Source organism: Canis lupus, unplaced genomic scaffold (genome assembly GCF_011100685.1).
Source record: "Canis lupus familiaris isolate Mischka breed German Shepherd unplaced genomic scaffold, alternate assembly UU_Cfam_GSD_1.0 chrUn_S1484H1668, whole genome shotgun sequence".
Taxonomy (NCBI): domain Eukaryota; kingdom Metazoa; phylum Chordata; class Mammalia; order Carnivora; family Canidae; genus Canis; species Canis lupus.
In genome coordinates this window covers 34,116-178,294 of record NW_023330318.1, presented here as the reverse complement: position 1 = coordinate 178,294, position 144,179 = coordinate 34,116, and positions in this window count along the sequence as shown.

The window sequence follows — 144,179 nt, the reverse complement described above, 5'->3', positions numbered from 1 at the left end:
AGGAAATCGCTGGATTGAGCTTGGAGGCACTAGTCTTGCATGCCGGGATTTTCCACTTACCTCTCACAACACTTCAGTCACACATCGAGCCTAGGCCTGTTAGCAGCGAAGTGTACCTGCAGGCAGGATGTGGGAAGTACAGGCCATAAGCTCAACTCTCAAAAGTGTGTACAACTGGGAGGCAAATGTCTGCTACCCACTCGTACATGGGAGTTAGAAACTAGCTACACTCTAATTGAACAAGGACGTTGGCAATCACTGTATTGAACTCAGATACACGTGAGTACCATCCTGACACTTCCACTTGCATTTCTCCAACCTCTCCCAGCACCTAAGATAAGGATGTTAGCAGCTACGACTATGGGCAGGCAGGATGCCGGAGGGTCCTGCCCTGAGCTCAGCTTTCAAAAGGAGACCTGCCTCGAAGCCAGATTTCTACTTACTGCGTTCTGATGGCCATCAGAACGTGGCAGCATGGGATCCCTGGGTGGCGCAGCAGTTTGGCGCCTGCCTTTGGCCTAGGGTGCAATCCTGGAGACCCGGGATCGAATCCCACATCGGGCTCCCGGTGCATGGAGCCTGCTTCTCCCTCTGCCTGTGTCTCTGCCTCTCTCTCTCTCTCTCTCTGACTATCATAAAAAAAAAAAAAGAATGTGGCAGCATTGTAATTCAGGATGTTCCATGAATACTGCTTTACTGCACCTGGAGACACAACCTTGAAGCCTGCAGCTTGCCCCTTGCGTCCCATGAGCTTCTGACAAACATGTCTAGTGAGGATGTTTGTAACTGTATCTGCAGGCAGTGTGGAACTGGGAAGGACCACGTTTCAGCTCAACTCTGAGAGGGAAGTTCCCCAGAGAATCAGCTTTCAGCTAGCTACTCAGGTTTGGAAGTTAGTATGTAGCTCCCATCTGAGGGAGGAATTCCTCAGAGGTTGCTGGATTGAACTAACACACATTTGCCTCTCGCAAAACTTGCGTCCCGTATCGAACAAAATCCTTTGGAAGCTAAGCGTAAAGGTGGTCAGCATGTGGGAGGTTCAAGTCCTAAGCTCAATCCAAAGGTGTGTGCATGCCTTGCAGGCAGCTGTCCGCTGGGAGCCAAATTGACAAGGCAGACACTTGGTTCTCACTCCGCTACTCTCCCGCATACAACGAAATGCTGTGGAAGCGGGACGCACAGGCAGTCAGATGGGGAAGGTACAGGTCATAAGCTCAAATCTCAGAAGTGTGTATGCTTTGCAGGTCGACGTTGCTAGACACTTATCAAGGCGAGGTATACCCGAGCTACACTCTAATTGAACAAGGACGTTCGCAATCGCTATATTGAACTCGGATACACGTGAGTACAGTCCTGACACTTCCACTCGCATTTCTCCAACATCTCCCAGCACCTCACTTAAGGATGTTAGCAGCTATGACAATGGGCAGGCAGGATGCGGGAGGGTCCTGCCCTGAGCTCAGCTCTCACAAGAGAGCATGCCTAGAAGCCAGCTTTCAACTAGCTGCGTTCTAATGGCCGTGAGACCATAGCAGTCTTCTAACTCAGGAGGTTCGAAGAATACCACTCTACTGCACCTGGAGACACCTTTCAGGCCTGCATGATTCCACTTGTGTCTCACAAGCTTCTGACAAACGTCTCTGGTGAAGATGTTCAAAACTCATTCTACAGGCAGTGTGGAACTGTGAGGGACTGGGTGTGAGCTCAACTCTCGGGAGAGAGATGCTTTTGGACTCAGGGTTCAGCTAGCTTCTCACGTATGGAACTTAGTATGTAGCACCAGTCTACCACAGGAATTACTAGGAAATCGCTGGATTGAGCTTGGAGGCACTAGTCTTGTGTGCTGGGACTTTCCACTTACCTCTCACAACACTTCAGTCACGCATCGAGCCTAGGCCTGTTAGCAGCGAAGTGTACCTGCAGGCAGGATGTGGGAAGTACAGGCCAAAAGCTCAACTCTCAGAAGTGTGTATGCTTTGCAGGCCGATGTCTACTAGACAGTTATCGAGGCGAGGTATACCCGAGCTACACTCTAATTGAACAAGGACGTTGGGGATCCCTGGGTGGCGCAGCAGGTTTAGCACCTGCCTTTGGCCCAGGGCGCCATCCTGGAGATCTGGGATCGAATCCCACGTCAGGCTCCCGGTGCATGGAGCCTGCTTCTCCCTCTGCCTGTGTCTCTGCCTCTCTCTCTCTCACTGTGTGCCTATCATAAATAAATAAAAAAATTAAAAAAAAAAGAACTTTGAACAAGGACGTTGGTAATCGTATTCAACTCAGATACACGTGAGTACAGGCCTCATGCTTCCACATGCATTTCTCACAACCTCTCCCAGCACCTAATATAAGGATGTTAGCAGCTATGTCTACAGGCAAGCAGGATGCGGGAGGGTCCTGTCTTGAATTCAGCTCTCAAAAGGAAGCATGCCTCGAAGCCGAAAGTCAGGAGGTTCAATGAATACCGCTCTACTGCACCTGGAGACAGAACCATTGAAGCCTTCGACTTGCCCCCTGCGTCCCATGAGCTTCTGGCATACATCTCTAGTGAGGATGTTCGAAACTCTATCTGCAGGCAGTGTGGAACTGTGAGGGACTGCGTGGGGTCTCACCTCTCAGAATCAAGATCCCCTGGACACTGCGTTAAACTAGCTTCTCTTGTATGGAAGTAGTAGCAATGTATGAGAGGAATTCCTCGGTAGTCGCTGGATTGAGTTTCAAGACACTTGTATCCTGGCCTGCACCTTCCAATTGCCTCTCACACAACTTCTGTCCCGCAACAAACCTAGGCCTGTTAGAAGCGAAGTGTACATGCAGTCAGTGTGGGACCCAGAAAATTTCTTTTTATTTATTTATGATAGTCACACAGCGAGAGAGAGATAGAGAGGCAGAGACATAGGCAGAGGGAGAAGCAGGCTCCATGCACCGGTGGCCCGACATGGGATATGATCCCGGGTCTCCAGGATCCCGCCCCTGGCCAAAGGCAGGCACTAAACCACTGTGCCACCCACGGATCCCGGGACCCAGGAAATTTAACAAAAATCCCCTACTCCTGGACAAGCAGAGCAGGAATGATTTCATTTTGTGCTACACCTGTCACCTCCTGTATGACCCCTACATAACCTGCTTATTGCTTAAGATGCTGCCCCACCCAGGTCAAGCTTTTGAGCACACGCTACTCAGAAATCGGCCTAGAACAATGTAACCCTGCTTTGTGCCCGCCAAAACTGCGCGCCAATTCTGACCAAAGTAATAGGCCAGCTCAAATGGATACTATAGGGTAAGATGTAATTCAATCGGCAACCTGCGTGTGGACCGACATGACTGTGCAACTTTCTGTGTATCCCATGGGCCACTGGCCCCTATAAAGCTGCTATGCCTCTTAGTCTCGGGGTCCAAGTCCCTGCTCCGCTGTGTCGGATATACTTAGACCCACGCTCCAGCTTGTGAATAAACCCTCTTGTGTTTGCATCGGTGTCGGCTTCTCGGTGGTTTCTAGGATTCACAATCCTGGCCACAACATTTGGGGGCTTGTCCGGGATCTGAGAGACCTCCAGGACCTTATCCGGAGGATTTCATGAGTGGTGAGTGCACTCAACGTTTTCCACCTTTTGCATGTATATTCTCTAAGAGCTCTAACCTGTAGGAATTCCAATCTGTATTAGGTCGGCATTGGCTTAGGCGGACGCGCTGGTGGGCCATCAACCGGGGGTCTTGAGGAGACGTCCCTTGCCCCTGTCTGGAGGATGGAGGTCCTATCTGTAAGGAGGATGGAGGTCCTCATCTGTATGGAGGATGAGCATCCTCATATGTAAGGAGGATGGGGTCCTCATCTGTATGGATGACGGGGGTCCTCATCTGTAAGGAGGACGGGGGTCCTCATCCGTATGGAGGACGGTGTCCTCATCCGTAAGGAGGACGGGGTCCTCATCTGTAAGGAGGGTTGGCTGCCATCCCTTCGGATTACTTTCTGTCTTGTCTCCGCAGCCGCACTAGAACGTTTGTCTGTTACTGTGTTCTTGTTAACTGTGTGTTTGACTGTGTTATTTGTGAACTGTCATAACTATCTGTGCCTTGGTGTGGACGGGGGACATAATGGGGCAGATGCAAACCATACCCTTGTCTCTTATGCTCTCCCACTTCTTGGATGTTAGGGAAGCACTCTTATTCTGAGCATAGACATACAGAGAGAGAGATTCCAAATTTATTGCATATCAGAATGGCCAACCTTTGATGTGGGATGGCCCTGAGAAGGAAATTTTCACCGACCTATTATCTTACAGGTTAAGGCCGTGAACTTCAGGGACAAACCAGATGGCCACCCTGACCAGATGCCCAACATCCTGGCCTGTCAGGACATGATCGAGAATTCCTCTCCTTGGCTAAAACCCGTTTTTACTCCCCAAAGCACACAACTCGCCTGAAGGTAAGGAGAGACTCCGGGTCCACCGCCAGACTCTAATGGCAGGTCTCCAGGCTGCCGCGTGCAAGACTACCAATCTGGCCAAGGTCTATGATGTGAGACAGGGTAAGGATGAGAGTCCAGCAGCCTTCTTAGAGGGAGCAATAGAGGCTTTTAGGCAGTACACCCCTATGAACCCAGAAGCCCCGGAAACAAAGGCCGCAATTATCATGGCTTTTGTTAACCAGGCCGCTCTGAACATTAAAAAGAAATTGCAAAGAGTAGAGAGACTGGGAGAGAAGAGCTTGCAGGACTTAGTGATAATAGCAGAACGAGTCTATAATAGAAAAAGTCCGGAAGAACTGCATGTTACCACCCCACACGCTATTAAAGGGGTACTCAAACAGCCCCCAGACAGCTGGATCAGCAATGCCCATCTGACCCATTATCAGACCCTACTGCTAAACCCCACCAGAATTTTATTTAAGCCACCGACAACCCTGAATCTGGCAACGCTACTCCCTAACCCAGACTGGGACCCCCCTCTGCACGACTATCAAGAAATTTGGGCACAGGTGTACGGAATCAGCGCTGATCTCCAGGACCAGCCACTGCCGAACGCCGATGCCACCTGGTACACGGACGGCAGCAGTTTTGTCCGAAAAGGAGTCCAAATTGCGGGGGCAGCCATACCATAACCACAGAGACAGAGACCGTCTGGGCGGAGCCATTGACAGCCTAAATGTTGGCTCAATGGGCAGAACTGATCCCATAGGCCAAGGCACTGACCATGGAGGAAGGTAAACGAATAAACATCTACACCGACAGCAGGTACGCCTTTGCCACCGCTCCCATTCACAGAGCCCTTTACAGAGAGAGAGAGAGCTTCTGACAGCAGAGACAAAGACTGTTAAAAACAAAACGGAGATTCTTGAACTCCTGAGGACCCTCTGGCTGCCCAAGGCCCTAGCCATCATCCACTGTCTGGGGCACCAAAAGGCAGACACACCAGTAGACAGGGGAAACCGGCTAGCCGATTTAAAAGAAAAGGAGAAAAAAATAAAAAAATAAAAAATAAAAGCAAAGGAGGCGTCCCTTTTGGTGACCCAGGTCTTAGCAACCACGCTACCTGATCCGGGGGAACGGAACCTGCCAGACACCCCCAACTATAGTGATGCTGACTTACACTGGATCAAACACTTGCCTATGACCCAGTGATTGTGTGGCTGGTGGAGGGCCACAGACTCCAGCATCATCTTGCCAGAGGAACTGGGACGGCGAGTCCTATCCAAAACGCATCGGAGTACTCACACGGGAACAAGGAAGATGGAAGACCTCATACGACATGCAAAGATCACTATTAAAGACTCTCGAGCAAAGATCGAGCAGATGGTGGCAAGCTGCCACTCATGCCAGTTAACTAATGCCACCGCCCATGGATCTAACCCAGGCACCTGGCTCCGGGGGGACCGCCCAGGAGCCTACTGGGAAGTGGACTTCACTGAGGTAAAACCTGGAAAATACGGATAGATACAGGTATTTACTAGTGTTTGTAGATACATTTTCAGGATGCACAGAGGCATTTCCCACCAAACCTGAAATGGCACAGACCGTGACCAAGAAACTGCTGGAAGACATCTTACCGAGGTATGGTTTTCCTGTTAAGATTGGGTCAGACAAGGGCCCAGGATTCTTCTCTAAGGTAACACAGGGAGTGGTACTAGTACTTGGGGCAGATTGGAAATTAGATTGTGCATATAGGCCCCAGAGCTCAGGACAGGTAGAGAGGATGAACAGAACATTAAAGGAGACCTTAACTAAATTAGCCCTGGAGACTGGCGGGGACTGGGTGACTCTCCTCCCCTTCGCCCTATATAGGGTGAGGAACTCCCCATATAAGATGGGACTGACTCCCTACGAGATCATGTTCGGTCTTCCTCCACCTGTTATCCCCATTTTAAAACTTGAGGTGCTTGCTGAATTTGATGATCACCAACTTCTTTTCTCCCTCCAAATGTCATGAACCCATGAGCAGGTGTGGCCTAAGCTGAGGGCCCTCTATGAGACTGGGCCACCCCCGGATCCCCATCGATATCGGCCAGGTGACTGGGTGTACGTGTGTACGTGTGGAGATACCAACACCGGACACTTCAACCTCGCTGCAAGGGACCTACACCCTGATCCTGACCACTCCCAATGCTCTCAAGGTCGACGGGATTACTCCCTGGTCCACTACACCCACGTCCAGCCAGCTGACCCACATACCGTTCTCAAGAACTTTGTTCCAGAATGGAAAAGCCACCCGGAAAAGGACAATCCCCTAAAGCTAAGAGTGCACCGTTCTCACTAATTTCGCACCTCCAAGACTCCCTAGTCTGAGGTTGTCCTTCAAAATAGAAAGGGATTAGACTTAGTCTTCTTACAACAAAGGGTGTGTGTGTGTGGGGGGGGGGGTTCTGTGCTGCCTTAAACGTAGAATGCTGCTTCTTAGCTGGAATATAAATGGCAGCGAGAACAGCAACAAGGTTGGTTAAAATCCTGGTTTAATCATTCCACCTGGCTCACTCTAAGAGCAACCTGGACCCTTGATTGGATCCTGCATAGGATCCTCTGAAAATGGGGGGAATGCGTGACCCAGGAAATTTAACAAAAATCCCCTACCCCTGGACAAGCAGAGGAGGACTGATTCCATTTTGAGCTACACCTGCCACCTCCTGTATGACCCCCACATAACCTGCTTATTGCTTAAGGCGCTTCCCCACCCTAGTCTAGCCGCTGGGCACACCCTAATCGGAAATCGGCTCAGAACAATGTAACCCTGCTTTGTGCCCGCCAAAACTGCGCGCCAATTCTGACCAAAGTAATAGGCCAGCTAAAATGGATACTATAGGGTAAGATGTAATTCAATCGGCCACCTGCGTGTGGACCGACATGACTGTGCACCTTTCTGTGTATCCCATGGGCCACTGGCCCCTATAAAGCTGCTACGCCGCCTCTTAGTCTCGGGGTCCAAGTCCCTGCTCCGCAGTGTCGGGTATATTTGGACCCAAGCTCGAGCTTGTAAATAAACCCTCGTGTGTTTGCATCGGTGTCGGCTCCTTGGTGGTTTCTCGGATTTGCAATCTTGGGCACAAGACCAGGGCCTGCTTCCCTGACCTCCCTTCCAGGGCCACACTGACCGCCCCACAGGCCCTCTGTGCCCAAGGCACACAGGCACGGGGATGCGGGGAGGGGACGAAGTGCCCCGGCCAGCCCAGGCCCCCAGGACAGAGGGAGCACAGACCTCCTAGACCCTTGGTGACCTGAGGCTCCCTGACTGTCACTCTGTCCCAGCCCCACCTGGCCCGCGGGGCACAGGCTGAGTCCCAGTAAAGTCCGTGGGGTCCTGACCCTGGTGTTTGGCTGCCCCTGGAAGGCACATGGGGACGTCAGCTGTGTGTGTGCCTGGCGGCGCCCCTGCAGGGGCTGGTTGGGGCCTGGGTGGTGCCCCCTCCTCCTCTCTGGGGGTCTCTCCACGCCCCGAGCACAGAGTTCCTGGAGACACAGAAATGGGCTGGCTGTGCATTTTCGCACCACAACACTTTCTTGACTTGCTACAGCAAACGGGCTCAGTGCCGAGGGTGCGCATCTTCCCCTGGGGAGGGAGACCTTTCTGTCCTTTAGGCGAGGGCAAGAATCACACGGGGTGGGTGGCGGGGGCTGGATTCCCCCACCTGGGAGCATGTGTGGACTCCGTGTGGGGGCGTGTGTCCTGAGGTTTCAGCCTGAGAGACGGTTCTGAGGACAGCAGAGCTGACCTGGACCTGCAGCTCATGGGCTCCTGCGCTGGGTCCCCGCAGGGCAGCTGGACCCTGGCCTCGGGCCCCCTGGGGCCCCAGCACCTGGAGGAGCCTGCCTCCTGCTGTGGGTGTTGGTGGGGCCAACCGGCCTACCCCTGTTCTCCCCACCCTGGGGTGTCCCGGGATCCCCAGGGCTGCCCTAGGTCAGCGACCCGGATCTGTGGGGCACGCCCAGGGCCCAGGAGGACACATCCAGCTGTGGGAGGGCTCCCTCATCCCAGAGCCAGAATCCAGGCCCGGCCAGGGCCATGGGGGGCTGGATCCCATTAGTCTTTGTGTTGGGCCTGGGGAGGGCTCAAATCACCCCAGCCCCCACAGAGCCCAGGGCCAGGCCAGCCCAGGTCCCTCTGGGTTAGGGGCTGGTGTCCTGTGCAGGGTGTGCCGCCCTCCAGGACGGACAGTGGGAGGAGGCAGTGCACAGTGCATCCTGTGTTCCACCCACCTGCACCCACCCTGTCGGGGGCTCCCGGCCTTCCCTCTTCCCTGCAACCCCTGGGTACTCTATGGGACACCAGGGCTCTGATGGGAGTAGGCTGTCCAGAGAACCCCGGGGAGGCTGAGCATGTCCCACAGGGGGCAGCTGCACTGGGTCCTTGCTGGGGGCCGATGGTGTTGGGGCAGAGGTATGATGGTGGGGGAGTGTGGGGGATGGTGTAGGGGGGATGGTGTGGGGGTATAGTGTGGGTGGGGATTGTGTGGGGGTGTGAGGGGGATGGTGTAGGGGGATGGTATGGGGACGATGCCATGGGGGATGATGATGTAGGGGGATGGTGTGGAGGTAGGGAATGAGGGGGGCGGCTCAGGGTGCCTGCAGACACAGGGCATCCTCTTTCTCTAAGATGCACACGGAGACGTCTACAGATAATGGCGACCCCAGTCTGGGGTTTGCTGTGACACCTGCCCCAGGGGCCCCGTATGGTCAGTGCAGGGCCCTGGCTGGACCGGGGGCATTATCTGGGGGTCATCATACTATGTATGTTTACAAATTGCAAATTGTCTCAAATGAAATGCATAGACTTTAGAAATATATAAAGCATCGAGGGTGGGTGTCACCCTGACCCGTCCGGCCCTCATCGGATCGATGTGTGTCCTGTTCCAGCCACGGCCATGCCGCCTGGCCCCCAGGTCCCCTTACTGCCCCCCACGGCCCCCACCCCAGCCCCTTGCCTTTCAGGCGGCTGTCCCTCAACCCTTTGGAGTTCAGCTCACATGGCAACCCCTGGAGGCCCCATCCTAGTGGCCTCCTCATCCCTGAACTCCGGGTGTGGGGGCACGGGGGTCATCCCCAGCACCTTACCATGCGGCGGTGTGTGTTGTTGGCTGCTGTTGCTACCCCCGGCCTCAGAAGCCCCGTGTTTCCTACCCAGAAGCCCCCGGGCCTCCCCTGGGGCCCCTAACCCCCCCCCCCCGGCCCAGGAGCCTCACGCGACCCGCTACGGCCCCAAAACATGGTGTGGCTGCCGAACATCCTGTTGACGTCCAGGCCTATCTGCGTGATGTCCCTGGAGGAGACCAGGGCCTCCTCCTTCATTTCCTGCGGGAAAACCGGGGAGGAGGAGCCGGCATCAGGGACACAGACCCCGACCTGTCACCAGCTGCCGTCCTGGGCAGGGAGCCCTGGGGCCACCATGGGAGTGTGTCCTGCCAAAACCTCCTTCCTTCCCCTGGGAGGCCGGGGATGGCGGCAGTGCGCACCATGCCCATGGGACCTCTGTGAGGGCCTCTCTGTGCCCAGCTGTTGTGGGCGGGGAGGTGACTGAGGGTCAGCCTCGGTGGGAGGGGACAGGGGGTCAGCCCAGGTGGGGAGGGGACATGGGGGTGTTGTGCTCAAGATTGTGAATCCGAGAAACCACTAAGGAGCCGACACCGATTCAAACACAGGAGGGTTGATTTACCAACTCGAGCTTGCGTCCAAGTATACCCGACAGGGCGGAGCAGGGACTTAGACCCCGAGGTGGGTTTTAGCTTAGTTTTGTTTTTTTGTTGTTTTGGTTTTTTTTTTTAGCTTAGTTTTAAGGGCTGGTCTCAGGGATCTCCAGAAGGGCTGGAGCAATTCCTCAAGTTCTGTTTACATTTTGATATGGGGCCTTCAAGGGCATTGAGCTCTGTTCTTATTCTAATAGGGGCTTCCTGCCCTTGGCTTGGGCTCAGTTTTTATTGTCATGTGGGGCTTTCTAGGACATTAAGCTGTAAACTTTTGTCTTTTTTCCTGTAGTTGAAGTAATGTAAATTTCAGCTCTTATTCACAGGGACCGGGGATGGCTGGACATGTGTTAACGCTGAACATAAAGTGGAATGGCCTTAATTTTCTTGGCCTCCACATGTCCCATCCTATCTAGCTCCTTCCCCCTTCCCCAGAGCTCCTAAGAGAGCAATTGCAAATGACCTCTGGTGCTAGCATGTGTTGGGGGACAGGCCCAGGGATTTGGGATCAAGAAGACCTGGAGCGCGGTCGTCCTGGGTGGCTGTGCAGTGGGATTCGATGCTGCAGACTCTTATTCCCTAAGGCTATCTTGACAACTGACTTTGTACATAGAAAACCTCTCCTTTGTCTTTAAAAGATGAAGAGCCAGTCAAAGCATTTTTTCTCTGCCCATCTGATTGCTCAGATTCCAATGTGAGACGTATTTCCTGTTAATAAGGATAATTTACTATTCGTAGTACTCTGGTTAAAATATTCTGACACAAGTAGTTCAGAGGGATGAGGGTTTCTCATCTCTTTCTTCACAGTTCAGTCACTCATCAGGAAATGCATCTTTATGGATTTGGAAAGAACTGAGAGACATTATTACCAATGGCCCTATTATTATGTGAAGGATTCTTCCCTGAGATTCTTCCCCTGTTTTAACTGACACTGAAACACTGTGAACTCTTTGGAAGACAAATGTCCAGGAAATAAATGTTATGCATTGCTAATTTTAAATGCACTTGCAATATGGTGTCTAATATAAAAGAAGTATTTTTATCTGATATTTGCTATTTATTATCCTTTCCTGCTTTTCAGGTTGAGGAGGCATTATACGTGCTCATAAGTGTTTTTCTTTCCTGCTGATATAAAATTCTTACTTTGTTCCCATTTAAGGAACTCTTTAAGAATAAGGCAAAAATTTATTAAACTATTCTAAAATGGCTTCACACTTGGAGCCTGATTCATTTATGTCAATTTTCAAATTAAATCTTATTGATTAGAAAAAAAAAACAAAGATTTATAGGGAAATTGAGAAGATAGTACAGAGAATTCTCATGCACTTGCACTCAATATCTCCAATTATCGATATCTTATATTAGTACATTAGCGAATGAATATTAGCGAATTAGCGAAATATTAGCGAATGAATCAACATTAAAATATTCGCATTAACCAAAGACCATACTTTATTCAGATTTCCTTTTTTTTTTTTTTGAAAGTTACCATCCCTCATATCACATTAAACTTGTCATCATGTTTTCTTAGGCTCCTCTGGATTTTGACACTTTTTCAGCCTTTTCTTCTTCGTGTTGAACTGGAACACTTTGAGAGGTAGACTATTTTGTAAAATTTCCCTTAGTTGGGACATGTCTGTTGTTTATCTCATGATTGAACTGTGATTGTGGATCATATACAGAGATATACTGCCATTTTTATTATATCATATAGGGGATAGATACTATCAACATGATTTATCAGTCTTGGGAGGCAGATGTCTGCTACCCACTCCTACATGGGAGTTAGAACCTAGCTACACTCTAATTGAAGAAGGCCGTTGGAAATCGCTGTATTCAACTCAGATACACGTGAGTTCAGGTCCGACGCTTCCACATGCTTTTCTCAAAACCTCTCGCAGCACCTACCATCAGGATGTTAGCAGCTAAGTCTACAGGCAGGCAGGATGCGGGTGGGTCCTGCCCTGAGCTCAGCTCTCAAAAGGAAGCATGCCTCGAAGCCAGCTTTCTACTAGCTGCGTTTTTATGGCCATGAGAACGTAGCAGCATTGTAAGTCAGGAGGTTCCATGTACACCGCTCTACTGCACCTGGAGACACAAGCATTGAAGCCTGCAGCTAGGCCCTTGTGTCCTATGAGCTTCTGACAAACTTGTCTAGAGGGGAGGTTCGAAATTCCATCTGAAGGCTGTGTGGAACTGAAGGGCCTGGGGGTGAGCTCAAGTCTCAGAAGCAAGTACCCATTGGACACTGAGTTCAACTAGCTTCTCATGTAAGGAACTTAGTATGTAGCACCAAACTAAGAGAACAGTTCCTCAAATATCTCTGGATTGGGATATGAGACACTAGTCGTGTGGGCCGGCACCTTCCACTAACCTCTCACAACCCTTCTGTCACACATCGAGGACAGGCCTGATAGGAGCGAAGTGTATCTGCAGTCAGCATGTGGGAGGTACAGGGCATGAGTTCAACTCTCAGAAGTGTGTATGCTTTGCAGGCAGATGTCTGCTAGACACTTATTGATGGGAGCTAGAAGCCGAGCTACACTCTAATTAAACAAGGACGTTGGCAATCGCTGTATTGAACTGAGATACACGAGAGTACAAGCCTGTCACTTCCACATGCTTTTCACACAACCTCTGTCAGCACCTAACATAAGGATGCCTGGACCTATGTCTACAGGCAGTCAGGATGTGGGAGGGTCCTGCCCTGACCTCAGCTCTCACAACGAAACATGCCTAGAAGCCAGGTTTCAACTAGCTGCGTTTTTATGGCAGTGAGAATGTAGCAGTATTCTGAGTCAGGAGGTTCCAAGATTACCACTCTACTGCACCTGGGGACACCTTCCAGGTCGGCATTGTTCCACTTGCGTCTCAGAATCCTCTGACAAACGTCTCTGGTGAAGACGTTTGAAACTCACTCTGCAGGCAGTGTACAACTGTGAGGGACTGAGTGTGAGCTCAACTCTCAGAAGTAAGTTGCTTTTGGACAAGGCGTTCAGCTAGCTTCTCACCTATGGAACTTAGTATGTAGCACCAGTCTAAGACAGGAATTACTAGGAAATCACTGGATTGAGCTTGGAGGCACTACTCTTCTGTGCCGGGACATTCCACTTACTTCTCACAACACTTCAGTCACGCATCGAGCCTAGGCCTTTTAGAAGCGACGTGTACCTGCAGGCAGGATGTGGGAGGTACAGGCCATAAGCTCAACTCTCAGAAGTGTGTATGCCTGGGAGGCAGATGTCTGCTACCCACTCGTACATGGTAGTTAAAACTTACCTACACTCTGAAGAAGGCCATTGAAAATCACTGTATTCAACTCAGATACACGTGAGTTCAGGTCCGACGCTTCCACATGCTTTTCTCCCAACCTCTCCCAGCACCTAACATAAGGATGCTAGGACCTATGTCTACAGGCAGTCAGGATGCGGGAGGGTCCTGTCCTGACCTCAGCTCTCACAAGGAAGCATGCCTCGAAGCCAGCTTTCCACTAGCTGCGTTGATATGGCTGTGAGAACGTAGCAGCAATGTAAGTCAGGACGTTCCGTCAATACCGCTCTACCGCACCTGGAGACGCAACCATTGAAGCCTGCAGCTTGCCCTTGCGTCCCATGAGCTTCTGACAAACCTGTCTAGTGAGGATGTTCGTAACTCCATGTGCAGGCAGTGTGGAACTGGGAAGGACCGCGTGTCAGCTCACCTCGCAGAAGGAAGTTCCCCAGAGTGACAGCTTTCAACTAGGTACTCAGGTTTGGAAGTTAGTATGTAGCTCCCTTCTGAGGGAGGAATTCCTCTGAAGTCGCTGGATTGAGCTAAGAGACACTTGCCTCTCACAAAACTTGCGTCCCGTATCGAACGAAATCCTTTGAAAGCGAAGCGTACAGGCGTTCAGCATGTGGGAGGTACAAGCCATAAGCTCAATCCAAAGGAGTGTGCATGCCTTGGAGGCAGCTGTCCCCTAGCACGAAATTGACAAGGCAGACAGTTGGTTCTCACTTCGCTACTGTCCTGCATACAACGAAATGCTGTGGAAGTAGACCGTACAGGCAGTCAGGATGGGGGAGGTACAGGCCATAAGCTCAACTCTCAGAAATGTGTATGCCTTGCAGGCAGATGTCTGCTTGCCACTCGTTCATGGGAGTTAAAACGTAGCATGACTCTAATTGAACAAGGCTGTTGGAAATCCCTGTATTGAACTCAGATACACATGAGTACAGGCCTGACACTTCCACATGCTTTTCACGCAACCTCTTCCAGCACCTCACTTAAGGATGATAGGAGCTATGTCTACAGGCAGTCAGGATGTGGGAGGGTCCTGCCCTGAGCTCAGCTCTCACAAGAAAGCATCCCTAGAAGCCAGGTTTCAACTAGCTGCGTTTTTATGACTGTGGTGTCCTTCTAACCTAATCTATATTTGGTCACTCCAGTCCCCAACTGGCCTCAGCTGGACCTGGTGCCTCTGGTACTTAGTTTGGCCTCACCTGGACCTGGTGACTGTGTTCCCACCTGGGCCTCAACTGGTCTTATGACTTTTGTCCCCACCTGGGCCTCACCCAGACCAGGTGACTGAGTTCCACCTGGGTCTTACCTGGACCTGGTGAATCTGGTCCCCTCCTGGGTATCACCAGGACCTGGTGACTCTGGTCCTCACGTGCGCCCCACCTGGACCTGGTGACTCTTGTACCCACCTGGGCATCATCGGGATATGTTTAGTCTGTTTCCCAAGTGAGACTCTGGAACATTTAACTTTGGTCCTCACCTGGGCCTCACCTGGACCTGGTGACTCTGTTTCCCACATGAACCTCACCTGGACCTGGTGTCTCTGCTGTTCTTCTAGCCTCACCTGTACCTGGTGACTCCAGTCCCACTCCCCCCGGGCCTCACCTGGATTTGGTGACTCTGGTCCTCAGCTTGGTTTCATCTGGACCTGGTGACTGTGGTCCCCACCTTGGCCTCACCCAGACCTGCTGACTCTGGTTCCCACCTGCGCCTCACCTGTACCTGGTGATCTGGTTCTCACATGGACCACACCTAGACCTGGTACCCGTGCTGTCCTTCTAGACTCACCTTTAACTGGTAACTCTGGTCTCCACCTGGGCCTCACCTGGACCTGGTGAATCTGGTCCCCACTTGGTCCTCAAGAGGACCTGGTGACTCTGGTCCTGAGGTGGATATCATTGGGACATGGTTATTGTGTTCCCCACCTGGGACTCACCTCGACCTGGTAACTCTGGTCCTTACCTGGGCCTCACCTGGACCTGGTGATTCTGGTCGGCACCTGAGACTACCCTGGATCTGGTGACTGTGGTCCCCACCTGGGCCTCACTTGGACCTGGTGACTCTGATCCCCATCTGGGCCTCACCTGGCCCTGTTGACCATGGTCCTCAACTGGGCATAATTGGGACCCGGTGACTGTGTTCCTCACCTGGACCAGGTGACTCTGGTTCCCCTCTGGGTCTCACCCTGACCTGGTGACTGTGAACCCCACTTTGGCCTGACTTGGACCTGCTGACTCTGGTTGCCACCTGCGCCTCACCTCGAACTGTTGACTCTGGTTCTTTCAAGGGCCTCCCCTGTACCTGGTGCTTCTGGTCCCCACCTGGGCCTCACTGGGACCTGGTGAGTGTGGTTGCCACCTGCACCTCACCTGGACATGGTGATTCTGGTCCCCACCGGAGCCTCACCCATACCTGTTGACTTAGGTCCCCACGTGGACCTCACTTGGACCTGGTGATTCTGGTCCTTGCCTGGTCCTCACCCGGACCTGGTGACTCTGTCCGGGTGTTGGGCTCCATTTCAGTGAGACGTTTCCAAAGCTCACAGGCCTCAGCTGGAGCCCGGAAGGAGGCAGGTGCGGCCCTAGGGACGGGGAGGCCGCCTCCTGCATGGCCTCCTGCAGTGCGTAAGTGTCCCGCAGATGGCGCCCGACTCCAGGCCCCGCCCAAGGAGCGTGCATGCGCAGTAAGCCTCCTCCGCCTGCACTAACAGGAGCCCGCCTGTGCTTGTGAGGCCTGAGGAGGACGTGGGGTCGCGTCCACGCTGATGAGCCCCAGCCTCCTCAGGACCCGCGGTGAGGCTTCAGTAGGACATTGGGCCGCGTTCACGCTGTCAGGAGTCCCGGTCTCCTCAGGACCCGCGGTGAGGCTTCAGGAAGCTGTGGGCCCGCATCCACGCGACAGGAGCCCCTGGGCCTCCTCAGGACCCGCGGGGAGGCTTCAGGAAGATGTGGCGCCGCGTCCACTCTGGCAGGAGCTCCCGGGCTCCTCAGGACCCAAGTTGAGGCTTCTGGAAGATGGGGGCCACATCCATGTTGACAGGAGCCCCGGCCTCCTCAGAACCCACGGTGAGGCTTCAGGAGGATGTGGGGCCACGTCCACACTGACAGGACGCTGACCTCCTCAGGACCCCCGGTGTAGACTTTGGGAAATATGGGGATGTGTCCATGCGGACAGAAGACCCCAGCCTTGTCAGGGCCCGTGGTGAGGCCTAAGAAAGATGTGGGGACCGCATCCACACTGACAGGTCTCCGGCCTCCTCAGGACCCCCTCTGAAGTTTTGGGAAACTTTGGGGCCACGTCCATGCTGACAGGATCCCCCAACCTCCTCAGGTCTTATGGTGAGGCTTGAGGAAAATGTGGGGCCACGTCAACACTGACAGGACCCCCGTCCTCCTCAGGACATGCACTTGGCTTCGGGACATATGGGGCTGCGTCTATGCTGCCAGGAGCCCACAGCCTCCTCAGGACCCGCAGTGAGTTTTCGGGGGGACGTGGGGCCATGTCCAGGGTGACAGGAATCCCCGGCCTCCTGAGGACCTGCTGTGAGGCTTCCAGAGGATGTGAGGCATAGTCCACAGTGACAGGAGACCCGGCGTCCTCAGGACCCGCTGACTATGACTCAGGAACACATGGGGCCGCGTCCGCACTCACAGAAGCCCGGCTTCCTCAGGACCCCCTGGAGGACTCTGGAGGCGCCGTTGGGGGCCACGTCCACATCAGAAGGGACTACTCAGAACCACAGGGTAAGTGAATGGGTAGAATGAATGGTAGGGTCAGGGGAAGGGAGGCAGTTAGTGGTTAGGGTTAAGTCAGATGTTAGGGGTTAGTGATTAGGCTTATGGTTACAGATTAGAGGTTAGGGTGAGGGATAAGGGTAAGGGTCAGTGGTTAGGAGTTAGGATGGGGGTTAGGGATTAGGGAAAGGGGTTAGGGTTAGGGACAGGATTTAGAGTTAGGGTTAGGGTTTAGGCTTTAGGGATTAGGGCAGGAGGTTAGGAGTTGGGGTTAGGGTTATGGTTAGAGTTAGGGTTGGGCTTAGGTTTGCAGTTAGGGTTAGGGGTAGAGGCAGGCACCCCAAAGGGAGGGCGATGTGGGACTCGATCCTGGGATCCCAGGATCACACCCTGAGCCGAAGGCAGATGCTCAACCACTGAGCCAACAGGTGTCCCCCAGGGTTTGGTTTCAAATCTAGTTTGTCTGATATAAGTACGGGTCCTCCAGCTTTCTTTTGCTGTCCATTAGCGTGATAGATGATTTTCCATCCCCTGGCTTTCAATCTGCTGGTGTCTATAGGTCTAAGGTGAGCATCTTGTAGGCAGCATACAGATGGATCTTGTTTTTTTAATAAAGATTTTATTTAAGAGAGAGAGAGAGAGAGAGAGGCAGAAAATTAGGCAGAGAGAGAAGCAGGCTCCCCACCAGGAGCCCAATATGGGACTCAATCCCAGACTCCAGGATCACACCCTGAGTCAAAGGCAGAGGCTCAACCCCTGAGCCACCCAGGCATCCCGGATCATGTTTTTTAAGCCACTCTGATACCCTATATCTTTTGATTGGAGCATTTAGTCTATCAGCATTCAGAGTGATTATTGAAAGATATGAACTTAGTGCCTTTGTGTTACCTGTAGAGTTGGTGTTGCTGGTGATGTTCTCTGGTCCTTTCTAGTTTTTTGCTTTTGGTCTCTTTTTTTCCCCCACTAGAAGAGTCCCTCTTAAAATTCCTTACTGGACTGGTTTAGTGGTCATGAACTCCTTTATTTTTTGCCTGTCTGAGATCCTTCTATGCTGAATGACAGCCTTGCTGAAGAAAGAATTCTTACAAATTGAACTCCAATTTAAAAAAAATTAAAAACATAAAATAAATTTTTGCTATTATGATTGAGGAAAATGGCATTTTATGTTCAGAAATTTTTAATTTCTTCCTATGGAGATTAAATAAATTTTGATGATTATTCTTAAAAAAACAAAAGAAAGAATTCTTGGCTGCATACTTTTCCCATTCAGCATATTGAATATTTCCTTCCACTTCCTTCTGGCTTGCCAAGTTTGTGGACAGATCTGCTGCAAACTGATTCATCTTCCCTTGTAGGTTAAGGACTACCTCCCCCAAGCCCCACCTCCACTGCTTTCAGGATTCTTTTCTTGTCTGTGTATTTTGTGACTTTGACTCTGAGGTGCCTGGGTGATGGTCAGCTTCTGTTGAATTTATTGGGAGTTCTCTGTCTCTCGATTTCAGTGTCTGTGTCCTTCCTCAGGTTATAGAAGTTTACATAATTCATTCAAATAAAACTTCTACCCCCTTTTCTCTCTCTTCATCTTCTGAGTCTCCTATGATATGAATGTTATTGTTTTAATAAGTGGCTGAGTTCCCTCAGTCTGCCTCTGTGGTCCATAACCTTTCTTGTTTTTAAGGCTTCCACTTGGGACTGCATCTCAGTTATAGCATTTTTAACGTTGGCCTGACTAGATTTTAGTTCTTTTAGTTCTACAGTAAGGGATTCTCTAGTTTTCTTCTATGCTCTTTTTCCAGCCCAGCTGCTATCTTTCTTTTTTCTTTTTTTTTTAATTTTTATTTATTTATGATAGTCACAGAGAGAGAAAGAGAGAGAGGCAGAGACATAGGCAGAGGGAGAAGCAGGCTCCATGCACCGGAAGCCCGATGTGGGATTCGATCCCGGGTCTCCAGGATCGCGCCCTGGGCCAAGGGCAGGCGCCAAACAGCTGCGCCACCCAGGGATCCCTAGCTGCTATCTTTCTAATCATTGTTTTAAACTGTAGTTAGACATCATATATGTGTATTGATGAACTTCCTGGCTGTGAGTACTACCTCATGTTATTTTATGGAGGTGAATTTCTCCATCTCATTATTTTTTCCAGAAAAGAAAGAAGGAAGAAAAAGAAAAACCAAGAAAAACAATAACAACTGCCCTCCCCAATAAAACACCAGATTATTTTGGCCTGGTTGTTAAAAGATTCTAAATCCCAAAATATGAAACACAATTAAAGTACCATGAAAGTAAAAATAAGAAATATATAAGGTACATACATAAAAATTAAAATAAAGCAATTAATAAAAAAGAATCAAAGTAAATAAATGAAAATAAAGCACAAAGTACAAAGGAAGCTAAACCCTACTTTCCAGGGAGAGCTGAAGCTCTGCAGCCTCTGTGGTCCGACAACTTGGTGGCAGCGAGTGGTCTGTGCGGGGTCTGGGGATGGGCCTTGGCACTGATTCTCAGGTGCACATCTGCGGGGTCAGAGGCGGGGTGGGCGTCAGCGCCTCTGGCCTCCAGCGGGCGGCGCTGTGCTGCTCCCTGAGACTCGGCGCTGATGGGAGGGATGCCAGTGGGGACGCTGGGTCCTCTGGCTCTGGGGCTGAGCATCCCGCCCCCCCAGTCTGCAGGGGCCTCCACAGAAGAGCCCCCAAGCCCCCGGGTCTCCGCCGCTTCTCTCAGAACCCTGCGTTCACTCTGCCTGCGTCCGAGCTTCTTTTGGTTTTGTTTTTTTATCTCAGACTGTTGTGCCCAAGATTGCGAATCCGAGAAACCACTGAGAAGCCGACACCGATGCAAACGCACCAGGGTTTATTTACAAGCTCAAGCTTGCGTCCAAGTACACCCTGACACAACGGAGCAGGGACTTGGACCCCGAAGTGGGTTTTAGCTGAGTTTTAAGGGCTGGTCTTGGGGACCTCCAGAAGGGCTGGAGCAATTCCTCAAGTTCTGTTTACATTTTGATATGGGGCCTTCAAGGGCATTGAGCTCTGTTCTCATTCTAATAGGGGCTTCCTGCCCTAGGCCTGGGCTCAGTTCTTATGCTAATGTGGGGCTTTCAAAGACATTAAGCTGTAAACTTTTGGTTTTTTGCTGTAACTGAAGTAATGGAAATTTCAGCTCTTCTTTGCAGGGGCGTGGGATGGCTGGACGTGTGCTAACACTGGACTTAAAGTGGAATGGCCTTAATTTTCTCGGCCTCCACGCATCCCGTCTTCCTATCTAGCTCCTTCCCCCTTCCCTGGAGCTCCTAAGAGAGCAATTGCAAATGACCTCTGGTGGCAGCCTGTGTTGGGGGACAGGCCCAGGGATTTGGGATCAGGAAGTCCTGGAGCTCAGGCATCCAGGCTGTGCAGCCAGATTCGATGCTGCAGACTCTTATTCCCTAAGGCTATCTTGACAACTGACTTCGTACATAGAAAAGCTCTCCTTTGTCTTTAAAAGATGAAGAGCAAGTCAAAGCAGTTTTTCTCTGCCCATCTGATTGCTCAGATTCCAAACTGAGACATATTTCCTGTTAATAAGGATAATTTACTATCCGTAGTACTATGGTTAAAATATTCTGACACAAGTAATTCAGAAGGATGAGGGTTTCTCATCTCTTTCTTCACAGCTCAGTCACTCATCAGGAAATGCATCTTTATGGATTTGGAAAGAACCGAGAGACATTATTACCAATGGTCATATTATTAGATTAAGGATTCTTCCCTGAGATCCCAAGAAGGCAATTTTTCCTCGGGCTTGAGGAGGCCTCTTGGAGTGAGGTTAAAATCAGAAATTGTGAGTTTGGGTTTCAGATAATGAACTGGTTAGCTACGTAAACACGGACAGGCACTTAGGTTCTTTTTGAATTTCAATTCCCTTAAAAGCTATAGAATAATTTCTAAACACCTCATTGGACTGTTGTAGGATTTCTTTATTGCTAATATAAGTTAACATTCATATGGCACATATTATGTGCCACGAATTGTGTCATGTTTCACATAAAAGAACTCATGGGATCCTCCAACAACCCTATGGGCAGATACTGTTATCTTGATGGGCCAACTAAAGGATTCGAACTCAGGAAGCCTGGCTCCAGGCCATTATGGCCACCAGAAAATATTTATTAAGTACTTACTAAAGTCCTAGGTATTGTACAAATAAAGTCCAACTCTTTACTCATTAGAGCTCTATGGCACAGGCATTATTACTGTCACAGTTTTGCAGAGAAAGAAGTAGGTTCAGAGCCTAAGCTCAAGGGACTTGCCCAGAGCCCTACAATTCAGAGGCAGAAACCTTCCTTTTCCTCATAATATTCTCCTTCCACCACTTACCTTCTCCTTTCTCTAAGTCTTAATATAAATGTTGCTTCTTCTAGTCGTCTTCTCTGAGGCCCCAGTTAGACTAAGCCTTCTTATATATGTACTTGTAGTAAGCTGTATATTTACCTTTATATTGGCTACTATAATCTTGTTTAGTTGTCTTTCGGTCACTTTTTGGTTAGTATCCGTCTCTCCCACCAGCATGGCCTGGAGGGAGCTAGGGACTGCATCTATGTTGGTTAACTTGGTATTCCTAGCACCTTGCACATAGTAGCTATGCACCAAATACTTAATAAATTAATGGATCCCTAACCTTCTTGAGTTGATGTTGATAAACATTGGAACATGAAATGGACAAAGATAAGAATGAAATTGCTGAATGAAATGATAAAAAGCAATTTTATCCATTCACTCATTCAGTATTTTATCAGGTGCCTACTGTGTGCCATATCTGAGCGAAGGAAAACGATACGTGATTCCATTAGGGTATTATAATAGCAACTTAAAAATTGGCCTTCTAAGGCATTTGCTATAGTTGAAAGCTCTAACGAAAAGGCTCAGTGATTAGGAAGGAACTCAAAATCAAAATAAAGTATTATCTGGGCAGTAATTTCCCAGTAAATTTGGTTTAATAAAAATTTCACATGAATCATTTCTTAACTGACACTGAAGCACTGTGAACTCTTTGGAAGACAAATGTCAAGAAAATAAATGTTATGCATTGCTAATTTTAAATGCACTTGCAATATGGTGTCTAATATAAAAGAAGTATTTTTATCTGATTTTTGCTATTTATTATCCTTTCCTGCTTTTCAGATTGAGGAGGCATTATACGTGTTCATAAGTGTTTTTCTTTCCTTCTGATATAAAATTCTTACTTTGTTCTCATCTAAGGAACTCTTTAAGAATAAGGCAAAAATTAATTAAACTATTCTAAAAATGTTTTCACACTTGGAGCCTGATTCATTTAAGTCAATTTTCAAAATAAATCTTATTTATTAGAAAAAAAACACATAGATTTATAGGGAAATTGAGAAGATAGTACAGAGAATTCTCATGCACTCGCACTCAGTTTCTCCAATTATCAATATCTTATATTAGTATGGTACAAATATTAGCTAATGAATCAATATTAAAATATTCGCATTAACCAAAGACCATACTTTATTCAGATGTCCTTAGTTTTTGCTAAGTTACCATCCCTCACATCACATTACACTTGTCCTCATGTTTTCTTAGGCTCCTCTGGATTGTGACAGTTTTTCAGCCTTTCCTTATTGTTGTTGAACTGGAACACTTTGAGAAGTAGAGTATTTTGTAAAATTTCCCTCAGTTGGGACATGTCTGTTTATCTCATGATTGAACTGTGATTGTGAATCATATACAGAGATATACTGCCATTTTTATTATATCATATAGGGGATAGATACTATCAACATGATTTATCAGTCTTGGGAGGCAGATGTCTGCTACCCACTCCTACATGGGAGTTAGAACCTAGCTACACTCCAATTGAAGAAGGCCGTTGGAAATCGCTGTATTCAACTCAGATACACAGGAGTATAGGCCTGACGCTTCCACATGCTTTTCTTACAACCTCTACCAGCACCTACCATCAGGATGTTAGCAGCTAAGTCTACAGGCAGGCAGGATGCAGGTGGGTCCTGCCCTGAGCTCAGCTCTCAAAAGGAAGCATGCCTCGAAGCCAGCTTTCTACTAGCTGCGTTTTTATGGCCATGAGAACGTAGCAGCATTGTAAGTCAGGAGGTTCCATGTACACCGCTCTACTGCACCTGGAGACACAAGCATTGAAGCCTGCAGCTAGGCCCTTGTGTCCTATGAGCTTCTGACAAACTTGTCTAGAGAGGAGGTTCGAAATTCCATCTGAAGGCTGTGTGGAACTGAAGGGCCTGGGGGTGAGCTCAAGTCTCAGAAGCAAGTACCCATTGGACACTGCGTTCAACTAGCTTCTCATGTAAGGAACTTAGTATGTAGCACCAAACTAAGAGAGCAGTTCCTCAAATATCTCTGGATTGGGATATGAGACACTAGTCGTGTGGGCCGGCACCTTCCACTAACCTCTCACAACCCTTCTGTCACACATCGAGGCTAGGCCTGATAGGAGCGAAGTGTATCTGCAGTCAGCGTGTGGGAGGTACAGGGCATGAGTTCAACTCTCAGAAGTGTGTATGCTTTGCAGGCAGATGTCTGCTAGGCACTTATTGATGGGAGCTAGAACCCGAGCTACACTCTAATTGAACAAGGACGTTGGCAATCGCTGTATTGAACTGAGATACACGAGAGTACAAGCCTGTCACTTCCACATGCTTTTCACACAACCTCTGCCAGCACCTAACATAAGGATGCTAGAACCTATGTCTACAGGCAGTTATGATGCGGGAGGGTCATGCCCTGACCTCAGCTCTCACAACGAAGCATGTCTAGAAGCCAGGTTACAACTAGCTGCATTCTTATGGCAGTGAGAACACAGCAGCATTCTGAGTCAGGAGGTTCCAAGAATACCACTCTACTGCACCTGGAGACACTTTCCAGGCCTGCATTATTCCACTTGCGTCTCACCAGCTTCTGACAAACGTCTCTGGTCAAGATGTTCGAAACTCATTCTGCAGGCAGTGTGGAACTGTGGGACTGGGTGTGAGCTCAAATCTCAGAAGTAAGTTGCTTTTGGACACGGGGTTCAGATAGCTTCTCACGTATGGAACTTAGTATGTAGCACCAGTCTAAGACAGGAATTACTAGGAAATCGCTGGATTGAGCTTGGAGGCACTAGTCTTGTGGGCCGGCACCTTCCACTTACCTCTCACAACACTTCAGTCATACATCGAGCCTAGGCTTGTAAAGAGCGAAGTGTACCTGCAGGCAGGATGTGGGAGGTACAGGCAATAAGCCCAACTCTCATAAGTGTGTATGCCTGGGAGGCAGATGTCTGCTTCCCACTCATACATGGGAGTTAGAACCTAGCTACAGGGATCCCTGGGTGGCGCAGTGGTTTACTGCCTGCCTTTGGCCCAGGGTGGGATCCTGGAGACCCGGGATCGAATCCCACATCGGGCTCCCGGTGCATGGAGCCTGCTTCTCCCTCTGCCTATGTCTCTCTCTCTCTCTCTCTCTCTCTGTGTGTGTGTGTGTGACTATCATAAATAAATTAATTAATTAAAAAAAAAGAACCTAGCTACACTCTGATTGAAGAAGGCCGTTGGACATCGCCGTATTCAACGCAGATACACGTGAGTACAGGCCTGTCACTTCCACATGCTTTTCTCACAACCGTTCCCAGCACCTAACAGGATGTTAGCAGCTACATCTACAGGCAGGCAGGATGCGGGAGGGTCCTGTCTTGAGCTCAGTCTCAAAAGGAAGCATGGCTCGAAGCTGTAGTTCAGGAGGTTCAATGAATACTGCTCTACTGCACCTGGAGACACAACCATTGAAGCCTTCGACTTGCCCCCTGCGTACCAAGAGCTTCTGGCATACATCTCTAGTGAGGATGTTCGAAACTGTATCTGCAGTCAGTGTGGAACTGTGAGTGACTGCGTGTGGTCTCACCTCTCAAAATCAAGTTCCCCTGGACACTGCTTTCAACTAGCTTCTCTTGTATAGAAGTTAGTATGTAGTGCCAATGTATGAGAGGAATTCCTCGGTAGTCGCTGGATTGAGCTTGAAGACACTTGTCTCCTGGCCTGCACCTTCCAATTGCCTCTCACACCACTTCTGTCATGCAACGAACCTAGGCCTGTTAGAAGCGAAATGTACATGCAGTCAGTGTGGGACCCAGGAAATTTCTTTTTATTTATTTATGATAGTCACACAGCGAGAGAGAGATAGAGAGGCAGAGACATAGGCAGAGGGAGAAGCAGGCTCCATGCACCGGGAGCCCGACATGGGATTCGATCCCGGGTCTCCAGGATCACGCTCCTGGCCAAAGGCAGGCGCTAAACCGCTGCGCCACCCACGGATCCCGGGACCCAGGAAATTTAACAAAAATCCCCTACTCCTGGACAAGCAGAGGAGGACAGATGCCATTTTGTGCTACACCTGTCACCCCCTGTATGACCCCTACATAAACTGCTTATTGCTTAAGGTGCAGCCCCACCCTAGTCAAGCTTTTGGGCACGCCCTACTCAGAAATCGGCCCATAACAATGTAACCCTGCTTTGTGCCCGCCAAAACTGCACCCCTATTCTGACCAAAGTAATAGGCCAGCTCAAATGGATACTATAGGGTAAGATGTAATTCAATCGGCCACCTGCATGTGGACCGACATGTCTGAGCAACTTTCTGTGTATCCCATGGGCCACTGGCCCCTATAAAGCTGCTATGCCTCTTAGTCTCGGGGTCCAAGTCCCTGCTCCGCTGTCAGGTATACTTAGACCCACGCTCCAGCTTGTAAATAAACCCTCTTGTGTTTGCATCGGTGTCGGCTTCTCGGTGGTTTCTAGGATTCACAATCTTGGCCACAACATTTGGGGGCTCGTCCGGGATCTGAGAGACCTCCAGGACCTTATCCGGAGGATTTCACACGTGGTGAGTGCACTCAACTTTTTCCACCTTTTGCATGTATATTCTCTGAAAGCTCCAACCTGTAGGAATTCCAATCTGTATTAGGTCGGCATTGGCTTAGGCGGACGCGCTGGTGGGCCATCAACCGGGGGTCTTGAGGAGACGTCCCTTGCCCCTGTCTGGAGGATGGAGGTCCTATCTGTAAGGAGGACGGAGGTCCACATCTGTATGGAGGACGGGGGTCCTCATCTGTATGGAGGACGGGGGTCCTCATCTGTATGGAGGATGGGGTCCTCATCCGTAAGGAGGACGGGGGACCTCATCCATAAGGAGGATGTTGTCCTCATACGTAATGACGACAGGGGTCCTCATCCATAAGGAGGTCTGGGGGTCCTCATCCGTAAGGAGGACGGGGGTCCCCATCCGTAAGGAGGACGGGGGTCCTCATCTGTAAGGAGGGCTGGCTGCCAGCCCTTCGGATTACTTTCTGTCTTGTCTCTGCAGCCGCACTAGAACGTTTGTCTGTTACTGTGTTCTTCTTACCTCTTTGCGCGCTGGTCTGTGTTACCTGTTTGTGTGCTGGTCTGTGTTACTGTGTTCTTGTTAACTGTGTTATACTGTGTTACTTGTGAACTGTCGTAACTGTCTGTGCCTTGGTGTGGACGGGGGACATAATGGGGCAGATGCAAACCATACCCTTGTCTCTTATGCTCTCCCACTTCTTGGATGTTAGGGAAGCACTCTTATTCTGAGCATAGACATACAGAGAGAGAGATTCCAAATTTATTGCATATCAGAATGGCCAACCTTTGATGTGGGATGGCCCCGAAAGGAAATTTTCACCTACCTATTATCTTACAGGTTAAGGCCGTGAACTTCAGGGACAAACCAGATGGCCACCCTGACCAGATGCCCAACATCCTGGCCTGTCAGGACATGATCGAGAATTCCCCTCCTTGGCTAAAACCCGTTTTTACTCCCCAAAGCACACAACTCGCCTGAAGGTAAGGAGAGACTCCGGGTCCACCGCCAGACTCTAATGGCAGGTCTCCAGGCTGCCGCGTGCAAGACTACCAATCTGGCCAAGGTCTATGATGTGAGACAGGGTAAGGATGAGAGTCCAGCAGCCTTCTTAGAGGGAACAATAGAGGCTTTTAGGCAGTACACCCCTATGAACCCAGAAGCCCCGGAAACAAAGGCCGTAATTATCATGGCTTTTGTTAACCAGGCCGCTCTGAACATTAAAAAGAAATTGCAAAGAGTAGAGAGACTGGGAGAGAAGAGCTTGCAGGACTTAGTGATAATAGCAGAACGAGTCTATAATAGAAAAAGTCCGGAAGAACTGCATGTTACCACCCCACACGCTATTAAAGGGGTACTCAAACAGCCCCCAGACAGCTGGATCAGCAATGCCCATCTGACCCATTATCAGACCTACTGCTAAACCCCACCAGAATTTTATTTAAGCCACCGACAACCCTGAATCTGGCAACGCTACTCCCTAACCCAGACTGGGACCCCCCTCTGCACGACTATCAAGAAATTTGGGCACAGGTGTACGGAATCAGCGCTGATCTCCAGGACCAGCCACTGCCGAACGCCGATGCCACCTGGTACACGGACGGCAGCAGTTTTGTCCGAAAAGGAGTCCAAATTGTGGGGGCAGCCATACCATAACCACGGAGACAGAGACCGTCTGGGCGGAGCCATTGACAGCCTAAATGTTGGCTCAATGGGCAGAACTGATCCCATAGGCCAAGGCACTGACCATGGAGGAAGGTAAACGAATAAACATCTACACCGACAGCAGGTACGCCTTTGCCACCGCTCCCATTCACAGAGCCCTTTACAGAGAGAGAGAGAGCTTCTGACAGCAGAGACAAAGACTGTTAAAAACAAAACGGAGATTCTTGAACTCCTGAGGACCCTCTGGCTGCCCAAGGCCCTAGCCATCATCCACTGTCTGGGGCACCAAAAGGCAGACACACCAGTAGCCAGGGGAAACCGGCTAGCTGATTTAAAAGCAAAGAAGGTGTCCCTTTTGGTGACCCAGGTCTTAGCAACCATGCTACCTGATCCGGGGGAACGGAACCTGCCGGACACCCCCAACTATAGTGATGCTGACTTACACTGGATCAAACACTTGCCTATGACCCAGTGATTGTGTGGCTGGTGGAGGGCCACAGACTCCAGCATCATCTTGCCAGAGGAACTGGGATGGCGAGTCCTATCCAAAACGCATCGGAGTACTCACACGGGAACAAGGAAGATGGAAGACCTCATACGACATGCAAAGATCACTATTAAAGACTCTCGAGCAAAGATTGAGCAGATGGTGGCAAGCTGCCACTCATGCCAGTTAACTAATGCCACCGCCCATGGATCTAATCCAGGCACCTGGCTCCGGGGGGACCGCCCAGGAGCCTACTGGGAAGTGGACTTCACTGAGGTAAAACCTGGAAAATATGGATACAGGTATTTACTAGTGTTTGTAGATACATTTTCAGGATGCACAGAGGCATTTCCCACCAAACCTGAAATGGCACAGACCGTGACCAAGAAACTGCTGGAAGACATCTTACCGAGGTATGGTTTTCCTGTTAAGATTGGGTCAGACAAGGGCCCAGGATTCTTCTCTAAGGTAACACAGGGAGTGGTACTAGTACTTGGGGCAGATTGGAAATTAGATTGTGCATATAGGCCCCAGAGCTCAGGACAGGTAGAGAGGATGAACAGAACATTAAAGGAGACCTTAACTAAATTAGCCCTGGAGACTGGCGGGGACTGGGTGACTCTCCTCCCCTTCGCCCTATATAGGGTGAGGAACTCCCCATATAAGATGGGACTGACTCCCTACGAGATCATGTTCGGTCTTCCTCCACCTGTTATCCCCATTTTAAAACTTGAGGTGCTTGCTGAATTTGATGATCACCAACTTCTTTTCTCCCTCCAAATGTCATGAACCCATGAGCAGGTGTGGCCTAAGCTGAGGGCCCTCTATGAGACTGGGCCACCCCCGGATCCCCATCGATATCGGCCAGGTGACTGAGTGTACGTGTGTACGTGTGGAGATACCAACACCGGACACTTCAACCTCGCTGCAAGGGACCTACACCCTGATCCTGACCACTCCCAATGCTCTCAAGGTCGACGGGATTACTCCCTGGTCCACTACACCCACGTCCAGCCAGCTGACCCACATACCGTTCTCAAGAACTTTGTTCCAGAATGGAAAAGCCACCCGGAAAAGGACAATCCCCTAAAGCTAAGAGTGCACCGTTCTCACTAATTTCGCACCTCCAAGACTCCCTAGTCTGAGGTTGTCCTTCAAAATAGAAAGGGATTAGACTTAGTCTTCTTACAACAAAGGGTGTGTGTGTGGTGTGGGGGGGGAGGGTTATGTGCTGCCTTAAACGTAGAATGCTGCTTCTTAGCTGGAATATAAATGGCAGCGAGAACAGCAACAAGGTTGGTTAAAATCCTGGTTTAATCATTCCACCTGGCTCACTCTAAGAGCAACCTGGACCCTTGATTGGATCCTGCATAGGATCCTCTGAAAAAGGGGGGAATGTGGGACCCAGGAAATTTAACAAAAATCCCCTACCCCTGGACAAGCAGAGCAGGACTGATTCCATTTTGTGCTACACCTGCCACCTCCTGTATGACCCCCACATAACCTGCTTATTGCTTAAGGCGCTGCCCCACCCTAGTCCAGCCGCTGGGCACACCCTAATCGGAAATCGGCTCAGAACAATGTAACCCTGCTTTGTGCCCGCCAAAACTGCGCGCCAATTCTGACCAAAGTAATAGGTCAGCTAAAATGGATACTATAGGGTAAGATGTAATTCAATCGGCCACCTGCGTGTGGACCGACATGACTGTGCACCTTTCTGTGTATCCCATGGGCCACTGGCCCTTATAAAGCTGCTACGTCGCCTCTTAGTCTCGGGGTCCAAGTCCCTGCTCCGCAGTGTCGGGTATATTTGGACCCATGCTGGAGCTTGTAAATAAACCCTCGTGTGTTTGCATCGGTGTCGGCTCCTTGGTGGTTTCTCGTATGTGCAATCTTGGGCACAAGACCAGGGCCTGCGGCCCTGACCTCCCTTCCAGGGCCACACTGACCGCCCCACAGGCCCTCTGTGCCCGAGGCACACAGGCACGGGGATGCGGGGAGGGGAGGAAGTGCCCCGGAACCCGGCCAGCCCAGGCCCCCAGGACAGAGGGAGCACAGACCTCCTAGGTTGCTTTGCACAGACCCTGGTGACCTGAGGCTCGCTGACTGTCACTCTGTCCCAGCCCCTCCTGGCCCGCGGGGCACAGGCTGAGTCCCAGTAAAGTCCGTGGGGTCCAGACCCTGGTGTCTGGCCGCCCCTGGAAGGCACGTGGGGACGTAGGCTGTGTGTGTGCCTGGCGGCGCCCCTGCAGGGGCTGGTTGGGGCCTGGGTGGTGCCCCCTCCTCCTCTCTGGGGGTCTCTCCACGCCCCGAGCACAGAGTTCCTGGAGACACAGAAATGGGCTGGCTGTGCATTTTCGCACCACAACACTTTCTTGACTTGCTACAGCAAACGGGCTCAGAGCCGAGGGTGTGCACCTTCCCCTGGGCAGGGAGACCTTTCTGTCCTTTAGGGGAGGGCAAGAATCACATGGGGTGGTGGGCGGGGGCTGGAGTCCCCCACCTGGGAGCATGTGTGGACTCCGTGTGGGGGCTTGTGTCCTGAGGTTTCAGCCTGAGAGACGGTTCTGAGGACAGCAGAGCTGACCTGGACCTGCAGCTCATGGGCTCCTGCGCTGGGTCCCCGCAGGGCAGCTGGACCCCGGCCTTGGGCCCCCTGTGGCCCCAACACCTGGAGGAGCCTGCCTCCTGCTGTGGGTGTTGGTGGGGCCAACAGCCTACCCCTGTTCTCCCCACCCTGGGGTGTCCCGGGATCCCCAGGGCTGCCCTAGGTCAGCGACCCGGATCTGTGGGGCACGACCAGGGCCCAGGAGGCTACATCCAGCTGTGAGAGGGCTCCCTCATCCCAGAGCCAGAATCCAGGCCCGGCCAGGGCCATGGGGGGCTGGATCCCATTAGTCTTTGTGTTGGACCTGGGGGGGACTCAAATCACCCCAGCCCCCACAGTGCCCAGGGCCAGGCCAGGCCAGGTCCCTCTGGGTTAGGGGCTGGTGTCCTGTGCAGGGTGTGCCGCCCTCCAGGAGGGACAGTGGGAGGAGGCAGGGCACAGTGCATCCTGTGCTCCACTCACCTGCACCCACCCTGTCGGGGGCTCCCGGCATTCCCTCTTCCCTGCAACCCCTGGGTACTCTATGGGACACCAGGGCTCTGATGGGAGTAGGCTGTCCAGAGAACCCCGGGGAGGCTGAGCATGTCCCACAGGGGGCAGCTGCACCGGGTCCTTGCTGGGAGCCGATGGTGTGGGGGCAGAGGTATGATGGTGGTGGAGTGTGGGGGTTGGTGTAGGGGTGGTGGTGTGGGGTTATAGTGTGGGTGGGGATTGTGTGGGGGTGTGAGGGGGATGATGTGGGGGGGATGGTAGGGGATGGTATGGGGGCGATGCCATGGGGGATGATGATGTAGGGGGATGGTGTGGAGGTGGGGAATGAGGGGGATGGCATGGGGGCCTGCGGACACAGGGCATCCCCTTTCTCTAAGATGCTCACGCAGACGTGTACAGATAAAGGCGACCCCAGTCTGGGGTTTGCTGTGACACCTGCCCCTCGGGCCCCGCGTGATCAGTGCAGGGCCCTGGCTGGACCGGGGGCATTATCTGGGGGTCATCATACTATGTATGTTTACAAATTGCAAATTGTCTCAAATGAAATGCATAGACTTTAGAAATATATAAAGCATCGAGGGTGGGTGTCATCCTGAGCCGTCTGGCCCTCATCGGATCGATGTGTGTCCTGGTCCAGCCACGGTCATGCCGCCTGTCCCCCAGGTCCCCTTACTGCCCCCCACGGCCCCCACCCCAGCCCCTTGCCTTTCAGGCGGCTGTCCCTCAACCCTTTGGAGGTCAGCTCACATGGCAACCCCTGGAGGCCCCATCCTAGTGGCCTCCTCATCCCCGAACTCCGGGTGTGGGGGCACGGGGGTCATCCCCAGCACCTTACCATGCGGCGGTGTGTGTTGTTGGCTGCTGTTGCTACCCCCGGCCTCAGAAGCCCCGTGTTTCCTACCCAGAAGCTCCCGGGCCTCCCCTGGGGCCCCGAACCCCCCCCCCCGCCCCAGGAGCCTCACGCGACCCCGTAGCGGTCCCAAAACATGGTGTGGCTGCCGAACATCCTGTTGACGTCCAGGCCTATCTGCGTGATGTCCCTGGAGGAGACCAGGGCCTCCTCCTTCATTTCCTGCGGGAAAACCGGGGAGGAGGAGCCGGCATCAGGGACACAGACCCCGACCTGTCACCAGCTGCCGTCCTGGGCAGGGAGCCCTGGGGCCACCATGGGAGTGTGTCCTGCCAAAACCTCCTTCCTTCCCTTGGGAGGCCGGGGATGGCGGCAGTGCGCACCATGCCCATGGGACCTCTGTGAGGGCCTGTGCCCAGCTGTTGTGGGCGGGGAGGTGACTGAGGGTCAGCCTCGGTGGGAGGGGACAGGGGGTCAGCCCAGGTGGGGAGGGGACATGGGGGTGTTGTGCTCAAGATTGTGAATCCGAGAAACCACTAAGGAGCCGACACCGATTCAAACACAGGAGGGTTGATTTACCAACTCGAGCTTGCGTCCAAGTATACCCGACAGGGCGGAGCAGGGACTTAGACCCCGAGGTGGGTTTTAGCTTAGTTTTGTTTTTTTGTTGTTTTGGGTTTTTTTTAGCTAGTTTTAAGGGCTGATCTCAGGGATCTCCAGAAGGGCTGGAGCAATTCCTCAAGTTCTGTTTACATTTTGATATGGGGGCTTGGAGGGCATTGAGCTCTGTTCTTATTCTAATAGGGGCTTCCTGCCCTTGGCTTGGGCTCAGTTTTTATTGTCATGTGGGGCTTTCTAGGACATTAAGCTGTAAACTTTTGTCTTTTTTCCTGTAGTTGAAGTAATGTAAATTTCAGCTCTTATTCACAGGGACCTGGGATGGCTGGACATGTGCTAACGCTGAACATAAAGTGGAATGGCCTTAATTTTCTTGGCCTCCACATGTCCCATCCTATCTAGCTCCTTCCCCCTTCCCCAGAGCTCCTAAGAGAGCAATTGCAAATGACCTCTGGTGCTAGCATGTGTTGGGGGACAGGCCCAGGGATTTGGGATCAAGAAGACCTGGAGCGCGGTCGTCCTGGGTGGATGTGCAGTGGGATTCGATGCTGCAGACTCTTATTCCCTAAGGCTATCTTGACAACTGACTTTGTACATAGAAAACCTCTCCTTTGTCTTTAAAAGATGAAGAGCCAGTCAAAGCATTTTTTCTCTGCCCATCTGATTGCTCAGATTCCAATGTGAGACGTATTTCCTGTTAATAAGGATAATTTACTATCCGTAGTACTCTGGTTAAAATATTCTGACACAAGTAGTTCAGAGGGATAAGGGTTTCTCATCTCTTTCTTCACAGTTCAGTCACTCATCAGGAAATGCATCTTTATGGATTTGGAACGAACCGAGAGACATTATTACCAATGGTCCTATTACTATGTGAAGGATTCTTCCCTGAGATTCTTCCCCTGTTTTAACTGACACTGAAACACTGCGAACTCTTTGGAAGATAAATGTCCAGAAAATAAATGTTATGCATTGCTAATTTTAAATGCACTTGCAATATGGTGTCTAATATAAAAGAACTATTTTTATCTGATATTTGCTATTTATTATCCTTTCCTGCTTTTCAGGTTGAGGAGGCATTATACGTGTTCATAATCGCTGTATTGAAATGAGATACAGGAGAGTACAAGCCTGTCACTTCCACATGCTTTTCACACATCCTCTGCCAACACCTAACATAAGGATGCTAGAACCTATGTCTACAGGCAGTTATGATGCGGGAGGGTCATGCCCTGACCTCAGTTCTCACAACGAAACATGCCTAGAAGCCAGGATTCAACTAGCTGCATTCTTATGGCAGTGAGAACGTAGCAGCATTCTGAGTCTGGAGGTTCCAGAATTACCACTCTACTGCACCTGGAGATACTTTCCATGCCTGCATTATTCCACTTGCATCTCTCCAGTTTCTGACAAACGTCTCTGGTCAAGATGTTCGAAACTCATTCTGCAGGCAGTTGGAACTGTGGGACTGGGTGTGAGCTCAACTCTCAGAAGTAAGTTGCCTTTGGACACGGGGTTCAGCTAGCTTCTCACGTATGGAACTTAGTATGTAGCACCAGTCTAAGACAGGAATTACTAGGAAATCGCTGGATTGAGCTTGGAGGCACTAGTCTTGTGGGCCGGCACCTTGCACTTACCTCTCACAACTCTTCAGTAACGCATCGAGCCTAGGCTTGTTAAGAGCGAAGTGTACCTGCAGGCAGGATGTGGGAGGTACAGGCCATAAGCTCAACTCTCAGAAGTGTGTATGCCTGGGAGGTAGATGTCTGCTATCCACTCATATATGGGAGTTAGAACCTAGCTACAGGGATCCCTGGGTGGTGCAGGGGTTTAGCGCCTGTCTTTGGCCAGGGCGCAATCCTGGAGACCCGGGATCGAATCCCACATCGGGCTCCCGGTGCATGGAGCCTGCTTCTCCCTCTGCCTATGTCTCTGACTCTCTCTCTCTCTCTCTCTCTCTTTGTGTGTGTGTGACTATCTAAATAAATAAATTAATAAAAAAGAAAGAACCTAGCTACACTGAATAAAGAAGGCCATTGGACATCGCCATATACAACACAGATACACATGAGTACAGGCCTGTCGCTTCCACATGCGTTTCTCACAACTTCTCCCAACACCTAACATTAGAATATTAGCAGCTACGTCTACAGGCAGGCAGGATGCTGGAGGGTTCTGCCCTGTCCTCAGCTCTCACAGGGAAGCATGCCTAGAAGCGCACTTTCAACTAGCTGCATTCTTATGGCAGTGAGAAGGTAGCAGTATTCTGAGTCAGGAGGTTCCAAGATTACCACTCTACTGCACCTGGAGATACTGTCCAGCTCTGCATTGTTCCCCTTGCGACTCAGAAGCCTCTGGCAAACGTCTCTGGTGAAGACGTGCGAAACTCACTCTGCAGGCAGTGTGGAACTGTGAGGGACTGAGGGTGAGCTCAACTCTCAGATAAAATGCTTTTGGACAATGCCTGTTCTCCCCACCCTGGGGTGTCCCGGGATCCCCAGGGCTGCCCTAGGTCAGCGACCCGGATCTGTGGGGCACGACCAGGGCCCAGGAGGCTACATCCAGCTGTGAGAGGGCTCCCTCATCCCAGAGCCAGAATCCAGGCCGGCCAGGGCCATGGGGGGCTGGATCCCATTAGTCTTTGTGTTGGACCTGGGGGGGACTCAATCACCCCAGCCCCCACAGTGCCCAGGGCCAGGCCAGGCCAGGTCCCTCTGGGTTAGGGGCTGGTGTCCTGTGCAGGGGTGTGCCGCCCTCCAGGAGGGACAGTGGGAGGAGGCAGGGCACAGTGCATCCTGTGCTCCACTCACCTGCACCCACCCTGTCGGGGGCTCCCGGCCTTCCCTCTTCCCTGCAACCCCTGGGTACTCTATGGGACACCAGGGCTCTGATGGGAGTAGGCTGTCCAGAGAACCCCGGGGAGGCTGAGCATGTCCCACAGGGGGCAGCTGCACCGGGGTCCTTGCTGGGAGCCGATGGGTGTGGGGGCAGAGGTATGATGGTGGTGGAGTGTGGGGGTTGGTTGTATGGGGTGGTGGTGTGGGGTTATAGTGTGGGTGGGGATTGTTGTGGGGGTGTGAGGGGGATGATGTGGGGGGATGGTAGGAGATGGTATGGGGGCGATGCCATGGGGATGATGATGTAGGGGGATGGTGTGGAGGTGGGGAATGAGGGGGATGGCATGGGGGCCTGCGGACACAGGGCATCCCCTTTCTCTAAGATGCTCACGCAGACGTGTACAGATAAGGCGACCCCAGTCTGGGGTTTGCTGTGACACCTGCCCCTCGGGCCCCGCGTGATCAGTGCAGGGCCCTGGCTGGACCGGGGGCATTATCTGGGGGTCATCATACTATGTATGTTTACAAATTGCAAATTGTCTCAAATGAAATGCATAGACTTTAGAAATATATAAAGCATCGAGGGTGGGTGTCATCCTGAGCCGTCTGGCCCTCATCGGATCGATGTGTGTCCTGGTCCAGCCACGGTCATGCCGCCTGTCCCCCAGGTCCCCTTACTGCCCCCCACGGCCCCCACCCCAGCCCCTTGCCTTTCAGGCGGCTGTCCCTCAACCCTTTGGAGGTCAGCTCACATGGCAACCCCTGGAGGCCCCATCCTAGTTTCCTCCTCATCCCCGAACTCCGGGTGTGGGGGCACGGGGGTCATCCCCAGCACCTTACCATGCGGCGGTGTGTGTTGTTGGCTGCTGTTGCTACCCCCGGCCTCAGAAGCCCCGTGTTTCCTACCCAGAAGCTCCCGGGCCTCCCCTGGGGCCCCGAACCCCCCCCCCGCCCCAGGAGCCTCACGAGACCCCGTAGCGGTCCCAAAACATGGTGTGGCTGCCGAACGTCCTGTTGACGTCCAGGCCTATCTGCGTGATGTCCCTGGAGGAGACCAGGGCCTCCTCCTTCATTTCCTGCGGGAAAACCGGGGAGGAGGAGCCGGCATCAGGGACACAGACCCCGACCTGTCACCAGCTGCCGTCCTGGGCAGGGAGCCCTGGGGCCACCATGGGAGTGTGTCCTGCCAAAACCTCCTTCCTTCCCTTGGGAGGCCGGGGATGGCGGCAGTGCGCACCATGCCCATGGGACCTCTGTGAGGGCCTGTGCCCAGCTGTTGTGGGCGGGGAGGTGACTGAGGGTCAGCCTCGGTGGGAGGGGACAGGGGTCAGCCCAGGTGGGGAGGGGACATGGGGGTGTTGTGCTCAAGATTGTGAATCCGAGAAACCACTAAGGAGCCGACACCGATTCAAACACAGGAGGGTTGATTTACCAACTCGAGCTTGCGTCCAAGTATACCCGACAGGGCGGAGCAGGGACTTAGACCCCGAGGTGGGTTTTAGCTTAGTTTTGTTTTTTTGTTGTTTTGGGTTTTTTTTAGCTAGTTTTAAAGGCTGATCTCAGGGATCTCCAGAAGGGCTGGAGCAATTCCTCAAGTTCTGTTTACATTTTGATATGGGGGCTTGGAGGGCATTGAGCTCTGTTCTTATTCTAATAGGGGCTTCCTGCCCTTGGCTTGGGCTCAGTTTTTATTGTCATGTGGGGCTTTCTAGGACATTAAGCTGTAAACTTTTGTCTTTTTTCCTGTAGTTGAAGTAATGTAAATTTCAGCTCTTATTCACAGGGACCGGGGATGGCTGGACATGTGCTAACGCTGAACATAAAGTGGAATGGCCTTAATTTTCTTGGCCTCCACATGTCCCATCCTATCTAGCTCCTTCCCCCTTCCCCAGAGCTCCTAAGAGAGCAATTGCAAATGACCTCTGGTGCTAGCATGTGTTGGGGGACAGGCCCAGGGATTTGGGATCAAGAAGACCTGGAGCGCGGTCGTCCTGGGTGACTGTGCAGTGGGATTCGATGCTGCAGACTCTTATTCCCTAAGGCTATCTTGACAACTGACTTTGTACATAGAAAACCTCTCCTTTGTCTTTAAAAGATGAAGAGCCAGTCAAAGCATTTTTTCTCTGCCCATCTGATTGCTCAGATTCCAATGTGAGACGTATTTCCTGTTAATAAGGATAATTTACTATCCATAGTACTCTGGTTAAAATATTCTGACACAAGTAGTTCAGAGGGATAAGGGTTTCTCATCTCTTTCTTCACAGTTCAGTCACTCATCAGGAAATGCATCTTTATGGATTTGGAACGAACCGAGAGACATTATTACCAATGGTCCTATTACTATGTGAAGGATTCTTCCCTGAGATTCTTCCCCTGTTTTAACTGACACTGAAACACTGCGAACTCTTTGGAAGATAAATGTCCAGAAAATAAATGTTATGCATTGCTAATTTTAAATGCACTTGCAATATGGTGTCTAATATAAAAGAACAATTTTTATCTGATATTTGCTATTTATTATCCTTTCCTGCTTTTCAGGTTGAGGAGGCATTATACGTGTTCATAATCGCTGTATTGAAATGAGATACAGGAGAGTACAAGCCTGTCACTTCCACATGCTTTTCACACATCCTCTGCCAACACCTAACATAAGGATGCTAGAACCTATGTCTACAGGCAGTTATGATGCGGGAGGGTCATGCCCTGACCTCAGTTCTCACAACGAAACATGCCTAGAAGCCAGGATTCAACTAGCTGCATTCTTATGGCAGTGAGAACGTAACAGCATTCTGAGTCTGGAGGTTCTAGAATTACCACTCTACTGCACCTGGAGATACTTTCCATGCCTGCATTATTCCACTTGCATCTCTCCAGTTTCTGACAAACGTCTCTGGTCAAGATGTTCGAAACTCATTTTGCAGGCAGTTGGAACTGTGGGACTGGGTGTGAGCTCAACTCTCAGAAGTAAGTTGCCTTTGGACACGGGGTTCAGCTAGCTTCTCACGTATGGAACTTAGTATGTAGCACCAGTCTAAGACAGGAATTACTAGGAAATCGCTGGATTGAGCTTGGAGGCACTAGTCTTGTGGGCCGGCACCTTCCACTTACCTCTCACAACACTTCAGTCATACATCGAGCCTAGGCTTGTTAAGAGCGAAGTGTACCTGCAGGCAGGATGTGGGAGGTACAGGCCATAAGCTCAACTCTCAGAAGTGTGTATGCCTGGGAGGTAGATGTCTGCTATCCACTCATATATGGGAGTTAGAACCTAGCTACAGGGATCCCTGGGTGGTGCAGGGGTTTAGCGCCTGTCTTTGGCCAGGGCGCAATCTTGGAGACCCGGGATCGAATCCCACATCGGGCTCCCGGTGCATGGAGCCTGCTTCTCCCTCTGCCTATGTCTCTGACTCTCTCTCTCTCTCTCTCTTTGTGTGTGTGTGACTATCTAAATAAATAAATTAATAAAAAAGAAAGAACCTAGCTACACTGAATAAAGAAGGCCATTGGACATCGCCATATACAACACAGATACACATGAGTACAGGCCTGTCGCTTCCACATGCGTTTCTCACAACTTCTCCCAACACCTAACATTAGAATATTAGCAGCTACGTCTACAGGCAGGCAGGATGCTGGAGGGTTCTGCCCTGTCCTCAGCTCTCACAGGGAAGCATGCCTAGAAGCGCGCTTTCAACTAGCTGCATTCTTATGGCAGTGAGAAGGTAGCAGTATTCTGAGTCAGGAGGTTCCAAGATTACCACTCTACTGCACCTGGAGATACTGTCCAGCTCTGCATTGTTCCCCTTGCGACTCAGAAGCCTCTGGCAAACGTCTCTGGTGAAGACGTGCGAAACTCACTCTGCAGGCAGTGTGGAACTGTGAGGGACTGAGGGTGAGCTCAACTCTCAGAAGTAAGATGCTTTTGGACAAGGCGTTCAGCTACCTTCTCACGTAGGGAACTTAGTATGTAGCACCACTCTACCACAGAAATTACTAGGAAATCGCTGGATTGATCTTGGAGGCACTAGTCTTGTGTGCCGGGACATTCCAATTACCTCTCCCAATACTTCCGTCACGCAGCAGGACTAGGACTTTTAGAAGCGAAGGGTACCTGAAGGCAGGATGTGGGGATACAGGCCATTGTTCAACTCTCAGAAGTGTGTCCGCTTTGCAGGCAGATGTCTGATAGACACTTACTCAGGGGAGCTAGAACCGAGCGACACTCTGATTGAACAAGGACTTTAGCAATCGCTGTATTGACCTAGGATACACGTGAGTACGGGCCTCTCATTTCGACAGGCTTTTCACACAACCTCTTCCAGCACCTAACATAAGGATGCCAGGACCTATGTCTACAGACAGTCAGTATGCGGGAGGGTCCTGCCCTGAACTCAGCTCTCACAGGAGAGCATGCTTAGAAGCCAACTCTCAACTAGCTGCGTTCTTAAGGCAGTGAGAAGGTAGCAGTTCTCAGTCAGGAGGTTCCAAGATTACCACTCTACTACACCTGGAGATACCGTCCAGGTCTGCATTGTTTCACTTGTGTATCAGAAGCCTCTGGCAAACGTCTCTGGTGAAGACGTGCAAAACTCACTCTGCAGGCAGTGTGGAACTGTGAGAGACTGAGGGTGAGCTCAACTCTCAGAAGTAAGATGCTTTTGGACAAGGCGTTCAGCTACCTTCTCACATATGGAATTTAGTATGTAGCACCTGTCTACCACAGGAATTACTAGGAAATCGCTGGATTGAGCTTGGATGCACTACTCATGTGTGCCGGGAGATTCCAAATACCTCTCCCAACACTTCCGTCAAGCAAGAGCCTAGGCCTTTTAGAAGCGAAGGGTACCAGCAGGCTGGATGTGGAGGTACAGGCCATAAGCTCAACTCTCAGAAGTTGTACGCATGGGAGGCAGATGTCTGCTACCCACTCCGACATGGGAGTTGGAACCTAGCTACACTCTGATTGAAGAAGGCCATTGGAAATCGCTGTATTCAACTCAGATACACGGGAGTTCAGGCCCAATGCTTACACATGCTTTTCCCACAACCTCTCCCAGCCACTAACATAAGGATGTTAGCAGCTACGTCTACAGGCAGTCAGGATGCGGGAGGGTCCTGCCCTGACCTCAGCTCTCACAAGGAAGCGTGCCTAGAAGCCAGCTTTCAACCAGCTGCCTTCTTATGGCAGTGAGAACGCAGCAGTATTCTGAGTCAGGAGGTTCCACGATTACCACTCTCCTGCACCTGGACATACCCCCCAGGTCTGCATTGTTCCACTTGTGTCTCAGAAGCCTCTGACAAACGTCTATGGTGAAGATGTTGGAAACTCATTCTGCAGGCAGTGTGGAACTGTGAGGGACTGAGTGTGAGCTCAACTCTCAGAAGTAAGTTGCCTTTGGACAGGGCGTTCAGCTAGCTTCTCACCTATGGAACTTAGTATGTAGCACCAGTCTCAGACAGGAATTACTAGGAAATCGCTGGATTGAGCTTGGAGGCACTTGTCTTGTGTGCCGGGACATTCCGCTTACCTCTCACAACACTTCAGTCACGCATCGAGCCTAGGCCTGTCTGCAGCGAAGTGTACCTGCAGGCAGGATGTGGGAAGTACAGGCCATAAGCTCAACACTCAAAAGTGTGTACGCCTGGGAGGCAGATGTCTGCTATCCACTCGTACATGGGAGGTAGAAACTAGCTACACTCTGATAGCAGAAGGCCGTTGGAAATCGCTGTATTCAACTCAGATACGCGTGAGTTCAGGCCCAACGCTTCCACATGCTTTCCTCACCACGTCTCCCAGCACCTAACATAAGGATGTTAGCCTCCACGTCTACAGTCTGGCAGGATGCGGGAGGGGTCCTGCCCTGAGCTCTGCTCTCCAAAGGAAGCATGCCTGCAAGCTAGCTTTCCACTAGCTGAGTTGTTATGGCCGTGAAAAAGAAGCAGCATTGGAAGTCAGGACGTTCCGTCAATACCGCTCTACCACCCCCGGAGACACAAACATTGAAGACTGCACCTTGGCCCTTGCGTCCCACGAGCTTCCGACAAACAAGTCTAGTGAGGATATTCGTAAGTCCATGTGCAGGCAGGGTGGAACTGGGAAGTACCGCGTGTCAGCTCACCTCACAGGAGGAAGTTCCCCAGAGAGATAGCTTTCAACAAGGTACTCGGGTTTGGAAGTTAGTATGCAGCTCCCTTCTGAGGGAGGACTTGCTCAGAAGTCGCTGGATTGAGCTAAGAGTCACTTGCCGCTCACAAAGCTTGCGTCCCGTATCGAACGAAATCCTTTGGAAGCGAAGCATACAGGCGGTCAACGTGGGGGCGGTACAAACCATAAGCTCAATCCAAAGGAGCGTGCATGCCTTGGAGGCAGCCGTCTGCTGGGCGCGAAACTGACAAGGCAGACACTTGGTTCTCACTTCGCTACTGTCCCGCATACAACGAAATGCTGTGGAAGCGGACCGTACAGGCAGTCAGGATGGCCGAGGCAGAGGCCATGAGCTCAACTCTCAAACTGTGTATGCTTTGCAGGCCGATGTCTGCTAGGCACTTATTCAGGGGAGCTAGAACCGAGCTACACTCAAACTGAACAAGGACGTTGGCAATCGCTCTATTGAACTCAGATACACGAGAGTGCGGGCCTGTCACTTCCACAAGAGTTTCACAAAACCCCTTCCGGCACCTAACGTAACTATGCTACGACCTCCGTCTACAGGCAGTCAGGATGCGGGAGGGTCCTGCCCTGACCTCAGCTCTCACAAGGAAGCATGCCTAGAAGCCAGCTTTCAACCAGCTGCCTTCTTATGGCAGTGAGAACGCAGCAGTATTCTGAGTCAGGAGGTTCCACGATTACCACTCTCCTGCACCTGGACATACCCCCCAGGTCTGCATTGTTCCACTTGTGTCTCAGAAGCCTCTGACAAACGTCTATGGTGAAGATGTTGGAAACTCATTCTGCAGGCAGTGTGGAACTGTGAGGGACTGAGTGTGAGCTCAACTCTCAGAAGTAAGTTGCCTTTGGACAGGGCGTTCAGCTAGCTTCTCACCTATGGAACTTAGTATGTAGCACCAGTCTCAGACAGGAATTACTAGGAAATCGCTGGATTGAGCTTGGAGGCACTTGTCTTGTGTGCCGGGACATTCCGCTTACCTCTCACAACACTTCAGTCACGCATCGAGCCTAGGCCTGTCTGCAGCGAAGTGTACCTGCAGGCAGGATGTGGGAAGTACAGGCCATAAGCTCAACACTCAAAAGTGTGTACGCCTGGGAGGCAGATGTCTGCTATCCACTCGTACATGGGAGGTAGAAACTAGCTACACTCTGATAGCAGAAGGCCGTTGGAAATCGCTGTATTCAACTCAGATACGCGTGAGTTCAGGCCCAACGCTTCCACATGCTTTCCTCACCACGTCTCCCAGCACCTAACATAAGGATGTTAGCCTCCACGTCTACAGTCTGGCAGGATGCGGGAGGGGTCCTGCCCTGAGCTCTGCTCTCCAAAGGAAGCATGCCTGCAAGCTAGCTTTCCACTAGCTGAGTTGTTATGGCCGTGAAAAAGAAGCAGCATTGTAAGTCAGGACGTTCCGTCAATACCGCTCTACCACCCCCGGAGACACAAACATTGAAGACTGCACCTTGGCCCTTGCGTCCCACGAGCTTCCGACAAACAAGTCTAGTGAGGATATTCGTAACTCCATGTGCAGGCAGGGTGGAACTGGGAAGTACCGCGTGTCAGCTCACCTCACAGGAGGAAGTTCCCCAGAGAGATAGCTTTCAACAAGGTACTCGGGTTTGGAAGTTAGTATGCAGCTCCCTTCTGAGGGAGGACTTGCTCAGAAGTCGCTGGATTGAGCTAAGAGTCACTTGCCGCTCACAAAGCTTGCGTCCCGTATCGAACGAAATCCTTTGGAAGCGAAGCATACAGGCGGTCAACGTGGGGGCGGTACAAACCATAAGCTCAATCCAAAGGAGCGTGCATGCCTTGGAGGCAGCCGTCTGCTGGGCGCGAAACTGACAAGGCAGACACTTGGTTCTCACTTCGCTACTGTCCCGCATACAACGAAATGCTGTGGAAGCGGACCGTACAGGCAGTCAGGATGGCCGAGGCAGAGGCCATGAGCTCAACTCTCAAACTGTGTATGCTTTGCAGGCCGATGTCTGCTAGGCACTTATTCAGGGGAGCTAGAACCGAGCTACACTCAAACTGAACAAGGACGTTGGCAATCGCTCTATTGAACTCAGATACACGAGAGTGCGGGCCTGTCACTTCCACAAGAGTTTCACAAAACCCCTTCCGGCACCTAACGTAACTATGCTACGACCTCCGTCTACAGGCAGTCAGGATGCGGGAGGGTCCTGCCCTGACCTCAGCTCTCACAAGGAAGCATGCCTAGAAGCCAGCTTTCAACCAGCTGCCTTCTTATGGCAGTGAGAACGCAGCAGTATTCTGAGTCAGGAGGTTCCACGATTACCACTCTCCTGCACCTGGACATACCCCCCAGGTCTGCATTGTTCCACTTGTGTCTCAGAAGCCTCTGACAAACGTCTATGGTGAAGATGTTGGAAACTCATTCTGCAGGCAGTGTGGAACTGTGAGGGACTGAGTGTGAGCTCAACTCTCAGAAGTAAGTTGCCTTTGGACAGGGCGTTCAGCTAGCTTCTCACCTATGGAACTTAGTATGTAGCACCAGTCTCAGACAGGAATTACTAGGAAATCGCTGGATTGAGCTTGGAGGCACTTGTCTTGTGTGCCGGGACATTCCGCTTACCTCTCACAACACTTCAGTCACGCATCGAGCCTAGGCCTGTCTGCAGCGAAGTGTACCTGCAGGCAGGATGTGGGAAGTACAGGCCATAAGCTCAACACTCAAAAGTGTGTACGCCTGGGAGGCAGATGTCTGCTATCCACTCGTACATGGGAGGTAGAAACTAGCTACACTCTGATAGCAGAAGGCCGTTGGAAATCGCTGTATTCAACTCAGATACGCGTGAGTTCAGGCCCAACGCTTCCACATGCTTTCCTCACCACGTCTCCCAGCACCTAACATAAGGATGTTAGCCTCCACGTCTACAGTCTGGCAGGATGCGGGAGGGGTCCTGCCCTGAGCTCTGCTCTCCAAAGGAAGCATGCCTGCAAGCTAGCTTTCCACTAGCTGAGTTGTTATGGCCGTGAAAAAGAAGCAGCATTGTAAGTCAGGACGTTCCGTCAATACCGCTCTACCACCCCCGGAGACACAAACATTGAAGACTGCACCTTGGCCCTTGCGTCCCACGAGCTTCCGACAAACAAGTCTAGTGAGGATATTCGTAACTCCATGTGCAGGCAGGGTGGAACTGGGAAGTACCGCGTGTCAGCTCACCTCACAGGAGGAAGTTCCCCAGAGAGATAGCTTTCAACAAGGTACTCGGGTTTGGAAGTTAGTATGCAGCTCCCTTCTGAGGGAGGAATTGCTCAGAAGTCGCTGGATTGAGCTAAGAGTCACTTGCCGCTCACAAAGCTTGCGTCCCGTATCGAACGAAATCCTTTGGAAGCGAAGCATACAGGCGGTCAACGTGGGGGCGGTACAAACCATAAGCTCAATCCAAAGGAGCGTGCATGCCTTGGAGGCAGCCGTCTGCTGGGCGCGAAACTGACAAGGCAGACACTTGGTTCTCACTTCGCTACTGTCCCGCATACAACGAAATGCTGTGGAAGCGGACCGTACAGGCAGTCAGGATGGCCGAGGCAGAGGCCATGAGCTCAACTCTCAAACTGTGTATGCTTTGCAGGCCGATGTCTGCTAGGCACTTATTCAGGGGAGCTAGAACCGAGCTACACTCAAACTGAACAAGGACGTTGGCAATCGCTCTATTGAACTCAGATACACGAGAGTGCGGGCCTGTCACTTCCACAAGAGTTTCACAAAACCCCTTCCGGCACCTAACGTAACTATGCTACGACCTCCGTCTACAGGCAGTCAGGATGCGGGAGGGTCCTGCCCTGACCTCAGCTCTCACAAGGAAGCAGTGCCTAGAAGCCAGCTTTCAACCAGCTGCCTTCTTATGGCAGTGAGAACGCAGCAGTATTCTGAGTCAGGAGGTTCCACGATTACCACTCTCCTGCACCTGGACATACCCCCCAGGTCTGCATTGTTCCACTTGTGTCTCAGAAGCCTCTGACAAACGTCTATGGTGAAGATGTTGGAAACTCATTCTGCAGGCAGTGTGGAACTGTGAGGGACTGAGTGTGAGCTCAACTCTCAGAAGTAAGTTGCCTTTGGACAGGGCGTTCAGCTAGCTTCTCACCTATGGAACTTAGTATGTAGCACCAGTCTCAGACAGGAATTACTAGGAAATCGCTGGATTGAGCTTGGAGGCACTTGTCTTGTGTGCCGGGACATTCCGCTTACCTCTCACAACACTTCAGTCACGCATCGAGCCTAGGCCTGTCTGCAGCGAAGTGTACCTGCAGGCAGGATGTGGGAAGTACAGGCCATAAGCTCAACACTCAAAAGTGTGTACGCCTGGGAGGCAGATGTCTGCTATCCACTCGTACATGGGAGGTAGAAACTAGCTACACTCTGATAGCAGAAGGCCGTTGGAAATCGCTGTATTCAACTCAGATACGCGTGAGTTCAGGCCCAACGCTTCCACATGCTTTCCTCACCACGTCTCCCAGCACCTAACATAAGGATGTTAGCCTCCACGTCTACAGTCTGGCAGGATGCGGGAGGGGTCCTGCCCTGAGCTCTGCTCTCCAAAGGAAGCATGCCTGCAAGCTAGCTTTCCACTAGCTGAGTTGTTATGGCCGTGAAAAAGAAGCAGCATTGTAAGTCAGGACGTTCCGTCAATACCGCTCTACCACCCCCGGAGACACAAACATTGAAGACTGCACCTTGGCCCTTGCGTCCCACGAGCTTCCGACAAACAAGTCTAGTGAGGATATTCGTAACTCCATGTGCAGGCAGGGTGGAACTGGGAAGTACCGCGTGTCAGCTCACCTCACAGGAGGAAGTTCCCCAGAGAGATAGCTTTCAACAAGGTACTCGGGTTTGGAAGTTAGTATGCAGCTCCCTTCTGAGGGAGGACTTGCTCAGAAGTCGCTGGATTGAGCTAAGAGTCACTTGCCGCTCACAAAGCTTGCGTCCCGTATCGAACGAAATCCTTTGGAAGCGAAGCATACAGGCGGTCAACGTGGGGGCGGTACAAACCATAAGCTCAATCCAAAGGAGCGTGCATGCCTTGGAGGCAGCCGTCTGCTGGGCGCGAAACTGACAAGGCAGACACTTGGTTCTCACTTCGCTACTGTCCCGCATACAACGAAATGCTGTGGAAGCAGACCGTACAGGCAGTCAGGATGGCCGAGGCAGAGGCCATGAGCTCAACTCTCAGAAGTGTGTATGCTTTGCAGGCTGATGTCTGCCAGGCACTTATTGAGGCGAGGTATTCCCCAGCTGCACTGTAATTGAACAAGGGCACTGGCAATCGCTGTATTGAACTCAGATCCACGTGAGTAGAGTCCTGACACTTCCACTCGCGTTTCTCCAATCTCTCCCAGCACCTCACTTAAGGATGTTCACAGCTATGACTATGGGCAGGCAGGATAGGGGAGAGTCTTGCCCTGAGCTCCGCTCTCACAAGAGAGTATGCCTAGAAGCCAGCTTTCAACCAGCGGCGTTGTAATGGCTGTGAGACTAAAGCAGTCTTCTAACTCAGGAGGTTTGAAGAATACCACTCTACTGCACCTGGACACACCTTCCAGGCCTGCCTTATTCCACTTGTGTCTCACAAGCTTTTGACAAACGTCTCAGGTGTAGATTTTTAAAACTCATTCTGCAGGCAGTGTGGAACTGTGAGGGACTGAGTGTGAGCTCAACTCTCAGAACAGAGATTCTTTTGGACTCGGGGTTCAGCTAGCTTCTCTCGTATGGAACTTAGTATGTAGCACTTGTCTAAGACAGGAATTACTGCGAATCACTGGTTTGAGCTTGGAGGCACTAGTTTTGTGTGCCGAGACTTTCCACTTACCTCTCACAGCACTTCAGTCACGCATCGAGCCTAGGCCTGTTTGCAGCGAAGTGTACCTGCAGGCAGGATGTGGGAAGTACAGGCCATAAGCTCAACTCTCAAAAGTGTGTACGCCTGGGAGGCAGATGTCTGCTACCCACTCGTACATGGGAGTTAGAAACTAGCTACACTCTTTGAAGAAGGCTGTTTGAAATCGCTGTATTCAACTCAGATAATCGTGAGTACAGGCCTGACACTTTCACATGCATTTTGCCACCCTGTCCCAGCACCTAACATAAGGATATTAGCAGTTACGTCTAGGGGCAGGCAGGATGCAAGATGGTCCTGCCCTGAACTCAGCCTCAGAAGGAAGCATGCCTAGAAGCCAATTTTCTACTAGCTCGTTCTGATGGCCGTGAGAACGTAGCAGCATTGTAAGGTGGGATGTTCCATGACTACCGCTCTACTGCACCTGGGGACACAACCATTGAATCCTGCCACTGGCCCTTGCGTCCCATGAGCTTCTGACAAACATGTCTAGTGAGGATATTTGTAACTGTATCTGCAGGCAGTGTGGAACTGGGAAGGACCATGTTTCAGCTTATCTCCAAGCGGGAAGTTCCCCAAGAGAGAGCTTTCAGCTACGTTCTCAGGTTGGAAGTTAATATGTAGCTCCCATCTTAGGGAGGAATTCCTCAGAAGTCGCTGGATTGAACTAAGAGGCACTTGGCTCTTGCAAAAATTGCATCCCGAATTGAACGAAATCCTTTGGAAGTGAAGCGTACATGCGGTCACTATGTGGAAGGTACAAGCCATAAGCTCAAGCCAAAGGAGTGTGCATGCCTAGTAGGCAGCTGTCCGCTAGGCGCGATTCTGACAAGGGAGACACTTGGTTTATACTCCGCTTCTCTCCCATATACAACGAAATGCTGTGGAAGCCGTACTTTCAGGTAGTCAGGATTGGGGAGGTACATGCCATAAGCTCAACTCTCAGCAATGTGTATGCTTTGCAGGCTGATGTCTGCTAAACACTTATCGAAGCGTGGTATAGCCAAGCTACACTCTAATTGAACAAGGACGTTGGCAATCGCTGTATTGAAGTCAGATGCATGTGAGTACAGTCCTGGCACTTCCACTTGCATTTCTCCAACCTCTCCCATCATCTCACTTAAGGATGTTAGCAGGTATGACTATGGGCAGGCAGGATGCGGGAGGGTCCTGCCCTGAGCTCAACTCTCACAAGAGAGCATGCTTAGAAGCCAGCTTTCAACTGGCTGCGTTCTAATGGCCGTAAGATCATAGCAATCTTCTAACTCAGGAGGTTCGAAGAATACCACTCTACTGCACTTGGAGACACCTTCCAGGCCTGCATTATTCCACTTGCTTCTCACAAGCTTTTGACAAACGTCTCTGGTGAAGATGTTCAAAACTCATTCTGCAGGCAATATGGAACTGTGAGGGTTTGGGTGTGAACTCAACTCTTGGAAGAGAGATGCTTTTGGACTTGAGGTTCAGCTAGCTCTCACATATGGAACTTAGTATGTAGCACCTGTCTAAGACATGAATTACTAGGAAATCGCAGGATTGAGCTTCGAGGCCCTAGTCTTGTGTGCCGGGACTTTCGTCTTATCTCTCACAACACTTCAGTCACGCATCGAGCCTAGGCCTGTTACCAGTGCAGTGTACCTGGAGGAGGATGTGGGAAGTACAGGCCATAAGCTCAACTCTCAAAATGTGTACGCCTGGGAGGCTGATGTCTGCTACCCACTCGTACATTGGAGTTAGAAACTAACTACACTCTGATTGAAGAAGGCCGTTTGAAATCGCTCTATTCAACTCTGATAATGGTGAGTACGGGCCTGATACTTCCACATGCAAATGGAATCGAAACAAATAGAATCACATCGAATAGAATCGAAAAGAAAGAATCGGAAACTATCGTACTGATATGAAAAAAAATGGAATTGAATCGAATCGAATCCAAAAGGATCGAATCGCATCGAATTGAAAAGAATCGAATCGAATCGAAAATAATTGAAACAAATCAAATAAAAAGGAATTGAATAGAAAAAATCGAATCGAAATGAATTGAATCGAATCGAAAAGAATCGAATTGAAAAGAATTCAATCGAAGAGTTTCCATTCGAATCGAATTGAATCGAAAAGAATCTAATCGAACCAAAAAGATTAGAATGGAATCAAAAAGAAACGAATCAAAAAGAATCTAATCGGGGATCCCTGGGTGGCACAGCGGTTTGGTGCCTGCCTTTGGCCCAGGGCACGATCCTGGAGACCCGGGATCGAATCCCACGTCGGGCTCCCGGTGCATGGAGCCTGCTTCACCCTCTGCCTCTGTCTCTGCCTCTCTCTCTCTCTCTGTATGACTATCATAAATAAATTAAAAAATTTTAAAAAAAGAATCTAATCGAATCGATTCATAAGAATCGAATCTAATCGAATTGAAAAGTTTCGAATCCAAATGAATCTAACCGAAAAGAATGGAATCAAAAAGAATAGAATTTTTTCAGAAAAAACGAATCGAAGTGAATCGAATCGAAAAGAATTGAATTGAATTGATTTTAAAAGAAAGGAATTCGAATTGAAAAGACTCGAATCGAAAGATTCGAATCAAATCGAATCGAAACCAAAAGAATCGAATCGAATAGAATCGAAAAGAAATTAATCGAAAACTATCATATCGAAAAGAAAAAAATCGTATCGAATCAAAAAAATCGAATCGAATTATATCGAAAAGGATCTAATCAATTCTAAACGAATCAAAAAGAATCGAATCGAATCAAAAAGAATCGAATCGAATAGGAAATAATCGAAATAAATCAAATAAAAAAGAATCGCATAGAAAAAATCGATTCGAATCGAAAAGAATCAAATCTAATCGAAAAGAATTGAATCAAATCGAATCGAAAACAATCGAATCCAATCGAATCGAAAACTATCGAATCCAAATGAATCTAATCGAAAAAAAGTGGAATCAAAAAGAATCGAATTGTTTCAGAAAAAACGAATCGAATTGAATCAAATCGAATAGAATTAAATGGAATCGATTTTAAAAGAAAGGAATTCGACTCGAAAAGACTCGAATCAAGATTCGAATCAAATCTAATCGAAACAAAAAGAATCGAATCGAATCTAATAGAATCGAAAAGAAACTAATCGAAAACTATCATATCGAAAAGAAAAAAAATCGTATCGAATCAAAAAAATCGAATTGAATCGAATCGAAAAGGATCTAATCAATTCTAAATGAATCAAAAAGAATCGAAACGAATCGAAAAGAATCAAATCGAATCGAAAAGAATTGAATTGAATGGAATCAAAAACAATTGAATCCAATCGAAAACAATCGAATCATAGAGTTTCAAATCGAATCGAATTCAATCAAAAAGAATCTAATCGAACCAAAAACATTCAAATGGAATCAAAAAGAAATGAATTAAAAAGAATCAAATCGAATTGAATCGAAAAGAATCGAATCGAATCGAATCGAAAATAATCGAATCCAAATGAATCGAGTCGAAAGGAGTGGAATCGAAAAGAATCGAATCGTTTAGAAAGAAACAAATCGAATTGAATTGAATCAAATAGAAAATAATCGAATCGAATCGCACCAAATCAAAAGAATTGAATCGAATGGAAGTGAAAATAATCGAATCAAATCGAATCGAATCAAAATAATCGAATCGAATCGAATTGAAAAGAATCGAATCGATTCGAAAAGAAAGGAATTCAAATCAAAAACATTCGATTAGAAAGATTCGAATCGAATCGAATTGAATAGAAAAGAATAGAATCAATTCAAATAAAAAAGAAACGAATAGAAAACTGTCGAATGGAAATGAAAGAAATCGAATCGAATCGTATCGAAGAGAATCGAATCGAATCGAAAAAGATCGAATGGAATCGATATAAGAATCTAATCGAATCGAATCAAAAAGAATCGAATCGAATCGAAAAGGATCGAATCGAATTTTATCGAATGGAAAAGAATCAAATCAAATCGAAAAGAATTGAATTGAATCGAAAAGGATTGAATCGAATCAAATCGAATAGAAAAGAATCAAATCGAATCGAAAAGAATCGAATCGAATTGAATCGAAAAGAATCAAATCAAATCGAAAAGAATCGAATCAAATCGAAAAGAATCGAATCAAATTGATTCAAAAAGAAAGAAATTCATATAGAAGAGGCTAGAATCGAAAAGAATCGAAACGAATCGAATCGAAAAATATCGAATTGAATCGCACCGTATCAAAAGAATCAAATCGAATGGAAGTGAAAATAATCGAATTGAATCGAATCGAATAAAAAAGAATCGAATCGAATCAAAAAGAATTGAATCGAATCGAATCGAAAAGAATCAAATCGAATCGATTCGAAAAGAAAGGAATTCAAATCAAAAACACTCGAATAGAAAGATTCGAATCGAATCGAAAAGAATCGAATCGAATAGAAAAGAAACGAATAGAAAACTATCGAATGGAAACGAAAAAAATCGAATCGAATCGGAGAGAATCGAATTGAATCGAAAAAGATCAAATCGAATCGAATATAAGAATCGAATCGAATCGAATTGAAAAGAATCGAATCGAATCGAAAAGGATTGAATCGAATTGTATCGAATAGAAAAGAATCAAATCAAATCGAAAAGAATCGAATCGAATAGAAAAGAATCGAAAAAATCTAATAAAAAAGAATCGAATCGAATCGAATCGAAAAGAATCAAATCGAATGGAAAAGAATCGAATAGAAAAGAATCAAATCGAATCGAAAAGAAGTGAATCAAAAAGAATCGAATCGAATCAAATCGATTGAAAAGATCGAATCAAAAAAATCAAAGAGAATCGAAACGAATCAAAACGAATCAAATCTAATCGAATTGAAAAGAATCATTGAATCAAATCGAAAAGAATCTAATTGAATCGTATCGAATCAAAAAAAATCAAATAGAATCAAATCGAAAAGAATAGAATCGTATTTAATTGAATCAAAATAATCGAATCGAATTGAATCGAAAAGAATCGAATCGAATCAAAACGAATCAAATCAAATCGAAAAGAATCGTATTGAATCGAATTGAATCGTAAAGAATCCAATCGACCGTAATCGATTCGAATTGAAAAGAATCGAATCGAAAAGAATCAAATCGAACCGAAAAGAAAGGAATCGAATCGAATAGAATCTAATCGAATGGTATCATTGAATCGAAAAGAATCGAATCATATCGAATTGAATTGAAAAGAATCAAATCGAATAGAATCGAAAAGATTCGAATCGAATCAAAAAGAATCGAATCGTATCGAATCAAATCGAATAGAATCGAGTCGAATACAACGAAAAGAATCAAAATGAATCGAAAAGAATCGAATCAAATCGAATCAAATATTATAGAATCGAATCGAAAAGAATCGAATTGAATAGCATCGAGACGAATCGAATCGAAAAGAATCAAATTGAATAGCATCGAAACGAATCGAATCAAAATGAAAAGAATCGAATAGAAAAGAATCTAATCGTATCGAATGGAATCGAAAAGAATCGAATCATATCGAATTGAATCGAAAAGAATCGAATCGAATCATATCGAATTGAAAAGAATCGAATTGAATCGAATTGAATTGAAAAGAATCGAATCGAACTGAATCGAAAAGAATCGAATCGAAATGTAACAAATTGAATCCAAATGATCGAATCGAATCAAATCGAAAAGAATCGAATCGAAACGAAAAGAATCGAATAGAATCGAACTGAAAATAACTGAATCTAATCGAATCGAATAGAATAGAATCGAACAGAATTGAATCGAATGAAAAGAATCTTATCGAATCGAATCGAAAAGAATCGAATCGAATCGAATGGAGAAGAATCAAATCGAATCGAATCGAAAAGAATTGAATTGAAAAGAATCGAATCGAAGAGAATCTAATCGAAACGAAAAGAATCAAATCGAATCGAAAAGAATAGAATCAAAACGAAAAGAGACGAATTGAATTAAATCGAAAAGAATCGAATAGAAAAAAATTGAATCGAATCGAATCGAAAAGAATCGAATTGAAAAGAATAGAATCAAAAAATTCGAATCGAATCGAATCAAAATGAATCGAATCGAATCAAATTGATTGAAAAGATCAAGTCAAAAAACATCAAAGAGAATCGAAACGAATCGAAACTAATCGAATCGAATTGAAAAGAATCGTATCAAATCAAATCTAAAAGAATCGAATCGAATCGAAAAGAATCGAATCGAATTTAATTGAAAAGAATCGAATCGAATTGAATTGAGTTGAAAAGAATTGAATCGAACAGTATCAAATCGAATTGAAAAGAATTCAATCAAACGGAAAAGAATCGAATCGAAACGAAAAGAATCGAATCGAATCGAATTCGAAAGAATCGAATTGAATTGAAATGAGAAGAATCGAATCGAATTGCATCGAAACGAAAATAATTGAATCGAATTGAATAAAAAATAATCGAATCAAATCAAATTGAAAATAATTGGAATTGAATCGAATCGATAATCGAATCGAATCAAATCGAGTCAAATCGAAAATAATCGAATCGAATCAAATGGATTCAAAAACAATTGAATTGAATCGAATCGAAAAGAATCGAAAAGAATCAAACCGAATCAAAAAGAATCGAAAAGAATTGAATCGAGTAGAATCGAATCGAAGCTAGGGGAAAAGAATTGAATCAAATCAAAAATTATCTAAACGAATCCAATGAAATCCAAAAGAATTGAATCGAATCGAATCGAAAAGTATCGAATCGAAATGTAACAAATCGAATCCAAATGATCGAATCGAATCAAATCAAAAAGAATCGAATCGAAAAGAATCGAATTGAATTGAATCGATTCAAGAAGAATCGAATTGAATGGTATCAAATCGAAAAGAATTGAATTGTATCAAATCGAATCGAATCGAAAAGAATCGAATTGAAGAGAATCTAATCGAAACGAAAAGAATCGAATCGAATCGAATTGAAAAGAATCGAATTGAAGAGAATCTAATCGAAACGAAAAGAATCGAATCGAATCGAATTGAAAAGAATCGAATCGAATTGAAACGAAAAGAATCAAATCGAAAAGAATGGAATTGAAAAGAATGGAATCGAAAAAATCGAATCGAAAAGAATCGAATCGAATCGTATCGAATTGAAAAGAATCGAATCGAATCGAAAAGAATCGAATCAAATGGAATCGAATCGAATGAATCGAAAAGAATCGAATCGAATCGAATTGAATAGAAAAGAATCGAATAGGGGATCCCTGGGTGGCGCAGCGGTTTAGTGCCTGCCTTTGGCCCGGGGCACAATCCTGGAGACCCGGGATCGAATCCCACATCGGGCTCCCGGTGCATGGAGCCTGCCCTTCCTCTGCCTGTGTCTCTGCCTGTCTCTCTCTCTCTCTGATGACTATCATAAATAAATGAAAATCTTTTAAAAATGTTTTAAAAAAAAGAATCGAATAGATTCGAATCGAAATGAATCGAAAAAATCGAAACGAATGGAATCATATCGAATGGAAAAGAATCCAATCGAATTGAAAAGAATCGAATCGAACGTAATCGAAAAGAATCGAATAGAAATGTAACAAATTGAATCCAAATGATCGAATCGAATCAAATCGAAAAGAATCGAATCGAAACGAAAAGAATCGAATAAAATCGAATTGAAAACAATCGAATCGAATCGAATCGAATGGAATAGAATCGAACAGAATTGAATCGAACGAAAAGAACCTTATCGAATCGAATCGAAAAGAATCTAATCGAATCGAATGGAGAAGAATCAAATCGAATCGAATCGAAAAGAATCGAATAGAAAAGAATCTAATCGAAACGAAAAGAATCAAATCGAATCGAAAAGAATCGAATCGAAATGAAGAGTCGAGTCGAATCGAATCGAAAAGAATCGAATAGAAAAAAATCGAATCGAATCGAATCGAAAAGAATCGAATTGAAAAGAATAGAATCGAAAAATTCGAATCGAATCGAACCGAAATGAATCGAATCGAATTAAATCGATTAAAAAGATCGAATCAAAAAACATCAAAGAGAATCGAAACGAATCGAAACGAATTGAATCGAATCAAATCGAATTGAAAAGAATCGTATCAAATCAAATCTAAAAGAATTGAATCAATCGAATCAAAAAGAATGGAATCGAATTGATTCGCATCGAAAAGAATCGATCGAATCGTATTGAATCGAAAAGAATCTAATCAAATCGAAAAGAATCGAATCGAATGGAATCGAATCGAATCGAAATTAATCGAAAAGAATCGAATCGAATCAAATTGAATCGAAAAGAATTGAATCAAAGAATATCAAATCGAATTGAAAAGAATTGAATCAAATCGAAAAAAATCGAATCGAAACGAAAAGAATCGAATCGAATCAAATTCGAAAGAATCGAATTGAATTGAAATGAGAAGAATCGAATCAAATTGCATCGAATCGAAAATAATTGAATCGAATTGAATAAAAAATAATCAAATCGAATCGAATCGAAAATAATTGGAATTGAATCGGATCGATAATCGAATCGAATCAAATCAAGTCGAATCGAAAATAATCGAATCGAATCAAATGGATTCAAAAACAATTAAATCGAATCGAATTGAATCGAAAAGAATCGAATTGAATCGAAAAGAATCAAACCGAATCAAAAAGAATCGAAAAGAATTGAATCAAGAAGAATCGAAATGAATTGAATCGAGTAGAATCAAATCCAAGCTAGGGTAAAAGGATCGAATCAAATAAAAAATTATCTAAACGAATCCAATTAAATCCAAAAGAATTGAATTGAATCGAATCGAAAAGAATCGAATCAAAATGTAACAAATCGAATCCAAATGATCGAATCGAATCAAATTGAAAAGAATCGAATCGAATCGAAAAGAATTGAATTGAATCGATTCGAGAAGAATCAAATCGAATGGTATCGAATCGAAAAGAATCGAATCGTATCGAATCAAATCGAAAAGAATCGAATCGAAGAGAATATAATCGAAACGAAAAGAGTCGAATCGAATCGAATCAAAAAGAATCGAATTGAAACGACAAGAGGCGAAGTGAATCGAATCGAAAAGAATCAAATTTAAAAGAATCGAATCGGGGATCCCTGGGTGGCGCAGCGGTTTGGCGCCTGCCTTTGGCCCAGGGCGCGATCCTGGAAATCCAGGATCGAATCCCACATCAGGCTCCCGGCGCATGGAGCCTGCTTCTCCCTCTGCCTATGTCTCTGCCTCTCTCTCTCTCTGTGACTATCATAAATAAATAAAAAAATAAAAGAATCGAATCGAATTGAAAAGAATCGAATCGAAAAATTGAATCAAAAAGAATCGAATCGAATCATATCGAATCGAAAAGAATCGAATCGAATCGAATTGAATCGAAAAGAATCGAATCGAATTGAATAGAAAAGAATCGAATAGATTCGAATCAACATGAATCGAAAAAAATCGAAACGAATCGAATCATATCAAATTGAAAAGAATCGAATCAAATCAAAAAGAATCGAATCGAAAAGAATCGAATCGAACAGACCGAAAAGAATCGAATCGAAAAGAATCGTATCGAATCGAATCAAATAGAATCAAAAGAATCGAATCGATTCAAATCGACTTGAATCGAAAGGAATCGAATCGAACAGTATCGAATCTAATTGAAATGAATCGAATCAAATAAAATAGAAAAGAATCAAATCGAAACGAAAGGAATCGAATCGAATCGAATCGAATTGAAAAGAATTGAATCGAATCGAAAAGAATCGAATCGAAATGAAAAGAATCGAATTGAATCGAAATGATCGAATTGAAAAGTATCGAATTGAATCGTATCGAATCAAAAAGAATCAAATCAAATCGAATCGAAAAGAAGAGAATCGTATTTAATTGAATCGAAAAGAATTGAATCGAAAAGAACCGAGTCGAATCAAAATGAATCGAATCAAATCGAATAGAATCGTATCGAATCGAATCGAATTGAATCGAAAAGAATCGGATCGAATCTTATATACTTGAATCAAAAAGATTCGAGTCGATTCGAATCGAAAATATCAAACCGAATAGAAAAGAATCGAGTCGAAAAGAAAAGAATCGATTCAAATCGAAAATAATTGAATTGAATCAAAATGATTCGAATCGATACGAAACGAATCGAATCGAAAATAATAGAATCGAATTGAACCGAATCGAAATGAAAATAATCAAATTGAATCGAATTGAAAATAATCGAATCAAATCAAATCGAAAATAATTGAATCGAATCTAATAGAAAATAATCGATTCGCATTGAATTGAATCGAAAATAATCGAATTGAACTGAATTGAAAATAATGAAATCGAATCGAAAATAATCGAATCGAAAGTAATCTTATCGAATTGAAAATAATCGAATCGAATCTAATCGAAAATAATTGAACCGAATCAATCGAATTGAGTTGAAAATAATCGAATCGAACCGAATTGAATCGAAAATAATCGAATTGAATCGAATCGAAAAGAATCGAAACGAAACAAAAAGAATCGATCGAATCAAAAATAATCGGATCAAGTCGAAAATAATCGAATCAAATTCAATCAAATCGAATTGAAAATAATCAAATTGAATTCAAATGAATCGAAAATAATCGAATCGAACCGAAATGAATCGAATCAAATAAAAAATTATCGAATCGAATTGAATAAAAAATAATCGAATCTAATGCAATCGAATCGAATCAAAAATATTCTAATAGCATCGCATTGAATCGAAAATAATCGAATCGAATCGATAAGAATCGAATCAAATCGAATCGAAAATAATCGAATCAAACCATCGAATTGAGTCGAATCAAAAATAATCGAATCGCATCAAAAAGAATCAAATTGAATCGAATCGAATCGAATTGAAAAGAATCGATCAAATCAAAAAGAATCGAATCGAATCGAAAAGAATCGAATCGAAAAGTATCGAATCGAATTGAATCAAATCAAATCGAACAGAATTGAATCGAATCAAATCGAAAAGAATCAAATCGAATCGAAAAGAATAGAATCGAAAAGAATAGAATTGAATCGAATTGAAAAGAATAGAATTGATTCGAAAACATTCGAATCGAATTGAATCAAACCGAAAAGAATCAAATCGAAATCGAAATCAATCAAATCAAATCGAATCGAAAAAAATCGAATCGAATCGAAAAGAATCAAATCAAAACAAAAGATTTGAATCGAATTGAATCGAATCAAAAGGAATCGAATCGAAAAAATCGAATCGAATTGAAAAGAATAGAATCGAATTGAATCGAAGAGAATCAAATCGAAAAGAATAGAATTGAATTGTATCGAAAAGAATCGAATCAAATCGAATGGAAAAGAATCGAATCGAATCGAAAAAAAATTGAGTCGAATTGAAAAGAATCAAATCGAATTGTAAAGAATCGAATTGAATCGCATCAAAAAGATTTGAATCGAATCGAACTGAAAAGAATCGAATTGAAATGAATCGAATCAAAAAGACTCGAATCGAATCGAATCAAAAAGAATCGAATCGAATAAAATTGAATCGAATAGAAAAGAATCTATCTAATCGAAAAGAATCAAATCGATAAGAATCGAATTGAAAGAATTGAATCGAATCGATTCGAATCGAAAAGAATTGAATCATATCGAATCGAATCGAATCGAAAAGAATCGAATCGAATCAAATCCCTAACCTTAACCCCTAACCCCTAACACTAAACCTATCCTAACCCTAAGCCTTAACCCTAACACTTAACCCTAACCCTAACCGTAATGCTAACCCTAACCCTAACCCCTAACCCTACCCCGAACACTAACCCTAAACTTAACCCGTACCCTAACCAAACCCATACCCTAACCCTAACAGGTACACTAACACTAACCTGTACCCCAACCCTAATCCAGACCCTAACCCGTACCCTAACCCTAAGCCCGTCCCCTAACCCGTACACTAACCCGTCCCCTAAACCTAACCTAACCAGTACTCTAACACTAACCCATATCCTAACCCGTACCCTAACCCGTATCCTAACCCTAACACTAACACGTACCTAACCATAACCCTAACCCTAACCCTAACCCTAACCCTAACCCTAACCCTAACACCTAACCGCTAACCCTAACCCTAAACCAAAACCTAACCCTAACCCCTAACCCTAACCTTAACCCCTACCCCTACCCCTAACCCTAACCTGAACCCCTAACCACTAACCCTAAACCTAACACTAACCTTTAACCCGAACCCTTAACCCTAACACTAACCCTAACCCTAATCCTAACACTAACCCAAACCCAACCCTAAACACTAACCCTAACCTTAACCCCTAACCTTAACCCTAACACTAACACTAACCCTAACACCTAAACACTAACCCTAGCCCTAACCCCTAACCGCTAACCCTAACCCTACCCCTAACCCTTAACCCTAACCCTTAACCCGAACCCTAATCCAAAACCTAACCCCTAACCCTAACCAAAACCCGTAATCCCTAACCCTAACCCTTAACCCTACCCTTAACCCTAACCCTAACCCAAACCCTAACCCTAACCCCAAACCCTATCAGTAACCCCAAACCTTAACCCTAACCCTAACGCTAACACTACCCCTAACCCTAACCCCTAACCCTAACCTCTAATGATCTCCGTAACCCTTAAACTCAACACTTAACGCTAAACCTAAACCTAAACCTTACCCTAACCTGTACCCTAACCCTAACCGAACCCTAACCGTAACCCGTACCCTAACCCTAACCCGTACCCTAACCCTGAACCATACCCTAACCCCAACCTTAACCCGTACACTAACCCTAACCCGTATCCTAACACTAACCCATACCCTAACCCTAACACGTAACCTAAATCTAACCCTGACCCTAACCCAAACAATAACCTAACCCTAACCCTAACCCGTGCCCTAACCCTTACGCTAACCCCAACCCTAATGCTAACCCGTACACTAACCCTAAATGGTACCCTAACACTAACCCTAACCTGTACCCTAAACCTAACCCTAAAATTAACCCTAACCCGTACCCTAACCCTATACCATACCCTACCCTAACCCTAAACATAACCCGTACCCTAACACTAAAACTACCCCTAAACCAAACGCTAACTCTAATCATAACCCTAACCCTATCTCTAAACCTAACCCTAAACCTAACCTAACTGTAACCCTCACACTAACCGTATCCCTAACACATAAACTAACCCTAACCCTAACCCTAACCCATAAACTAAACCTAACCCTAACCCTAACCCTAAACAGTGCCCTAACCCTAACATGTACCTTAACCCTAACCCTAACCCTAAACCTAACCCTAAGCCGTACCCTAACCCTAACCCTAATCCGTACCCTAACCCATACCGTGACCCTAAACCTAACCCGTACCCTAAACCTAACCCTAACTCTAACCTGAACCCTAACTCTAACCTGTACCCTAACCCTAAACCATAACGTAACCTGTACCCTAACCTGTACCCTAACCCGTACCCAAACCCTAATCCTATCCCGTTCCCTAACCCAAACCCTAACACTAACCCGTACACTAACCCGTAACCGTAGCCATACCCTAACCCATAAACAAACCTATACCCTACCCCTAACCCTAACCTGAACCCGTACCCTAAGCCTAACCCTAACCCCAACCCTAACCCTAACCCGTTCCCTAACCCTAACCCAAAACATATCCCATACCCTAACCCTAACCCTAACCCTAACCCATAACCTAACCCTAACCCGTAACCTAAACCTAACACTATACCTAACCCTAAACAGTACCCTAACCCTAGCCCTAACCCTAAAGACTAACCCTACCCCTAACCCTAACCGAAACCTAACCCTAACACTAACCCTAACCGTAACCTACCCTAACCCTAACCCTAACCCGTACCCTAACCCAAACCCTAACACCGTAAACCTAACCCTATCCTGTACCCTAACCCTAACCCTAACCCTAACCCAAACCCTAACCGTTACCAGTACACTAACCCATACCTTAACCCGTACCGTAATCCATACCATATCTCTAAACCGTACCCTAACCCTAACCCTAACCCGTACCCTAACCCTAATCTGTACCCTAACCTAAGCCTAAACCGAACCCTAATCATAACCCTAACACTAACCCTAACCCGTAGCCTAACCCGAACCCGAACCCTAAACATAACCGAAACTCTAACTCTAACCCTAACCTGTACTCTAACCCTAACCGTAACCCTAACCTGTAACCTAACCCTAACCCTAACGCTGAACAGTACCCTAAACCTAACCCTATCCCATACACTAACCCTAAACCTAACCCTAAACCTAACCCTAAACCTAACCTTAACCCATACCCTAATCCTAACCCGTACCCTAACGCTTACCCTAAGCCTCACCCGTACCCTAACCCAAACTCTAACCCATACCCTAACCCTAATCTTACCCCAACCCTAAACCTAACGAAACCCAATCCCTAATCCTAACCTTAACCCTAACCTAATCCTAACCTTAACCCTTACCCTATCCCTAACCCTAACTCGTAACCTAACCCTAACCCTAACCCTAAACAGTACCCTAACTTTAACCCTAACCCGTACCCTAACCCTAACCCTAACCGTAAACCTAAACCGAACCCTAACCCGTACCCTAACACTAACACTAACCCATACCCTAACCCGTAACCTAACCCGTAACCTAACTCTAACCCTAAACCTAATCCTAACCCTTAGCCTACCCCTAACCCTAACCTGAACCCTAACCCTAACCCTAACTCTAAGCTTAAACAGGACCCTAACCCTAACCCGTAACCTAACTCAAACTTTACAGCGTTGGAAGTCAGGTCGTTCCATGAATAAAGCTCTACTGCACCTGGAGACACAACCTTGAAGCCTGCAGCTTGCCCCTTGCGTCCCATGAGCGTCTGACAAACATGTCTAGTGAGGATGTTCGTAACTCCATCTGCAGGCAGTGTGGAACTGGGAAGGACCGCGTGTCAGCTCATCTTGCAGAAGGAAGTTCCCCAGAGAGACAGCTTTCAACTAGGTACTCAGGTTTGGAAGTTAGTATGTAGCTCCCTTCTGAGGGAGGAATTACTCAGAAGTTGGATTGGGCTAGGAGACACTTGCCTCTCACAAAACTTGTGTCCCGTATCAAACGACGTCCTTTCGAAGTGAAAGGTACAGGCGGTCAGCATGTGGGAGGAACAAGCCATAAGCTCATCCAAAGGAGTGTGCATCACTTGGAGGCAGGTGTCCGTTAGTCGTGAATTGACAATGCAGACACTTGGTTCTCACTTGGCTATAGTCCCGCATAGAACAGAATGCTGTGGAAGCGATCCGTACAGGCCATCAGATTGTGGGAAGTACAGGCCATAAGCTCAACTCTGAGAAGCGTGTATGCCTTGCAGGCTCTGCTAGCCACTCTTTTATGGGAGTTAGAACCTAGCTACACTTTAATTGAACAAGGCTGTTGGAAATCGCTGTATCGAACTCAGTTACAAGTGACTACAAGCCTAAATGTCTACATGCTTTTCACAACCTCTTCCAGCACCTAACATAAGGATGTTAGGACCTATGTCTACAGGCAGTCAGGTTGCGGGAGGGTCCTGTCCTCACCTCAACTCTCACAAGGAAGCATGTCTAGAAGCCAGCTTTCAACTAGCTGCATTCTTCTGGCCCTGAGAATGCAGCAGTATTCTAACTCAGGAGGTTCCAAGAATACCACTCTACTTCACCTGGAGACACCTTCCAGGCTTGCATTATTCCACTTGCGTCTCACAAGCTTCTGACAAGCTTCTCTGGTGAAGACGTTGGAAACACATTCTGCAGTCAGTGTGGAACTGTGAGGGACTGCGTGTGAGCCCAACTCTCGGATGTAAGTTGCCGTTGGATGCAGGGTTCAATTAGCTAGTATGGAACTTAGTATGTAGCACCAGTCTAAGACAGGAATTATTAGGAAGTCGCGGGATTGAGCTTGGAGGCACTACTCTTGTGGGCCTCACCTGGATGAGGTGACTGGTTCTCACCTGGGACTCAACTGGACCTGATAACTTCACTCCACACTTTGGCCTCACCTGGCCCTGATGACTCTGGGCCCCACCTAGGCCTCAATCTGGACTTGATGACTGTGGTCCCCACCTGGGTCTCACCAGGACCTGGTGACTCTTGTTCCCACATGACCCACACCTGGACCTGGTGACTGTGGTGTTCTTGTAGACTCACATTTACCTGGTGATTCTAGTCCCCACCAGGGCCTCACCTGGATCTGGTGACTCTGGCCTGCAGGTTGGCCTCACCTGGACCTGGTGAGTGGGGTTGCCACCTGGGCCTCACCCATACCTGGTGACACAGGTCCCCACGTGGGCCTCACTTGGACCTGGTGAATCTGGTCCTTACCTGGTCCTCACCCGGAACTGGTAACTCTGGTCACCACCTGGGCCTCACCTGGACCTGGTGAATCTGGTCCCCATCTGGGCCTCATGCAGTCCTGGTGACTTTGTTCCCCACCTGGACCTGATTGCTGTGGACTCCTTCTTGGCCTCACCTGGAACTGGTGACTCTGATCCTAACTGGGCCTCACCCAGATCTGGTGACTCTGGTCCTCACCTGTGGACCATTATGACCTGGATACTCTGTTCCACACCTGAGCCTCACCTGGACATGATGACTCTGGATCCCCTCTGGGCCTCACCCTGACATGGTGACTCTGGTCCCCATGTAGGGGGGTGATGTCACATGGACCAGGTGAATCTGGTACCCCTCTAGGCCTCAACTAGACCTGGTGACTCTGGTCCTCAACTGGGCCTCACCAAGACCTAGTGAATATGCTCCCCACCTGCGCCTCATCTGGACCTGGTGACTCTGGTTCTACCTGGACATCATCGGGACATGGTTACTCTATTCCCCACTGGGACTGACCTGATCCTGGTAACTCTGGTCCTGACTTTGGCCTCTTCTGTACCAGGTGACTCTGGCTCCACCTGGGCCTCACCTGGAACTGGTGACTCTGATCCTCAGCATGGCCTCACCTGACCTGGTGACTGTGGTTCCCATCGGGACCTCACCTGGACCTCATGTCTCTGGTCCCACCTGGGCCTCACCAGGACCTGGTGTCTCTGGTACCCACCTGGATAGCATCAGGATATGGTTACACTGTTCACTAACAGTGACCCAGCTGGACCTATTAACTCTGGTCTTCACCTGGGCCACACCTGGACATGGTGACACTGGTTCCCACCTGGGTCTCACCTGGACCTGGAGAGTCGGATCCCCACCTGGTCCTCACCTGTAACTGGTGATTCTCATTCCCACATGGACATCATGTGGACCTGGTGTCTGCAGTGTTTCTAGCTTCTCATGTACCTCGTGACTCTGGTCCCCACCAGGGCCTCACTGGGACCTGGTGAGTGTGGTTGCCACCTGCACCTCACCTGGACCTGGTGATTCTGGTCTGCACCTGAGACTACCCTGGATCTGGTGACTGTGGTCCCCACCTGGGCTTCACCTGGATTTGGAGACTCCGATCCCCATCTGGGCCTCACCTGGCCCTGTTGACCATGGTCCTCAACTGGGCATAATTGGGACCCGGTGACTGTGTTCCACAACTGGACCTCACCTGGACCAGGTGACTTTGGTCCCCCTCTGGGTCTCACTGTGCCCTAGTGACTGTGAACCCCACTTTGGCCTGACTTGGACCTGCTGACCCTGGTTGCCACCTGCGCCTGACCTCGAACTGTTGACTCTCGTTCTTTCAAGGGCCTCCCCTGTACCTGGTGATCCTGGTCCCCACCTGGGCCTCACCTGGATGTGGTGACTTGTCACCACCGGGGACTCACCTGGACCTGGTTACTGTGTTCCACACCTGGGCCTCAAGTAGACCTGTTGACCATGGTCCCCAAGCCGGCCTCACATGGACCTGTTGCCTCTGATCCCCACCGGGGCCTCACGTGTACCTGGTAACTCTGGTCCTCACCTGGGCCTCATCTGGACCTAGTGACTCTGGTCCCCACCTGGGCTTCACCTGGATCTGGTGACTCTGGTCCCCACCTGGACTTCACCTGGATCTGGTGACTCTGGTCCCCACCTGGACCTCTCCTGGACCTGGTGACTCTCTTTCCAATATGGACCTCACCTGGATCTGGTGACTCTGGTCCTCAGTTTGGCCTCACCTGGACCTGGTGTCTCTCGTCCCCACTTTGACCTAACTCAGAACTGCTGAATCTTGCCCCACCTAGGCCTCACCCAGACCTGGTGACTCTTGTCCCCAGCTATGCCTCAATTCGACCTGATGAATCTGGTCCTCACGTGGGCCTCACATGGACCTGGGACTCAGCTGGATAGATGGCTCTTGTTCCCACAAGGGGCTCACCTGATACTGGTGACTGTGGTCTTATTCTATGCCTCACCAGGACCTAGTGATTCTGATCCCCATCTGGGCCCGGCATGGCCCTAGTGACTCTGGTCCTCACCCAGGCATCACTGGGACCTGGATACTCTATTCCACACCTGGGCCTCACTTTGACCAGGGACCTCTGGTCCCATTCTGGGCCTCAAACTAAAATGGTTACTCTGGTTCCCCCTCTGGGCCTCACCCTTACCTGGTGACTCTGGTCACCCCTTGGGCTTCACTTGGACCTGGTGAATCTGGTCCTTAGCTGGTCCTCACCTGGATCTGGTGACTGGTCACCACCTGGGCCTCACCTGGACTTGGTGAATCCTGTTGCCACCTGGGCCTCACCTGGACCTTGTGACTGTGGTCCCACCTAGACCTCACCTGGATCTGGTGGCTCTGGTTCCCATATGGGGCTCTCCTGGACCTGGTTCCTGTGGTCTCCATCTGGCCTCACCTGGAACAAAATGACTCTGATCCATATTTGGGCCTCACCTGGACCTGTTGACTCTGGTCCTTACCTGGGCATCATTGGGACCTGGTTACTCTCTTATATACCTGGGCCTCACCTGGACCTGGTGACTCTGGTCCCCCTCTGGACCTCACCCTGACCTGGTGACTGTGGTCTCACCTGGGCTTCACCTGGATGAGGTGACTGGTTCCCACAGGGACCTCACCTGGACCTGGTGACTCAGGTCCTCATATGGGCATCATGGGACCTGGTTTCTCAGTTCCACATCGGGGCCTCACCTGGACCTAGTGATTCTCGTCCCCCTCTGGGCCTCACCCTGATGTGGTGACTCTGGTCCCCACCTGGATATCACCAGAACCAGGTGACTCTGGTCCCCCTCTGGGACTCACCCGGAGCTGGGGACACTGGTCCTCAACTGGGCCTCAACAGGACCTGGTGAATCTACTCCTCACTTAGGCCTCGTCTGGACCTTGTGACTCTTGTCCCGCCTGGCATCAATGGGACATGGTTACTCTGTTCCCCACATGGGCTTCACCTGGACATGATAACTTTGCTCCACACTTTGGCCTCACCTGGCCCTGATGACTCTGGGCCCCCCACCTAGGCCTCAATCTGGACCTGGTGACTGTGGTCCCCACCTGGGTCTCACCTGGACCTGGTGACTCTCGTTCCCACATGAACCACACCTGGACCTGGTGACTGTGGTGTTCTTGTAGACTCACATTTACCTGGTGACTCCAGTCCCCACCAGGGCCTCAACTGGATCTGGTGACTCTGGCCTGCAGATTGGCCTCACCTGGACCTGGTGAGTGGGGTTGCCACCTGGGCCTCACCCATACCTGGTGACTCAGGTCCCCACGTGGGCCTCTTGGACCTGGTGAATCTGGTCCTCACCTGGGCATCATAGGTACCTGGTTACTCTGTTCCACACCTGAGCCTCACCTGGACATGATGACTCTGGAAACTCTCTGGGCCTCACCCTGACCTGGTGACTCTGGTCCCCATCTGGATGTCACCTGGACCAGGTGATTCTGGTACCCCTCTAGGCCTCGACCAGACCTGGTGACTCTGGTCCTCAACTGGGCCTCACCTGGACCTAGTGAATATGCTCCCCATCTGGGCCTCATCTGGACCTGGTGACTCTGGTCCCTACCTGGGCATCATCGGGACATGGTTCCACTGCATGGCCTGCAGGTTGGCCTCACCTGGACCTGGTAACTCTGGTCCGTACCTGGGCATCATCGGGATACGGTTCCTCTGCATGGCCTGCTGGTTGGCCTCACCTGGACCCGGTAACTCTTGTCCTCACTTTGGCCTCTTCTGTACCAGGTGACTCTGGCCCCACCTGGGCCTCACCTGGAACGGGTGACTCTGATCCTCAGCAGCATGCCTCAAATGCACCTTTCCACTAGCTGCGTTCATATGGCCGTGAGAATGTAGCTACATTGTAAGTCAGGAGGTTCCATGTATACCACTCTACTGCACCTAGAGACACAAACATTGAAGCCTGCAGCTAGCTCCTTTTGTCCTATGAGCTTCTGACCAACACGTCTAGTGAAGATGTTCGAAATTTCATCTGAAGGCCATGAAGGTGAGCTCAAGTCTCAGAAGAAAGTACCCTTTGGACACTGCGTTCCACTAGCTTCTCATGTACTTACTATGTAGCACCAATCGTAGAGTGCAGTTCCTCACATATCTCTGGATTGGGCTTGGAGACACTAGGCGTGTGGGCCGGCACCTTCCACTAACCTCTCACAACCCTTCTGTCACGATTCAAGCCTAGGCCTGATAGGAGCGAAGTGTACCTGCAGTCAGCATGTGGGAGGTACAGGGCATAATTTCAACTCTCAGAAGTGTGTATGCTTTACAGGCAGATGTCTGCTAGACACTTATTTATGGGAGGTAGAACCGAGGTACACTCTAATTAAATAAGGACGTTGGCAATCGCTGCATTTAACTCAGATATACGTGAGTCAGGCCTGTCACTTCCACATGCTTTTCACACAACCTCTTCCAGCACCTAACATAAAGATTCTAGGACTTATGTCTACAGGCAGTCAGGATGCGGGACGGTCCTGCCCTGACCTCAGCTTGTACAAAGAAGCATGCCTAGAAGTCAGCTTTCAACTAGCTGCGTTCTTATGGCAGTGAGAATGTAGCAGTATTCTAATTCAGGAGGTTCCAAGATTACCACTCTACTGCACCTGGAGACACCTTCCAGGCCTGCATTATTCCACTTGCGTCTCACAAGCTTCTGACAAACGGCTCTGGTGAAGATGATCAAAACTCATTCTGCAGGCAGTGTGGAACTGTGAGGGACTCGGTGTGAATTCAACTCTCAGAAGAGAGACTCTTTTGGACTCGGGGTTCAGATAGCTTCTCACCTATGGAAATTAGTATGTAGCACCTGTCTAAGACAGGAATTACTAGGAAGTCGCTGGATTGAGCTTGGAGGCACTAGTCTTGTGTGCCGGGACTTTCCACTTACCTCCCACAACACTTCAGTCATGCATCGAGCCTAGGCCTTTTAGCAGCGAAGTGTACCTGCAGGCAGGATGTGGGAAATACAGGCCATAAGCTCAACTCTCAAAAGTGTGTACGCCTGGGAGGCAGATGTCTGCTACCCACTCGTCCATGGGAGTTAGAAACTAGCTACACTCTTTGAAGAAGGTCGTTTGAAATAGCTGTATTCAATTCAGATAATCAGGAGTACGGGCCTGAAACTTCCACATGCATTTCACCGACCTCTCCCAGCCCCTAACATAAGCATATTAGCAGGTACGTGTATGGGCAGGCAGGATGCGGGAGGGTCCTTCCATGAGCTCAGCTCTCAGAAGGAAGCATGCCTAGAAGCCAGCTTTTTACTAGCTCGTTCGGATGGCCGTGAGAACGTAGCAGCATTGTAAGGCAGGACGTTCCATGAATACTGCTCTACTGCACCTGGAGACACAACCATTGAAGCCTGCAGCTGGCCCTTGCATCCCATGAGCTTCAGACAAACATGTTTAGTGAGGATTTTCGTAACTGCATCTGCAGGCAGTGTGGAACTGGGAAGGACCGCGTGTCAGCTCATCTCCGAAAGGGAAGTTCCCCAGAGAGAGAGCTTTCAGCCAGGTACTCAGGTTTCGAAGTTAGTATGGAGATCCCATTTGAGGGAGGAATTCCTCAGAATTCGCTGGATGGAGCTAAGAGACACTTGCCTCTCACAAAACTTGCATCCCATATCGAACGAAATCCTTTAGAAGCATAGCGTACAGGCGGTCAACCTGTGGGAGGTTCAAGTCCTAAGCTCAATCCAAAGGAGTGTGCATTCCTGGGAGGCAGCTGTCCCTAGGCGCGAAATTGACAAGGCAGACACTTGGTTCTCACTCCGCTCCTCTCCCGCATACACCGAAATGCTGTGGAAGTGGAACGTCCATGTAGTCAGGATGGGGGAGGTACAGGCCATAAGTTCAACTCTCAGAAGTGTGTACGCTTTGCAGGCCGATGTCTGCTAGACACTTATCGAGGCGAGGTATATCCGAGCTACACTCTAATTGAACAAGGACATTGGCAATCCCTGTATTGAACTCAGATACACGTGAGTAGAGTCCTTACACTTCCACTGGCATTTCTCCAAACTCTCCCAGCACCTCACTTAAGGATGTTAACAGCTATGACAATGGGCAGCCAGGATTCGGGAGGGTCCTGCCCTGAGCTCAGATCTCACAAGTGAGCAAGGCTAGAAGCCAGTTTTCCACTAGCTTCATTCTAATGGCCGTGAGACCATAGCAGTCTTCTAACACAGAAGGTTCGAAGAATACAGGTCTCCTGCACCTGGAGATACCTTCCAGGCCAGCATTATTCCACTTGCGTCTCATAAGCTTCTGACAAACGTCTCAGGTGAAGATGTTCAAAACTCATTCTGCAGGCAGAGTGGAACTGTGAGGGACTGGGTGTGAATTCAACTCTCAGAAGAGAGATGCTTTTGGACTCAGGGTTCAGCCAGCTTCTCACGTATTGAACTAAGTAGGTAACACCTGTCTAAGACAGGAATTACTAATAAATCGCTGGATTGTGCTTGGAGGCACTAGTCTTGTGTGCCAGGACTTTCCACTTACCTCTCACAACACTTCAGTCACGCCTCGAGCCTAGGCCTGTTTGCAGCGAAGGGTACCTGCAGGCAGGATGTGAGAAATACAGGCCATAAGCTCAACTCTCAAAAGTGTGTACGCCTGGGAGGCAGATGACTGCTACCCAGTCGTACATGGGAGTTAGAAACTGGCTACACTCTTTGAAGAAGCCCGTTTGAAATCGCTGTATTCAACTCAGATAATCGAGAGTATAGGCCTGACACTTCCACAAGCATTTCGCCACCCTCTCCCAGCACCTAACATAAGCATATTAGCAGTTACGTCTACAGGCTGAAGGATGAGGGAGGGTCCTGACCTGAGCTTAGCTCTCAAAAGGAAGCATGCCTAGAAGCCAGCTTTCTACTAGCTTGTTCTGATGGCCATGAGAATGTGACAGCATTGTAAGGCGGTACACTTACAATGAATACCGCTTTACTGCACCTGGAGACACAACCTTGAAGCCTGCAGCTGGCCCTTGCGTCCCATGAGCTTCTGAAAACCTGTCTAGTGAGGATGTTCATAACTGCATCTGCAGGAAGTGTGGAACTGGGAAGGACTGCGTGTAAGCTCATCTCGCAGAAGGAAATTCCGCAGAGAGAGAGCTTTCAGCTAGTTACTCAGGTTTGGAAGTTAGTATGTAGCACCCCTCTGAGGGAGGAATTCCTCAGAAGTCGCTGGATGGAACTAAGAGACACTTGCCTCTTGCAAAACTTGCGTCCCGTATCGGACGAAATCCTTTGGAAGTGAAGCATACAGGCCGTCAGCATGTGGGAGGTACAAGCCATAAGCTCAATCCAAAGGAGCGTGCATGCCTTGATGGCAGCTGTCCGCTACGCACAAAATTGACAAGGGAGACACGTGATTTTCACTCCGCTACTCTCCCGGATACAACGAAATGCTGTGGACGTGGAACATACAGGCAGTCAGGATGGGGGAGGTACAGGCCATAAGTTGAACTCGCAGAAGTGTGTTTGCTTTGCAGGCCGATGTCTGCTAGACACTTATCGAGACGAGGTATACAGGGGCTACACTCTAATTGAACATGGATGTTGGAAATCGCTCTATTGAACTCAGATACATATGAGTACAGTCCTGACACTTCCACTGACATTTCTCCAACCTCTCCGAACACCTAATATAAGGATGTTAGCAGCTACGACTACGGGCAGGCAGGATGCGGGAGGCTCCTGCCCTGAGCTCAGCTTTCAAAGGAGGCATGCCTGGAGGCCAGCTTTCTACTAACTGCGTTCTGATGGGTATGAGAACGTGGCCGCATTGTAATTCAGGATGTTCCATGAATACCGCTTTACTGCACCTGGAGACACAACCTTGAAGCCTGCAGCTTGCCCCTTGCATCCCATGAGCTTCTAACAAACATGTCTAGTGAGGATGTTTATAAGTGTATCTGCAGGCAGTGTGGAACTGGGAAGCACCACGTTTCAGCTCATCTCCGAGAGGGAAGTTCCCCAGAGTGAGCTTTCAGGTAGGTTCTCAGGTTTGGAAGTTAGTATGTAGCTCCCATCTGAGGGAGGAATTCCTTAGATGTTGCTGTATTGAAAAGAAAGAAAAGAAAGAAAGAAAAAGAAAGAAAGAAAGAAAGAAAGAAAGAAAGAAAGAAAGAGAAGAAAGAAAGAAGGAAGGAAGGAAGGAAGGAAGGAAGGAAGGAAGGAAGGAAGGAAGGAAGGAAGGAAGGAAGAAAGAGTGGCACCTGTGTGGCTCTGTCAGTTAAGCTTCTGCCTTAGGCTCAGATCATGATCCAGGTCCCAAGGCAGGCTCCCTGTTCAACAGAGAACCTGCTTCTCCCTCTCCCTCTTCCCCTCTCGCTCATGCTTTATCTCTACTCTCTCTCTCAAATAAATAAAAAACATCTTTGAAAAAGAAACAAACAAATCCACAAGAAAGAGAAATTGCCCATGTAGAATAATTTCAAACAATTTGTGAAGACATTCCACCCTCAAGTTCATGAGCATAGCTTCCCACTCTTTTTTTTTTTTTTTTTTAGCTTCCCACTCTTAAGTGTGGAATACACATAGTAACTTCCTTCTACAAAATATAATATGAAAACCTTAAAATAATAATGATAATATAATACTAATACTAATAATAATAATAATAAAGAATAATAATAAAGAATCAGTTTACTACTGAGAAAGCTGACAAACACTACATCAGCAAGATGATCAGATCGATACCAAGACTGATAAATCATGTTGATAGTATCTATCCTTTATATGATATAATGAAAATGGCAGTATATCTCTGTATATAATCCACAAAAACAGTTCAGTCATGAGATAAACAACAGACATGTCCCAACTGAGGGAAATTTTACAAAATACTCTACTTGTCAAAGTGTTCCAGTTCAACAACAAGAAAAGGCTGAAAGACTGTCACAATCCAGATGAGCCTAAGGAAAGAGGACAAATGGAATGTGATTTGAGGATTGGTAACTTAGCAAAAACTAAGGAAATCTGAATAAACTATGGTCTTTGTTTTTTTTTTTTGTCTTTGTTTAATGCGAATTTTTTTTTAAATTTTTTTAAATTTATTTATGATAGTCACACAGAGAGAGAGAGAGAGGTGGAGACATAGGCAGAGGGAGAAGCAGGCTCCATGCACCAGGAGTCCGATGTGGGATTCGATCCCGAGTCTCCAGGATCACGCCCTGAGCCAAAGGCAGGCGCTAAACCGCTGCGCCACCCAGGGATCCCTAATGCGAATTTTTTAATATTGATTCATTAGCTCATATTTGTACCGTATTAATATAAGATATCAATAATTGGAGAAATTGAGTGCAAGTGCATGCGAATGCTCTGTACTATCTTCTCAGTTTCCCTATAAATCTTTGTTTTTTTCCTAATAAATAAGATTTATTTTGAAAATTGACAAATGAATCAGGCTCCAAGTGTGAAGACATTTTAAGAATTGTTGAATTGACTTTTGCCTTATTCTTAAAGAGTTCCTTTGATGGAAACAATTAAGAATTTTAGATCAAAGGAAAGAAAAACACTTATGAACACGTATAATGCCTCCTCAACCTGAAAAGCAGGAAAGGATAATAAATAGCAAAAATCAGATAAAAATACTTCTAGTACAATAGACACCATATTGCAAGTGCATTTAAAATTAGCGATGCATAACATTTATTTCCTTGACATTTGACTTCCAAAGAGTTCAAAGTGTTTCAGTGTCAGTTGAAACAGGGGAAGAATCTCAGGGAAGGATCCTTCACATAAATAATAGGACCACGGTAATAATGTCTCTCAGTTCTTTCCAAATCCATAAAGATGCATTTCCTGATGAGTGACTGAGCTGTGAAGAAAGAGATGAGAAACCCTCATCCCTCTGAATTACTTGTGTCAGAATATTTTGACCATAGTACCACGGATAGTAAATTATCCTTATTAACAGGAAATATGTCTCAGATTGGAATCTGAGCAATCAGATGGGCAGAGAAAAAATGCTTTGACTCGCTCTTCATCTTTTAAAGACAAAGGAGAGCTTTTTTATGTACAAAGTCTATTGTCAAAATAGCCTTAGGGAATAAAAGTCTGCAGCATGGAATCCCCCTGCACATCTGGGAAGCCCGTGCCCCAGGTCTTCCTGATTCGAAATCCCTGGGCCTGTCCCCCAACACAGGCTGCCACGCTGAGGTCATTTTCAATTGCTCTCTTAGGAGCTCTGGGGAAGGGGGAAGGAGCTAGATAGGATGTGACTGGAAGCCTGGAGGCCTAGAAAATTAAGGCCATACCAATTTAAATTCAGTGTTAGCACAAGTCCAGCCATCCCAGGTCCCTGTGAAGAACAGCTGAAATTAACATTATTTCAGTTACTGGAAAAAGCAAAAGTTTACAGCTTAATGTCCTAGAAAGCCCCACAATAGAAACAAAACTGAGTCAAGGCCAAGGACAGGAAGCCTCTATTAGAATGAGAACAGAGCTCAATGCCCTTGAATGTCCCATATCAAAATGTAAACAGAACTTGAGGAATTGCTCCACCCCTTCTGGAGGTCCCTGAGACCAGCCCTTAAAACTAAGCTAAAACCCACCTCGGGGTCCAAGTCCCTGCTCCACTCTGTCATGTATACTTGCACACAAGCTCTAGCTTGTAAATAAACCCTCATGTGTTTGCATCAGTGTCGGCTTCTTGGTGGTTTCTCGGATTCACAATCTTGGGCACAACACTCTGAGATAAAAAAACAAAGCCAAAAGAAGCTCAGACGCAGGTAGAATAAAAGCAGGGTTCTGAGAGAATCGGTGGAGACCCAGGGGCTTGGGAGCTCTTCTGTGGAGGCCCATGCAGACTGGGGGGCAGGATGCTCAGCCCCAGAGCCAGAGGACCCAGAAACCCCACCCGCATCCGGCCAATCAGGGGGGGTCTCAAGGAGCAGCACTGTGCCGCTCACTGGAGGCCAGAGGTGCTGATGCCCACCCCACCTCTGACTCCGCAGGTGCATCTACCACACAGATGTGCACCTGATAATCAGCGCCAGAACCCATCCCCAGACCCTGCACAGACCACTCACTGCCACCATGTTGTCGGACCACAGAGGATGCAGAGATTCAGCTCTGCCTGGAAAGTAGGATATACCTTCCTTTGTACTTTGTGCTTTACTGTCATTTATTTTCCTTGATTTTTTTATTAATTTCTTATTTTAATTTTATGTATGTACCTTATATATTTCTTAATTTTACTTTCATGGTACTTTAATTGTGTTTCATATTTGGGGTTTAGAATCTTTTGAAATGCAGGCCAAAATAATCTGGTGTTTTTTTTTTTTTTTTTTTTTTGGAGAGCAGTTATTATTGTTTTCCTTGGTTTTTCTTTTTCTTCCCTCTCTCTTTTCTGGAAAAGGTAATGAGATGGAGAAATTCACCTCCATAAAATAACATGAGATAGTACTCACAGCCAGGAAGTCCATCAATACACATATATGATGTCTAACTACATTTTAAAACAATGATTATAAAGATAGCAGCTGGGCTGGATAAAGAGCACAGAGGAAAACTAGAGAATCCCTTACTGTAGAAGTAAAACAACTAAAATCTAGTCAGGCCAAGTTAAAAATGCTATAACTGAGATGCAGTCCCACGTGGAAGCCATAAAAACAAGAAAAGTTATGGACCACAGAGACAGACGTAGGGAAGTCAGCCACTTATTAAAAAATAACATTCATATCTTAGGAGACTCAGAAGCTGAAGAGAGAGAACAGGTGGGCCTTGCTCAGACATTAGAAACGACAAATAACCACCATTTGCTTCAACGTGGATGTAACTGGAAGGTATTATGCTGAGTGAAGTAAGTCAATCAGAGAAGGACAAACATTGTATGTTCTCATTCATTTGGGGAATATAGATAATAGTGAAAGGGAATATAAGGGAACGGAGAAGAAATGTGTGGGAAATATCAGAAAGGGAGACAGAACATAAAGACTCCTAACTCAGGGGATCCCTGGGTGGCGCAGCGGTTTAGCGCCTGTCTTTGGTCCAGGGTGCGATCCTGGAGACCCGGGATCGAATCCCACATCGGGTTGCCGATGCATGGAGCCTGCTTCTCCCTCTGCCTATGTCTCTGCCTCTCTTTCTCTCTCTCTGTGTGTGTGTGACTATCATAAATAAAATTTAAAAAAAAGACTCCTAACTCAAGGAATGAACTAGGGGTGATGGAAGGGGAGGAGGGCGGGTGGTGGGGGTGAATGTGTGATGGGCACTGAGGGGGGCACTTGACGGGATTAGCACTGGGTGTTATTCTGTATGCTGGCAAATTGAACACCAATAAAAAATAAAATTATTATTAAAATAAAAGAAAGAAATAAATAAAGAAGAAAGAAATAGAATGAAAGAAAGAAAGAAAGATAAAAGAAAGAAAGAAAGAAAGAAAGAAAGAAAGAAAGAAAGAAGGAAGGAAGGAAGGAAGGAAGGAAGGAAGGAAGGAAGGAAGGAAGGAGTGGCACCTGGGTGGCTCAGTCAGTTAAGCTTCTGCATTAGGCTCAGATCATGATCCAGGTCCCAAGGCAGGCTCCCTGTTTAGCAGGGAACCTGCTTCTCCCTCTCCCTCTGCCCCTCTCGCTCATGCTTTTTCTCCTCTCTCTCTCTCTCATATAAATAAATAACATCTTTGAAAAAGAAACAAACAAACTCAGAAGGAAGAGAAATCTCCCATGTAGAAGAATTTCAAACAATTCGTGCAGACATACCACACTCAAGTTCATGAGCATAGCTTCCCACTCTTATGTGTGGAAAACACATAGTAACTTCCTTCTGCAAAACATATTATGAAAAACCTAAAATAATAATGATAATAATAATAATAACAATAATAATAATAATAATAATAATAATAAAAGAATCACTTTACTACGGAGAAAGCTGACAAACACTACCTCAGCAAGATGATCAGATCGATACCAAGACTGATAAATCATGTTGATAGTATCTATCCTTTATATGATATAATGAAAATGGCAGTATATCTCTGTATATAATCCACAAAAACAGTTCAGTCATGAGATAAACAACAGACATGTCCCAACTGAGGGAAATTTTACAAAATACTCTACTTCTCAAAGTGTTCCAGTTCAACAACAACAAGGAAAGGCTGAAAGACTGTTACAATCCAGAGGAGCCTAAGAAAACAGGAGGACAAATGGAATGTGATATGAGGGATGGTAACTTAGCAAAAGCTAAGGAAAACTGAATAAAGTATGGTCTTTGGTTAATGCGAATATTTTAATATTGATTCATTAGCTCATATTTGTACCGTACTAATATAAGATATCAATAATTGGAGAAATTGAGTGCCAATGCATGCGAATGCTCTGTACTATCTTCTCAATTTCCTTATAAATTCCCTCAATTCCCTATAAATCTTTGTTTTTTTCCTAATAAATAAGATTTATTTTGAAAATTGACTCATTTCTTGATGAGTGACTGAGCTGTGAATAAAGAGATGAGAAACCCTCATCCCTTTGAATTACTTGTGTCAGAATATTTTAACCATAGTACTACGGATAGTAAATTATTCTTAGTAACAGGAAATACATCTCAGATTGGAATCTGAGCAATTAGATGGGCAGAGAAAAAAAACTTTGACTTGCTCCTCATCTTTTAAAGATAAAGGACAGCTTTTCTATGTACAAAGTCAGTTGTCAAGATAGCCTTAGGGAATAAGAGTCTGCAGCATGGAATCCCACTGCACAGCTGGGACGCCCACGAGCCAGGTCTTCCTGATCCCAAATCCCTGGGCCTGTCTCCCAACACAGGCTGCCAAGCTGGGGTCATTTGCAATTGCTCTCTTAGGAGCTCCAGGGAAGGGGAAAGAGCTAGATAGGATGGGACTGGATGCAAGGAGGCTGAGAAAATGAAGGCCTTTCTACTTTAAGTTCAGTGTTCGAACAAGACCAGCCATCCCAGGCCCCTGTGAAGAAGAGCTGAAATTTACATTACTTCAGTTACAGGAAAAACAAACAAACAAACAAAAGTTTACAGCTTAATGTCCTAGAAAGCCCCACAATAGAATGAAACTGAGCCCATGCCAAGGGCTGGAAGCACCTATTAGAATGAGAGCAGAGTTCAATACCCTTGAAGGCCTCATAACAAAATGTAAACAGAACTTGAGGAATTGCTCCAGCCCTTCTGGAGGACCCCGAGACAAGCCCTTAAAACTAAGCTAAAACCCAGCTCAGGGTCCAAGTCCCTGCTCCGCAGTGTTGGGTGTACTTGGACGCAAGCTCGAGTTTGGAAATCAACCCTTGTGTGTTTGCATTGGTGTCAGCTCCTTAGTGGTTTCTCGGATTCGCAATCTTGGGCACAACACCCCCATGTTCCCTCCCACCTTGGTTGAACCGCTATCCCCTCCCACCCAGGGTGACACTCAGTCACCTCCCTCCCTACAACAGCTGGGCACAGGCCGTCACACAGGTCCCATGGGCACAGTGTGCACTCTCACCATCCCTGGCCTCCCAGAGGAAGGAAGGAGGTTTTGGCAGTACCCACTCCATGGTGGCCCCAGGGCTCCCTGCCCAGGACAGACAGGTTAGGGTCTGTGTCCCTGACGCCAGCTCCTCCTCCCCGGTTTTCCCACAGGAAATGAAGGAGAGGCCCTGGTCTCCTCTAGGGACATCACGCTGGGGGACCTGGACGTCAACAGGATATTCAGCAGTCACGTCATGTTTTGGGACTACTATGGGTTAGGGTGAAGGTGAGGGGCCAGGGGGATCGGGACCCGGGAGGACCTGGGGCTTCTGGGTAGGGAACATGGGGCACCAGAGCCTGGGAGAAGAACAGCAGCCAACAACACATGGCTGCATGGTAGGTTGTTGGGGATGAACACCGTGCCCCCACCCTCGGGGTCTCAGAGATGAGGAGGCCACTAGGACGCGGCCTCCAGGGATTGCCATGTTAGCTGAACCCCAAAAGGGTGAGGGACAGCCCCCTGAAAAGCAGGGGGCTGGGGTGGGGGCCGTCGGGCCAGTAAGGGGACCTGGGGGCAGGGTGCATGGCTGTGACTGGAGGAAGACACACATCGATCTGATGAGGGTCGGACGGGTCAGGGTGATACCCACCCTCAGGACTTCATATATTTCTAAATTCTATGTATTAAATTTGAGACAATTTGAAATTTGTAAACATACATTGTATGATGACCCCCAGATAATGTCCCTGGTCCAGCCAGGGCCCTGTACTCGCCACACGGGGCCCCAGGGGCAGGTGTCACAGCATACCCCAGACTGGGGTTGCTTTTATCTGTGGACGTCTCAGTGTGCATCTTAGAGAAAGAGGATGCCCTGTGTCCACCGGCCCCCCACACCATCCTCCCATTCCCCAGACCCACACCATCCCCTAACATCATCATCCCCCATGGCATAGCCCCTACACCATCCCCCTCACACACACACAGCCTCACACAATCCCCACCCACACTATACCCCAACACCATCCCCCCTACACCATCCCCCACACCCCACCACCATCATACCCATGCCCCCACACCATCCACCCCCACACCATCGGCCCCGAGCAAGGACCCAGTGCAGCTGCACCCTGTGGGACATGCTCAGACTCCCCAGGGTTTTCTGGATACACTGCCCCATCAGAAGCCTTGGTGTCCCATTGAGTACCAGGGGTTGCAGGGAGGAGGGAAGGCAGGGAGCCCCGGACAGTGTGTGTGCAGGAGAGTGGTGCAGAGGACACACTGTGCCCTGCCTCCACCCTCTGTCCCTCCTGGAGGGTGGGACACCCTGCACAGGACACCAGGCCCTAACCCAGAGGGACCTGGGCTGACTTGGGCCCAGGCTCTGTGGGGGCTGGGTTGATTTGAGCCCACACCAGTCCCAACTCAAAGACTAATGGAATCAGGCCCCCATGGCCCTTGACAACCCTGGATTCTGGCGCCGGGCTCAGCGAGCCCTCTCAAAGCTGGATGTGGCCTACTGGGCCCTGGGCATGTCACACAGATACAGGTCGCTTATCTAGGGCAGCCCTGGGGATCCCAGGACACACCAGTGTGGGGAGTGGAGGGGTAAGCCGGTGGGCCACACCCACACCCACACCATGAGGCAGGCTCCTCCAGGTGCTGGGACCCTAGAGGGCCCAAGGCCGGGGTCCAGCTGCCCTGCGGGGACCCAGAACAGGAGCCCATGAGCTACAGGTCCAGGTCAGCTCTGCTGTCCGCAGAACCGTCACTCAGGATGAAACCTAAGGAAACACGCCCCCACCCGGAGTCCACACATGCTCCCAGGTGAGGGACTCCATCACCAGCCCACCCACCCCGTGTGATTCTTGCCCCCACTTAAAGGACAGAAAAGTCTCCTTCCCAGGGGAAGGCACGCACCCACGGCTCTGAGCCCGTTTGCTGTAGAAAGTCAATAAAGTGATGTGGTGCGAAAATGCACAGCCAGCCCATTTTTGTGTCTCATAGAACTCTGTGCACGGGGCGTGAAGAGACCCCCAGAGAGGAGGAGGGGGCACCACCTAGGCCCCAACCAGCCCCTGCAGGGGTACCGCCAGGCAAACACAGCTGACGTCCCCACGTGCCTTCCAGGGAAGGCCTGACCCACTGCCGGACATGGGAATGTGGCCGAGCCGGAACTTCCGCTCAGCTGACCCTCCAGCTGAAAGTTCCTGCACGAGTTAGCCCCTGGCATAGCCAGGAGAGCTCATCTAGCCGCCAAGCGCCAGCATCAGAAATGATATTCTGACAAACATTTTGGGTTTTTTTTTTTCCATTTGGGTTTGGTGACCCAGACAGAGGATCCGATAGCTGCATGGGATAGCTGCATGTGATAGACACACACTGCACCTCAAAACCAACAAAAGTCAGAATCCCCCCAATGTTGTCAAACAGCAGCCAGATGGTTACATACACTAAGCTGTGGTCCCCAATAGGATACATGGAAAACGCTATAAGCCATGACTGCAGAGGTGCTGGAGGCACGTAGATGTGCCTGCTTGTGTTCCAACAAGGAGGGCAGAGGGGCAGGAAGCATCCTCCGGATGGGGGGCACTCCTAGGAAAGGACATCAGGTCCCTATGAAGGCTACGGAGGGTGAAATCTGTCCTCCTCTCTTTCTGCTTCTGGTTTTCCTCCTAAATGCCATTTTCCTCAATCATATTAGCAAGAATTTTTTTTTTGTTTTTAAATTTCTTTTTATTGGAGTCTAATTTGTATGAATTCTTTCTTCAGCAAGTGTGTCATTCAGGAGGGAAAGAGAGATAAAGATTTTCCCAGACAGGCAACATATAAAGGAGTTCAGGACCACTTAACCAGTCCAGTAAGGAATTTTAAGACGGACTCTTCTAGTGGGGGAAAAAAGAGACAAAAAGCAACAAAGACGAGAAAGGCCCAGAGAACGTCACCAGAAACACCAACTCTTCCGGTAACACAAATGCACAAAGTTCATATCTTTGAATAATCACTCTGAATGCTGATAGACTAAATGCTTCAATCAAAAGATATAGGGTATCAGAGTGGCTTAAAAAGCAGGATCTGGGATGCCTGGGTGGCTCAGGGTTTGACCCTCTGCCTTTGACTCAGGGTGTGATCCTGGAGTCTGGGATCGAGTCCCATATTGGGCTCCTGGTGGGGACCCTGTTTCTCTCTCTGCCTAATTTTCAGCCTCTCTCTCTCTCTCTCTCTCTCTCACACACACACACACACACACACTATCATAAATAACATTATTATTAAAAAACAACATCCATCTGTACGCTGCCTACTAGAGGCTCACCTTAGACCTATAGACACCAACAGATTGAAAGTCAGGGGACAGAAAATCATTTATGATGCTAATAGATATCAAAAGAAAGATGGAGGACCCATACTTATATCAGACAAACGAGATTTGAAACCAAACCCTGGGGGACACCTGGTGGCTCAGTGGTTGAGCATCTGCCTTTGGCTCAGGGTGTGATCCTGGGATCCCAGGATCGAGTCCCACATCAGCCTCCCTTTGGGGAGCCTGCCTCTCACTCTGCTATGTTCCTTCCTCTGCTTCTCTGTGTATCTCTCATGAATAAATAAGTAATTTAAATTTCAAAAAAGAAAGAACAAATACTGTAAGAAGAGATGAAGAAGGGCATTATTTCATAATTAAAAAGACTCTCTATCAAGATCAAACAACTAAATATTTATGCTGCCAACATGGGAGTATCTAAATATAGAAACCACTGTTGGTGGGAATGTGAACTGGTGCAGCCACTCTGGAAAACTCTGTGGCAGTCCCTCAATGAGAAAAAAATAGACCTGCACAACGACCCAGAAATTGCACTGTTGGGGATTTACCCCAAAGATTCACATGCAATGAAATGCCGGACACCTGCACCCTGATGTTTATATTAGGAATGTCCACAATAGACAAACTGTGGAAGGAGCCTCGCTGTCCATCAAAAGATAAATGGATACAGAAGATGTGGTTTATGTATACAATGGAATATTACTCAGCCATTAGAAATGACAGATACCCACCATTTGCTTCAATGTGGATGGAACTGGAAGGTATTATACTGAGTGAAGTAAGTCAATCGGAGTAGGACAGTGTGTGTTCTCATTCATTTGGTGAATATAAATAATGCTGAAAGGGAATATAAGGGAATGGAGAAGAATTGTGTAGGAATTATCAGAAAGGGAGACAGAACATAAAGACTCCTAACTCTGGGAAACGAACTAGGGGGGCTGGGAGGGGAGGAGGGCGGAAGTGTGGGTGAATGGGTGATGGGCACTGAGGGGGACACTTGATGGGATGAGCACTGGGTGTTATTCGGAATGTTGGTCAATTCAACATCAATACAAAATAAATTTATTAAAAAAAAAGATCCAACAACTAAATATTTATGCTGCAACATGGGAGTACCTAAATATAGAAACGAATTAACAACAAACATACAGGAACTCACTGATAATAATACAATGACAGGGGTTTTAACACCCACTTATGGCAATGGACCGATCGTCTATGCAGAAAATCAACAGGGGAACAATAGCCTTGACACACTGGACCACAGGGACTCAACAGATATAGTCTGAACATTTCTTTCTAATGCAGAATACACATTCCTTTCAAGTGCACATGGGACATTCTCCAGAACAGATCATATCATGGCCCACAAATCAGACCTCAACAGGTACAACAGGTACAAGAAGGTTGATATAACATGCTGTACATTTTCGGAACACAATGCTATGAAACTCGAAGTCGACAGTAAGAAAAAAAAATTGGACAGACAAAAAATACGTGGAGATTATGAACATCCTACTAGAGAATGAATGGATCAACCAGGAAATTAAACAGGAAATTTAAAACAAATGAAAATGAAAATATGTTTTTCCAAAATTCTGGGATGTAGCAAAGGCAGTCCTAAGAGGTAAGTACATAGCAATACAGGACTACCTCAAGAAACAAGAAGTCTCCAATACACAACCTAACCCTACACCTAAAGGAGCTGGAAAAGAAATAGCAAACAAAGCCTAAAGCCTACAGAAGAAGGGAAAAAATAAAGATGACAGCAGAAATAAACAATACAGAAACAACAAAACAGTAGAATGGAATAACGAATCTAAGAGCTGGTTCTTCAAAATAATTAATAAAATGGATCAAGCTCTAGCCAGCTTTATCAATGAGAAAAGAGAAAACACCTAAATAAATAAAATAACAGATGAGAGAAGAGAGATCACAATCAACACCAGCAAAATTAGACAATTATAAGGGAATACTATGAAATTATACGCAAACAAACTGGAAGACCTGGAAGAAATGGACAAATCCCTAGAAATGTGCAAACGAGCAGAACTGAAATAGGAAGAAATAGAAAATGTGAACAGACCCATAATGAGCAAAGGAATTGAATCAGCAAGGTACCTGGGTGCATCAGGGGTTGAGCATCTGCTTTGGCTCAGATCATGATCCCGGGGTCCGGGGGAATCATGTCCAACATCAGGGCCCACTGGAGGCTCATTTTCCCTCTGCCTTTACCTCTGCCTTTCTGTGTCTCCCATGAATACATAAATAAAATATTTAAAAAAGAAAAAAGATAAAAAGTGAGAAAGGACCCAAATAAAATCACAAATGGGAAAAGAGAAATAACAACCAACACTAGAGAAATAGAAACGATTATAAGAGAACATTATGAAAAATTATATGCCAGCAACATAGAACCTGGAAGAAATAGATCAATTCTGGAAATATATAACATAGCAAAAATGAAAAAGGAAGAAATAAGGAACTTGAACAGACATATAACCAGCAGAGAAATTGAATAAGCAATCAAGGATCTCCCAACAGGAGACGCTTAGATCAACAGAACAGAATGGAAAGCCGAAACAAGATACAAACCTGTAACTCTGTGATCCATTAATCGACAACAAGGCAGCAAGGAATATCCAATGGCACAAAGACAGTCTCTTCAACAAACCCTAACCCTGACCCCAGGAAAAGAACAAATAGTGTTGGGAAAACCAGGCAGCCACATGCAGAAGAATCAAAGTGGACCACTTTCTTACACCATATATATAAAAAATAAATTCAAAATGGATGAAAGACCTAAATGTGAGACCTGAAACCATATACAAAGAAGAAAAGATAGGCAGCAACGTCTTTGATATTGGCCATTGGATCTTCTTTCTAGATATGCCTCTGACGTGAGGGAAACAAAAGCAAAAATACTATTGGGACTTCATCAAATGTAAAAGCTTCTGCAAAGTGAAGGAAACAACCAAAGCTAAAAGGCAACATACAAAATGAGAGGAGATATTTATAAACAACCCATCCAATAAAGAGTTAGTATGCAAAATACATAAAGCAAACATAAATCTCAGCATCCTAAACACAAATTATCCAACTACAGATGGGCAGAAGAGATGAATGGACTTTGTCTCTGACAAGACTTCCAGATGGCCACCAGACACACGGAGAGACACTCAGCATCACCCATCATCAGGGAAATGCATACCACAATGAGATGTCACCTGACAGCCGTCAGATTGGCTAAAATTAACAGCACAAGAAACAACAGGTGTTGGTGAGGCTATGGAGAAGGAGAGCCCCCTTACACTCCTGGTGGGCATGCGAAAATGTACAACCACTGTGGAAAACAGTGTGGAGGGTCCTCGAAATTTTAAAAATAGGGGATCCCTGGGTGGTGCAGCAGATTGGCACCTGCCTTTGGCCCATGGCGCAATCCTGGACAGCTGGGTTTGAATGGTACTTCGGACTCTTGGTGCATGGAGACAGCTTCTCACTCTGCCTGTGTCTCTGCCTCTCTCTCTGTGACTATCATAAAAAAATAAAATAAAAAGAAGTTAAAAATAGAGCTAACCTATGATTCAAAAATTGCACAGCTAGGTATTTACCACAAGGATACAAAAGTAGTTTAGTAGATTGGAAGAGGGACACGCAGCCCAGTGTTTGCAGCAGTGTTATCAACAAAAGCCAATCTGTGGATACAGCCCAGATGTCCATCGACAGATGAATGGGCAGAGACGATGTGCTAAATATACACACTGTGACATCACTGGGTCATCAGAAGGGATGAAATGAAGCCATTTAAAATGATGTGGGAGAAGTGGAAAGGACTTATGCTAAATGAACTCAGTCAGTCAGAGAAAGACAGATACCAAATACCATACAATGGCATTCACATGTGAATTTTAAAAAACCAAACAAACTGGCAAAGGGGCAGGGGGGGATGAGAGAAGCAAACCAAGATACACACTCTTAACCACAGAGAATAAACTAATCAACACCAGAGGATGGTGGGGGAAAGGAGAATCAGGGGATGGGGATACTGGAGGGCACCTGTGACCAGTACCAGGAGTTGTATCCAAGGATTAAATCACTATGTGGTAAACCTGAAAGTATATCATACTGTGTTTACAAACAGGAATTCAAGTAAAACTTTAAAATGATAATTGGTAGGATTGATGAAACATGTGCACACAAGAGATAAAATCAGAAAGGCAACTGAAAATCCAAATAGAGTATTTAGAGGCACAAATCCCCTCCTTAGCTCAGCTCGGGAGAAGCCTGCCATGTCTATTCTGACCCCAGCAGAAGCCTGGATTTTGATTCTCTGGGGAGGCCACTGACTTGGTGGAGTCAGGCTATCTTTGAACCCAAAACCTAAATAGAGTGCATAAAACTAAACTGCCCAAGATACTAGGAGTCCCAGTGAGGCACATGCCAAGACCCAAAGTCTAACCATACACAGACATAACCCTAACCCTACACTTAATCCTAATGTTAACCTAAACCTTAAACAAGATCCATCACTAATCAAAAACCAAACACAAACCCCAAGACCAAAACACATTCACTAAACCTTCCTGCCAACCCTCACCCTAACTCCTAAACCTATTCTAAACCCTTAGGCCTGACCCCTAAATTAAATCTAAACCTAAGCCTACCCTCTAACCCTAACCTTAACTTAATATACTCAAATCCTATTCCTAACCTTAACCAGTACCCTAACCCTAACACTCTAATACTAATCCTATCTCATACCCCAAACTGTACCCTAACCCGTACCGTAAAACTAACCCCTAACCCACTCCCTAACTGTATCTCTTACCCTTTTCCAAATCCGTACCCTGACCCTGACCTGAACCTAAACCTAACCCCTAACCAAACACTAACCCTAACCCTAGCCCTAATCCCTATCTTAACCCTAACCCTAACCCTCGCCCTAACCCTAAACCTAGCCCTTCTTTAACTCTAACCCCTAACCCTTAACCCTAACCCTAACTCACACCCTAACCCCTAACCTTAAATGCAAACCTAAGCTCAACCCTAACTCTAACCATAACCCTAACCCCAACTCCAAACCTCCTGCCCTAATCCCTAGAGCCTAAACCCTAACCCTAACTCTAAATCCTGTCCCTAACCCTAACCCCCATCCTAACTCTTAACTACTGACCCTTACACTTATGCCTCACCTAACCTCTAATCCGTAACCATAAGCATAATCATAACTCCTAACATCTAACCTAAGCCTAACCACCAACTGCCTCCCCTCCCCTGACCCTACCATTTATTCTACCCATTCACTTACCCTATGGTTGTGAGTAGTCCCTTCTGATATGGACGTGGCCCCCAATGGCGCCTCCAGAGTCCTCCACGGGGTCCTGAGTAATCCAGGATCATGTGAGTGCGGACGTGGCCCCACATGTTCCTGAGTCATAGTCAGCAGGTCCTGAGGACGCTGGGTCTCCTATGACTGTGGACTATGCCTCACATCCTCTGGAAACCTCACAGCAGGTCCTTAGGAGGCCGGGGGGTCCTGTCAGCCTGAGCATGGCCCCACATCCCCCAGAAAACTCACCGCAAGTCCTGAGGAAGGGCTCCTATCAGCATAGACACATCCCCATACGTCCCAAAGCCAAAGTGCAGGTGCTGAGGATGATGGGGGTCCTGTCACTGTGAATGCGGCACCCAGCTTCCAGAAGCCTCAACTTATGTCCGGAGGGGGCCTGGAGCTCCTGCCAGAGTGGAAGCGGTGCCACATATTCCTGGAGTGTCCCCCTGGGTCCTGAAGCAGCTCAGGGGCTCCTGTCAGCGTAGATGCGGGCCCACAATTTCCTGAAGCCTCCCCGAGGACCTGAGGCGGCCCAGGCCTCCTGGCAGCGTGATGCGGGCCCACATCTTCCTGAACCTCACTGCTGGTCCTGAGGAGACCAGGGCTCCTGTCAGCGTGAACGCGGCCCAATTTCCCCATGAGACTTCCCGCGGGTCCTGAGGAGGCTGGGATTCATCACCGTGGACTCGTCCCCATGTCCTCCTCAGGCCTCCCCAGCACAGGCAGGCTCCTGTTAGTGAAGGCAGAGGAGGCCTACTGCACATGCGCACCCCTGGGTGGGGCCTGGAGTCGGGCGCCCCCTGCGGGACGCTCAGGCGCTGCAGGAGGCCATGCAGGAAGAGTCGGGTGCTCCAGAGGCCACACCTGCCTCATCCAGGTTCCAGCTGTGGCCTGTTAGCTTCGGAAACATCTCACTGAAATGGAGCCCAACACCCGGATTCCCCAGAAATACTTAAAGATAAGGAATTGTAGCCACAGGACACGAAATGAAATGTGGACCAGACTTTTACCACGTCCTGCAAAACTCACTCAACCCTCTTCCACTGTGGGTGGGACTGCGGGCTAGTGTAGCCGCCCTGGACAGTGTGGAGGCTCCTCAGGAAGTTACAAATAGAGCCGCCCTGCGACCAGCAGGTGAAAGGCCTGGAGCTCACTCCGAAGATACAGATGCAGTGAGACTCGGGACACCTGCACCCCAATTTCCACTGCAGCCGGGTCCACAGTAGCCACACTGTGGGAGGAGCCTTGGTGCCCTCGGGCAGATGATGGATAAAGAGGACGGGAGATAGATGATGGTCATAGAGAGAGGAATGGTACTCAGCTATCAAAGAGAAGGAAATCTTGCCATTTGCAATGATGTGGATAGAACTAGAGAAATCATGTTAAGTGAAATAAATCAGTCGGGAAAGAGAATGACCGTGTGGTGTCATTCATAGGTGGAATTAAAGAAGCAAAGCAGATAACAACTGTAAAGGGAAGGAAAAACAAATATGATAAAAACAGATGCAGGAAATACAGACTCTTAATGATAGGAAACAAACTGAGGGCCGCTGGAGGTTGGGGATAACAGGGGACCAGCATGAAGGAGGGCACATGATGTCATGAGCACTGCTGTTATCTCCAACTGGTGAATCCCTGAATTCTTCCTCTGAAAGTATAATACACTATACATTAATTAATTGGGTTTAAATTAAATTAAGTTAAAAAATCATTTGTATCAGAGCACATTTCCTTCTAGACTCTCAGTTTTGCTCATTCAGCTTATACCGGGACCACCCACCGTGGGTCCTGTTTGTCTAAATAGGCTCCATGCCTCATCCATGGCCCAGCCCAGGGCTAGAACTCATGACCCCTGAGATCAGGACCGGAGGTGAGGTCAGGAGTCGGATGCTTAACCAACAGAGCCAGCTGGGGGCCCGAGAACCACACTGCTTTATCCTGTGTCTCTGTGACATCATTTGAAATAGGAAAGTGCTGCGTTCTGCTCTCTCCTGCTTCTCCAATACTGATTTGCTGTCCGGGGTCATTTGTGGGGGCAGATGGATGTTATGGGTTTTTTTTTTTACTATTTCGAAGATCTGCCACCATGATTTTGATAGGAGTGACATTGAATCTGAGGGTGGATTCAGGAACTGCGGACATTTTCACAAGATGAGGCTCTCACCCAACGAGCCCAGGATGGCCTCCCAGAGCCTGGTATGGCTCAGTGCAGAAGTCTTGTGCTCCTTTGGTTCAGTCTCATTATTAATTCTCCTTGATGCTCCTGAGAAGGGAGTCACAACTTCATTTTTTTCCTGAGTGCTCATTGTCGGGACACAGCAAGGCTACTCTGCTCTAGGGTCAGTTTGTGTCCGTGACTTTACTGAACTCACTCCTTAGTTCTAACAGGTTTTGGTAGAGGCTCTCGGGTTTCCTTCTTCTAGCACCGCATCTTCAGCATATAGGGACAGTGTACGTCCCCCTTCCAGGTGTGGAACCTTTGCTGTTTACAGTTTAATGACCTAGAAAGCTCCACAATAGAATCAAAACTGAGCCCAGGACAAGGACAGGAAGGCCCTATTAGAATGAGAACAGAACTCAATGCCCTTGAAGGCCCCATATCAAAATGTAAACAGAAGTTGAGGAATTGCTCCAGCCCTTCTGGAGGTCCCCAAGACCAGCCCTTAAAACTAAGCAAAAACCCACATCGGGGTCCAAGTCCCTGCTCCACTCTGTCGGGTATACTAGGACACTATCTTGATCTTGTAAATAAACCCTCATGTGTTTGCATTCGTGTCGGCTTCTCAGTGATTTCTCGAATTCGCAATCTTGGGCACAACAGACTGAGATAAAAAACAAAACCAAAAGAAACTCGGATGAGGGCAGAGTGAAAGCAGGATTCTGAGAGAAGCAGCAGAGACCCGGGGGCTTGGCGGCTCTTCTGTGGTGGGCCTGCAGACTGGGGGGCGGGATGCTCAGCCCCAGAGCTAGAGGACCCAGCGTCCCCACCCGCATCCCTCCCATTAGCACGGAGTCTCAGGGAGCAGCACAGTGCCACCCGCTGGAGGCCGAGGCGCTGAAGCCCACCCCACCTCTGACCCCACAGGTGCATCTCCCAGGCAGATGTGCACCTGACAATCAGCGCCATGGGCCATTCCCAGACCACGCACAGACCACTTGCTGCCACCAAGTTGTTGGACCGCAGAGGCTGCAGAGCTTCAGCTCTGCCTGGAAAGTAGGGTCTAGCTTCCTTTGTACTTTGTGCTTTATTTTCATGTATTTTCTTTGATTCTAGTTTATAAATTGCCTTATTTTAAATTTTATGTATGTACCTTATATATTTCTTATGTTTAGTTTCATGGTACTTTAATTGTGTTTCTTATTTTGGGATTTAGAATCTTTTAACAAGCAGGCCAAAATAATCTGGTGTTCTTTTAGGAGGGCAAATTTATTGTTTTTCTTGGTTTTTCTTTTTCTTCCTTCTTTTTTTTTTTTGGAAAAAATAATGAGATGGAGAAATTCACCTTCATAAAATAACATGAGGTAGTACTCACAGCCAGGAAGTTCATCCATTCACATATATGATGTCTAAATACAGTTTAAAACAATGATTATAAAGACAGCAGCTGGGCTGGAAAAAGAGCACAGAAGAAAACTGGAGAATCCCTTCCTGTAGAAATAAAAGAACTAAAATCTAGTCAAGCCAACAGTTAAAAATGCTATAACTGAGATGCAGTCCCAAGTGGAAGCCTTAAAAACAAGGAAGGTTATGGACCACAGAGGCAGACATAGGGAACTCAGCCACTTATTAAAGCAATAACATTCATATCATAGGAGACTCAGAAGATGAAGAGAGAGAAAAGGTGGGCCTTGATCAGCCATTATAAATGGCAAATACCCACCATTTGCTTCAACGTGGATGTAACTGGAAGGCATTATGCTGAGTGAAGTAACTCAATCGGAGAAGGACAAACATTGTATGTTCTCATTCACTTGGGGAATATAAATAATAGTGAGAGGGAATATAAGGGAAGGGAGAAGGAATGTGTGGGAAATATCAGAAAGGGAGACAGAACATAAAGACTCCTAACTCTGGGAAACGAACTAGGGGTGATGGTAGGGGAGGAGGGCTGGGGTGGGGGTGAATGTGTGATGGGCACTGAGGGGGGCACTTGATGGGATGAGCACTGGGTGTTATTCTGTATGTGGGCAAATTGAACACACACACAAAAATAAATTTATTATTAAGAAAAAAAAAAGAAGGAAGAAAAAGTGGCACCTGGGTGGCTCAGTCAGTTAAGCTTCTGACTTAGGCTCAGATCATGATCCAGGTCCCAAGGAAGACTCCCTATTCAGCAGGGAACCTGCTTCTCCTTCTTCCTCTGCCCCTCTCGCTCATGGTTTTTCTCTCCTCTCTCTCTCAATTAATTAAATAGCGTCTTTGAAAAAGACACAAACAAACCCAGAATGAAGAGAAATCTCCCATGTAGAAGAATTTCAAACAATTTGTGCAGACATTCCACCCTCAAGTTCATGAGCATACCTTCCCACTCTTATGTGTGCAATACACATAGTAACTTCCTTCTATAAAATATATTATGAAAAACCTTAAAAATAATGATAATATAATATTAATAATAATAATAACAATAACAATAAAGAATCACTTTACTACGGAGAAAGCTGACAAACACTACATCAGCAAGATGATCAGATGGATACCAAGACTGATAAATTATGTTGATAGTATCTATCCTTTATATGATAATAATAAAAAATCAGTATATCTCTGTATATAATCCACAAAAACAGTTCAATCATGAGATAACAGACATGTCCCACTGAGGGAAATTTTACAAAATACTCTACTTCTCAAAGCATTCCAGTTCAAAGACAACAAGGAAAGACTGAAAGACTGTCACAATCCAGAGGAGCCTAAGAAAACATGAGGACAAATGGAGTGTGATATGAGGAATGGTAACTTAGCAAAAACTAAGGAAATCTGAATAAAGCATTGTCCTTGGTTAATGCAAATATTTTAATATTGATTCATTAGCTAATATTTGAACCATACTAATATATCAATAATTGGAAAAATTGAGTGCAAGTGAATGAGAATTCTCTTACTATCTTCTCAATTTCCCTATAAATCTTTGTTTTTATTCCAATAAACAAGATTTATTTTGAAAATTGAGTTAAATAAATCAGGCTCCAAGTGTGAAGACATTTCAAGAATAGTTGAAGTAACTTTTGCCTTATTCTTAGAGAGTTCCTTCATTGGGAACAAAGTAAAAATTTTATATCAGAAGGAAAGAAAAACACTTATGAACACGTACAATGCATTCTCAACCTGAAAAGCAGGAAAGGATAATAAATAGCAAAAATCAGATTAAAAAACTTCTATTATAATAGACACCAATTTGCAAGTGCATTTAAAATTAGCAAGGCATAACATTTATCTCCTTGACATTTGTCTTCCAAAGAGTTCACAGTGTTTCAGTGTCAGTTGAAACAGGGGAAGAATTTCAGGGAAGAATCCTTCACATAATAATAGGACCATTGGTAATAATGTCTCTCAGTTATTTCCAAATCCATAAAGATGCATTTTCTGATGAGTGACTGAGCTGTGAAGAAATAGTTGAGAAAGCCTCATCCCTCTGAATTACTAGTGTCAGAATATATTAACAATACTACTACGGATAGTACATTATCCATATTAAAAGTCAATACGTCTCAGATTGGAATCTGAGCAATCAGATGGGCAGAGAAAAAATGCTTTGACTTGCTCCTCATCTTTTAAAGGCAAAGGAGAACTTTTCTATGTACAAAGTCAGTTGTCAAGATAGCCTTAGGGAATAAGAGTCTGCAGCATCAAATCACGCTGCATAGCCGATACGCCGATCTCCAGGTCTTCCTGATCGCAAATCCCGGGGCTTGTCCCCCAACACAGGCTGCCACGTTGAGGTCATTTGCAATTGCTCTCTTAGGAGCTCTGGGGAGGGCGGCAGGAGCTAGAGAGTATGGGACGGGACGTGGGGAGGCCGAGAACATTACGGCCATTCCACTTTAAGTTCAGCATTTGCACACAGCCAGCAATCCCAGGCCCCTGTGAAGAAGAGCTGAAATTTACATTACTTCAGATACAGGAAAAAAACAAAAATTTACAGCTTAATGTCCAGAATGCCCCAGAATAGAATAAAAACTGAGCCGAATCCAAGGGCTGGAAGCCCCTATTAGAATGAGAAGAGTGCTCAATGCCCTTGAAGGCCCCATATCAAAAAGTGAACAGAACTTGAGGAATTGCTCCAGCCCTTCTGGAGGTCCCCAAGACCAGGCCCTTAAAACTAAGTTAAAACCGTCCTCGGTGTCCAACTCCCTGCTCTACTCTGTGGGGTACACTTGGACCCATGCTCGAGTTTGTAAAACAACTCTCATTTGTTTGCATCAGTGTCGGCTCCTTAGTGGTTTTTCGGATTCGCCATCTTGTGCACAACACCCCCATGTCCCCTTCCCACCTGGACTGACCTCCTGTCCCCTCCCACCCAGGCTGAACCTCAGTCACCTCCCCGCCCACAACAGCTGGGCACAGGCCCTCACACAGGTCCATGGGCATGCTGGGCACTCCCGCCGTCCCCAACTTCCCAGGGGAAGGAAGGAGGATTCCGCAGGACACAATCCCATGGTGGCCCCTGGGCTCCCTGCCCAGGATGGCACCTGGTGACATGTCAGGGGTCTGAGTCCCTGACGCTGGCTCCTCCTCCATGGTATTCACACAGGAAATGAAATAAGAGGCCCTGGTCTCCTCCAGGGACATCAAGCAGGTGGACCTGGACATCAACATGACGTTCAGCAGTCACATCATGTTTTGGGACTACTACGGGGTAGGGTGAGGCTGAGGTGCCAGGGGGAATGGGACCCGGGGGAGGACTGGTGGCTTCTGGGAAGGGAACATGGGGCTTCTGAGGCCGGGGGAAGAACAGCAGCCAACAAAACACAGCGGCATGGTAGGGTGCTGGGGATGACCTCCGTGTCTCTACCCCTGGTGTCTCAGGGATGAGGAGGCCACTAGGATGGGGCCTCCAGGGGTTGCGATGTGAGCTGATCCCCAAAGGGGTGACGGACGGCACCCTGAAAACCAGGTGCCTGGGTGGGGGCCATGGGGGCATTAAGGGGACCTGGGGGCAGGTTGCATGGCTGTGACTGGAGGAGGACACACATTGATCCGATGAGGGTCTGAAGGGTCAGAGTGACACCCACCCTCGGTGCTTTATATATTTCTAAATTCTATGCATTTAATTTGAGACAACTTGCAATTTGTAAACATACATAGTATGATGACCCCCAGATAATGCGCCCAGTCCAGCCAGGGCCCTGAACTGACCACACGGGGCCCCTGAGGCAGGTGTCACAATAAACCTAAGACTGTGGTCGCCTTTATCTGTAGATGTCTTGGTGTGCATCTTAGAGAAAGGGGATGCCCTGTGTCTGCAGGCCCCCCACGCCATCCCCTTCATTCCCCACCCACACACTATCCCCCTACATCATTATCCCTCATGGCATCCCCCCTACACCATCCCCCTCAAACCCACACAACCCCCACACAAACCCCACCCACACTATACCCCAACACCATCCCCCATACACCATCCCCCTCAATCCACCACCATCATACCCCTGCCCACACACCATCCACTCACACACCATCGCCCCTCAGCAAGGACCCGGTGCAGCTGCCCCCTGTGGGACATGGTCAGCCTCCCCATGGTTCTCTGGACAGCCTGCTACCATCAGAAGCCCGGTGTCCCATAGTGTATCCAGGGGTTGCAGGGAGGAGGAAAGACAGGGAGCCCCCGACAGGGTGGGTGCAGGTGCATGGAGCAGAGGAAGCACTGTGCCCTGCCTCCTCCTACTCTTCCTCCTGGAGGGCGGCACAACCTGCACAGGACACCAGCCCCTAACCCAGAGGGACCTGGGCTGACTTGGGCCTAGGCTCTTTGGGGGCTGGGTTGATTTGAGCCCACACCAGTCCCAACTCAAAGACTAATGGAATCAGGCCCCCATGGCCCTGGCCAGCCCTGGATTCTGGCCCTGGGCTGAGTGAGCCCTCTCAGAGCTGGATGTGGCCTCCTGGGCCCTGGGCGTGCCCCACAGATCCAGGTCGCTGATCTAGGGCAGCCCTGGGGATCCCAGGACCCACCAGTGTGGGGAGAGGAAGGGTAAGCCGGTGGGGCCCACCCACACCCACACCAGGAGGCAGACTCCTCCAGGTGCTCCAGCCCCAGAGAGCCTGAAGCCGGGTCCTGATGCCCTGCAGGGACCCAGAGCAGGAGGCCATGAGCGACAGATCCAGGTCAGCTCTGCTATCCTCAGAACCGTCAATCAGGGTGAAACCTCAGGACACTTGCCCCCACCCGGAGTCCACACATTCTCCCGGGTGGGGGACTCCAGCACCCGCCCCCCCACCCCGTGTGATTCTTGCCCCCCCTTAAAGGACAGAAAGGTCTCCTTCCCCAGGGGAAGGCACGAACTCATGGCTCTGAGCCTTTGCTGTAGAAAGCCAATAAAGTGTTGTGGTGTGAAAATTCAGAGCCAACCCATTTCTGTGTCTCCCAGAACTATGTGCACGGGGCATGGAGAGACCCCCAGAAAGGAGGAGGGAGCACCACCTAGGCCCCAACCAGCCCCTGCAGGGGCACCTCCAGGCACACACAGCTGACCTCCCCACGTGCCTTCTAGGGGAGGCCGGATCCCACGCTTTACATGGGAATGGTGGGCTGAGCCAGGAACTCCAGCTCTGCTGGACCCTTCCAGCTGAAAGTTTCCTGCATGAGTGAGCCCCATCAGTGGCACAGGAGAGCCCAGCTAGCCGCCCAGCGCCAGCACCAGAAATGATGTTCTGCCAACAATTTATCCATTGATTGCCAGGCTTGATTTTGTATCCTTCAGGCTACAAATTGCTGTATGAGTTCTAGCACCTTGGGGTGGAGGCTTTGTGTTTTCTATGTAGAGTATCATGTCATCGGTGAAGAGGGAGAGTTTAACTTCTTCTTTGCAATTTGAATGCCTTTATTTTCTTTTTTTTGTCTGATTGCTGAGGCAGGACTTCCAGTACTATGTTGAATAACCGTGGTGAGAGTGGACATCCGTGTATTGTTCCTGATCTTAGGGGAAAGGCTCCCAGTCTGCCCCATTGAGAATGATATTTGTAGTGGGCTTTTCATAGATGGCTTTTAAGATGTCGAGGAATGTTCCCTCTATCCCTATCTCTGAAGTGTTTTGACCAGGAATGGATGCTCTATTTTGTCAAATGCTTCTCTGTATCTAATGAGATGATCACATGGTTCTTGTTTTTCTCTTGCTGATGTGATGAATCACATTGATTGTTTACGAGTGTTACCAGCCTTGTTCCCGGGTGATAAATCCTACTAGGTCATGGTGAATAATTTCTTAATTATTGTTGGATCCTATTGGTGTATCTTGTTGAGAATTTTTTGCATCCATGTTCATCAGGGCTATTGATCTATAATTCTCCTTTTTGGTGGGGTCTTTGTCTGGTTTTGGATTAAGGTGAGGCTGGCTTCAAGAACGAATTGGAAGGACTCCATCTCTTTCTATCTTTCCAAACAGCTTTAGTAGGATAGGTATGGTTTCTTCTTTATAACGTTTGATAGATACCCCTGGGAAGCCATCTGGCCCGGACTTTGTGTCTTGGGAGTCGTTTTGGATGACGCTTCAATTTCCTCCCTGGTTATGTCCTGTTGTAGTTTTTCTATTTCTTCTCCGTTCAGTTTTGGTAGTTTGTGTCTTTCCAGGAATGCGCCATTTCTTCTAGATTGCCTAATTTATTGGCGTATGCTGTTCATAATGTTTTAAAATCGTTTGTATTTCCTGGTGTTGGTAGTGACCTCTCCTTTCTCATTCATGATTTTATTAATTTGAGTCTTCTCTCCTCTCTTTTTATAAGGTTGGCTAATGGTTTATCTATCTTATTAATTTCTTCAAGAACCAACTACTCGTTCTGTTGATCTGTTCCACTTTCTTCTGGTCTCGATTTCCTTGAGTTCTGCTCGATTTTAATTAACTCTCTTTCTTCTGTTGGGTGTAGGATCTATCTGCTTTTTTCTTCCTCTGCCCCTTTATGTGTAAGGTTAGCTTTTGTATTTGAGTAGTTTCCTGTTTCTGAATGGATTCTTGTATTGTGATGTATTTCCCCCTTAGGACTGCTTTTGCTGCATCCAAAGATTTTGAACGGTTGTATGTTCATTCTCATTAGTTTCCATGTATCTTTTTAATTCTTCCTTCATTTCCTGGTTGACCCTTTCGTCTTTTAAGCAGGATGTCCTTCACCTCCACATGTTTGAGGTCCTTCCAACTTCTTGTTGTGATTTAGTTCTACTAATTTCAGTCATTATGGTCTGAGAATATGCAGGGACGATCCCAATCCCTTGGTATTGGTTCAGACCCTATTTGTGACCCAGTATGTGGTCTATTCTGGAGAAAGTTCCTATGTGCACTTGAGAAGAATGTGTATTCAGTTCAGTCTGGATGTAAATTTCTGTAGATTTCTATGAAATCCATCTCTCCAGTGTATCATTTAAAGCTCTTCTTTCTTTGAAATGTTGTCCTTAGAAACCTATCGAGGGTAGAAAGAGCTAGATTGAAGTCACCAAGTATAAGTGTCTATTGTCTATCTAACGTAATTTTCTTTACTCATTAGGACTGCTTTTGCTGCATGCCAAAGATTTTGAACGTTTGTGTCTTCATTCTCATTAGGTTCCATGAATCTTTTGAATCTTTCTCCTCAATTTCCTAGGTTGACCCTTTCAGCTTTAAGCAGGATGGTCCTTAACCTCCAATGTGTGAAGTCCTTCCACACTTCTTGTTGTGATTTAGTTCTAATTTTAAGGCATTATGGTCTGAGAATATGCAGGGGACGATCTGAATCTTTTGGTATCGGTTCAGATGCGATTTGTGACCCAGGATGTGGTCTATTCTGGAGAAAGTTCCATGTGCACTTGAGAAGAATGTTTATTCAATTCAGTTTGGATGTAAAGTTCTGTAGATATCTGTGAAATCTATTTGCTCCAGTGTATCATTTAAAGATCTCCTTTCTTTGGAGATGTTGTGCTTAGAAGACGTATCGAGGGTAGATAGACCTAGATTGAAGTCACCAAGTATAAGATAATAATTATCTAAATATTTCTTCACTTTCGTTATTATTTGGTTTAAATATTTGGCAGCTCCCACATTCGGGGCATATATATTGAGGATTGGTAAGTCCTCTTGTTGGATAGATCCTTAAATATGATTTAGTGTCCATCTTGATCTCTCACTACAGTCTTCGGGGTAAATTTTAGTTTACTGATATAAGGATGGCTAACCCTGCTCTCTTTTGAGGACCATTTCAATGGTAAATGGTTCTCCGACACATTATTTTCAGATTGTAGGTGTCCTTCTGTCTAATATGAGTCTCTTGTAGACAGCAAATAGTTGGGTCCTACTTTTTTATCCAGTCTGAAACCCTGCGCCTTTGAAGGGGTCATTAAGCCCATTCACGTTCAGAGTTACTATCGACAGATATGAGTTTAGTGTCATCATGATATCTATTCAGTCCTTGTTTTTGTGGATTGTTCCACTGAGCTTCTTCTTAAAGGAGAATTTTAAGAGTCCCCCTTAAAATTTCTTGCAGAGCTGGTTTGGAGGTCACATATTCTTTCAGTTCCTGCCCTTCCTGGAAGCTCTTTATCTCTCCTTCCATTTTGAATGAGAGCCTTGCTGGATAAAGTATTCTTGGTTGCATGTTCTTCTCATGGAGGACCCTGAATATATCCTGCCAGCCCTTTCTTGCCTGCCAGGTCGCTTTGGAGACATCTCCTGATACCCTAATGCTCCTCCCCATAAAGGTCAGGATTTTCTTGTCTCTTGCTGCTTTAAGGATCTTCTCTTTATCCTTGGACTTTGCAAGCTTCACTATTAAATGTCGAGGTGTTGGATGGTTATTATTGATTTTAGCGGGGGATCTCTCTATTTCCTGGATCTGAATGCCTGTTTCCCTTCCTTGATTAGGAAAGTTTTCAGGTATGATTTGTTCAAATACACATTCCGGCCCGCTGTCCCTTTCAGCGCCCTCAGGAAACCCATTTACACATAGGTTTTTCTTCCTCAGGCTGTCGTTTATTTCCCTTAATCTGACTTCCTGGTCTTTTAATTGTCTGTCTCTTTTTTCCTCAGTTTCTCTCTTTGCCATCAACTTGTCTTCTATGTCACTCACTCGTTCTTCCACCTCGTTATCCCTCATCATTAGGACTTCTAGTTTGGATTGCATCTCATTCAATTGATTTTTAATTTCGGCCTGATTGGATCAAAATTCTGCAGTCATGAAGTCTCTTGAGTCCTTTATGCTTTTTCCTAGAGCCACCAGTAGCTGTATAATAGTGCTTCTGAATTGGTTTTCTGACATTGAATTGTAATCCTGATTTGTAACTCTGTGGGAGAGAGGACTGTTTCTTTCTTTTGAGGTGAGCATTTCCTTCTAGTCATTTTGCTCAGTGCACAGTGGCCAAAAACAAGTTGTATTGAGCTTAAGAGAAAAAGAGAGGAGAGAAAGAAGGAAAGAGAATAGAAAAAGAAAAAAGTAAAAAGGAAGAAAAAAAGCAAAAAAGAATAAAAGGAGAAATTATAGAAAGAAAAGGGGAGAAAAAGGGTGGGGGAAACAATCAGAAATAAAAAAAAAAACATGGGGGAATATCTTCTGATTCTGTATACTTTACGTCCCTTGACTTTCCCTGGAAGTTGTACGTCTAGCTGGTCTTCTGGGGGAGGGGCCTGTTGTGCTGATTTTCAGGTGTTAGCCCTTGGGGGAGCTCCTCTTCCCCTGCCTGGTGAAGCACTCAGTGGAGGTTGTTTACCCCGTGAAGCCCAAGGAGGAACGACCCCAGTGGCAGTGGCCAGGTCTGAAAACCGGTATTCAGCCCTGCAGTAACTCCGGAGAAATCCATCTGCAGGGCCTGGAGGTTCCAGGGTGGGCTGCTGGTCTGCTGAGCTCTTGGCAGGAGCGTCCTTGCTGTCCTGGGCCCTCCGGGCCTCTGCCTGTACCGGGGGAGGCCGAATTCTGGGCTGTGTCTCGGCGCCCTGTGCTCCGGGGCCAGCGCTGTTGGATTCTCGCTCCCCGCCGTGCAGCCACCTCTCCACAGAGCCGCCGCCCTAGCCCCTCTGAGCTGCTCCAGGAGCCGCGCAGCCCCCTCCACACGGCGCCTCTTCCTTTGCCTTAGGTGCTGACACCTAGCTCCTCCCAGGGACCCACAGCCCCCTCTGCACAGAGCGGCCACCCGAGCCCCTCAGAGCTGCTCCTGGGTCAATGCATGTGCCCTGCAACCCTTAGGGAGCTCGGTGCACTCTCCTGGGGGTGCAGGTGTCTGTTAGTGTTCCATGGACCCCAAGGGTTCCCCATCCTCCTGGGGTCCTGCTCTGAATTGTTGCGAGCGCCATTCAACCCTGGAAGATTGGTGCAGCTCCTGACTCTCTGGGACAGAGCTCTCCTGACCGGGGGACACTTGCCCTGGCCTTAGCCCGGCTCCTCGGTGGCCTCTCCCCCTTAGATGCCTTTTGTTTATTTCTTTTTCCCATCTTCCTACCTTCATAGAAGCACAAACTTTTCTCACTGTAGCATTCCAGCTGGTATATGTTTAAATCTCAGGTCAAATTCCTAGATTTTCAGGATGATTTGAAGGTTATCTAGGTAATTTGGTGGGGACAGGTGACTTGGGGACCCTTCTCTTCCGCCATCTTGCCCCTTCTCCTGTATGTTACCTTTTAGCTTTGGTTGTTTCTTTCACTTTGCAGAAGCTTTTCAATTTGATGAAGTCCCAATAGTATTTTTGCTTTTGTTTCCCTCACCTAAGAGGCATATCTAGAAAGATGATCCAATGGCCAATGTCAACGACGTTGCTGCCTATCTTTTCTTCTTTGTATGGTTTCAGGTCTCACATTTAGGTCTTTCATCCATTTTGAATTTATTTTTTATACAGATGGTGTAAGAAAGTGGTCCAGTTTCATTCTTCTGCATGTGGCTGCCTGGTTTTCCCAACACCATTTGTTCTTATCCAGGGGTCAGGTTTAGGGTTTCTTGAAGAGACTGTCTTTGTGCCATTGGATATTCCTTCCTGCCTTGTTGTCCATTAATGGATCATAGAGTTACATGTTTTTATCTTTTTTTGCTTTCCATTCTGTTCTATCGATCTAAGCATCTCCTGTTGGGAGATCCCTTATTGCTGATTCAATTTCTCTGCTGGTTATCTGTCTGTTCAAGTTTCTTGTTTCTTCCTTTTTCATTTTTGCTATGTTATATATTTCTAGGAATTGATCTATTTCTTCCAGGTTCTCAGTTGTTGGCATATAATTTTTCATCATATTCTCTTATTATCGTTTCTATTTCTCTAGTGTTGGTTGTTATTTCTCTTTTCTCATTTGTGATTTTATTTGGGTCCTTTCTCATCTTTTTGTCTTTTTGTCTTTTTTAAAGATTTTATTTATGTATTCATGAGAGACACAGAGAGGCAGAGGTATAGGCAGAGGGAAAATGAGGCTCCATGCGGGGAGCCTGATGTGTGACTTGATTCCCCAGGACACCGGGATCATGACCTGAGCCAAAGCACATGCTCAACCACTGAGGCACCCAGGTGCCTTGCTGATTCAATTCCTTTGCTAGTTATGGGTCTGTTTATATTTTCTATTTCTTCCTATTTCAGTTTTGCTCGTTTGCCCATTTCTAGGGATTTGTCCATTTCTTCCAGGTCTCCCAGTTTGTTAGCGTATAATCTTGCATAGTATTCGCTTATAATTGTCTTATTTTTCTGGTGTTGATTGTGATCTCTCTTCTCTCATTTGTGATTTTATTTATTTAGGTTTTCTCTTTTCTCGTTGATAAGGCTGGCTAGGGCTTGATCCATTTTATTAATTATTTTGAAGAACCAGCTCTTAGTTTCGCTATTCCATTCTACTGTTTTGTTGTTTCTGTATTGTTTATTTCTGCTCTCATCTTTATTTTTTCCCTTCTTCTGTAGGCTTTAGGCTTTGTTGCTATTCCTTTACCAGCTCCTTTAGGTGTAGGGTTAGGTTGTGTATTGGAGACTTCTTGTTTCTTGAGGTAGGCCTGTATTGCTATGTACTTCCCTCTTAGGACTGCCTTTGCTACATCCCAGAGGTTTGGAGAAACATGTTTTCATTTTCATTTGTTTTAAATTTCCTCTTTAATTTCCTGGTTGCTCCATTCATTCTCTAGTAGGATGTTCATAATCTCCACGTATTTTTGGTCTGTCCAAATTTGTTCTTACTGTCAACTTCGAGTTTCATAGCCTCATTGTCCGAAAATGTATATGATGTGATACCAACCTTCTTGTACCTGTTGTACCTGTTGAGGGCTGATTTGTGGGCCATGATATGATCTGTTCTGGAGAATGTCCCATGTGCACTTGAAAGGAATGTGTATTCTGCTTTAGGATGAAATGTTGAGACTATATCTTTGAGTCCCTGTGGTCCAGTGTGTCAAGGCTGTTGTTCTCCTGTTGATTTTCTGCATAGACGATCGGTCCGTTGCCATATGTGGGTGTTAAAATCCCCTGTCATTGTATTATTATCAGTGAGTTCCTTTACATTTGTTGTTAATTGGTTTCTATATTTCGGTACTCCCATGTTGGCAGCATAAATATTTAGTTGTTTGGACTTTTTTTTTAATTATTTTTTATTGGTGTTCAATTTACCAACAAGCAGAGTAACACCCATGCTCATCTAGGCAAGTGCCCCCCTCAGTGCCCATCACCCATTCACCCGCACCTCCTGCCCTCCTCCCCTTCCAGCATCCTTTGTTTCTTTCTCAGAGTTAGGAGTCTTTATGTTCTGTCTCCCTTTCTGATATTTCCCACACATTTCTTCTCCATTCCCTTACATTCCCTTTCACTGTTATTTATGTTAACCAATTGAATGAGAACATATGTTTGTCCTTCTCCGATTGACTTCTCTCAGTGTAATACCCTCCAGTTCCATCCACGTTGAAGCAAATGGTGGGTATTTGTCGTTTCTAATGGCTCAGTAATATTCCATTGTATACATAAACCACATGTTCCTTATCCATTCATCTTTCAAAGGACTCCAAGCCTCCTTCCACATTTTGGCTATTGTGGACATTGCTGCTATAAACATCGGGGTGCAGGTGTCCCCGCGTTTCATTGCATCTGAATCTTTGAGGTAAATCCCCAACAGTGCAATTGCTGGGTCGTAGGGCAGGTCTATTTTTAACTCTTTGAGGAACCTCCACACAGTTTTCCAGAGTGGTTGCACCAGTTCCCATTCCCACCAAAAGTGTAAGAGTCTTCCCTTTTCTGCGCATCCTCTCCAACATTTGTTTTTTCTTGCCCTGTTAATTATCCCCATTCAGTAGTGTGAGGTGGTTCTCATTGTGGTTTTGATTTGTATTTCCCTAATGGCAAGTGATGCAGAGCACTTTTTCATGTTCATGTTGGCCATGGCAATGTCTTCCTCTGTGAGATTTCTCTTCATGTCTTTTGCCCATTTCATGATTGGATTGTTTGTCTCTTTGTTGTTGATTTTAAGAAGTTCTTTATTGATCTTTGAAACTAGCCCTTTATCTGATACGTCATTTGCAAATATCTTCTCCATTCTTTAGGTTATCTTTTAGTTCTGTTGACTGTATCCTTTGCTATGCAAAAGCTTCTTATCTTGATGAAATCACAATAGTTCATTTTTGCTTTTGTTTATTTTGCCTTTGTGGATGTATCTCCAAGAAGTTACTGTGGCCAAGTTCAAAAAACTTATTGCCTGTGTTCTCCTCTAGGATTTTGATGGACTCTTGTCTCACATTTAGATCTTTCATCCATTTTGCGATTATCTTTGTGTATGCTGAAAGAGAGTGGTCTAGTTTCATTCTTCTGCATGTGTATGTCCATTTTCCCAGCACCATTTATTGAAGAGACTGTCTTTCTTCCAATCGATAGTCTTTACACCTTTATTGAATATTAGTTGACCATAAAGTTCAGGGTCCACTTCTGGGTTCTCTCTTCTGTTCCATTGATCCATTTGTCTGTTTTTGTGCCAGTACCACACTGTCTTGAACCAGAGCTTTGTCGTACACCCTGAAATCTGGCATAGTGAAGCCCCAGATATGGCTGTCTTTTTTAAAATTCACCTCGCTATTCAAGGTCTTTTCTGATTCCACACAAGTCTTTTTTTATTATGATAGTCACACACACAGAGAGAGAGAGAGAGGCAGAGACACAGTCAGAGGGAGAAGCAGGCTCCATGCACCGGGAGCCTGACATGGGATTCTATCCCAGGTCTCCATGATCGTGCCCTGGGCCAAAAGCAGGTGCCAAATGGCTGCACCATCCAGGGATCCTGATTACACACAAATATTAAAACAATTAGTTCTAACTCTCTGAAGAAAGTCCATGGTATTTTGATAGGGTTTGCATTAAAGGTGAACATTGCCTTGGTAAAATTGACATTTTCACAATGTTAATTCTGCCAATCCATGAGCATGGAATATTTTTCCATCTCTTTGTGTCTTCCTCAATTTCTTTCAGAAGTGTTCTATAGTTTTTAGGGTATAGATCCTTTAACTCCATCGTTAGGTTTATTCCTAGGTATCTTATGCTTTTGGGTGCAATTTTAAATGAGATTGACTCCTTAATTTCTCTTTCTTCAATCTCATTGTTAGTGTATAGAAATGCCATTGATTGCCAGGCATTGATTTTGTATCCTTGAATGCTACTAAATTGCTGTATGAGTTCTAGCAACCTTGGGGTGGAGGCTTTTGGGTTTTCTATGTAGAGTATCATGTCATCGGTGAAGAGGGAGAGTTTAACTTCTTCTTTGCCAATTTGAATGCCTTTATTTCTTTTTGTTGTCTGATTGCTGAGGCAGGACTTCCAGTACTATGTTGAATAACCGTGGTGAGAGTGGACATCCGTGTATTGTTCCTGATCTTAGGGGAAAGGCTCCCAGTGTTGCCCCATTGAGAATGATATTTGTAGTGGGCTTTTCATAGATGGCTTTTAAGATGTCGAGGAATGTTCCCTCTATCCCTATGCTCTGAAGTGTTTTGACCAGGAATGGATGCTCTATTTTGTCAAATGCTTTCTCTGTATCTAATGAGATGATCACATGGTTCTTGGTTTTTCTCTTGCTAATGTGATGAATCACATTGATTGTTTTACGAGTGTTAAACCAGCCTTGTGTCCCAGGGATAAATCCTACTAGGTCATGGTGAATAATTTTCTTAATGTACTGTTGGATCCTATTGGCTAGTATCTTGTTGAGAATTTTTGCATCCATGTTCATCAGGGCTATTGATCTATAATTCTCCTTTTTGGTGAGGTCTTTGTCTGGTTTTGGAATTAAGGTGATGCTGGCTTCATAGAATGAATTTGGAAGGACTCCATCTCTTTCTATCTTTTCAAACAGCTTTAGTAGGATAGGTATGGTTTCTTCTTTAAACGTTTGATAGAATTCCCCTGGGAAGCCATCTGGCCCTGGACTTTTGTGTCTTGGGACGTTTTGGATGACTGCTTCAATTTCCTTCCTGGTTATTGTCCTGTTTAGGTTTTCTATTTCTTCCTGTTGCAGTTTTGGTAGTTTGTGTCTTTCCAGGAATGCGTCCATTTCTTCTAGATTGCCTAATTTATTGGCGTATGGCTGTTCATAATGTTTTTAAAATCGTTTGTATTTCCTTGGTGTTGGTAGTGACCTCTCCTTTCTCATTCATGATTTTATTAATTTGAGTCTTCTCTCTCTTCTTTTTAATAAGGTTGGCTAATGGTTTATCTATCTTATTAATTCGTTCAAAGAACCAACTACTCGTTCTGTTGATCTGTTCCACAGTTCTTCTGGTCTCGATTTCCTTGAGTTCTGCTCGAATTTTAATTAACTCTCTTCTTCTGTTGGGTGTAGGATCTATCTGCTTTTTCTTCCTCTAGCCCCTTTATGTGTAAGGTTAGCTTTTGTATTTGAGTAGTTTCCTGTTTCTGAATGGATTCTTGTATTGTGATGTATTTTCCCCTTAGGACTGCTTTTGCTGCATCCCAAAGATTTTGAATGGTTGTATGTTCATTCTCATTAGTTTCCATGTATCTTTTTAATTCTTCCTTCATTTCCTGGTTGACCCTTTCGTCTTTTAGCAGGATGATCCTTCACCTCCACATGTTTGAGGTCCTTCCAAACTTCTTGTTGTGATTTAGTTCTAATTTCAATTCATTATGGTCTGAGAATATGCAGGGGACGATCCCAAACCCTTGGTATTGGTTCAGACCCTATTTGTGACCCAGTATGTGGTCTATTCTGGAGAAAGTTCCATGTGCACTTGAGAAGAATGTGTATTCAGTTCAGTCTGGATGTAAAGTTCTGTAGATTTCTATGAAATCCATCTGCTCCAGTGTATCATTTAAAGCTCTTCTTTCTTTGGAAATGTTGTCCTTAGAAACCTATCGAGGGTAGAAAGAGCTAGATTGAAGTCACCAAGTATAAGTGTATTATTATCTACGTATTTCTTTACTTTGGTTATTAATTGGTTTAAATATTTGGCAGCTCCTACATTCTGGGCATATATTGAGGATTGTAAAGTCCTCTTGTTGGATAGATCCCTTAAGTATGATTTAGTGTCCCTCTTCATCTCTCTCTACAGTCTTCGGGGTAAATTTTAGTTTATCTGATATAAGGATGGCTACCCCTGCTCTCTTTTGAGGACCCTTTGAATGGTAAATTTTTCTCCAACATTTCATTTTCAGGTTGTAGGTGTCCTTCTGTCTAATATGAGTCTCTTGTAGACAGCAAATAGATGGGTCCTGCTTTTTTATCCAGTCTGAAACCCTGCGCCTTTTGATGGGGTCATTAAGCCTGTTCACGTTCAGAGTTACTATCGACAGATATGAGTTTAGTGTCATCATGATATCTTTTCACCTCTTGTTTTGTGGATTGTTCCACTGAACTTCTTCTTAAAGGGGAATTTTAAGAGTCCCCCTTAAAATTTCTTGCAGAGCTGGTTTGGAGGTCACATATTCTTTCAGTTCCTGCCTGTCTTGGAAGCTCTTTATCTCTCCTTCCATTTTGAATGAGAGCCTTGCTGGATAAAGTATTCTTGGTTGCATGTTCTTCTCATGGAGGACCTGAATATATCCTGCCAGCCCTTTCTGGGCTGCCAGGTCACTGTGGAGAGGTCTGCTGTTACCCTAGTGCTCCTCCCCATAAAGGTCAGGATTTTCTTGTCTCTTGCTGCTTTAAGGATCTTCTCTTTATCTTTGGAATTTGCAAGCTTCACTATTAAATGTCGAGGTGTTGGACAGTTTTTATTGATTTTAGGGGGGATCTCTCTATTTCCTGGATCTGATTGCCTGTTTGCCTTCCCAGATTAGGAATGTTTTCAGCTAGGATTTGTTCAAATACATATTCTGGCCCTCTGTCCATTTTGGCACCCTCGGGAACCCCAATTACACGTAGGTTTTTCTTCCTCAGGCTGTCGTTTATTTCCCTTAATCTGTCTTCCTTGTCTTTTAATTGTCTGTCTCTTTTTTCCTCAGTTTCCTTCTTTGCCATCAACTTGTCTTCTATGTCACTCACTCGTTCTTCCACCTCGTTGTCCCTCGTCGTTAGGACTTCCAGTTTGGATTGCATCTCATTCAATTGCTTTTTAATTTCGGCCTGATTGGATCTAAATTCTGCAGTCATGAAGTCTCTTGAGTCCTTTATGCTTTTTTCTAGAGCCATCAGTAGCTGTATAGTAGTGCTTCTGAATTGGCTTTCTGACATTGAATTGTAATCCAGATTTTGTAAATTTGTGAGAGAGACGACTGTTTCTGATTCTTTCTTTTGAGGTGAGGTTTTCCTTCTAGTCATTTTGCTGAGTGCAGAGTGGCCAAAAACAAATTGAATTGGGAATAGGACAAAAAGAGAGGAGAGAAAGAAGGAAAGAAAAGAAAAAAAGGAAAAAGAATAAAGGAAGAAAGAAGGAAAAAAGAGAATAAAAAGAGAAAGAAAAGAAAGAAAGTGGAGAAAGAGGGTGGGGGTAGCAATCAGAAATAAAAAAAAACATGGGGGAGTATCTTCTGATTCTGTATACTTTAAGTCTCTTGACCTCCCTTGGACTTGTCCGTCTAGCTGGTCTTCCAGGGGAGGGGCCTGTTGTGTGGATTTACAGGTGTTAGCACGTGGGGGAGCTGCTCTGTCCCCTGCCTGGTGCTGGGCTCAGTGCAGTTAGTTTACCCCGTGAGGCCCCAGGAGGAACAACCCCAGTGGCAGCGGTCAGCTCTGGAAACCTCTATTCAGCCCCCGCAAAACTCGGGAGCAGTCCATCTGCAGGGCCTGGAGGCTCTTGGGCAGGGCCGCTGATCTGCTCAGCTCTGAGCAGGAGCGTTCTTGCTATCCTGGGCCCTCCGTGCCTCCGCCTGTCCCAGCAGAGGCCAAATCCTGGGCTGTGTCCTGGCGCCCTGTGCTCCAGGGCCTGCGCTGTTGGATTCTCGCTCCTGGCCATACAGCTGCCTCACTGCAGAGCCACCACCCAAGCCCCTCCGAGTTCCTCCTGGAGCCGCGCAGCCCCTCCACACGGCGCCTCTTCCTTTGCAGGAGACGCCACCGCCAAGGTGCTCCCGGGGCCGCTCAAATCTCTACACACAGAGCCACTGCTGGAGCCTCTCAGTGCTACTCCCTGGTCAATGCATGTGCCCTGCAGCCCTTAGGGAGCTCGGTGCACTCTCCTGGTAGTGCAGGTCTCTGTTAGTGTCCCAGGGAGCCCTACGGCATCCCCGCCCTCCTGGGGTTCTTCTCTGACTCCTTGAAGGTGCCATTCCGCCCTGGAAGATTGGTGCAGCTCCTCCTTCTCCCAGGACAGAGCTCTTCTGTCCTGTGGACACTCACCCCGGCCTCAGCCGGGCTCCTCTCAGGGCCCTTCACACTTGGATGCCTTTTGTTTCTTTATTTTTTTCCCGTCTTCCTGCCTTGATAGAATCACGAACTTTTCTCACTGTAGCATTCGATCTGGGCTCTGTTTAAATCTCAGGCTGAATTCGTAGATTCTCAGGATGATTTGAAGGTTATCTAGGTAATTTGGTGGGGACAGGTGATTTGGGGACTCTACACTTCCGCCATCTTGCCCCTCCTCCTGTATGTTGCCTTTTAGCTTTGTTTGTTTCCTTCACTTTGCAGAAGATTTTCAATTTGATGAAGTCCCAATAGTATTTTTACTTTGTTTCCCTCACCTCAGAGGCATATCTAGAAAGAAGATCCAATGGCCAATGTCAAAGACATTGCTGCCTATCTTTTCTTCTTTGTATGGTTTCAGGTCTCACATTTAGCTCTTTCATCCATTTTGAATTTATTTTTTATATAGATGGTGTAAGAAAGTGGTCCAGTTTCATTCTTCTGCATGTGGCTGCCTGGTTTTCCCAACAACATTTGTTCTTATCCTGGGGTCAGGGTTAGGGTTTCTTGAAGAGACTGTCTTTGTGCCTTTGGATATTCCTTCCTGCCTCGTTGTCGATTAATGGATCATAGAGTTACAGGTTTGTATCTTGTTTCGGCTTTCCATTCTGTTCTATTGATCTAAGTGTCTCCTGTTGGGAGATTCTTGATTGCTAATTCAATTTCTCTGCTGGTTATCTGTCGGTTCAAGTTTCTTATTTCTTCCTTTTTCATTTTTGCTATTATATATTTCCAGGAATTGATCTATTTCTTCCAGATTCTAGGTTTCTGGCATATAATTTTTCTTAATGTTCTCTTATAATCGTTTGTTTTTCTGTAGTGTTGGTTGATATTTCTCTTTTCTCATTTGTGATTTTATTTGGGTCCTTTCTCATCTTTTTATCTTTTTTCTTTTTTAAAGATTTTATTTATCTATTCATGAGAAACACAGAGAGGCAGAGGTATAGGTAGAGGGAAAATGAGGCTCCATGCAGGGAGCCTGATGTGTGATGTGATCCCCTAGGACCCTGGGAACATGACCTGAGCCAAAGAAGATGCTCAACCACTGAGGCACCTAGGTGACTAGGTGCAATTCCTAGCTAGCAATTCCTTTGCTAGTTATGGGTCTGTTCACATTTTCTATTTCTTCCTATTTCAGTTTTACTCATTTGCACATTTCTAGTTATTTGTCCATTTCTTCCAGGTCTCCCAATTTGTTTGCGTATAATTTCATAGTATTCCCTTATAACTGTCTAATTTTTCTGCTGTTGATTGAGATCTCTCTTCTCTCATTTGTGATTTTATTTATTTAGGTCTTTTCTCTTTTCTCATTGATAAGGCTGCCTATGGTTTGATCCATTTTATTAATTATTTTGAAGAACCAGCTCTTAGATTCGTTATTCCATTCTACTGTTTTGTTGTTTCTGTATTGTTTATTTCTGCTCTCATCTTTATTTTTTCCCTTCTTCTGTAGGCTTTGTTTGCTATTCCTTTACCAGCTCCTTCAGGTGTAGGGTTAGGTTGTGTATTGGAGACTTCTTGTTTCTTGAGGTAGGCCTGTATTGCTATGTACTTCCCTCTAAGGACTGCCTTTGCTACATCCCAGAGGTTTTGAGAAACATGTTTTCATTTTCATTTGTTTTAAATTTCCTCTTTAATTTTCTGGTTGCTCCATTCATTCTCTAGTAGGATGATCATAAACTCCAAGTACTTCTGGTCTGTCCAATTTTTTTCTTACTGTCGACTTCCAGTTTCATAGCGCTTTGGTCCGAAAATGTACAGCATGTGATATCAACCTTCTTGTACCTGTTGAGGGCTGATTTGTGGGCCATGATATGATCTGTTCTGGAGAATGTCCCATGTGCACTTGAAAGGAATGTGTATTCTGCGTTAGGAAAAAATATTCAGACTATATGTGTTGAGTCCCTGTGGTCCAGTGTGTCAAGGCTATTGTTCACCTGTTGATTTTCTGCATAGACGATCGGTCCATTACCATAAGTGGGTGTTAAAATCCCCTGTCATTGTATTATTATCAGTGAGTTCCTGTATGTTTGTTGTTAATTGGTTTCTATATTTAGGTACTCCCATGTTGGCAGCATAAATATTTAGTTGTTGGATCTTTGTTTTAAATAAATTTATTTTTTATTGGTGTTGAATTGACCAACATACCGAATAACACCCAGTGCTCATCCCATCAAGTGTCCCCCTCAGTGCCCATCACCCATTCACCCCCACTTCCCGCCCTCCCCCCCCTTCTAGCACCCCTAGTTCATTTCTCAGAGTTAGGAGTCTTTATGTTCTGTCTCCCTTTCTGATATTTCCTACACAATTCTTCTCCATTCCCTTATATTGCCTTTCACTATTATTTATATTCCCCAAATGAATGAGAACATACACTGTTTGTCCTTTTCCGATTGACTTACTTCACTCAGCATAATACCTTCCAGTTCCATCCATGTTGAATTAAATGGTGGGTATCTGTCATTTCTAATGGCTGAGTAATATTCCATTGTATACATAAACCACATCTTCTTTATCCATTCAATTTTCAATGGACACCGAGGCTCCTTCCACAGTTTGGTTATTGTGGACATTCCTAATATAAACATCGAGGTGCCAGTGTCCCGGCGTTTCATTGCATCTGAATCTTTGGGGTAAATCCCCAACAGTGCAATTTCTGGGTCGTTATGCAATTCTATTTTTATCTCATTGAGGAACCTCACAGAGTTTTCCAGAGTGGCTACACCAGTTCACATTCCCACCAACAGTGGTTTCTATATTTAGGTACTCCCATGTTGGCAGCATAAATATTTTGTTGTTTGATCATGATAGAGAGTCTTTTTAATTATGAAATAATGCCCTTCTTCATCTCTTCTTACAGTATTTGTTCTTTCTTTTTTGAAATTTAAAATCTTTATTTATTTATTCATGAGAATTACACAGAGAAGCAGAGGAAGGAACATAGAGTGAGAGGCAGGCTCCCCAAAGGGAGGCTAATGTGGGACTTGATCCTGGGATCCCAGGATCACACCCTGAGCCGAAGGCAGATGCTCAACCACTGAGCCACCAGGTGTCCCCCAGGGTTTGGTTTCAAATCTCATTTGTCTGATATAAGTATGGGTCCTCCAGCTTTCTTTTGATATCCATTAGCTTCATAGATTATTTTCTATCCCCTGACTTTCAATCTGTTGGTGTCTATAGGTCTAAGGTGAGCATCTTGTAGTCAGCGTACAGATGGATGTTGTTTTTTTAATAATAATTTTATTTATGATAGTGTGAGAGAGAGCGAGAGAGAGAGAGAGAGAGGCAGAAAATTAGGCAGAGAGAGAAACAGGCTCCCCACCAGGAGCCCAATATGGGACTCGTTCCAAGACTCCAGGATCACACCCTGATTCAAAGGCAGAGGCTCAACCCCTGAGCCACCCAGACATCCCGGATCCTGTTTTTTAAGCCCCTCTGATACCCTATATCTTTTTATTGGAGCATTTAGTCTATCAGCATTCAGAGTGATTATTCAAAGATATGAACTTTGTGCATTTGTGTTACCAGAAGAGTTGGTGTTTCTGGTGATGTTCTCTGGGCCTTTCTTGTCTTTGTTGGTTTTGGTCTCTTTTTTTCCCCCACTAGGAGAGTCCATCTTAAAATTCCGTACTGGACTGGTTAATTGGTCATGAACTCCTTTATATGTTGCCTGTCTGGGAAAATCTTTCTCCCTCCTTCTCTCCTATATGACACCCTGGCTGAAGAAAGAATTGATACAAATTGGACTACAATAAAAAGAAATTTAAAAACATAAAATAAATTTTTGCTATTTTGATTGAGGAAAATGGCATTTAGGTGGAAAAGCAGAAGCTGAAAGAGAGGAGGAAAGATTTCACCCTCCGTAGCCTTCATAGGGACCTGGTTTCCTTTCCTAGGAGGGCCCCCCACCTCCGGAGGATGCTTCCTGCCCCTCTGTCCTCCTTTTTAGAACACAGCAAAGACATCTCCGTACCTCCAACACCTCTGCAGTCATGGCTTATAGCGTTTTCCAAATATCCTATTGGGGACCACATTGTAGTGTATGTAACCATCTGGCTGCTGTTTGACAACATTGGGGGGATTCCGACTTTTGTGGTTTTGAGCTGCGTGTGTGTCTATCACATGCAGCTATCCCGTGCAGCCATCAGATCCTCTGGCTGGGTCACCCAAAACCCCGAAATTGTTGGCAGAACATCATTTCTGGTGCTGGCGCTGGGCGGCTAGCTGGGCTCTCCTGGCCATGCTGGGGCTCACTACTGCAGGAACTTTCAGCTGGAGGGTCAGCAGAGCTGGAAGTTCCAGCTCAGCCACATTCCCATGTACAGCAGTGGATCCGGCCTCCCCTAGAAGGCACGTGGGGAGGTCAGCTGTGTGTGCCTGGAGGTGCCCCTGCAGGGGCTGGTTGGGGCCTAGGTGGTGCTCCCTCCTCCTTTCTGGGGGACTCTCCATGCCCCGTGCACATAGTTCTGGGAGACACAGAAATGGGTTGGCTCTGATTTTTCACACCACAACACTTTATTGACTTTCTACAGCAAAGGCTCAGAGCCATGAGTTCGTGCCTTCCCCTGGGGAAGGAGACCTTTCTGTCCTTTAAGGGGGGGCAAGAATCACACGGGGTGGGGGGGCGGGTGCTGGAGTCCCCCACCCGGGAGAATGTGTGGACTCCGGGTGGGGGCAAGTGTCCTGAGTTTCACCCTGATTGACGGTTCTGAGGACAGCAGAGCTGACCTGGACCTGTCACTCATGGCCTCCTGCTCTGGGTCCCCGCAGGGCAGCAGGACCCCGGCTTCAGGCTCTCTGGCGCTGGAGCACCTGGAGGAGTCTGCCTCCTGGTGTGGGTGTGGGTGGGCCCCACTGGCTTACCCCTCCTCTCCCCACACTGGTGTGTCCTGGGATCCCCAGGGCTGCCCTAGATCAGCGACCTGTATCTGTGGGGCACGCCCAGGGCCCAGGAGGCCACACCCAGCTCTGAGAGGGCTCACTCAGCCCAGGGCCAGAATCCAGGGCTGGCCAGGGCCATGGGGGCCTGATTCCATTAGTCCTTGAGTTGGGACTGGTGTGGGCTCAAATCAACGCAGCCTCCAAAGAGCCTGGGCCCAAGTCAGCCCAGGTCCCTCTGGGTTAGGGGCTGGTGTCCTGTGCAGGTTGTGCCGCCCTCCAGGAGGAAGAGTAGGAGGAGGCAGGGCACAGTGCTTCCTCTGCTCCATGCACCTGCACCCACCCTGTCGGGGGCTCCCTGTCTTTCCTCCTCCCTGCAACCCCTGGATACACTATGGGACACCGGGCTTCTGATGGTAGCAGGCTGTCCAGAGAACCATGGGGAGGCTGACCATGATCCACAGGGGGCAGCTGCACCGGGTCCTTGCTGAGGGGCGATGGTGTGTGAGTGGATGGTGTGGGGGCAGGGGTATGATGGTGGTGGATTGAGGGGGATGGTGTAGGGGGGATGGTGTTGGGGTATAGTGTGGGTGGGGTTTGTTTGGGGTTGTGTGGGTTTGAGGGGGATGGTGTAGGGGGGATGCCATGAGGGATAATGATGTAGGGGGATAGTGTGTGGGTGGGGAATGAAGGGGATGGCGTGGGGGGCCTGCGGACACAGGGCATCCCCTTTCTCTAAGATGCACACCGAGACATCTACAGATAAAGGCGACCACAGTCTTAGGTTTATTGTGACACCTGTCTCAGGGGCCCCGTGTGGTCAGTTCAGGGCCCTGGCTGGACTGGGCGCATTATCTGGGGGTCATCATACTATGTATGTTTACAAATTGCAAGTTGGCTCAAATTAAATGCATAGAATTTAGAAATATATAAAGCACCGAGGGTGGGTGTCACTCTGACCCTTCAGACCCTCATCGGATCAATGTGTGTCCTCCTCCAGTCACAGCCATGCAACCTGCCCCCAGGTCCCCTTAATGCCCCCCATGGGCCCCACCCAGGCACCTGGTTTCAGGGTGCCGTCCGTCACCCCTTTGGGGATCAGCTCACATGGCAACCCCTGGAGGCCCCATCCTAGTGGCCTCCTCATCCCTGAGACACCAGAGGTAGAGACACGGAGGTCATCCTCAGCACCCTACCATGCCGCTGTGTTTTGTTGGCTGCTGTTCTTCCCCCGGCCTCAGAAGCCCCATGTTCCCTTCCCAGAAGCCACCAGTCCTCCCCCGGGTCCCAATCCCCCCTGGCACCTCAGCCTCACCCTACCCCGTAGTAGTCCCAAAACATGATGTGACTGCTGAACGTCATGTTGATGTCCAGGTCCACCTGCTTGATGTCCCTGGAGGAGACCAGGGCCTCTTATTTCATTTCCTGTGTGAATACCATGGAGGAGGAGCCAGCGTCAGGGACTCAGACCCCGACATGTCACCAGGTGCCATCCTGGGCAGGGAGCCCAGGGGCCACCACGGGATTGTGTCCTGCCGAATCCTCCTTCCTTCCCCTGGGAAGCTGGGGATGGCGGGAGTGCCCAGCATGCCCATGGACCTGTGTGAGGGCCTGTGCCCAGCTGTTGTGTGCGGGGAGGTGACTTAGGGTCAGCCTGGGTGGGAGGGGACAGGGGGTCAGTCCAGGTGGGAAGGGGACATGGGGGTGTTGTGCACAAGATGGCGAATCCGAGAAACCACTAAGGAGCTGACACTGATGCAAACAACGAGGGTTGTTATACAAACTCGAGCATGGGTCCAAGTATACCCCACAGAGTGGAGCAGGGAGTTGGACCCCGAGGACGGTTTTAACTTAGTTTTAAGGGCCTGGTCTCGGGGACCTCCAGAAGGGCTGGAGCAATTCCTCAAGTTCTGTTCACTTTTTGATATGGGGCCTTCAAGGGCATTGAGCACTCTTCTCATTCTAATAGGGGCTTCCAGCCCTTGGCTTCGGCTCAGTTTTTATTCTATTCTGGAGCATTCTGGACATTAAGCTGTAAATTTTTGTTTTTTTCCTGTAACTGAAGTAATGTAAATTTCAGCTCTTCTTCACAGGGGCCTGGGATTGCTGGACTTGTGCAAATGCTGAACTTAAAGTGGAATGGCCGTAATGTTCTCGGCTTCCACGCGTCCCGTCCCATACTCTCTAGCTCCTGCCGCCCTCCCCGGAGCTCCTAAGAGAGCAATTGCAAATGACCTCAGCGTGGCAGCCTGTGTTGGGGGACAAACCCAGGGATTTGGGATCAGGAAGACCTGGAGATCGGGCATCTCGGCTATGCAGCGTGATTTGATGCTGCAGACTCTTATTCCCTAAGGCTATCTTGACAACTGACTTTGTACATAGAAAAGTTCTCCTTTGCCTTTAAAAGATGAGGAGCAAGTCAAAGCGTTTTTTCTCTGCCCATCTGATTGCTCAGATTCCAATCTGAGACGTATTGACTGTTAATATGGATAAAGTACTATCCGTAGTAGTATTGTTAAAATATTCTGACACTAGTAATTCAGAGGGATGATGCTTTCTCAACTATTTCTTCACAGCTCAGTCACTCATCAGAAAATGCATCTTTATGGATTTGGAAATAACTGAGAGACATTATTACCAATGGTCCTATTATTATGTGAAGGATTCTTCCCTGAAATTCTTCCCCTTTTTCAACTGACACTGAAACACTGTGAACTCTTTGGAAGACAAATGTCAAGGAGATAAATTTTATGCCTTGCTAATTTTAAATGCACTTGCAATATGGTGTCTATTATAATAGAAGTTTTTTAATCTGATTTTTGCTATTTATTATCCTTTCCTGCTTTTCAGGTTGAGAAGGCATTGTACGTGTTCATAACTGTTTTTCTTTCCTTCTGATATAAAATTTTTACTTTGTTCCCAACGAAGGAACTCTCTAAGAATAAGGCAAAAGTTACTTCAACTATTCTTGAAATGTCTTCACACTTGGAGCCTGATTTATTTAACTCAATTTTCAAAATAAATCTTATTTATTGGAATAAAAACAAAGATTTATAGGGAAATTGAGAAGATAGTAAGAAAATTCTCATTCACTTGCACTCAATTTTTCCAATTATTGATATATTAGTATGGTTCAAATATTAGCTAATGAATCAATATTAAAATATTTGCATTAACCAAGGACAATGCTTTATTCAGATTTCCATAGTTTTTGCTAAGTTACCATTCCTCATATCACACTCCATTTGTCCTCATGTTTTCTTAGGCTCCTCTGGATTGTGACAGTCTTTCAGCCTTTCCTTGTTGTCATTGAACTGGAATGCTTTGAGAAGTAGAGTATTTTGTAAAATTTCCCTCAGTTGGGACATGTCTGTTGTTTATCTCATGATTGAACTGTTTTTGTGGATTATATACAGAGATATACTGCTTTTTTATTATATCATATAAAGGATAGATACTATCAACATAATTTATCAGTCTTGGTATCCATCTGATCATCTTGCTGATGTAGTGTTTGTCAGCTTTCTCCGTAGTAAAGTGATTCTTTATTGTTATTGTTATTATTATTATTAATATTATATTATCATTATTTTTAAGGTTTTTCATAATATATTTTATAGAAGGAAGTTACTATGTGTATTGCACACATAAGAGTGGGAAGCTATGCTCATGAACTTGAGGGTGGAATGTCTGCACAAATTGTTTGAAATTCTTCTACATGGGAGATTTCTCTTCATTCTGGGTTTGTTTGTGTCTTTTTCAAAGACGCTATTTAATTAATTGAGAGAGAGAGGAGAGAAAAACCATGAGCGAGAGGGACAGAGGGAGAAGGAGAAGCAGGTTCCCTGCTGAACAGGGAGTCTTCCTTGGGACCTGGATCATGATCTGAGTCTAAGTCAGAAGCTTAACTGTCTGAGCCACCCAGGTGCCACTTTTTCTTCCTTCTTTTTTTTTTCTTAATAATAAATTTATTTTTTTGTGTGTGTTCAATTTGCCCACAAACAGAATAACACCCAGTGCTCATCCCATCAACTGCCCCCCTCAGTGCCCATCACACATTCACCCCCACCCCAGCCCTCCTCCCCTACCATCACCCCTAGTTCGTTTCCCAGAGTTAGGAGTCTTTATGTTCTGTCTCCCTTTCTGATATTTCCCACACATTCCTTCTCCCTTCCCTTATATTCCCTTTCACTATTATTTATATTCCCCAAGTGAATGAGAACATACAATGTTTGTCCTTCTCTGATTGAGTTACTTCACTCAGCATAATGCCTTCCAGTTACATCCACGTTGAAGCAAATGGTGGGTATTTGTCATTTATAATGGCTGATCAAGGCCCACCTTTTCTCTCTCTTCATCTTCTGAGTCTCCTATGATATGAATGTTATTGCTTTAATAAGTGGCTGAGTTCCCTATGTCTGCCTCTGTAGTCCATAACCTTCCTTGTTTTTAAGGCTTCCACTTGGGACTGCATCTCAGTTATAGCATTTTTAACGTTGGCTTGACTAGATTTTACTTCTTTTATTTCTACAGGAAGGGATTCTCTAGTTTTCTTCTGTGCTCTTTTTCCAGCCCAGCTGCTATCTTTATAATCATTGTTTTAAACTGTATTTAGACATCATATATGTGAATGGATGAACTTCCTGGCTGTGAGTACTACCTCATGTTATTTTATGAAGGTGAATTTCTCCATCTCATTATTTTTTCCAAAAAAGAAAGAAGGAAGAAAAAGAAAAACCAATTAAAACAATAAATTTGCCCTCCTAAAAGAACACTAGATTATTTTGGCCTGCTTGTTAAAAGATTCTAAATCCCAAAATAAGAAACACAAAGTACCATGAAACTAAAGATAAGAAATATATAAGGTACATACATAAAATTTAAAATAAGGCAATTTATAAACTAGAATCAAAGAAAATACATGAAAATAAAGCACAAAGTACAAAGGAAGCTAGACCCTACTTTCCAGGCAGAGCTGAAGCTCTGCAGCCTCTGCGGTCCAACAACTTGGTGGCAGCAAGTGGTCTGTGTGGGGTCTGGGAATGGCCCGTGGCGCTGATTGTCAGGTGCACATCTGCCTGGGAGATGCACCTGTGGGGTGAGAGGTGGGGTGGGCTTCAGCGCCTCTGGCCTCCAGCGGGTGGCACTGTGCTGCTCCCTGAGACTCCGTGTCTAATGGGAGGGATGCGGGTGGGGACACTGGGTCCTCTAGCTCTGGGGCTGAGCATCCCGCCCCCCAGTCTGCAGGCCCACCACAGAAGAGCCGCCAAGCCCCCGGGTCTCTGCTGCTCTTCTCAGAATCCTGCTTTCACTCTGCTCTCATCCGAGTTTCTTTTGGTTTTGTTTTTTATCTCAGTCTGTTGTGCCCAAGATTGCGAATTCGAGAAACCACTGAGAAGCCGACACGAATGCAAACACATGAGGGTTTATTTACAAGATCAAGATAGTGTCCTAGTATACCCGACAGAGTGGAGCAGGGACTTGGACCCCGATGTGGGTTTTTGCTTAGTTTTAAGGGCTGGTCTTGGGGACCTCCAGAAGGGCTGGAGCAATTCCTCAAGTTCTGTTTACATTTTGATATGGGGCCTTCAAGGGCATTGAGCTCTGTTCTCATTCTAATAGGGCCTTCCTGTCCTTGTCCTGGGCTCAGTTTTGATTCTATTGTGGGTCTTTCTAGGACATTAAACTGTAAACAGCAAAGGTTCCACACCTGGAAGGGGGACGTACACTGTCCCTATATGCTGAAGATGCGGTGCTAGAAGAAGGAAACCCGAGAGCCTCTACCAAAACCTGTTAGAACTAAGGAGTGAGTTCAGTAAAGTCACGGACACAAACTGACCCTACAGAGCAGAGTAGCCTTGCTGTGTCCCGACAATGAGCACTCAGGAAAAAAATGAAGTTGTGACTCCCTTCTCAGGAGCATCAAGGAGAATTAATAATGAGACTGAACCAAAGGAGCACAAGACTTCTGCACTGAGCCATACCAGGCTCTGGGAGGCCGTCCTGGGCTCGTGGGGTGAGAGCCTCATCTTGTGAAAATGTCCGCAGTTCCTGAATCCACCCTCAGATTCAATGTCATTCCTATCAAAATCATGGTGGCAGATCTTCGAAATAGTAAAAAAAAAAACCCATAACATCCATCCGCCCCCACAAATGACCCCGGACAGCAAATCAGTATTGGAGAAGCAGGAGAGAGCAGAACGCAGCACTTTCCTATTTCAAATGATGTCACAGAGACACAGGATAAAGCAGTGTGGTTCTCGGGCCCCCAGCTGGCTCTGTTGGTTAAGCATCTGACTCCTGACCTCACCTCCGGTCCTGATCTCAGGGGTCATGAGTTCTAGCCCTGGGCTGGGCCATGGATGAGGCATGGAGCCTATTTAGACAAACCAGACCCACGGTGGATGGTCCCGGTATAAGCTGAATGAGCAAAACTGAGAGTCTAGAAGGAAATGTGCTCTGATACAAATGGTTTTTTAACTTAATTTAATTTAAACCCAATTAATTAATGTATAGTGTATTATACTTTCAGAGGAAGAATTCAGGGATTCACCAGTTGGAGATAACAGCAGTGCACGTGACATCACGTGCCCTCCTTCATGCCGGTACCCTGTTATCCCCAACCTCCAGCGGCCCTCAGTTTGTTTCCTATCATTAAGAGTCTGTATTTCCTGCATCTGTTTTTATCATATTTGTTTTTCCTTCCCTTTACAGTTGTTATCTGCTTTGCTTCTTTAATTCCACCTATGAATGACACCACACGGTCATTCTCTTTCCCGACTGATTTATTTCACTTAACATGATCCTTCTAGTTCTATCCACATCATTGCAAATGGCAAGATTTCCTTCTCTTTGATAGCTGAGTACCATTCCTCTCTCTATGACCATCATCTATCTCCCGTCCTCTTTATCCATCATCTGCCTGAGGGCACCAAGGCTCCTCCCACAGTGTGGCTACTGTGGACCCGGCTGCAGTGGAAATTGGGGTGCAGGTGTCCTGAGTCTCACCGCATCTGTATCTCCGGAGTGAGCTCCAGGCCGTTCACCTGCTGGTCGCAGGACGGCTCTATTTGTAACTTCCTGAGGAGCCTCCACACTGTCCAGGGCGGCTACACTAGCCCGCAGTCCCACCCACAGTGGAAGAGGGTTGAGTGAGTTTTGCAGGACGTGGTAAAAGTCTGGTCCACATTTCATTTCGTGTCCTGTGGCTGCAATTCCTTGTCCTTAAGTATTTCTGGGGAATCCGGGTGTTGGGCTCCATTTCAGCGAGATGTTTCCAAAGCTAACAGGCCACAGCTGGAACCTGGATGAGGCAGGTGTGGCCTGTGGAGCACCCGACTCTTCCTGCATGGCCTCCTGCAGCGCCTGAGCGTCCCGCAGGGGGCGCCCGACCCCAGGCCCCACCCAGGGGTGTGCATGTGCAGTAGGCCTCCTCTGCCTTCACTAACAGGAGCCAGCCTGTGCTGGGGAGGCCTGAGGAGGACATGGGGACGAGTCCACGCTGATGAATCCCAGCCTCCTCAGGACCCGCGGGAAGTCTCATGGGGAAATTGGGCCACGTTCACGCTGACAGGAGCCCTGGTCTCCTCAGGACCAGCAGTGAGGTTCAGGAAGATGTGGGCCGGCATCACGCTGCCAGGAGCCCTGAGCCGCCTCAGGTCCTGCGGGGAGGCTTCAGGAAATTGTGGGCCCGCATCTACGCTGACAGGAGCCCCTGAGCTGCTTCAGGACCCACGGGGACACTTCAGGAAGATGTGGCACCGCTTCCACTCTGGCAGGAGCTCCAGGCCCCCTCCGGACATAAGTTGAGGCTTCTGGAAGCTGGGTGCCCCATTCACAGTGACAGGACCCCCATCATCCTCAGCACCTGCACTTTGGCTTTGGGACGTATGGGGATGTGTCTATGCTGATAGGGGCCCTTCCTCAGGACTTGCGGTGAGTTTTCTGGGGGACGTGGGGCCATGCCCAGGCTGACAGAACCCCCCGGCCTCCTAAGGAGCTGCTGTGAGGTTTCCAGAGGATGTGAGGCATAGTCCACAGTGATAGGAGACCCAGCGTCCTCAGGACCTGCTGACTATGACTCAGGAACATGTGGGGCCACGTCCACACTCACATGATCCTGGATTACTCAGGACCCCGTGGAGGACTCTGGAGGCGTCATTGGGGGCCACGTCCATATCAGAAGGGACTACTCACAAGCATAGGGTAAGTGAATGGGTAGAATAAATGGTAGGGTCAGGGGAGGGGAGGCAGTTGGTGGTTAGGCTTAGGTTAGATGTTAGGAGTTATGATTATGCTTATGGTTACAGATTAGAGGTTAGGTGAGGCATAAGTGTAAGGGTCAGTAGTTAAGAGTTAGGATGGGGGTTAGGGTTAGGGTTTAGGCTCTAGGGATTAGGGCAGGAGGTTTGGAGTTGGGGTTAGGGTTATGGTTAGAGTTAGGGTTGGGCTTAGGTTTGCATTTAAGGTTAGGGGTTAGGGTGTGAGCTAGGGTTAAGGGTTAGGGGTTAGAGTTAAAGAAGGGCTAGGTTTAGGGTTAGGGCGAGGGTTAGGGTTAGGATAGGGATTAGGGCTAGGGTTAGGGTTAGTGTTTGGTTAGGTGTTAGGTTTAGGTTCAGGTCAGGGTCAGGGTACGGATTTGGAAAAGGGTAAGAGATATGGTTAGAGAGTGGGTTAGGGGTTAGTTTTAGGGTACGGGTTAGGGTACAGTTTGGGGTATGAGATAGGATTAGTATTAGAGTGTTAGGGTTAGGGTACTGGTTAAGGTTAGGAATAGTATTTGAGTATATTAAGTTAAGGTTAGGGTTAGAGGGTAGGCTTAGGTTTAGATTTAAGGTAGGGGTCAGGCTTAAGGGTTTAGAATAGGTTTAGGAGTTAGGGTGAGGGTTGGCAGGAAGGTTTAGTGAATGTGTTTCGGTCTTGGGGTTTGTGTTTGGTTTTTGATTAGTGATGGGTCTTGTTTAAGGTTTAGGTTAACATTAGGATTAAGTGTAGGGTTAGGGTTATGTCTGTATATGGTTAGAGTTTGGGTCTTGGCATGTGCCTCACTGGGACTCCTAGTATCTTGGGCAGTTTAGTTTTATGCACTCTATTTAGGTTTTGGGTTCAAAGATAGCCTGACTCCACCAAGTCAGTGGCCTCCCCAGAGAATCAAAATCCAGGCTTCTGCTGGGGTCAGAATAGACAGGGCAGGCTTCTCCCGAGCTGAGCTAAGGAGGGGATTTGTGCCTCTAAATACTCTATTTGGATTTTCAGTTGCCTTTCTGATTTTATCTCTTGTGTGCACATGTTTCATCAATCATACCAATTATCATTTTAAAATTTTACTTGAATTCCTGTTTGTAAACACAGTATGATATACTTTCAGGTTTACCACATAGTGATTTAATCCTTGGATACAACTCCTGGTACTGGTCACAGGTGCCCTCCAGCATCCCCATCCCCTGATTCCCCTTTCCCCCACCATCATCTGGTGTTGATTAGTTTATTCTCTGTGGTTAATAGTGTGTATCTTGGTTTGCTTCTCTCAACCCCCCTCTGCCCCTTTGCCAGTTTGTTTGGTTTTTTAAAATTCACATGTGAATGCCATTGTATGGTATTTGGTATCTGTCTTTCTCTGACTGACTGAGTTCATTTGGCATAAGTCCTTTCCACTTCTCTCACGTCATTTTAAATGGCTTCATTTCATCCCTTCTGATGACCCAGTGATGTCACAGTGTGTATATTTAGCACATCGTCTCTGCCCATTCTTCTGTCGATGGACATCTGGGCTGTATCCACAGATTGGCTTTTGTTGATAACGCTGCTGCAAACACTGGGCTGCGTGTCCCTCTTCCAATCTACTAAACTACTTTTGTATCCTTGTGGTAAATACCTAGCTGTGCAATTTTGGAATCATAGGTTAGCTCTATTTTTAACTTCTTTTTATTTTATTTTTTTATGATAGTCACAGAGAGAGAGGCAGAGACACAGGCAGAGGGAGAAGCTGGCTCCATGCACCAAGAGTCCGAAGTACGATTCAATCCCAGGTGTCCAGGATTGCGCCATGGGCCAAAGGCAGGTGCCAATCTGCTGCGCCACCCAGGGATCCCCTATTTTTAAAATTTCGAGGACCCTCCACACTGTTTTCCACAGTGGTTGTACATTTTCGCATGCCCACCAGGAGTGTAAGGGGGCTCTCCTTCTCCATAGCCTCACCAACACCTGTTGTTTCTTGTGCTGTTAATTTTAGCCAATCTGACGGCTGTCAGGTGACATCTCATTGTGGTTTGCATTTCCCTGATGATGGGTGATGCTGAGTGTCTCTCCGTGTGTCTGGTGGCCATCTGGATGTCTTGTCAGAGACAAAGTCCATTCATCTCTTCTGCCCATCTGTAGTTGGATAATTTGTGTTTAGGATGCTGAGATTTATATATGCTTTATGTATTTTGCATACTAACTCTTTATTGGATGGGTTGTTTATAAATATCTCCTCTCATTTTGTATGTTGCCTTTTAGCTTTGGTTGTTTCCTTCACTTTGCAGAAGCTTTTACATTTGATGAAGTCCCAATAGTATTTTTGCTTTTGTTTCCCTCACGTCAGAGGCATATCTAGAAAGAAGATCCAATGAACAATATCAAAGACGTTGCTGCCTACCTTTTCTTCTTTGTATATGGTTTCAGGTCTCACATTTAGGTCTTTCATCCATTTTGAATTTATTTTTTATATATATGGTGTAAGAAAGTGGTCCAGTTTGATTCTTCTGCATGTGGCTGCCTGGTTTTCCCAACACTATTTGTTCTTTTCCTGGGATCAGGGTTAGGGTTTGTTGAAGAGACTGTCTTTGTGCCATTGGATATTCCTTGCTGCCTTGTTGTCGATTAATGGATCATAGAGTTACAGGTTTGTATCTTGTTTCGGCTTTCCATTCTGTTCTGTTGATCTAAGCATCTCCTGTTGGGAGATCCTTGATTGCTTATTCAATTTCGTCTGCTGGTTATATGTCTGTTCAAGTTCCTTATTTCTTCCTTTTTCATTTTTGCTATGTTATATATTTCCAGGAATTGATCTATTTCTTCCAGGTTCTAGGTTGCTGGCATATAATTTTTCATAATGTTCTCTTATAATCGTTTGTATTTCTCTAGTGTTGGTTGTTATTTCTCTTTTCCCATTTGTGATTTTATTTGGGTCCTTTCTCACTTTTTATCTTTTTTCTTTTTTAAATATTTTATTTATGTATTCATGTGAGACACAGAAAGGCAGAGGTAAAGGCAGAGGGAAAATGAGCCTCCAGTGGGCCCTGATGTTGGACATGATTCCCCCGGACCCCGGGATCATGATCTGAGCCAAAGCAGATGCTCAACCCCTGATGCACCCAGGTACCTTGCTGATTCAATTCCTTTGCTCATTATAGGTCTGTTCACATTTTCTATTTCTTTCCTATTTCAGTTCTGCTCGTTTGCACATTTCTAGGGATTTGTCCATTTCTTCCAGGTCTTCCAGTTTGTTTGCGTACAATTTCATAGTATTCCCTTATAATTGTCTAATTTTGCTGGTGTTGATTGTGATCTCTCTTCTCTCATCTGTTACTTTATTTATTTAGGTCTTTTCTCTTTTCTCATTGATAAAGCTGGCTAGGGCTTGATCCATTTTATTAATTATTTTGAAGAACCAGCTCTTAGATTTCGTTATTCCATTCTACTGTTTTGTTGTTTCTGTATTGTTTATTTCTGCTCTCATCATTATTTTTTCCCTCTTCTGTAGGCTTTAGGCTTTGTTTGCTATTTCTTTTCCAGCTCCTTTAGGTGTAGGGTTAGGTTGTGTATTGGAGACTTCTTGTTTCTTGAGGTAGTCCTGTATTGCTATGTACTTACCTCTTAGGACTGCCTTTGCTACATCCCAGAGTTTTGGAAAAACATATTTTCATTTTCATTTGTTTTAAATTTCCTGTTTAATTTCCTGGTTGATCCATTCATTCTCTAGTAGGATGTTCATAATCTCCACGTATTTTTTGTCTGTCCAATTTTTTTTTCTTACTGTCGACTTCGAGTTTCATAGCATCGTGTTCCAAAAATGTACAGCATGTTATATCAACCTTCTTGTACCTGTTGTACCTGTTGAGGGCTGATTTGTGGCCCATGATATGATCTGTTCTGGAGAATGTCCCATGTGCACTTGAAAGGAATGTGTATTCTGCTTTAGAAAGAAATGTTCAGACTATATCTGTTGAGTCCCTGTGGTCCAGTGTGTCAAGGCTATTGTTCCCCTGTTGATTTTCTGCATAGACGATCGGTCCATTGCCATAAGTGGGTGTTAAAACCCCTGTCATTGTATTATTATCAGTGAGTTCCTGTATGTTTGTTGTTAATTCATTTCTATATTTAGGTACTCCCATGTTGCAGCATAAATATTTAGTTGTTGGATCTTTTTTTTTTAAAATAAATTTATTTTGTATTGATGTTGAATTGACCAACATTCCGAATAACACCTAGTGCTCATCCCATAATATGTCCCCCTCAGTGCCCATCACCCATTCACCCACACTTCCACCTCCTCCCCTCCCAGCCCCCCTAGTTCGTTTCCCAGAGTTAGGAGTCTTTATGTTCTGTCTCCCTTTCTGATAATTCCTACACAATTCTTCTCCATTCCCTTATATTCCCTTTCAGTATTATTTATATTCACCAAATGAATGAGAACACACACTTGTCCTACTCCGATTGACTTACTTCACTCAGTATAATACCTTCCAGTTCCATCCACATTGAAGCAAATGGTGGGTATCTGTCATTTCTAATGGCTGAGTAATATTCCATTGTATACATAAACCACATCTTCTGTATCTATTTATCTTTTGATGCACAGCGAGGCTCCTTCCACAGTTTGTCTATTGTGGACATTCCTAATATAAACATCAGGGTGCAGGTGTCCCGGCGTTTCATTGCATCTGAATCTTTGGGGTAAATACCCAACAGTGCAATTTCTGGGTCGTTGTGCAGGTCTATTTTTTTCTCATTGATGGACCGCCACAGAGTTTTCCAGAGTGGCTGCACCAGTTCACATTCCCACCAACAGTGGTTTCTATATTTAGATACTCCCATGTTGGCAGCATAAATATTTAGTTGTTTGATCTTGATAGAGAGTCTTTTTAATTATGAAATAATGCCCTTCTTCATCTCTTCTTACAGTATTTGTTCTTTCTTTTTTGAAATTTAAATTACTTATTTATTCATGAGAGATACACAGAGAAGCAGAGGAAGGAACATAGCAGAGTGAGAGGCAGGCTCCCCAAAGGGAGGCCTGATGTGGGACTCGATCCTGGGATCCCAGGATCACACCCTGAGCCGAAGGCACATGCTCAACCACTGAGCCACCAGGTGTCCCCCAGGGTTTGGTTTCAAATCTCGTTTGTCTGATATAAGTATGGGTCCTCCATCTTTCTTTTGATATCTATTAGCATCATAAATGATTTTCTATCCCCTGACTTTCAATCTGTTGGTGTCTATAGGTCTAAGGTGAGCATCTAGTAGGCAGCATACAGATGGATGTTGTTTTTTAATAATAATGTTATTTATGATAGTGTGTGTGTGTGTGTGTGTGAGAGAGAGAGAGAGAGAGAGAGAGAGGCAGAAAATTAGGCAGAGAGAGAAACAGGGTCCCCACCAGGAGCCCAATATGAGACTCGATCCCAGACTCCAGGATCACACCCTGAGTCAAAGGCAGAGGGTCAAACCCTGAGCCACCCAGGCATCCCAGATCCTGCTTTTTAAGCCACTCTGATACCCTATATCTTTTGATTGAAGCATTTAGTCTATCAGCATTCAGAGTGATTATTCAAAGATATGAACTTTGTGCATTTGTGTTACCAGAAGAGTTGGTGTTTCTGGTGACGTTCTCTCGGCCTTTCTAGTCTTTGTTGCTTTTGGTCTCTTTTTTCCCCCACTAGAAGAGTCCGTCTTAAAATTCCTTACTGGACTGGTTAAGTGGTCCTGAACTCCTTTATATGTTGCCTGTCTGGGAAAATCTTTATCTCTCTTTCCCTCCTGAATGACACACTTGCTGAAGAAAGAATTCATACAAATTAGACTCCAATAAAAAGAAATTTAAAAACAAAAAAAAATTCTTGCTAATATGATTGAGGAAAATGGCATTTAGGAGGAAAACCAGAAGCAGAAAGAGAGGAGGACAGATTTCACCCTCCGTAGCCTTCATAGGGACCTGGTGTCCTTTCCTAGGAGTGCCCCCAATCCGGAGGATGCTTCCTGCCCCTCTGCCCTCCTTGTTGGAACACAAGCAGGCACATCTACGTGCCTCCAGCACCTCTGCAGTCATGGCTTATAGCGTTTTCCATGTATCCTATTGGGGACCACAGCTTAGTGTATGTAACCATCTGGCTGCTGTTTGACAACATTGGGGGGATTCTGACTTTTGTTGGTTTTGAGGTGCGTGTGTGTCTATCACATGCAGCTATCCCATGCAGCTATCGGATCCTCTGTCTGGGTCACCCAAAACCCCAAAATGGTTGGCAGAATATCATTTCTGATGCTGGCGCTTGGCGGCTAGCTGAGCTCTCCTGGCTACTGCCAGGGGCTAACTCGTGCAGGAACTTTCAGCTGGAGGGCCAGCTGAGCGGAAGTTCCGGCTCGGCCACATTCCCATGTCCGGCAGTGGGTCAGGCCTTCCCTGGAAGGCACGTGGGGACGTCAGCTGTGTTTGCCTGGCGGTGACCCTGCAGGGGCTGGTTGGGGCCTAGGTGGTGCCCCCTCCTCCTCTCTGGGGGTCTCTCTACGCCCCGTGCACAGAGTTCTGGGAGACACAAAAATGGGCTGGCTGTGCATTTTCGCACCACATCACTTTATTGACTTTCTACAGCAAACGGGCTCAGAGCCGTGGGTGCGTGCCTTCCCCTGGGAAGGAGACCTTTCTGTCCTTTAAGTGGGGAGCAAGAATCACACGGGGTGGGTGGGCTGGTGATGGAGTCCCCCACCTGGGAGCATGTGTGGACTCCGGGTGGGGGCAGTGTGTCCTGAGGTTTCAGCCTGAGTGACGGTTCTGCGGACAGCAGAGCTGACCTGGACCTGTAGCTCATGGGCTCCTGTTCTGGGTCCCCGCAGGGCAGCTGGACCCCGGCCTTGGGCCCTCTAGGGTCCCAGCACCTGGAGGAGCCTGCCTCATGGTGTGGGTGCGGGTGTGGCCCACCGGCTTACCCCTCCACTCCCCACACTGGTGTGTCCTGGGATCCCCAGGGCTGCCCTAGATAAGCGACCTGTATCTGTGTGACATGCCCAGGGCCCAGTAGGCCACATCCAGCTTTGAGAGGGCTCGCTGAGCCCGGCGCCAGAATCCAGGGTTGTCAAGGGCCATGGGGGCCTGATTCCATTAGTCTTTGAGTTGGGACTGGTGTGGGCTCAAATCAACCCAGCCCCCACAGAGCCTGGGCCCAAGTCAGCCCAGGTCCCTCTGGGTTAGGGCCTGGTGTCCTGTGCAGGGTGTCCCACCCTCCAGGAGGGACAGAGGGTGGAGGCAGGGCACAGTGTGTCCTCTGCACCACTCTCCTGCACACACACTGTCCGGGGCTCCCTGCCTTCCCTCCTCCCTGCAACCCCTGGTACTCAATGGGACACCAAGGCTTCTGATGGGGCAGTGTATCCAGAAAACCCTGGGGAGTCTGAGCATGTCCCACAGGGTGCAGCTGCACTGGGTCCTTGCTCGGGGCCGATGGTGTGGGGGTGGATGGTGTGGGGGCATGGGTATGATGGTGGTGGGGTGTGGGGGATGGTGTAGGGGGGATGGTGTTGGGGTATAGTGTGGGTGGGGATTGTGTGAGGCTGTGTGTGTGTGAGGGGGATGGTGTAGGGGCTATGCCATGGGGGATGATGATGTTAGGGGATGGTGTGGGTCTGGGGAATGGGAGGATGGTGTGGGGGGCCGGCGGACACATGGCATCCTCTTTCTCTAAGATGCACACTGAGACGTCCACAGATATAAGCGACCCCAGTCTGGGGTATGCTGTGACACCGCCCCTGGGGCCCCGTGTGGTGAGTACAGGGCCCTGGCTGGACCAGGGGCATTATCTGGGGGTCATCATACAATGTATGTTTACAAATTTCAAATTGTCTCAAATTTACTGCATAGAATTTAGAAATATATGAAGTCCTGAGGGTGGGTATCACCCTGACCCGTCCGACCCTCATCAGATCGATGTGTGTCTTCCTCCAGTCACGGCCATGCACCCTGCCCCCAGGTCCCCTTACTGGCCCGACGGCTCCCTCCCCAGCCCCCTGCTTTTCAGGCGGCTGTCCCTCACCCTTTTGGGGTTCAGCTAACATGGCAATCCCTGGAGGCCGCGTCCTAGTGGCCTCCTCATCCCTGAGACCCCGAGGATGGGGGCACGGTGTTCATCCCCAACAACCTACCATGCAGCCATGTGTTGTTGGCTGCTGTTCTTCTCTCCCAGGCTCTGAAGCCCCATGTTCCCTACCCAGAAGCCCCTGGTCCTCCCGGGTCCCGATCCCCCTGGCCCCTCAGCTTCACCCTAACCCATAGTAGTCCCAAAACATGACGTGACTGCTGAATATCCTGTTGACGTCCAGGTCCCCCAGTGTGATGTCCCTAGAGGAGACCAGGGCCTCCTCCTTCATTTCCTGTGGGAAAACCGGGGAGGAGGAGCTGGCGTCAGGGACACAGACCCTATCCTGTCTGTCCTGGGCAGGGAGCCCTGAGGCCACCATGGAGTGGGTACTGCCAAAACCTCCTTCCTTCCTCTGGGAGGCCAGGGACTGGTGAGAGTGCACACTGTGCCCATGGGACCTGTGTGACGGCCTGTGCCCAGCTGTTGTAGGGAGGGAGGTGACTGAGTGTCACCCTGGGTGGGAGGGGATAGCGGTTCAACCAAGGTGGGAGGGGAACATGGGGGTGTTGTGCCCAAGATTGCGAATCCGAGAAACCACTAAGGAGCTGACACCAATGCAAACACACAAGGGTTGATTTCCAAACTCGAGCTTGCGTCCAAGTACACCCAACACTGCGGAGCAGGGACTTGGACCCTGAGGTGGGTTTTAGCTTAGTTTTAAGGGCTTGTCTCGGGGTCCTCCAGAAGGGCTGGAGCAATTCCTCAAGTTCTGTTTACATTTTGTTATAAGGCCTTCAAGGGTATTGAACTCTGCTCTCATTCTAATAGGCGCTTCCAGCCCTTGGCATGGGCTCAGTTTCATTCTATTGTGGGGCTTTCTAGGACATTAAGCTGTAAACTTTTGTTTGTTTGTTTGTTTTTCCTGTAACTGAAGTAATGTAAATTTCAGCTCTTCTTCACAGGGGCCTGGGATGGCTGGTCTTGTTCGAACACTGAACTTAAAGTAGAAAGGCCTTCATTTTCTCAGCCTCCTTGCATCCAGTCCCATCCTATCTAGCTCTTTCCCCTTCCCTGGAGCTCCTAAGAGAGCAATTGCAAATGACCTCAGCTTGGCAGCCTGTGTTGGGAGACAGGCCCAGGGATTTGGGATCAGGAAGACCTGGGGCATGGGCGTCCCAGCTGTGCAGTGGGATTCCATGCTGCAGACTCTTATTCCCTAAGGCTATCTTGACAACTGACTTTGTACATAGAAAAGCTGTCCTTTATCTTTAAAAGATGAGGAGCAAGTCAAAGTTTTTTTTCTCTGCCCATCTAATTGCTCAGATTCCAATCTGAGATGTATTTCCTGTTACTAAGAATAATTTACTATCCGTAGTACTATGGTTAAAATATTCTGACACAAGTAATTCAAAGGGATGAGGGTTTCTCATCTCTTTATTCACAGCTCAGTCACTCATCAAGAAATGAGTCAATTTTCAAAATAAATCTTATTTATTAGGAAAAAAACAAAGATTTATAGGGAATTGAGGGAATTTATAGGGAAATTGAGAAGATAGTACAGAGCATTCGCATGCATTGGCACTCAATTTCTCCAATTATTGATATCTTATATTAGTACGGTACAAATATGAGCTAATGAATCAATATTAAAATATTCGCATTAACCAAAGACCATACTTTATTCAGATTTCCTTAGCTTTTGCTAAGTTACCATCCCTCATATCACATTCCATTTGTCCTCCTGTTTTCTTAGGCTCCTCTGGATTGTAACAGTCTTTCAGCCTTTCCTTGTTGTTGTTGAACTGGAACACTTTGAGAAGTAGAGTATTTTGTAAAATTTCCCTCAGTTGGGACATGTCTGTTGTTTATCTCATGACTGAACTGTTTTTGTGGATTATATACAGAGATATACTGCCATTTTCATTATATCATATAAAGGATAGATACTATCAACATGATTTATCAGTCTTGGTATCGATCTGATCATCTTGCTGAGGTAGTGTTTGTCAGCTTTCTCCGTAGTAAAGTGATTCTTTTATTATTATTATTATTATTATTATTATTATTATTATTATTATTATCATTATTATTTTAGGTTTTTCATAATATGTTTTGCAGAAGGAAGTTACTATGTGTTTTCCACACATAAGAGTGGGAAGCTATGCTCATGAACTTGAGTGTGGTATGTCTGCACGAATTGTTTGAAATTCTTCTACATGGGAGATTTCTCTTCCTTCTGAGTTTGTTTGTTTCTTTTTCAAAGATGTTATTTATTTATATGAGAGAGAGAGAGAGGAGAAAAAGCATGAGCGAGAGGGGCAGAGGGAGAGGGAGAAGCAGGTTCCCTGCTAAACAGGGAGCCTGCCTTGGGACCTGGATCATGATCTGAGCCTAATGCAGAAGCTTAACTGACTGAGCCACCCAGGTGCCACTCCTTCCTTCCTTCCTTCCTTCCTTCCTTCCTTCCTTCCTTCCTTCCTTCCTTCTTTCTTTCTTTCTTTCTTTCTTTCTTTCTTTCTTTCTTTCTTTCTTTCTTTCTTTCTTTCATTCTATTTCTTTCTTCTTTATTTATTTCTTTCTTTTATTTTAATAATAATGTTATTTTTATTGGTGTTCAATTTGCCAGCATACAGAATAACACCCAGTGCTAATCCCGTCAAGTGCCCCCCTCAGTGCCCATCACACATTCACCCCCACCACCCGCCCTCCTCCCCTTCCATCACCCCTAGTTCATTCCTTGAGTTAGGAGTCTTTTTTTTAATTTTATTTATGATAGTCACACACACAGAGAGAGAGAAAGAGAGGCAGAGACATAGGCAGAGGGAGAAGCAGGCTCCATGCATCGGCAACCCGATGTGGGATTCGATCCCGGGTCTCCAGGATCGCACCCTGGACCAAAGACAGGCGCTAAACCGCTGCGCCACCCAGGGATCCCCTGAGTTAGGAGTCTTTATGTTCTGTCTCCCTTTCTGATATTTCCCACACATTTCTTCTCCGTTCCCTTATATTCCCTTTCACTATTATCTATATTCCCCAAATGAATGAGAACATACAATGTTTGTCCTTCTCTGATTGACTTACTTCACTCAGCATAATACCTTCCAGTTACATCCACGTTGAAGCAAATGGTGGTTATTTGTCGTTTCTAATGTCTGAGCAAGGCCCACCTGTTCTCTCTCTTCAGCTTCTGAGTCTCCTAAGATATGAATGTTATTTTTTAATAAGTGGCTGACTTCCCTACGTCTGTCTCTGTGGTCCATAACTTTTCTTGTTTTTATGGCTTCCACGTGGGACTGCATCTCAGTTATAGCATTTTTAACTTGGCCTGACTAGATTTTAGTTGTTTTACTTCTACAGTAAGGGATTCTCTAGTTTTCCTCTGTGCTCTTTATCCAGCCCAGCTGCTATCTTTATAATCATTGTTTTAAAATGTAGTTAGACATCATATATGTGTATTGATGGACTTCCTGGCTGTGAGTACTATCTCATGTTATTTTATGGAGGTGAATTTCTCCATCTCATTACCTTTTCCAGAAAAGAGAGAGGGAAGAAAAAGAAAAACCAAGGAAAACAATAATAACTGCTCTCCAAAAAAAAAAAAAAAAAAAACCACCAGATTATTTTGGCCTGCATTTCAAAAGATTCTAAACCCCAAATATGAAACACAATTAAAGTACCATGAAAGTAAAATTAAGAAATATATAAGGTACATACATAAAATTAAAATAAGAAATTAATAAAAAAATCAAGGAAAATAAATGACAGTAAAGCACAAAGTACAAAGGAAGGTATATCCTACTTTCCAGGCAGAGCTGAATCTCTGCATCCTCTGTGGTCCGACAACATGGTGGCAGTGAGTGGTCTGTGCAGGGTCTGGGGATGGGTTCTGGCGCTGATTATCAGGTGCACATCTGTGTGGTAGATGCACCTGCGGAGTCAGAGGTGGGGTGGGCATCAGCACCTCTGGCCTCCAGTGAGCGGCACAGTGCTGCTCCTTGAGACCCCCCCTGATTGGCCGGATGCGGGTGGGGTTTCTGGGTCCTCTGGCTCTGGGGCTGAGCATCCTGCCCCCCAGTCTGCATGGGCCTCCACAGAAGAGCTCCCAAGCCCCTGGGTCTCCACCGATTCTCTCAGAACCCTGCTTTTATTCTACCTGCGTCTGAGCTTCTTTTGGCTTTGTTTTTTTATCTCAGAGTGTTGTGCCCAAGATTGTGAATCCGAGAAACCACCAAGAAGCCGACACTGATGCAAACACATGAGGGTTTATTTACAAGCTAGAGCTTGTGTGCAAGTATACATGACAGAGTGGAGCAGGGACTTGGACCCCGAGGTGGGTTTTAGCTTAGTTTTAAGGGCTGGTCTCAGGGACCTCCAGAAGGGGTGGAGCAATTCCTCAAGTTCTGTTTACATTTTGATATGGGACATTCAAGGGCATTGAGCTCTGTTCTCATTCTAATAGAGGCTTCCTGTCCTTGGCCTTGACTCAGTTTTGTTTCTATTGTGGGGCTTTCTAGGACATTAAGCTGTAAACTTTTGCTTTTTCCAGTAACTGAAATAATGTTAATTTCAGCTGTTCTTCACAGGGACCTGGGATGGCTGGACTTGTGCTAACAATGAATTTAAATTGGTATGGCCTTAATTTTCTAGGCCTCCAGGCTTCCAGTCACATCCTATCTAGCTCCTTCCCCCTTCCCCAGAGCTCCTAAGAGAGCAATTGAAAATGACCTCAGCGTGGCAGCCTGTGTTGGGGGACAGGCCCAGGGATTTCGAATCAGGAAGACCTGGGGCACGGGCTTCCCAGATGTGCAGGGGGATTCCATGCTGCAGACTTTTATTCCCTAAGGCTATTTTGACAATAGACTTTGTACATAAAAAAGCTCTCCTTTGTCTTTAAAAGATGAAGAGCGAGTCAAAGCATTTTTTCTCTGCCCATCTGATTGCTCAGATTCCAATCTGAGACATATTTCCTGTTAATAAGGATAATTTACTATCCGTGGTACTATGGTCAAAATATTCTGACACAAGTAATTCAGAGGGATGAGGGTTTCTCATCTCTTTCTTCACAGCTCAGTCACTCATCAGGAAATGCATCTTTATGGATTTGGAAAGAACTGAGAGACATTATTACCGTGGTCCTATTATTTATGTGAAGGATCCTTCCCTGAGATTCTTCCCCTGTTTCAACTGACACTGAAACACTTTGAACTCTTTGGAAGTCAAATGTCAAGGAAATAAATGTTATGCATCGCTAATTTTAAATGCACTTGCAATATGGTGTCTATTGTACTAGAAGTATTTTTATCTGATTTTTGCTATTTATTATCCTTTCCTGCTTTTCAGGTTGAGGAGGCATTATACGTGTTCATAAGTGTTTTTCTTTCCTTTGATCTAAAATTCTTAATTGTTTCCATCAAAGGAACTCTTTAAGAATAAGGCAAAAGTCAATTCAACAATTCTTAAAATGTCTTCACACTTGGAGCCTGATTCATTTGTCAATTTTCAAAATAAATCTTATTTATTAGGAAAAAAACAAAGATTTATAGGGAAACTGAGAAGATAGTACAGAGCATTCGCATGCACTTGCACTCAATTTCTCCAATTATTGATATCTTATATTAGTACGGTACAAATATGAGCTAATGAATCAATATTAAAAAATTCGCATTAGGGATCCCTGGGTGGCGCAGCGGTTTAGCGCCTGCCTTTGGCTCAGGGCGTGATCCTGGAGACTCGGGATCGAATCCCACATCGGACTCCTGGTGCATGGAGCCTGCTTCTCCCTCTGCCTATGTCTCCACCTCTCTCTCTCTCTCTGTGTGACTATCATAAATAAATTTAAAAAAAAATTCGCATTAAACAAAGACAAAAAAAAAAACAAAGACCATAGTTTATTCAGATTTCCTTAGTTTTTGCTAAGTTACCAATCCTCAAATCACATTCCATTTGTCCTCTTTCCTTAGGCTCATCTGGATTGTGACAGTCTTTCAGCCTTTTCTTGTTGTTGAACTGGAACACTTTGACAAGTAGAGTATTTTGTAAAATTTCCCTCAGTTGGGACATGTCTGTTGTTTATCTCATGACTGAACTGTTTTTGTGGATTATATACAGAGATATACTGCCATTTTCATTATATCATATAAAGGATAGATACTATCAACATGATTTATCAGTCTTGGTATCGATCTGATCATCTTGCTGATGTAGTGTTTGTCAGCTTTCTCAGTAGTAAACTGATTCTTTATTATTATTCTTTATTATTATTATTATTAGTATTAGTATTATATTATCATTATTATTTTAAGGTTTTCATATTATATTTTGTAGAAGGAAGTTACTATGTGTATTCCACACTTAAGAGTGGGAAGCTATGCTCATGAACTTGAGGGTGGAATGTCTTCACAAATTGTTTGAAATTATTCTACATGGGCAATTTCTCTTTCTTGTGGATTTGTTTGTTTCTTTTTCAAAGATGTTTTTTATTTATTTGAGAGAGAGAGTAGAGATAAAGCATGAGCGAGAGGGGAAGAGGGAGAGGGAGAAGCAGGTTCTCTGTTGAACAGGGAGCCTGCCTTGGGACCTGGATCATGATCTGAGCCTAAGGCAGAAGCTTAACTGACAGAGCCACACAGGTGCCACTCTTTCTTCCTTCCTTCCTTCCTTCCTTCCTTCCTTCCTTCCTTCCTTCCTTCCTTCCTTCCTTCCTTCTTTCTTTCTTTCTTTCTTCTCTTTCTTTCTTTCTTTCTTTCTTTCTTTCTTTTTCTTTCTTTCTTTTCTTTCTTTTCAATACAGCAACATCTAAGGAATTCCTCCCTCAGATGGGAGCTACATACTAACTTCCAAACCTGAGAACCTACCTGAAAGCTCACTCTGGGGAACTTCCCTCTCGGAGATGAGCTGAAACGTGGTCCTTCCCAGTTCCACACTGCCTGCAGATACACTTATAAACATCCTCACTAGACATGTTTGTTAGAAGCTCATGGGATGCAAGGGGCAAGCTGCAGGCTTCAAGGTTGTGTCTCCAGGTGCAGTAAAGCGGTATTCATGGAACATCCTGAATTACAATGCGGCCACGTTCTCATACCCATCAGAACGCAGTTAGTAGAAAGCTGGCCTCCAGGCATGCCTCCTTTGAAAGCTGAGCTCAGGGCAGGAGCCTCCCGCATCCTGCCTGCCCGTAGTCGTAGCTGCTAACATCCTTATATTAGGTGTTCGGAGAGGTTGGAGAAATGTCAGTGGAAGTGTCAGGACTGTACTCATATGTATCTGAGTTCAATAGAGCGATTTCCAACATCCATGTTCAATTAGAGTGTAGCCCCTGTATACCTCGTCTCGATAAGTGTCTAGCAGACATCGGCCTGCAAAGCAAACACACTTCTGCGAGTTCAACTTATGGCCTGTACCTCCCCCATCCTGACTGCCTGTATGTTCCACGTCCACAGCATTTCGTTGTATCCGGGAGAGTAGCGGAGTGAAAACCACGTGTCTCCCTTGTCAATTTTGTGCGTAGCGGACAGCTGCCATCAAGGCATGCACGCTCCTTTGGATTGAGCTTATGGCTTGTACCTCCCACATGCTGACGGCCTGTATGCTTCACTTCCAAAGGATTTCGTCCGATACGGGACGCAAGTTTTGCAAGAGGCAAGTGTCTCTTAGTTCCATCCAGCGACTTCTGAGGAATTCCTCCCTCAGAGGGGTGCTACATACTAACTTCCAAACCTGAGTAACTAGCTGAAAGCTCTCTCTCTGCGGAATTTCCTTCTGCGAGATGAGCTTACACGCAGTCCTTCCCAGTTCCACACTTCCTGCAGATGCAGTTATGAACATCCTCACTAGACAGGTTTTCAGAAGCTCATGGGACGCAAGGGCCAGCTGCAGGCTTCAAGGTTGTGTCTCCAGGTGCAGTAAAGCGGTATTCATTGTAAGTGTACCGCCTTACAATGCTGTCACATTCTCATGGCCATCAGAACAAGCTAGTAGAAAGCTGGCTTCTAGGCATGCTTCCTTTTGAGAGCTAAGCTCAGGTCAGGACCCTCCCTCATCCTTCAGCCTGTAGACGTAACTGCTAATATGCTTATGTTAGGTGCTGGGAGAGGGTGGCGAAATGCTTGTGGAAGTGTCAGGCCTATACTCTCGATTATCTGAGTTGAATACAGCGATTTCAAACGGGCTTCTTCAAAGAGTGTAGCCAGTTTCTAACTCCCATGTACGACTGGGTAGCAGTCATCTGCCTCCCAGGCGTACACACTTTTGAGAGTTGAGCTTATGGCCTGTATTTCTCACATCCTGCCTGCAGGTACCCTTCGCTGCAAACAGGCCTAGGCTCGAGGCGTGACTGAAGTGTTGTGAGAGGTAAGTGGAAAGTCCTGGCACACAAGACTAGTGCCTCCAAGCACAATCCAGCGATTTATTAGTAATTCCTGTCTTAGACAGGTGTTACCTACTTAGTTCAATACGTGAGAAGCTGGCTGAACCCTGAGTCCAAAAGCATCTCTCTTCTGAGAGTTGAATTCACACCCAGTCCCTCACAGTTCCACTCTGCCTGCAGAATGAGTTTTGAACATCTTCACCTGAGACGTTTGTCAGAAGCTTATGAGACGCAAGTGGAATAATGCTGGCCTGGAAGGTATCTCCAGGTGCAGGAGACTGGTATTCTTCGAACCTTCTGTGTTAGAAGACTGCTATGGTCTCACGGCCATTAGAATGAAGCTAGTGGAAAACTGGCTTCTAGCCTTGCTCACTTGTGAGATCTGAGCTCAGGGCAGGACCCTCCCGAATCCTGGCTGCCCATTGTCATAGCTGTTAACATCCTTAAGTGAGGTGCTGGGAGAGTTTGGAGAAATGCCAGTGGAAGTGTAAGGACTCTACTCACGTGTATCTGAGTTCAATACAGGGATTGCCAATGTCCTTGTTCAATTAGAGTGTAGCTCGGATATACCTCGCCTCGATAAGTGTCTAGCAGACATCGGCCTGCAAAGCGTACACACTTCTGAGAGTTGAACTTATGGCCTGTACCTCCCCCATCCTGACTACATGGACGTTCCACTTCCACAGCATTTCGGTGTATGCGGGAGAGGAGCGGAGTGAGAACCAAGTGTCTGCCTTGTCAATTTCGCGCCTAGGGACAGCTGCCTCCCAGGAATGCACACTCCTTTGGATTGAGCTTAGGACTTGAACCTCCCACAGGTTGACCGCCTGTACGCTATGCTTCTAAAGGATTTCGTTCGATATGGGATGCAAGTTTTGTGAGAGGCAAGTGTCTCTTAGCTCCATCCAGCGAATTCTGAGGAATTCCTCCCTCAAATGGGATCTCCATACTAACTTCGAAACCTGAGTACCTGGCTGAAAGCTCTCTCTCTGGGGAACTTCCCTTTCAGAGATGAGCTGACACGCGGTCCTTCCCAGTTCCACACTGCCTGCACATGCAGTTACGAAAATCCTCACTAAACATGTTTGTCTGAAGCTCATGGGATGCAAGGGCCAGCTGCAGGCTTCAATGGTTGTGTCTCCAGGTGCAGTAGAGCAGTATTCATGGAACGTCCTGCCTTACAATGCTGCTACGTTCTCACGGCCATCCGAACGAGCTAGTAAAAAGCTGGCTTCTAGGCATGCTTCCTTCTGAGAGCTGAGCTCATGGAAGGACCCTCCCGCATCCTGCCTGCCCATACACGTACCTGCTAATATGCTTATGTTAGGGGCTGGGAGAGGTCGGTGAAATGCATGTGGAAGTTTCAGGCCCGTACTCCTGATTATCTGAATTGAATACAGCTATTTCAAACGACCTTCTTCAAAGAGTGTAGCTAGTTTCTAACTCCCATGGACGAGTGGGTAGCAGACATCTGCCTCCCAGGCGTACACACTTTTGAGAGTTGAGCTTATGGCCTGTATTTCCCACATCCTGCCTGCAGGTACACTTCGCTGCTAAAAGGCCTAGGCTCGATGCATGACTGAAGTGTTGTGGGAGGTAAGTGGAAAGTCCCGGCACACAAGACTAGTGCCTCCAAGCTCAATCCAGCGACTTCCTAGTAATTCCTGTCTTAGACAGGTGCTACATACTAATTTCCATAGGTGAGAAGCTATCTGAACCCCGAGTCCAAAAGAGTCTCTCTTCTGAGAGTTGAATTCACACCGAGTCCCTCACAGTTCCACACTGCCTGCAGAATGAGTTTTGATCATCTTCACCAGAGCCGTTTGTCAGAAGCTTGTGAGACGCAAGTGGAATAATGCAGGCCTGGAAGGTGTCTCCAGGTGCAGTAGAGTGGTAATCTTGGAACCTCCTGAATTAGAATACTGCTACATTCTCACTGCCATAAGAACGCAGCTAGTTGAAAGCTGACTTCTAGGCATGCTTCTTTGTACAAGCTGAGGTCAGGGCAGGACCGTCCCGCATCCTGACTGCCTGTAGACATAAGTCCTAGAATCTTTATGTTAGGTGCTGGAAGAGGTTGTGTGAAAAGCATGTGGAAGTGACAGGCCTGACTCACGTATATCTGAGTTAAATGCAGCGATTGCCAACGTCCTTATTTAATTAGAGTGTACCTCGGTTCTACCTCCCATAAATAAGTGTCTAGCAGACATCTGCCTGTAAAACATACACACTTCTGAGAGTTGAAATTATGCCCTGTACCTCCCACATGCTGACTGCAGGTACACTTCGCTCCTATCAGGCCTAGGCTTGAATCGTGACAGAAGGGTTGTGAGAGGTTAGTGGAAGGTGCCGGCCCACACGCCTAGTGTCTCCAAGCCCAATCCAGAGATATGTGAGGAACTGCACTCTACGATTGGTGCTACATAGTAAGTACATGAGAAGCTAGTGGAACGCAGTGTCCAAAGGGTACTTTCTTCTGAGACTTGAGCTCACCTTCATGGCCTTCAGATGAAATTTCGAACATCTTCACTAGACGTGTTGGTCAGAAGCTCATAGGACAAAAGGAGCTAGCTGCAGGCTTCAATGTTTGTGTCTCTAGGTGCAGTAGAGTGGTATACATGGAACCTCCTGACTTACAATGTAGCTACATTCTCACGGCCATATGAACGCAGCTAGTGGAAAGGTGCATTTGAGGCATGCTGCTGAGGATCAGAGTCACCCGTTCCAGGTGAGGCCCAGGTGGGGCCAGAGTCACCTGGTACAGAAGAGGCCAAAGTGAGGACAAGAGTTACCGGGTCCAGGTGAGGCCAACCAGCAGGCCATGCAGAGGAACCGTATCCCGATGATGCCCAGGTACGGACCAGAGTTACCAGGTCCAGGTGAGGCCAACCTGCAGGCCATGCAGTGGAACCATGTCCCGATGATGCCCAGGTAGGGACCAGAGTCACCAGGTCCAGATGAGGCCCAGATGGGGAGCATATTCACTAGGTCCAGGTGAGGCCCAGTTGAGGACCAGAGTCACCAGGTCTGGTCGAGGCCTAGAGGGGTACCAGAATCACCTGGTCCAGGTGACATCCAGATGGGGACCAGAGTCACCAGGTCAGGGTGAGGCCCAGAGAGTTTCCAGAGTCATCATGTCCAGGTGAGGCTCAGGTGTGGAACAGAGTAACCAGGTACCTATGATGCCCAGGTGAGGACCAGATTCACCAGGTCCAAGAGGCCCACGTGGGGACCTGAGTCACCAGGTATGGGTGAGGCCCAGGTGGCAACCCCACTCACCAGGTCCAGGTGAGGCCAATCTGCAGGCCAGAGTCACCAGATCCAGTTGAGGCCCTGGTGGGGACTGGAGTCACCAGGTAAATGTGAGTCTACAAGAACACCACAGTCACCAGGTCCAGGTGTGGTTCATGTGGGAACGAGAGTCACCAGGTCCAGGTGAGACCCAGGTGGGGACCACAGTCACCAGGTCCAGATTGAGGCCTAGGTGGGGGGCCCAGAGTCATCAGGGCCAGGTGAGGCCAAAGTGTGGAGCAAAGTTATCATGTCCAGGTGAAGCCCATGTGGGGAACAGAGTAACCATGTCCCATTGATGCCAGGCGGGACAAGAGTCACAAGGTCCAGACGAGGCCTAAGTGAGGAGTAGATTCACCAGGTCCTGTTGAGGCCCAGTTGAGGACCAGTGTCCCCAGCTCCGGGTGAGTCCCAGAGGGGGACCAGAGTCACCTGGTTCTGGTGATATCCAGGTGGGGACCAGAGTCACCACATCAGGGTGAGGCCCAGAGGGGGACGAGAATCACTAGGTCCAGGTGAGGCCCCGATGTGGAACTGAGAAACCAGGTCCCATGATGCCCATATGAGGACCTGAGTCACCAGGTCCAGGTGAGGTCCCTGTGGGAACCAGTCACCTCATCCAGGTGAAGCCCAGGTGAGACCACAGTCACCAGGTCAGGGTGAGGTCCAGAGGGGGACCAGAGTCACCAGGTCCAGGTGAGGCCCAGGTATATAAGAGAGTAACCAGGTCCCAATGATGCCCAGGTAAGGACCAGAGTCAACAGGTCCAGGTGAGGCCCAAATATGGATCAGAGTCATTTTGTTCCAGGTGAGGCCAGATGGAGACCACAGGAACCAGGTCCAGGAGAGCCCCATATGGGAACCAGAGCCACCAGATCCAGGTGAGGTCTAGGTGGGACCACAGTCACAAGGTCCAGGTGAGGCCCAGGTGGCAACAGGATTCACCAAGTCCAGGTGAGGCCCAGGTGGTGACCAGTCACCAGATCCAGGTGAGGACCAGCTAAGGACCAGATTCACCAGGTCCAAGTGAAGCCCAAGGGGTGACCAGAGTCACCAGGTAAGGGTGAGGCCCAGAGGGGGAACCAGAGTAACCATTTTAGTTTGAGGCCCAGAATGGGACCAGAGGTCCCTGGTCAAAGTGAGGCCCAGGTGTGGAATAGAGTATCCAGGTCCCAGTGATGCCTGGGTGAGGACCAGAGTCACTAGGGCCATGCCGGGCCCAGATGGGGATCAGAATCACTAGGTCCTGGTGAGGCATAGAATAAGACCACAGTCACCAGTATCAGGTGAGCCCCTTGTGGGAACAAGAGCCATCTATCCAGCTGAGTCCCAGGTCCATGTGAGGCCCACGTGAGGACCAGATTCATCAGGTCGAATTGAGGCATAGCTGGGGACAAGAGTCACCAGGTCTGGGTGAGGCCTAGGTGGGGCAAGATTCAGCAGTTCTGAGTTAGGTCAAAGTGGGGACGAGAGACACCAGGTCCAGGTGAGGCCAAACTGAGGACCAGAGTCACCAGATCCAGGTGAGGTCCATATTGGAAAGAGAGTCACCAGGTCCAGGAGAGGTCCAGGTGGGGACCAGAGTCACCAGATCCAGGTGAAGTCCAGGTGGGGACCAGAGTCACCAGATCCAGGTGAAGTCCAGGTGGGGACCAGAGTCACCAGATCCAGGTGAAGCCCAGGTGGGGACCAGAGTCACTAGGTCCAGATGAGGCCCAGGTGAGGACCAGAGTTACCAGGTACACGTGAGGCCCCGGTGGGGATCAGAGGCAACAGGTCCATGTGAGGCCGGCTTGGGGACCATGGTCAACAGGTCTACTTGAGGCCCAGGTGTGGAACACAGTAACCAGGTCCAGGTGAGTCCCCGGTGGTGACAAGTCACCACATCCAGGTGAGGCCCAGGTGGGGACCAGGATCACCAGGTACAGGGGAGGCCCTTGAAAGAACGAGAGTCAACAGTTCGAGGTCAGGCGCAGGTGGCAACCAGGGTCAGCAGGTCCAAGTCAGGCCAAAGTGGGGTTCACAGTCACTAGGGCACAGTGAGACCCAGAGGGGGACCAAAGTCACCTGGTCCAGGTGAGGTCCAGTTGTGGAACACAGTCACCGGGTCCCAATTATGCCCAGTTGAGGACCATGGTCAACAGGGCCAGGTGAGGCCCAGATGGGGATCGGAGTCTCCAAATCCAGGTGAAGCCCAGGTGGGGACCA